The following is a 144179-nucleotide window of genomic DNA, read 5'->3' as shown; positions in this document are numbered from 1 at the left end:
TCTAGAAGAATTAAGAACTCCTCTTTCAACAAGGAAGCCACCTTGCTGGGAGCCCATATCTCTCTCAGAAACTCAAAAAGGCATTGGCTAGCATTACTAAAGGCAACTCACCTGGATGGGATGGTATTCCTCCTGGTATTCCTCCTATTTAAAATATTGAATCCTATTAGGTCCACTATTGCTCGAAATTATTAACACAGCCGTTCACAATGGTTCATTTGGGAGAGATGTGAATACAGCACTAATTTCGCTTTTATAGAAAAAGGGTGAGGATGACACCCAGTGTTCTCACTATTAAACTGTTTTCCAAAATGTTGTCATCCCGTCTCGAGACTTACACCAATTGGTCCATACAGACCAAAGCAGGTTTGTTAAAAAACATTTATCATCGGATAACCTCTGTCGACTATTACATATGCTTCAACAGAAACAACAGTTACTTGGGCTGTATTGTCTCTCGATGCAGAAAGACTAGAATGGTCATATGTCTGGTCTGTCTTGGAACATATAGGAATTGGCTCCAATTTCATTAATATGAATAAAATGCGAAATGCCAATCCCTCAGTCATAGTTTATAAGAGTTAATATCTGCTCTATTCAGAATTTTTTTAACCTTTTTATTTAACTAGGCAAGTCAGTCATTTAACTAGGCAAGTCCCCTCTCTCCACTGGGATTCTCTGCCTCTAACCCTATTACAGGGGCTGAGTCACTGGCTTACTGGTGCTCTTTCATGCCGTCCCTAGGAGGGGTGCGTCACTTGAGTGGGTTGAGTTACTGACGTGATCTTCCTGTCTGGGTTGGCACCCCCCCCTTGGTTTGTGCTGTGGTGGAGATCTTTGTGGGCTATACTCGGCCTTGTCTCAGGATTGTAAGTTGGTGGTTGAAGATATCCCTCTAATGGTGCGGGGGCTGTGCTTTGGCAAAGTGGGTGGGGTTATATCCTTCCTGTTTGGCCCTGTCCGGGGGTATCATCGGATGGGGCCACAGTGTCTCCTGACCCCTCCTGTCTCAGACTCCAGTATTTATGCTGCAGTAGTTTATGTGTCGGGGGGCTAGGGTCAGTTGGTTATATCTGGAGTACTTCTCCTGTCTTATCCAGTGTCCTGTGTGAATTTAAGTATGCTCTCTCTAATTCTCTCCTTCTCTCTTTCTTTCTCTCTCTCGGAGGACCTGAGCCCTAGGACCATACGTCAGGACTACCGGGCACGATGACTCCTTGCTGTCCCCAGTCCACCTGGCCTTGCTGTCCCCAGTCCACCTGGCCTTGCTGCTATTCCAGTTTCAACTGTTCTGCCTGCGGTTATGGAACCCCTACCTGTCCCAGACCTGCTGTTTTCAACTCTTAATGATCGGCTATGAAAGCCAACTGACATTTATTCCTGATTATTATTTGACCATACTTGTCATTTATGAACATTTTGAAAATCTTGGCTCTCTCTAATTCTCTCCTTCTCTCTTTCTTTCTCTCTCTCGGAGGACCTTAGCCCTAGGACCATACGTCAGGACTACCGGGCATGATGACTCCTTGCTGTCCCCAGTCCACCTGGCCTTGCTGCTATTCCAGTTTCAACTGTTCTGCCTGCGGTTATGGAACCCCTACCTGTCCCAGACCTGCTGTTTTCAACTCTTAATGATCGGCTATGAAAAGCCAACTGACATTTATTCCTGATTATTATTTGACCATGCTTGTCACTTATGAACATTTTGAACATCTTGGCCATGTTCTGTTATAATCTCCACCCGGCACAGCCAGAAGAGGACTGGCCACCCCTCATAGCCTGGTTCCTCTCTAGGTTTCTTCCTAGGTTTTGGCCTTTCTAGGGAGTTTTTCCTAGCCACCGTGCTTCTACACCTGCATTGCTTGCTGTTTGGGGTTTTAGGCTGGGTTTCTGTACAGCACTTCAAGATATTAGCTGATGTACGAAGGGCTATATAAAATACATTTGATTTGATTTGAGGAAAGAACAAATTCGTATTTACAATGGAACAGTGGGTTTAACTGCCTTGTTCAGGGGCAGAATGACAGATTTTTAACTTGCCAGCTCAGCTTCTAGAATCACTAGAAGAAGCAGACAAGGCGATCCAATTTTGACTTCGCTATTTTTATTGTCTATGGAACCCCTGGCCCAGGCAATTCATCAATAGAAGGAAATAACACAAATATCCGTCAAATCTACTGAGCATTTTACCTCATTATAAGTAGACAATATTTTACTATATCTAGACAATATAGCTCAATTGCCCCCAAATGTATTGAAGATCATAGATAAATTCAGCTTCATCTCAAGTTATAAAATGTATCTAACCAAATCAGCCCTACTGCCTCTCAAGACCCTGATAGAGGACTCCATCTCTACTCATGAAATGTGAAATATCAGAATAATAGTCGAAAGAATGATTTATTTCAGCTTTTATTTCTTTCATCACATTCCTTCTGGGTCAGAAGTTTACATTCACTCAGTTAGTATTTGGTTGCATTGCCTTTAAATTGTTTATCTTGGGTCAAACGTTTCGGGGAGCCTTCCACAAGCTTCCCACAATAATTTGGGGGAATTTTGGCCCATTCCTCCTGACAGAGCTGGTGTAACTGATTCAGGTTTGTAGGCCTCCTTGCTTGCACACGCTTTTTCAGTTCTGCCCATACATTTTCTATAGGATTGAGGTCAAGGCCATGTGATGGCCACTCCAATACCTTGACTTTGTTGTCCTTAAGCCATTTTGCCACAACTTTGGACGTATGCTTGGGGTCATTGTCCATTTGGAAGACCCATTTGCGATTAAGCTTTAACTTCCTGACTGATGTCTTCATTTTGTGAAGTGCACCAGTCTTTCCTGCAGCAAAGCAACATGATGCTGCCACCCCAGTGCTTCACGGTTGGGATGGTGTTCTTCGGCTTGCAAGCCTCCCCCTTTTCCCTTCAAACATAACGATGGTCATTATGGCCAAACAGTTCTATTTGTGTTTCATCAGACCAAAGGATATTTCTCCAAAAAGTACGATCTTTGTCCCCATGTGTATTTGCAAACCGTAGTCTGGATTTTTTTATGGCAGTTTTGGAGCAATGGCTTCTTCTTTACTGAGCAGCCTTTCAGGTTATGTCGATATAGGACTCGTTTTACTGTGAATATATATACTTTTGTACCTGTTTCCTCCAGCATCTTCACAAGGTCCTTTGCTGTTGTTCTGGGATTGATTTGCACTTTTCGCACCGAAGTACGTTCATCTCTAGGAGACAGAACGTGTATCCTTCCTGAGCGGTATGACGGCTGCGTGGTCCCATGGTGTTTATACTTGCATACTATTGTTTGTACAGATGAACGTGGTACCTTCAGGGGTTTGGAAATTGCTCCCAAGGATAAACCAGACTTGTGGAGGTCTACAATTTTTTTCTGAAGTCTTGTCTGTTTTCTTTTGATTTTCCCATGATGTCAAGCACTGAGGCACTGAGTTTGAAGGTAGGCCTTGAAATACAGACTGATGAGCAACCCCAGTTGAATGGAGACATGTTGACTGGCTGGGGTTGGGGGAATGGGTTTGGAGGTTGAGGGTGGAGGCCCACTTCTTTTTTGTTTTCTTTTCCTGTTTATACTGAATTTATTATTACTTAAACTCTGTATGTATTCCTTACAGTTTGAGTGGCACCCTACAGGTACATGTTATGTAAACTTATAATTTTAAATCGATATACCTGTAACCCCCCCCAACAAAAAATAACAAAACAATTTTTTTTAAAGAAAGCAGGTGATTATCCCACCTTGGAAAATAGACATATGCCATTATAAATTGTGATGACAACTCTGAGGAGCTACTCTGTCAACTGCAGCATGCAGCCACAGAGTTATGAGCTGTGTGTAGTGGCAATATGTTGTAATGTTGTAATGAGTGCACCAGTATGATACAAGTTCCTGTAACAAGCTAGTAAGTACATGGAATAATGCTCCACATTTTCTTGGAAAAACGTTTTAACAATGTGTTCTAACTTTTGTTATTTAACTAGGCAAGTCAATTAAGAACAAATCCTTATTTACAGTGACAGCCTACCCTGGACAAATTTTGGCGCTGCACTATGGGACTCCCAATCACAGTCAGATGTGCGTCAGCCTGGATTTGAACCAGGAGCTGTAGTGACATCTCTTGCACTGAGATGCAGTGCCTTAGACTGCTGCGCCACTCAGGAGCCCAAGTGTTATATACATGCATTCACTAACATGCTTGTTGCATGTTAATTATTTACGTTGTTCACTTATAGTTGCCCTGGTATCCTGTGTAATATATGCTGTGCTTCCCAGTGATCTGACATCAATGAAAAATGGCCGACATCTGAGTGCCAGCTTGAGGACGAGGGATCAGATGATACATAGCTTACACATTTGCAATATGAATGGTCCTGAATGTATTTCAGTCAACCATTCTAGACAGATTAACAAATATTGCATTCCAGTAAAAGTATGAAATTAAGAGATAATTATGCTGAGAGCGGATGATTGAGAGGCACGCCCGTAATGGATTTGATTAAAGTCGTCAGTAAAAACATGCTAATGGGGTTGTTGATTAGTTGGATCACTCTAACGATGCTGTGAACATTAATCTCCAGTATAAACAAAAGTGTTGATGCTGTATTCACAGTTTTTACACGTTTGTGTGTGCACGTGTCTGTGTGTGCACGTGTGTATTTGGCATGAACATGCCAGAATGTTAGAGCATGCATGTAAGATACTGTGCATCACTTACAAATTATTTTCATTTGCAATCATTTGACCATCATGATGAGGAACAAAACTTCATCCAAACATGCAAACTCGGCAAAACTGTATTTTCTAAAACTACAATATGCTTTAAAATTATGATGCCGGCAAAATTGTTAAGTAGCAACATTCCTGTCAAACTGTCAAACCACTTTCAAACCATTTCTCGAAACCAAAACTCGTAACCTAGGTTCTCTGATAATATGAGTGAGATGTTTCACATATGGGGTATTCGCTCCAGGCGGATCACTAACGAAGGACCAATCACACAACGTTTGTCGGAGACAGACAGGTAGAATGGCAAATGAGGTGAGCCCCTCCTTTTTTACAAGGTGTTACTCGCCCATCATCTGGTCATTCTCAAGCGTGCCTCTATTCCTTGCGCTCTTACGAGCAGGGAAATGTGGTGATACATCTCACTCATATTATCACAGAACCGGGGTTTATGAAAGTAAGTAACTTGTGCTTAGCTATGAGGCTTTTGTATTCGCTAGCTAGTGTTCACCCATAGGGCTTATACATTTACATTTAAGTCATTTAGCAGACGCTCTTATCCAGAGCAACTTACAGTAGAGTGCATACATTTTATAACATTTTTTTTACATACTGAGACAAGGATATCCCCTACCGGCCAAACCCTCCCTAACCCGGACGACGCTATGCCAATTGTGCGTCGCCCCACAGACCTCCCGGTTGCGGCCGGCTGCAACAGAGCCTGGGCGCGAACCCAGCCCAGCGCGAACCCAGAGACTCTGGTGGCGCAGCTAGCACTGCGATGCAGTGCCCTAGACCACTGCGCCACCCGGGAGGTATAGCTTTGCTAGTGTTCACCCAGAGGTTCACCCAAGGGCGCCTTGCAGCGTGAGCTAACCAAGTCTTGATAGTTAGCCGTAAACTAGCTAGTGTTCGCCTCATGGGCTAATAGCCTAGCTAGTAAGCACAAAGCTAGCCGGAGAAAGAGCGTGCTTTCTTGGTCTCTCAACTAACAAAATTGTTTCTTTCGACCGTCGAGCTGTGAAGCTAGGGCAGTCGGTCAGTCTAGTCAACACAACACAAGAGAACGTGTGCTGAACTAAATGAGAGAGGAGAGCTTGCAAATGTACCTTTCCAGGTAGAACATTTAGCTAGCCGAAGGGAACCGTGTGGGGGCAGGGTTCGACTTCTGGTTAGTATCTCCCACAACTGTGGAGCCGTAAGGCTATACCAGTCTGTCTAGTTAACACAAACGAGTGAACACAGGTTAAACTAAACAAGAAAAGCTAGGAATGTGGTTTGCTTGCTTTCCAGCGAGCTCGCCAAGTTAGCTTAAGCCTTGCAGCATGGGCTAACAATGTCTCGAAAGCTAGCCGTGTGAAGCTAGTTACCACAGGAGACTGAGCGGTAGAAAACAACTTCTACTCTAAGCAAAACCTTCCTTTTGGTCAGTACTCAACACTATTGTCAGGAGCAGAGAGGTCCTACGTTCGGCAGCTTCAGGAGCCGTAGTGATTCTTCCGCAAGGAAGAGAGGCGAGAATGACCAGAGGACGGGTGAGTTGCGCATTATGAAGAGGGAGGGGCTCACCTCATTAGCCACACGACCTGTCTGTCTCTGATAGACGTTGTGTGATTGGTTCTTTGTTAGTGATCCACCTGGAGCGAATCCCCCATACAGTATGTGATACATTGAAACTAGTATTTGAAAGAGATATTCAGTATATCCTTGAAGCCTGTGATTACACCTTTACCATACGCCGGCACAGCACCATAAACTATCTCAGCAGTCTCCCCCTCCTCAACCAACCACTAAACCACTGCATCTGTGCTGCTACAGGACCACAGAGACACCACCACCACACCACAGGATCCTATTTTGGGTTAATTGATTGTTTAGTTATATCAGCGCCTGGGGGAATCCTCTGAGCCCCTCATCACCTCCTCCCTTTCCTTCCTCCCCCTCTCCCTCCAACCTTCCTCCTCCCTACCCAATGCAACATGACTGGCTGGTGGCCCTCCCCCTTACGGTGCACACTCCCACCCACCCCAGAGCTGCTCCATTAGGCCTGAATTGTTGTTGTGACGTGTGGGGCCCAGGGGAGGTGTTACTGTCAGGCCTGATTTACTCCCAGCCATCTGACACGAGGTGGCTTCTCGCTGGGGGCGTGGAGGGAAGGAGAGAGAGGAGAAAGCTAGCAGCCAGGCCTCAAGCTGCTTATGGCAGGGATATTTTAATGCAACAGCCTGAATCAACAGTATAATGCAACAACCTATTATAGCAACAGAAAAAATACAAGAGCCTAAAGCAACAGTCCAATATAACAGTAGGCTAAAGTACAACAGCCTATAGCAAAAAAACAATTTAACAGCCAAGAAACAGCTGACATCAAAGTCAAACTGACATTTTTGCTACTGAATATCTTGTCCAAAAAAATTGGGGGTGAAATTAAGAATTACTATATAAGTGTGTGGATGTCAGTTGTATTTAATTTAGGTTTTTTACATTGTCAGTTTTTATTTATTTGTGCATATCTGCATTGTGGATTATATATATTTACTCTACTTTATTACGTTTATTTTTATAGGGACAGTGCACATTAATCAGCATTTCTGTTGCCGATTTTAGCCAGCCGACACAACAAATTTTCATCCGCGGTCCTTGGGCAGGTTATTAAAAACACTTAAAATGACATACAGACAGACAATAAGCACATAAAGAACAACACATGACAAGCAACACTAATCAATGCAGACAGACAGAGCAATAACACAAAAAGCAAGCAAACAAAATAGAAAATAACAAAATAGAAAAAAACTAAATGTCTGACAGGCAACATGGAAAACGGCTATACACAGCTAGAGAATGTGTTCACACACCTGATTGTTCTTATCTGTCGCATATCTGGTTGAGTAGCCTTCAATCACAGGCTCCTACTGCCAACAGCAATTTAGACCTCCTGGGAAGTGGTCTACAGGATCCAGCTATTGTCTGCTGAAGAATATGTGCCAGTCACCTGTCATGTCAAACATGGAACACAGACACATACACATCGAGGCCTTGAACCGTACAATTAATGATTATACCCTAATTACTTACAACGTACACCTGATATCATCACACATTCACTGTCCTCAAAAGATAACACACATTTGTCTAATTCCTTTCTTACCATTTCCTCCATCCACTTAAAACTACCCAGCTACATTCAAACCTCCACAACCACTTATACACTCAAAGCCACTGGGGAAACTCAAGTTAATCTGAAAGAGTGGAGGGGATAATCTCACTTGTTTACATTAAGAGTTCATCCTGAGGTCATCCTGATCGCACCTTTTTTCTCTCTCAGGGTTCCTCACACCTGTCGAGGGAGGGGAGGGAAGGGGCTGCGACATGTTAAACCAGGAAGCTGGTAGGATTTAGAGAGTCTGTTGTGGAGGCTTCAGACTTCCTGATGTGTTGTGTTCCTCTGTCTCATTGACAAATCCTCCTGGCTCAGCCCAAATGGAAACTGCCCAGTAAACTGACCATGGCAGGGATCGAGGGAGATTAGTGCTGCCTTTGACACTTCACTCTCACCCGCACTGACTTTGCAGGGCACCCTGGGATAGGGTTACGCACCTGTCGCCTTAGTTCAGCAATACTGACAGCCGCCACTCAGGTGGAAGGATTCGATTTTAAGTCGAAGTGTTATGTCCTTGTTCTGGCAACCTGAGAACAAGAGCCAGCAGTCCAACCCTAAAATGAAAAAGTTACGGACCTGTATCAAAAATCTAAAATACCTGTGTGAAAAAATTATATTATAAGGCCATTTTTATTTTGGAACTTGGTATGTGTCTGTCAAAACACGCACAATTCACACTCTGAGAAACTTTCTTCAGCCAGTGTTTCTAAAAGCATCAATCTTCCAACACCTGGATTTGTTTTTGTTGTTGGAGTAATTATAGTAAGTGCTTGGGTTAAATCTGACAATCCACAGTTATTCAAACACAGCGCCTATTGTTAATCAGTGGTCTTGGTATTCTACTCTCATATCAGGGTGAGGGTGGGGTGGATCCTCATGTTGCTTTGTTGCCATAGGTAGATACTTTTTGTAAGACTAGGGAGGTGTGTCTTTTAGACAAACCTCTGTTTTTGCAGAGTTTTTGGAGATGTTTTTTTTTAAATTTCACAAATATTTAGGATTTTTTAGGTTATAAAGCTATAGTTAACTAAAGTCCAGAGTTGTTCATAGTCAGGTCTCCTGGTTCTATAGAATCCAGATTTGTCCAATTATGCCTGTTCATTTGCATTGTCAGTACTGTAGTTCCTGTTGGAACTGCATATTGCTGGAAGATGGTGAAAGCATCCATCTATAAAGAATGTGCAGATTGATGGTCTTTGTCAGAGTGAGGATTGTTTAAATGTACCGTCTGTGATGCTATTCCCAGATGAAACTGCAATGCAAGTCTTTCTGTCACTGGTAGAAAAAATTGAAAGACATTGACGGTCACTTACACAGTCCGAGCACACACACACACACACACACACACATGCGCGCTCCAAGCACACACGCACGCACACACGCATGCACACACTACACACTGTTTAATCTATTTAATTGAACCTGACTTTGAATAAGTAAACAAATTAGGAAATTCACAAGAGGCATTCGATCCCTCATAAGCTAATGGATTGAAGATTTCTATCCCGTAGGGGCATTTGGGCAAACAAGGCACGGTTATCTCCAAATCGACATGTTGACTCTCAGTCTGCATCAAATTTCTGCACTAAAGAGCCGTTGAACTCTTGATACAGCTTTGGTAATTAGCCAGACGGCCAATCTGCAGATTCAACCATGTCTCTGGATTGCTCCGGTTTCCCTACGTTATCTGTATTCTGATGTAAGATCAATGTGATTAATACTTCAGGAAAATTAGGGATGATATCGAAGATTAGCCACCACCCCAATTACCCTAGCTTCTGTCAGTGTTTTGAGAAATTAAGATGTGTATGTACTGTATAGAAAAACTACTTTTTTTGTTATGTCTAACGTAGATAGTGTCACACCTTGATCTGTTTCACCTGTCTTGTGCTTGTCTCCACCCCCCACCAGGTGTCTCCCATTTGTCCCCATTATCTCCTGTGTATTTATACCTGTGTTTTCTGTTGTCTGTTGCCAGTTCATCGAATCCTACCAGCATGTTCCCGTGTTTCCTGTGCTCTAGTTTTAGTTTTTCCTAGTCTTCCCAGTTCTGAACTTTCTGCCTGTCCTGACCCTGATCCTGCCTGCCGTCCTGTACCTGCCTGACTCTGATTTGTATTACGGCTCTTTGCCTGCCTTGACTTACCTTTTGCCTGCCCCTTGTACTGTTGTAAACTCTGAGACTCGTACTATCTGCCTTCTGTGTCTGCATCTGGGTTTTAGCCTGAGCCTTGATAAATAGAAGAGAAGCCAAGACAAAAGTCCATAGTCAACATAATTAAGATCTGATACAAGAGTCAGTGGTCAGTTTGGATTTAGCTGACAAATTTATTAAAGACCTGTATCACTTAATCATCACCAGAGAGAATAAATAAGACATAAAACATCTTCCACATAAACAAACACGTACACCAGCCTGGGTTTCAGCATGCCCAGGTAATTCCAATAGAATGAAACAAACAAGATACATCTGAGAACACACAAATGCATAGAAGTAACTGGACCTCTAGTTATCGGTGGGAGGCGACATCTACAACTTGTCTAGATCCATAGCCGTCAATGTACAAAGTCCTAATATCTGTGGTATTCATGTTGTCGAAGGGGTTGTATAAAAATAAATTCTCCACAATGATAAACCATAATATACATAGACATTTGGCAACAACCAGACACATAAAAACTCTGACTTGTACCAAAATCTGCATCGGTACACTTTTTTTTTTTAAACAGAGAGAAGAATAAGGTGGAAAGCATTGGAGTCTATTAAAATCGAATAGGGCAAAAGTCTGAATTTGCTAAGTTGTCACAACGATATCACAGCTGGAAATTGTGTGTATCTGTGAGCTTCCTCTGGTGTAATATTGATGACACCATAGGGATCAAAAGCATGATGGTGGAAAGTCGCTGTACACATAGTTCAATGGTGGAGGGCTGTTTGATGAGTGCTGTGAAGACTTCAGGCTGAGAGATGGAGTATGTCTGTCTGACCGTTAAAAGTTCAGATTGTAGAAGTGAGGTGCTTTCCTTTCAGAACCTACTCTTGACGATATTTGAGCAACATATCAACACTTCGTCAGTAGCTAAATGATCATTCAGAACAGGCCAGTACTCCATTTTTCTCAGTCTTGTTATCTTTAAGGAATGGTGTGTGAGTTCCAAGTGCTACCATTCATATTTTCCTTTCAGTCCACTCAGATCAGGAGAAATGTAAAATATTAATTGACAGTTCATTGACAGAGAGAGAGTGATCCAAGGAGGGTGAAAGACAGCAACCATCTGACCCGATCTATCTGTTTCACAGGTCTTGCGTGACTGTCTCTTTCCAGTTTTTGACACCCGCAGGAGAAGACACAGAAAAAACACCTTTGAGTCCTTAGACCACGTTGACCAATCAACCCAGCTCATCAAAACTGTCCGTGGTCCACTTCATCCAACCAGGAAGCTGGACTCGCTGGGAAGTCTGGGTAGCCCCCACTGCTGCCAGTGGACAGATCCGAGCTGGGGCCGTTAGTGCCCCCCAACACTCCTCTCATGCCTGGGTTCAGCCCCGGGGCCCCGCCTTGGGTCATGATGGACAGGCCGGAGTCAGGGTAGACCAGGCTGGAGATGAGGGGCTGGTGCCTGGGCAGTGCCTGAAGCGAACCTGGGGACTGGGGTAGGCCGTATGGGCTGCTGGAGCGGATGTCATGGTACTGGTCCTGAGAGGGGACGACTCCATGCTCCAGGGGGAAGGGGCCGTGGCTGCCCCCCATGGCTGGAGATGACTCGCTCAGGCCGCTGTAGATGCCATTGGAGTGACTGAGCTCCGACATGGGTGGCTCGTCTGGAACAAAAGGGAGGACACTTGGTCAGGGTGTGGCATTATAGAAGCCTTATGGAATATAGTGCTGATATTATTAGTTTGATTCTGGTCATTCATATAAAATTAGATTTATAAGATTTTCCCTCATTGGAATTATTTGGGTTTCATTCACATTTGAGTGGGTATAAACCAAAATGTGTGGTTTACAAATGTGCTATGTCCATTTCCACTATGCACTTCAGGGGCTAATAAATCATATAAAAAGAGTTGGTATTATAATTGTGATAATAACTCATTTTTAACATAATTCCTCAAACAGGAACTTAAAGGCGCCCTCTGTATCCCATTCCCTTTAATTGTATTATTGTGAATACATCATCTCAGATGTCTGTCTGTTTGTTTTCCCATCATACCTGTAAAGGAGACCTCAGCGTCGCTGTCCATGCCCTCCTCCTGGATACTGTCCTTGTCTGATTTGGAACTACCGCGCGACCTCTTCATGTTGCGGAAGTACTGTCCCCACCTCTGTCTGCCTGCATCCTTCTTCAGCCTCTTCTCTTTTGCTCGCCTGTTCTGAAACCAGACCTGGAGGACAGAGGTGTTGTATGGTTAGGTACATGTGTTTTGTTCAATTTATTTTAGGTATACAATTGGGGAGTTGGGAATTTCCTGTTGAAGGCAGCTCCTCCAACAAATATCATATTTTTCTAAGTAGAAGCCTTTTCCTACAATAAAATCAAATCAAATCAAATGTATTTATATAGCCCTGCTTACATCAGCTGATATCTCAAAGTGCTGTACAGAAACCCAGCCTAAAACCCCAAACAGCAAGCAATGCAGGTGTAGAAGCACGGTGGAATTATGAGTAAAGTGAAACTGATTTCTTAAAATGAGAAGTCTATAATGTACTGTTACATTTGCAGAGGACACAAGTAGTCCGTTTTATAACATTATCAAATATTTTATCTTTTGAACTGAATGTTTCATTCATAGCCTATTGTAGGACATGCAAAATGGCATTCCTAACCACTCCAGACATCATTTTTCTCTATTCTTTCTTCAGTGCACCTGCTATGCTTTTAAGTGGTCAGGTACATTAAAATTAAAACAAAATAATTTTCAAGGACTGTCTGGGGACTGGGCCATGTCTTCTTTAACGCAAGTGGGAGATTGAAACAGTGGGACAGAACACTAATCTCGGGATCACCATGGCCTGTACAAGATTTATCACACGCTTAATTAACTCCATGACAGCTATAAGTTGTCCTTAACCCTGAGAGCAGACAAGTTACCATGCGTGTTACCCTCTCACTGGGATTTAATACCTGGAGTTGATGTTAATTATTTAAATCTCACGTTGTCCACGTTCTAAATTGTAGCTGTAAATTTGTGTGATAAAATTGGAAACATTTGTATTTTTATTTTTAAGAGACAGTTATGATTGACAAACCATTCAATGTAAGTACATATTTGTTTAAATCTACATCATGCAAAGCATAATTGAATTAAAACAGTTAAAAAATTTCTCCTTTCTACCCCATATTTAGGAAAGGTCTATATTCATTAATGATATGGAGCCAAAGTGAACCCTCTTCACCCCCATTTCCCCTTCAGTGAATAATGAAGCATAGTGGCTTCCTACCTACTTTAAGTGTCCTTGCAAATAAAACGATATATACAGAATGACTAATTGACCATAGTCATCCACAGTAGGGCTCTTTCACAGACAATATGCGAGGCTCTCAGCGTTGTTAACGAGCTCCCTCTTACCATTCTGACTTTCAAGTGTGTAGACTTTTTTTTTTACTCCATCTCACTGTAAATTCAAACCATCAAACCCCAACTCTTCTGTACCTGGGAAGCCATTTCAAGCACTATTTCAAAAGGAAAGCCATGCATGACCTTAGATAATAATACAATAAGGACGCTAATGAAATGGTCTATAATGGAGGGGAATGGATAGTTACCTGAACAACCCGCATATCTAGGCCAGTTTCTGACGATAGCTGTTCTCGTACGTGGCGGGCCGGTTTGGGAGAGTTGTTGTAAGCGTTTTTCAGGGTCTCGAGCTGTTTCGCGGTGATGGTCGTTCGTGGCCTTTTCGCTGTTGAGTCAGCTTCTAAAAATAAAATACAAGACACACAATGTAAGCCATAACGTAAACAAAAATGCACCCCAATACTTTATGCTAATAGGCCTAATATTCGATTCAAAGCTGTATCTAAATATTGATAGATATTCAGTTATAGATCCACCGAAAAGTGTAAGCCTGTTAAAAATAGCTTTTTGCGTGCCCAAAAAATGTATATATAAAGAAATATATATCTGGAAATATAATTTACAGTGCAATGCTTATTAAATAAATGATTGAATTATTTTAATTAGATTATTCAGCATCCTTTGCGAGTTAGAGGTTGTAATTAAACTATTAATGAGTCGGATTACTCGTACAGTTGATGATTTGTTATTATGTGCGTAATTGATCCCAAATATATGCTAACTCATAAGCAAATAAATAGTATACAGACAAAAAAAATGCGAGATCATCCTCCAATGCCCAAGTAATGGCGCCCTTTCATTAACAAAATAAACGTGTGTTTGTCTATGAAAACTCACGTTAACTCCATGTGTAAATCAGCAGTAGATACAGGCAGTAAATTCCGACAAACAGATGGGGCAGATAACACTTGAGTAATACATTAACTATTCACAAAGAAAATACCCAACGTGGATGTCTTTTTGTTTATACAGAGCTTCTGTGAGAGGTCAGTTGTAATTCATTTTTCATTCAATAAATATGCATTTACATAAAATAAGTGATTTTAATCCGAGGCTTTAGGGTAGCCTATGAGTTACTTTAACAAAACATGGTAACCAGCGCTTTTAACACCCTTGAAACAAAACTAATATGTTGTGCAGAGGCTGAATTTAATCTTCTTAGTCACTGTCGGTCTGCTAATAAAATAAAACAAAATGAACTACGTTTTCTCTCTTCAATGCAATTGGACAGGCTTTAGGCCTATCTATACATAGGCTATTGCTATCTATTGGGACGCGGGCTACGACGCAACTAGCGCAGATGGGTCAAGTGTTTATGGGTGACCTCATAGTCTTGGAGATCAAGTTCACAGCTCCAAACAATACATAACGTATTGGGTGATGCGGTGATTGATAACATATTATAGGCATACTCCCTTTTTAACGTTGTAGTTTAGCAGACAGAATGAAATGAAGATGTGGGCCTTGTAGGATTTCCACATTCTTGGATATCGCTAAAATATCAATGACTGTTGATGCATGCGTAATTAGGCGTTAGAATCTAGGAACTCTGATCTTGGGGACCCTAAATAGGTGTGATAAGGTATTTATTTCATTTTATTTAACCTTGATTTAACTAGGCAAGTCAGTTAAGAACAAATTAGTATTTACAATGACGGCCTACCCCGGCCAAACCTGGACGACGCTGGGCCAATTGTGCGCCACCCTATGGGACTCCCAATCACGGCCGGATGTGATACAGCCTGAATTCGAACCAGGCACTGTAGTGACGCCTCTTGCACTGAGATGCAGTGCCTTAGATCACTGCGCCATACAGCGATCTCTCACCTCGCTGTTTGGCGGTCTCGTAGTCAGCCTTGCACACGAGCCTGCTGTCCTCCATCAGGTAGTACTCGTCACCTGTCGCGAGCTGCCTCTTGCACACGATGCACGCGAAGCAGTGCAGGTGGTAAACGAAATCCTGTGCCCTTCTCACCACCTGCGTTGGAGGAATACCTTGCTGACACGCGGCGCATTTGGTCCCAAATCTCCTTTTTGGAAATAAGAAGGTTATCATCAATAAATTGACAAGAGTTTAATCACGTTCATAACCGGTGATTCTATAAAATAGTTTGGCTTGTTTTCAATTAACTATTAGGCTACCTACACACCAGCAATATTTTCAATAATTTGTCGTTCATGAAATAATATGTATTTCATGGGACGGCCTATTTCTAGCACTCACTTAAAAAAGTCTTCTTTGCAGTAAACGCTATCTCCTCGGCTGAAGCACTTGTCCGCTAGTTGGGATTGGCAGTCGCTGCATTTCAGGCACTTGCTGTGCCAATGGCGGTCCAGCACTTTGAGGATGAAGCGGTCCACGATGTGTTGATTACAGCCAGCGCACACAGGAATTTCTGTAGAAGACAGGATAACCATGAAGCCATCTTGAATTTAAACACTGCTTAAGAAATCATGTTGCACCGAGACAAATTATACTGTGATCAAATTGTTTTACGACACAAAATAGCAATTCATACAATTGTCAAATGTAGACATTTGTTATTGCATTTGATTTAGAATAGGCTTATTTGGGATAATATCTAAATAAGGACACTAATTCGATACAAATTATCTAAAAAAATTTGATAAATCATACTTCATATTCTGCATATTATAAATAGGTATATTATTTATACATGAATCATATATTTCTGCCATTTGTTTTTCAGTTGATACTACTAAAACCTCAGATATAGAAATTCGCATCGAAAGTAATGAGTAAATAGAAATGAATGGAAAACACCAAAAGCAGTCTATTTCAGGGCAAATATGAGACCATTTTGTCACTGAGCTAGTATCTAGAATATTGTATATTTTTATTTTCATCGATGTATATTGATTACCATGTAATTGAGAATTGCTATAATTCAATTAAAAAGTTGTAGGCCTAATAAACAAATCTGGTTGAATGAAAAGCATACTTGAAACCATCACCAAAAGGCAGATTTCAAAGAGTGCTTTTAAAGGAAAATTCAACACAAAAACGATATTTGGTATTTGTTTCATTAGTCCATTGTTGATATAGTCCCGAAATGTTTTGCTTGTCAGCAATCAAGTTGACTAGATATATAACTTTCAAAATACAGAACTACAGCCAGTATGATGCATTTTGCATGGGCTGTATTTCTGTATTTTGAAAGTTATATACCTTTAAAACTTGATTTCTGACAAGTAAAACATTTTGGGACTATCAACAATGAACAAATGAAACAAATAACAAAATATAGTTTTGTGTGGAGTTTTCCATTAAGTTTACTAAGGTGTTGTGGACTCTATCAATAAATGTAGGGACATAATTATTTCAATAGTCTCAGATGTAAATACACTGCTGCCTATATATTACAACCATTCATTCGTTTGTCAGCACCATCATCATCATCTTCATCATTGTCGTCGTCATCATCACCATCGTCATTTTTTTCACAACCCATAAATTCGAGTAAAGGCCTGTTTTTTTGTATGATTATCGAAACCTGGCAACATCCGTTAACATTTTCCAAGTGTGGGTGCCAGATGCAATACAAAAGAACAGCGAAAATCCAACTAATAGCATAAAATATTACAAAGACCACAGCCAACACATATTGACTGTTGACTGATTGAGTTATCATGCTGAAACCATGACGTTTGATCTGCGGAATGAATGAAGAAGACATAGGCCTATAAAAAAAACTTCTACTATCACTCCTCGAAAAAGCGCATTCCATGAATTAAAACACTTACTTTGCATGGTAACCAACTGATCCAAGTCCCCCAGACCATCTATAAACGACAGTGGATACCGAAAAACTCTCTCCTCTAAGCCTTTCCCTCTCTCACCGTGTCCCTTACTGATTCAACATACACAGTATGTATGTATCTCTTCTCTCGTTCCTGCAACCATGCATGGGCTATCCTATCCTCGTGTTTGAGGTTACCCACTGGGCACACACTGGTTGCATCAACGTGGTTTCCACCTTATTTCAATAAAATGTACGTTGCACTAAAGTGGAATAGACGTTGAATTTACGTCTGTGCCCAGTGGGTACAACAGGCGCATGGGTCCCTCTCTCTTTAAAACACTGGTCCATTGATTCCCATTTAATAATCACTAGTGATAATAAAAAGGGAAGAAAAAACAAGCCTTCTGTATCGACACAGCCAATCCCCATGTCCAAGCTCAGACGCCCAATCAACGCAGTTTGAGGTTTTACTTTACATCTGGTTTCCAAATCATGCAGAAGCGGGCCCGCTTCGCAGAGTGGGCAAGGAGGGTTTAATTCATGTAAACGAGACCACAGCAACATTTGATCGAAGGTTCGGACATTGAATATGTTGCCAATGTTCCTGCATTCAAATTTTCAAAACACCATCCAAGCCTTTCCCACCATAACGCATGAAATTACGCTGAAAGTGCACACTTGAGTGGATGAGGTGAAATGTGTTTCGATGTCATCAAATGTAGCTTCAGTCACATACCTAATTGCTACACGTTGTGTGTTAACATGAGTTTATTGACAATTTAGATATGCTGATGATACCGTGCACATTAGGCTACTAGAAATGGTTTCGGTGTTGGGATGATGAACCCGACCGTCCATATGGCCAAATTTGCATAATTATATTTTGACTAATTTACACATGACATTTGACAATATCCCTCTGATACCCAATCGTTCCGACGTACAGTTTACAGATAATAGTAAGCCAATGTCTTCATCAAGTTCAGGATTTGCTCTAATTCATATAATTAACTGAACATCAATAGACATAATGTGACAATTTGCAGGCCATTTAACTTTTACAAATAATCCACTCAAACATACCCGCATGGCCAACTTTTAAGCATGTCTTCATCAAGACAATACACGAAAACAAAATGGCCATCTTTCAGCAAACAAATAACTTTTCATTGCAACTTATTATCAAACTATCAACAAACACGTATCGAGTGAGATGCATCACTGGCAACTTAAATGAGGCTTGAAATATTAGCACTTTGATTTATTCAAGTCGAACCACGTTTCATTCGTCTATGGAATCGCATTCCTATTGTTAATTTGTGGGCAATTTATGAAAAATGTATGGAACATTGTTTTCTGGGACCAAGAGCAAGCAACGCACAACAGCGAGGGAGCCACGTCACCAACAGGTGCATCAAACTCATTATTAATTCAATAGGTTCTGTAAAACTAGAATACAACGGTCTAGTCTCACGCCACAATCCAGCGATTTGATCACCTTATAAAAATATTACCAGTATAGATATACGCCCATGAAAGCCAATTCAATCCCTAGAAATTGCAGTAATATTGATAGAAACCTCGTTAAAACAAATACGTTTGTCCCATTTAGGGCAGGTTGTTACATAGTTGTTACAACCCACACCACCCTAAATAAAGAATTCACACTTATCTTTCAACATTTAAGACAATAATGTCTACAATGTGTATTTCTAAACAGTTTACTAAAGCCTTAACCCTCATATGCAATGAATGGAAAAATTGCGACAAGATTAAAACTGCATAAAAGTGTAAAAAATTGCTTTGGAGCAAACAGATAAGACATATGTTATTTCGTAGATTCGCCGTCTTTAGCCTTAATCCTTCGCCATACAGATTTAGCCATAACCCATTGTAATACAGAGGACAGGAGCGACAAGTGGAAAAAACTGAAAAGGTTAGTGTCCACTGTTTCGGCTAACCTCTGACTAGTCTAAAACTGATAGTGTATGAGCGAGTTATGCATGCAAGATAAGCGTTCATTTGTAACATATCCATGTAGGAAATATAAGCATTTCATTTTATTATAAAAATGTTCAGAAATACAAAAGAGGAGACTATTCGAACAAAGTTAGATTGTGTTCTTCATACAGTATGAGATACACGAAGGTGTTGGAATGAAATAAAACAACATCCCTTATTCTGACAAGTATAAACAGCGACAACAAAGTACTGATTAAATATCTGACCATTGTAATGTGCGTAATCAATATCAAATTAGATTAAAACACAAATTGAATCATGCGTTGCCCTGTTGATACCTTTACGTAATTCCTCGCTCTGGGCCAGCAAGGCAAACAGCATCTCCGTGTTATTCGGTGCTCCATTTGGAGAGTTCTGTTCATTATGTCCATCCATTGCTCATGTTCTCCTCACACGATAACGAAAAACGACTGTATTGCTGTGTTCTAGCTGCGCACCTATCACTCACAACGCCATATTATGCAGTATATCAAGAGAAGAATACCACAATTCCACGCACGGTGTGACTGCATACGCTTGAGTTTGCTGTATCCCAGTGTGATGTGCACTGCGCAGGATTACGACGCGTGGTTACCCTAGCGACTGGCCTGTTAAAGCAGGGAGATAGATTATCATCAACGATCAGAAACTTGGAAACGGTGCGGGTACCAAGTGCTCTTCGGAGGGAGGAAAAATGGAATAAGATAACATTTGACTATGGTTTCGGCCATGTGTGTTTAGTTGATGCATGTGCTATGCTATTAAATGCCATTTTATTGCAAGAAGCTCCTATTTAACCTTTAGCTGGTTCATTTACACTAACATATTTTCAGGATCTTATGAAAATACATTTTCACAGCACGAAAAGTAGCCTAAGTGTTTTTAAATGGGACTTTGCACGCACGTTTCTCTAGAACAGTGTGTAGGCCTATTTCAAATCGAATCCCGGCCATAATATAGCCGAAGCTACACAAATAATCAAACGCAAACGAAAATGGAACCTGGCACATATTTTATTTTATTTTTTATTAATAAGTCCTGAAACGGTTGAGTTCGAAAATTCTTTAAGTTAAATAAGTAAAGGTTAAGTTAAATAAAGTGACATTCCAAATATTTGCCTGTAATGGACAGTTTATGTTATGGATACGCAACACAGGGCCTGCTATCGAAGATTCAAATAGGCCTGTACATCATTTTATATAGGTAGCTATTGTACAATTTATTTTGGCCTTGATTGTTGGATTTCTGTGGTTGATGTGCAGTTGACAAGGCAGAATGCAACTCTAATATTTGTAAAACATTCCACCATAACATAGGCCTAGGTACTTATTACAGTATAGTATAGTTTTAAATATGTTTAATTCGTTTTTTACCTTTTCTAAAATGCACAATAATAGAACGACGTGAGGTGACCCCTATTTACAAAAAAAAAAAAAAGATCGAATACTAGGAGGCATATGTCACAAGAACCATTAGCCTACATAGGAACATAATAGGATCCCATTTAATAATAAATAGCTTGATGAAATTAACACTTTTCGTTTGAAACATCTGGATGAGATGACAAATATTCCTTTACCAACGTTACTGTTATATTTGACAGGTATGATTTAATTACATGCACTATTTTATATTAGATATTTTGGATGTTTCACATATTATATCAACCATCGCACTCATGGTATCTTATTAACTCAAAAGCAAAAGCATCTCCTCAACTTGACGTTGTATTGGGGTCACGGTAGATAACACTACATTCGTAATAAAACCAAATCTACAATTTCCATCACGTAACGAGAACGTATAAACCTGGCGCGCGATTGACACACTCGTGCGCGCGCACACACACACAGCATATTGTAAAACTATGGCCAATGCTGACTTCACAAAGACAACTGTTTACTTAGGGGAGAGATTGGCCGTTCAATAACATGTTGATCGAGGCAACACCACGATGAATTTTATCGACACTGATCTCAGGCGCAAAAGGGCGCCTTGGGAAATCACGAGTAGTGCCATGGCTGCGTGGACCCCTGATGAATCTAAAATCAATGCCCCATTTGCCAGTATTTTCTGAGTATATGAAATACATTTTGGTGAAAGGTGTGGGATGCTTCAGTGCTCCCTCTTACATTTCAGCTATATTTTTATGTGCTATTGATCGCTCCCTTTTGAGGGGCGAGGAGACAGTAATGGGGTAAGATGAGAAATGCTCTATGATCAACAAAACAGAAAAGTGATCCGTGAGAAAGAGGCGGACATGGGCTAGTGGTTTAGTAAAGAGATCGTTATTGCTTTTATTTCTAAAACCATTGCTAATCTATTGGTTTTTGATTTGGCCATGGAATAGCCCACTTACAAGCCTTATTCATTTCCCCGATACGTAAGGCAACACAATATATCTTGTGGCATGGAAATACTTTATTAGATTCATAATTTACAAAAATGAAGTAAGACTACCATTGCTACAAAAATGCTGCAAATTTTCGAACAATAATTTGTGCCTGGGATGAGAAGGCTATATTAATAACACCTCACACAACGAGTAGCCTAAAGGCCTAGATGTAATGGAATAATTCACAAACCACATGCCTACTGGTCTACATGGTTTACAGTATGTTCAAATAAACAAAGTTATGCCAGGCCTTTTCAGACAGACATTTTCTGTTTGCAAACTTTTTACGCATAGGCCTATCATTTCAAGCGTTTTTGTGTGTAACGGACCTCAGGTGCCGCACCTGTCGAAGGGAACCTGACACTTGTTAAGCATTCTGCACAGGCTGTTGACTAGGGAGGGCGGGGGGCGGCCTGTGTGCAGCCGAGCTGTCGCCTTGTTGCGTACACAAGTGGTTGGTGCAGAAGCGCTCTGGTGGTCTCGTGACTCGCGTGACAGCCAAGAGAGATGGTGTGAAATAACAGCACACGCATAACATCTGTTCTTATGATTTCCAACAATGCAGCTCATTATGTATTCATAACGTCTCCCGCACGCAGGGAAACATAAATTAAAGCTTTAATGTCCCACCTCGAAACAGTATGAATACCCTGTTAAATTGTATTAAACTGAACACACATTTAGGTGTTATTCGCCCTATTCGCCAATTTAATGAAATACATTCCATTCGATGTGTAGCCTATCAATTTTTCTCTTTTCACAACTTCTCCCGTCTTGAAAGGGAAAGCACAGCTCACTGTAACTCTTCTTTCAGCATATAATGGTGATATGTCAAACTCTTATTTCAGAAGTTTAACTGATGATGATAGGGTGTGCTGTGAGATACAATGGGCTATTTCATGCATGTTTGGATCCTGTCGGTAAAACTTTGAGCTGCAGGCGGAGCCCCCGCTGTGCTGATTTGCTGTATAGCTAGATATTTCATAGCTAATTATGAGCCATTAACAGATTACATGGGACTAAACGGCGTCAAATAGACTCGATGGTAGGCTGGCTACATTTCCATATAAAGTTAATTTAAAATATCGATTAGAAGTGCAAATGACTCCAAACAAACAAGAACGCCGGCTTCTTACCTTGACCTGTACTGTATCGGGAGAAATTCACGGGATTTTGACAACTTGATCCAGGATGTTCAAGCAACATTCTGAGCAGTGATGCTTTCAGCTCAGATGAACATACAATCAATCGGAGGTTGAGATAGGCCTATACAGAGGAAAGGAAAGCAAGATGCGCGCCTGCTGAGCTTAGGCTAATGATAAGTGATTATTAGGAAAAAATTAAAACAAAAACGCATGATCCTATTTCTTTATCCTTTGAGAGTCACAAAAATAACGTGGTTGTAAGAGGCTAAAGTACGCCTGTCGACCTGGTCTCTCTGCGTCGGTCACCCTGCAAGGAAACTTTGAGAATGCAGCAACTTGCTGTTTGATTCCGTGTGTTGGTCGAGAGGAGATAGAGAGAGGGGGTGGGGATAATGCCTGACCATTACCAGCGTCAGCTGACCCCAGGATGGGACGTGTGTTCGTTTTTAACGTAACAAAAGTAACAGCTGGAGTCGAGATGCCGGGTGTGGCGCGTGGAGGACTATGCTCTGTCCACGGTGCTGAAAAGGGGAGTTTCTGTATGTGCGCGAGGCCGGAGGCGTGTGTTGCGTGTAACCCCCCCACCTCCACTCCACTGTCTTCAACCCTCCTCTCCTCCTCCCTTCCCTCCTTATCCATTTAGAGGTACACGTGTCCATCTTTCATCGTACACAATAGGGTAATGGGCGATTCGTCGGGACATTGTTGTCATGCGTTTTTATTCTCGTGCCCGTCTTTTGTTCGGCCAAGAATAGACCAACAAAGACAAGTGGATGGAGCGTCATTGTTTGTCCCCCACGATGAAAACGGGAGGGGACTGTGGAACTGTCTCCTTCAGTTTGTTTGTACGTTAGTCACACGCGATATCTCAGTCTCAGACAGCACTGTGCCAATTCTAACGGAACTTGGGTGAATGATACGTCTTGCCAAAGAGTTCCGGCATGTACAAAATGTAAGGCGGGAGCTATAGTAATTAACTGAAATGTGGTAAAGCGTCAGCATGCATCATTCGTGGGGGAGGACATGTTTACGGTTGGCTAGTTCCATTTTGCCGTTGTGTTTTTATTTAGACTGTTCATGCTATCTGTGGCGGGCTACCAGCATATATTCTCTTTATTATGCCCTGAAGAGGACGCCAATGGTAATCCAACACTAGTTAGCAAATTCTGACATTTCCATACAGATTTTTGACAAGGGCGTTTCGTTTGAATCTGATTGTAGTAGCGTACAGGCCTACATAACATTTTTTAGGAGTTCCACAGCATTTCTGAAGCATTGTTGAAAATTGTATTTTTATTCTAGCCTAATAGGATACTTCTTATTCAAGCCTAATAGAATAGCAATTCTAACTAATTTCAATAATGACAAAAGCTTTGTTTCATGGAAACTTTTTTACAATCACTAAAACTTGTGAGAATTTAATAAAATGTTTTACAAATGTGAATAATATGGAGATTCTTTGTCTTTCTTTCTTTCTTTCTTTCTTACTTTCTATCTCTAATTCCTCTCTCTTTCTAAAACTCGCTGCAATAGTTTAGTCTGACATAGTGGTGACGTTGTCCTACAGCTTTGATTTCAGCCGTGCAGCATGCTTACTCACCAGTGGGTCTAAGCCAATTACTTAATTACTTAATTCATTAGGCTATTCCTTACAGGGCAATTATAAACTCCAAAAACATCACATAATATCATAAGCCTCCCCATTCATCCAAGGTCATTATCGATCTATCATCTCATCTCTTCACCCATGAACCATCCACCCTCTAAGTCTGGCTGTAAATATAGCTTTTCTTACTGTATATACTTTTTCTATAGAATAAACGCGCTTGTTTTCATCGCTCCAGACGAGTTTTTGTGTTCCGCACTAATCCCCGGTCAACAAGTCAGTCTAATGTCTTCATGGAGATTAAGAAGAAACGGTAGTAAATCTGGAAGGAGCCATATACTGTAACTAGGATCCGAAAGCAATTTCTGCCTCAAAGGAGCTCATAGGAAAACAACATAACAACAGAGAAGAACCTTCATGCATTACTGTTTACATTCTCTTTTTCTCTGCCTGACTTTTAGATACCTGAATGTGTTTTTTGTTTTTATTCAATGATTTTTACAATAGGCCTGCTGTGGGGTCACACTTCAAGTTAGATTGAAGCACTAGTCACCTGTAGGATAAAATCATGCCTAATGCCTGACACTGCTCATCAGAGGGCCATATCCGGAACAAGGTCTCTGTCTGCAATTCCTCTCTGTTAGAAGAAAATAAGCAGAAATCAGGACTACTGTGTAGCCTGCTGAATTATGCAGCTGATGATGATTGTAACAATGTAATAACAAAAACATCTAAGATAGCAACAACAACAACAATAATAAGAAAAATAATGAAGGTTTTAGTTTTCATAATAATCCTGAAATGAAATGAGCTTTTTAATAGTGATGTTTTAATAGTCTTTGTGCAGTGAGTACAGTATAGCTATTATCTACTCTGTATCTCTGTAAGATTACATATACTGTAATGTTGGACCACTCTATACTTTTCTGTTGTAAAAGTAGAAAAACAGTGCCAGCGGCTTCCTTGGTCTTGGTCTTAGCCCCCACATAAGGCCCCAGACATGATTTCATTAAAGGGGCCACCTTAAAAGGATGATGCTCTTATTCCACCACTCTGTGCACTGGGGAGTATCATTACAGGAGATTGGTAAAGTGTTAATGCACCTGGGACCCACTTGAGAGAGCGCCCGCAATCAGGTTTTAATGGTCCTCCACCAAAGGCTCCAGCGTTTACACCCCTACATACGCCTGCCCTCAAAGTCTAGAGGTCTGGCCTGGCTGACTGTCGGGGGATACATGAGCGATATGGAGACATGACACATGCCCGTCTTCTGAAAGCATGAGAGTCTCTCAAAGACTCTCTCATCTTCCATCTCAGTGTTTGGTGTGTGATGTTTCCCAAACAGATCAGTCCTCTGTATCACCCTCAAGTATTGTTGAGCCAATTGGGTTTGGAGAGTTGGTTTTGGATGTACTTGGATTGAAGCAACCCCAAAAGCCAGAGTGTATTTGGATGAGTTTGTCTTATTATAAGAACACAGTGTCCCATTAAAACAACCCTCCTAGGGCCAATTGTAACATGTCGGGTTCCTATTGTATCAGCAATGTGAATGGATTGATATGTGGAGTTAAAACATATAATAATATGTCTTTTGGATCTGTAACTCTCTAGCAGAGGAACCCACTTGTCATGAGAAATGTCTCCCTTGAGGTACAGTATGTCTTACAAGTCTATCTCAGAATTTACATTAAGAATTGTACATGATGACATATGTTTTCATGGAAGCAAATTAATTCCAAAACAAATACAAATAAAACAATTATATAAATCAAGCATGTGCACCCCCCCCCCAAAAAAAAACCCCCGAAATTAAATACAGGTAGTACGTTTGGTTTATTCACATTTTGAATACCACTCTTCAAACTGCAGCATTGGGAAGGTTTATTTTACCTCTAGGCCTACGTCTGGCCTGTCAGGATGGAATACGATGTAAAAATATAACTGCTCAAGCATGGCGCACTCAACACAAATCAGTTTAACAATCTGTAACGATGACTTGCAAGTATTGAAAGGTAAATATGAAATATGATGATTTCTAATTTCTTCTCGCACTAATGTATGTGTGTTGCTAAATGTTGCTTGCATGATTAATTTGAGCGGGGAGAAAAGTTTTATACATTCCGTAAATCTTCCTTTCTCCCCCTGTCAATACCAAGCAGTGAACTTCTTTGCATATGCAACCGGCTTATTACGCCATGGTAATATTGATTGCGAAGCTATTCTGAATTTATGGCTCACTCAAACTTGATATATAAAGCAATACATAATAACAAAGTGTAAGTGGTGGGGAAAATGTCACATTCAGCCAACTGCACTTGGGAAGGCAACCGAATACTACACAAAAATTGAAACACAAATGCTTTGTTTGTAAATTATGTCTGAGTGTTGGAGTGTGTCCCTGGCTATCCGTAAATAAAAAATATTTGCTTAATATAAGGAATTTGAAACGATGTAAACTTGTACTTTTGATACTTAAGTATATTTAAAACCAAATACTTTTAGACTTTTACTCAAGTAGTATTTTACTGGGTGATTTTCACTTTTACTTGAGTCATTTTCTATTAAGGTATCTTTACTTTTACTCAAGTATAACAATTGGGTAGTATTTCCATCACTGCTCACCCCCGCCACATGACTCGGTGCGCCTATGCCACCCCTCTGACACCAGGTCTCGATTGTGTGCCTGTCATGATCAATCATGTCCTCCAATGGCTGGCCTTGTGCGGGAGGGAGGGCACCAATCACACGCCTCATTACCTTGGCTTGGTTACCCGGAACCCTAGTGGTCACTCTAATGGTCCCGAGACACTCAGCCTGTTCAGCCTGTTGCTGTCGGAGGCGTTTGGCCTTCACGGAGAGAGAATTTGTTTCATTAATTCATTGTTGATATAGACCCAAAACTTGATTGCTGACATGCAAAACATTTTGGGCCTATATCAACAATGGACCATTGAAATAAATACCAAAAGATAGCTTTTGGGTCGAGGTTTCCTTTAACATAAGACCACATTTCTGTTCTTGACTTTGCAATGATTACTATTACCACAAGAGCTCCTAAGGTCAAGTTTACAGAAGCAGCTCGAGAGAATAAATAAACTTGCTGGTATCAGCAGAAACAGCCCAAGTTTAGCTCTAAATAGGAGCAAAAACATTTTCAGATGCAGCAACTGTATTTTGCGGAGTCAGCTTAACTGGGCTATATTGGCAGCCGGGTCCACACACACGGTGCCACTAAATGCCTGAAGTCAGACTATTGAGGGGTAGAGTGAATCATCTGTGGAAAAGCTAGTCCATTTCACAGCTGCAACACTCTCTAGGGAAACACTGTAATGTATTGCCATGTAGCCTGCTTCCCCCATGGAAGAATATTGGCTTCTCTCCATGTTGCCAGGTTGGCACTTTTTAGCCAAGAAATTGTGTTTTGTAATGTCACAGTATCACTTACCTACGGAGGCAGAACTTCTGAAGAGAAATGTGCCCGTCAGGAAGTCACTTAAAACTCAGTAGAAATGTCAAGTCAGTGCAACTAAATTGGAAGGAAGGATGTTGTGCTTGTTTGGGTCAGTTTGTGTATGTGTAGGCCAGTGACTGTTTGAGTATGGAATATGGAAGAATTTTTGCCTTTGCATTTGCAAGCTTATGTGTTCTCTGCCCATGTGTGTGTCCATCCACACATATTTACAAGTGTGTCCTCTCAAGCATATTAGTGTGTTTGAATATGTGTGCACACACAGGGTTTGCATACATATAACTGCCGAGTTTGGGGGAGCTCACCCACAGTGGTGTAAAGTATTCAAGTAAAAATGCTTTAAAGTACCACTAAAGTAGTTTTTTGGGGTCTCTGCACTTTAATTTACTATTTATATTATATTTTTACTTTTATTTCACTACATTCCTTAAGAAAAGTATGTACTTCTTACTCCATACATTTTCCCGGACACCCAAAAGTACTCGTTACATTTTTTAATGCTTAGCATGACAGGAAAATGGTCCAATTCACGCACTAATCAAGAGAACATCCTTCGTAATCCCTACTGCCTCTGATCTGGCGGACTCACAGACTCACGAAACACAAATGCCTTTTTTGTAGTGTCCCTGGCTATCCGTAAATTAAAAATATTTGCTTAATATAAGGAATTTGAAACAATTTATACTTGTACTTTTGATACTTAAGTGTATTTTAGCGTTTACATTTTACTTTTGATACTTAAGTATATTTAAAATCAAATGCTTTTTGACTTTTACCCAAGTAGTATTTTACTGGGTGATTTTCCCTTTTACTTGAGTCATTTTCTATTAAGGTATCTTTACTTTTACTCAAGTATGACAATTGGGTAGTATTTCCACCACTGCTCACCCCCGCCACATGACTCGGTGCGCCTATGCCACCCCTCTGACACCAGGTCTCGATTGTGTGCCTGTCATGATCAATCATGTCCTCCAATGGCTGGCCTTGTGCAGGAGGGAGGGCACCAATCACACGCCTCATTACCCTGGCTTGGTTACCCGGAGCCCTAATGGTCACTCTAGTGGTCCCGGGACACTCAGCCTGTTCAGCATGTTGCTGTCTGAGGCGTTTGGCCTTCACGGAGAGAGAAAGGCTAGAAAGATGACTGGGGCTCATAGCCGTATGTTGTGCTTTGGTCACATAGACACTGCTGAAAGGAGGGAGGAGAAACAACACTTACATGAAATATATGATGGGCTCTAGTTATTTTTGCAGCATTGGAGGGAATATATCAAAGAGTTGTTGGGGTGACATGGGGAGGCTCACAAACAGCATTCAGACCTTGACTTGTCTGAAACAGCTGCTGTTGTTTGTTAAGAGAGGTGACATAGGGTAAGGGTGGGAAGTTTTTTTAAACTCAGGCTGGGAGGGGGTTAACTTAGGACAGAGGATCTTAGGCTTAAGCACACTACCTTCCTAAGTAGCTGGACTTGCTAAACCAGTGTACAACCAAAAACTATCACTGCTCAAATCTTAATGGTCTAGCAGTCAGTCAGTATGAGTAGCCAGATAATGATCATAACAGATTCTATCACCATCTACTGTAAGTTACCATAGTAGCATACATGCGCCAGAAACCCCTAGCTTTAACCAAAGCAAACATCTCTCATTGTTTTTAAATGCCTCCATCTGGCAGGTTTCACTGGCCGGCAACAGGCAAGGCTCCCCCAGCAGCTGGCGAAACTGCCCAACCGCTTTTCGGCTTGGCCTCAGTGTAACCGCCTTGCTCCCTCCGGTCAGCCCACACCGCTACACTAACTGCCCCGAGCCCAAGCACTTGGCCTGTCAGTCAGGGGGTCAGCCAGCCAGCCAGAGAAGGGGGAGGTAGAGGGGAGAGGGATTGGAGGGGATGGGTGACACCATTGAGCCCTTTGTTACTCATCCCTGGGCAGGGAGTGGGTGAGGGCAGAGTGGGGGAGTGAAGGGAATAACTCCCTGGTTAATATTTTGGGCTGAAGATAATTTTTTACAAAAATTTAATGACATGATATGATGAGCAGAGATAGTAAAGTATTTTCAATGTTGTTGAAGATATAGTTGGCATTGTAGAGATACAATAATATTGACGGTTCTATTGTAGCTAACTACAACTTTTAACTAATCTGACGATATACTGTGAATTCGGAAAGTATTCAGACCCCTTGACTTTTTCCACATTTTGTTACGTTACAGCCTTATTCTAAAATTAATTAAATAGTTTTTTCCACCTCATCAATCTACACACAATACCACTTAATGACAAAGCAAAAACTGTTTTTTAGAAATGTTTGCAAATGTATTAAAAATAAAAAACTTAAATATCACATTTACATATAAGTATTCAGAACCTTTACTCAGTACTTTGTTGAAGCACCTTGGGCAGCGATTACAGCCTCAAGTCTTCTTGGGTATGACGCTACAAGCTTGGCACACCTGTATTTGGGAAGTTTCTCCCATTCTTCTCTGCAGATCTTCTCAATCTCTGTCAGGTTGGATCGGGTGCGTCACTGTACAGCTATTTTCAGGTCTATCCAGACATGTTCGATCGGGTTCAAGTCTGGGCTCTGGCTGCACCACTCAAGGATATTCAGAGACTTGTCGCGAAGCCACTCCTGCATTGTCTTGGCTGTGTGCTTAGGGTCGTTGTCCTGTTGGAAGGTGAACCTTCGCCCCAGTCTGAGGTCCTGAGCACTCTGGAGCAGGTTTTCATCAAGAATCTCTCTGTACTTTGCTCTGTTCATCTTTCCCTCATTATTGACTAGTCTCCTAGTCCCTGCCACTGAAAAACATCACCACAGCATGATGCTGCCACCGTAAGGATGGTGCCAGGTTTCCTCCAGGCGTGACACTTGGCATTCAGGCCAAAGAGTTCAATCTTGGTTTAATCAGACCAGAGAATATTGTTTCTCATGGACTGAGAGTCCTTTAGTTGCTTTTTGGCAAACTCCAAGTGGGCTGTCATGTGCCTTTTACTGAGGAGTGGCTTCCGTCTGGCCACTCTACCATAAAGGCCTGATTGGTGGAGTGCTGCAGAGATGGTTGGCCTTCTGGAAGATTCTCCAATCTTCACAGAGGAACCCTGGAGCTCTGTCAGAGTGACCATTGGGTTCTTGGTCACCTTCCTGACCAAGGCCTTCTCCCCCGATTGCTCAGTTTTGCTGGGCGGCCAGCTCTAGGAAAAGTCTTGGTGGTTCCAAACTTCTTCCATTTAATAATGATGGAGGCCACTGTGTTCTTGGGGACCTTAAATGCTGCAGAAATGTTTTGGTGCCCTTCCCCATATCTGTGCCTCAACACAGATAGGAATTGTCCGTAGTACTCCTGTCTTGGAGTACTACGGACAATTCCTTTGACCTCATGGCTTGGTTTCTGCTCTGACATGCACTGTCAACAGTGGGACCTTATATAGACAGGTGTTGCCTTTTAAAATGGAATTTACCACAGGTGGACTCCAATCAACTTGTAGAAACATCTCAATGATGATCAATGGAACAGGATGTACCTGAGCTTAATTTCGAATCTCAAAGTAAAGGGTCTGAATACTTATGTAAACAAGGTATTTGAAGCGGTGCTCCTAGTGGCCGGACTATAATGCAGGCAATCTTAAATCCATTTGAACTCATTTCTACCAGCATGAGGAACCAGAGAAAATAAAACCCGAGACCACCTTTACTCCACACACAGAGGCGCATACAAAGCTCTCCAATTCTGACCATAATTATATCCTCCTTACTTCTGCTTACAAGGAAAAACTAAGGCAGGAAGTACCAGTGACTGTTTTGGTAGCACAGACTGGAATATGTTCCAGGATCCATCCAATGCCATACCACCTCAGTCACCGGCTTCATCAGTAAGTACATCGGCGACGTATTCCCCACAGTGACTGTGCATACATATCCAAACCAGAAGCCACGGATTACAGGCAACATCTGCACCGAGCTAAAGGCTAGAGCTGCCACTTTCAAAGAGTGGGACACTAATCCGGATGCATATAAGAAATCCCACTATGCCCTCAGACGAACCATCAAACTGGCAAAGCATCAATTCAGGACTAAGATTCAACCCGACTACACCGGCTCTGATGCTTGTCGGATGTGGCAGGACATGAAAACTATTACGGACTACAAAGGGAAACCCAGCCACGAGCTGCCCAGTGACGCGAGCCTAACAGACGAGCTAAATTCCTTTTATGTTCGCTTCGAGGCAAGCAACAGTGAAGCATGCATGAGAGCACCAGCTGTTCCGGACGACTGTATGATCATGCTCTCCGTAGCTGATATGACCAAGACCTTTAAACATGTCAACATTCACAAGGCTGCAGGGCCAGACAGATTATCAGGAAGTGTACTCAGAGCATGCGCGGACCAACTGGCAAGTTGGACCGAGTCTGTAATACCTACATGTTTCAAGCAGACCACCATAGTCCCTGTGCCCAAGAAAGCGAAGGTAGCCTGCCTAAATGACTACCGCCCCACAGCACTCACATCAGTAGCCATGAAGAGCTTTGAAAGGAAACCCTAGATCCACTCAATTCGCATACCACATAAACAGATCCACAGATGACGCAATCTCAATTGCACTCCACACTGCCCTTTCCCACCTGGACAAGAGGAACACCTATGTGAGAATGCTGTTCATTGACTACAGCTCAGCGTTCAACACCAGAGTGCTCGCGAAGCTCATCACTAAGCTTAGGACCCTGGGACTAAACACCTCCCTCTGCCACTGGATCCTCGACTTCCTGACAGGCCACTCCCAGGTGGTAAGGGTAGGTAACAACACATCTGCCATGCTGATCCTCAACACTGGGGCACCTCAGGGGTGCGCGCTTACTCCCATCCTGTACTCCCTGTCCACCCACGATTGCGTAAGGCACAACTCCAACACCATCATTTGGTTTGCTGACGACACAACAGTGGTAGGCCTGATCACCGAAAACGATGAGACAGCCTATAGGAGGAGGTCTGAGACCTGGCAGTGTGGTGCCAGGCCAACTACCTTTCCCTAAATGTGAGCAAGACAAAGGAGCTGATCGTGGACTACAGGGAAAGGAGGGCAGAACAGGCCCCCAATAACATCGACGGGGCTGTAGTGGAGCGGGTTTAGAGTTTCAAGTTCCTTGGTGTCCACATCACCAATGAACTATCATGGTTCAAACACACCAAGACAGTCATGAAGAGGGCACGACAACACCTTTTCCCTCTCAGGAGACTGAAAAGATTTGTCAAGAGTCCCCAGATCCTCAAAAAGTTCTACAGCTGCACCATCGAGAGCATCCTGACCGGTTGCATCACCACCTGGCATGGCAGCTGCTCGGCATCCGACCGTAAGGTGCAACAGAAGGTGGTGCGCATGGCCCAGTACATCACTGGGGCCAAGCTTCCTGCCATCCAGGACCTATGTACTAGGCGGTGTCATAGGAAGGCCCAAAAAATTGTCATGGACTCCAGTCACCCAAGTCATAGACTGTTCTCTCTGCTACCGCATGGCAAGCGGTACCAGAGTGTCAAGTCTTTGTCCAAAAGGCTCCTTAACAGGTACTACCCCCAAGCCATAAGACTGCTGAACAAATAATCAAATGGCTACCCTGACTATTTACATTGACACACACCCTTTGTTTTTATACTGCTGCCTAGAAGGCCAGCATCCCGGAATCGCATCTTCACTGTTGATGTTGAGACTGGAGTTTTGCAGGTACTATTTAATGAAGCTGCCAGTTGACGACTTGTGAGGCATCTCTTTCTCAAACTAGACACTCTAATGTACTTGTCCTCTTGCTCAGTTGTGCACCGGGGCCTCCCACTCCTCTTTCTCTTCTGGTTAGAGCCAGTTTGCGCTGTTCTGTGAAGGGAGTAGTACACCGCGTCGCACGAGATCTTCAGTTTCTTGGAAATTTCTCGCATAGAATAGCCTTCATTTCGCAGAACAAGAATAGACTGATGAGTTTCAGAAGAAAGTAATTTGTTTCTGGCCATTTTGAGCCTGTAATTGAACCCACAAATGCTGATGCTCCAGATACTCAACTAGTCTAAAGAAGGCCAGTTTTCTTACTTCTTTAATCAGTACAATCGTTTTCAGCTATGCTAACATAATTGCAAAAAGGTTTTCTAATGATCAATTAGCCTTTTAAAATGATAAACTTGGATTAGCGAACACAACGTGCCATTGGAACACAGGAGTGATGGTTGCTGATAATGGGCCTCTCTACGCCTATGGTGTTCCATTAAAAATCTGCCGTTTCCAGCTACAATAGTCATTTACAACATTAACAATGTCTACACTGTATTTCTGATCAATTTGATGTTATTTCAATGGACAAAAAATGAGCTTTTCTTTTAAAATCAAGGACACTTCTATGTGACCCCAAACTTTTGAACGGTAGTGTATATGTGTATATACGGTATATATATGTATATATATATATAACATCCTCTCTTTATGAGTCCGTCATGGCCTCTTCTACAGTTGTGTCTTATCAATGACCTCCACAAGTGTTTAACTCAATAGCAGTTTCTCAGTGCCTGTGTGAGAGAGTGTGCTCAGCTCGGTCTAAAGAGGCTGCCACCTCTACCCGACATCAACCTCAAATGAATATTGAGATGCTAATGACGTACAACAGCGGACAAAGGCCCATCGCTACAGGGGACGAAGGCCCAATGCTACCACTGGACACCAATACAATGGTCCTTAACTCAGGCCCTGACACCTTTACAACCCAACATGTGTCACTTGTTTCAGGCTGAGACAATGAAGGGACCAACAACGGTTCATCCTTTGCAGAATCTTGCGTGCTAACTTTTCCTTTTTGTCTCATTTATGTCGGCTCTCCATGGCTGGACGAGACTAATTTAACCTTCTGTGGACTCTTGGGTTTTGTTGTGTTTTGCGTGGCTTTGTCTCGTGTGGAGTATCTGTCTCTTTAGTGCAACGACAACCTACCCCAGGGCAGACATAATGCTGTGAGGTCAGGGTTCAAAACTCTTAGGCAGAGTTAAGGCTCTTCGCAGCTTTGGATTGGGGATGCTGACCGGTTGAGGATATGTCTGTCTGGTTTGTAGGTGGTTGTTGTGGGGTCTTCTGAGGGGCAACTAGGGACACAGGCAGGCAGACGTACAGATGGACGGATGGACAGACAGCTAGACAGATGGACAAACAGACTGACAGATAGAAATAGGGCTTGTTTAGCTTTAAGTCAATACAATGCGTTTAGATCAATTCATAATGGACATGGATCAGATTGTGAAAAATATGGCCCATTACCCCCATATTTCCGTGGCAAACTTAAATAGACCCATGAATTGCTAACCTTCATCCTAACCTGGGCAAAGATATTTGCAGATCAGGGTAGCCAATAATCTTTGGCCAATTATATTCCACTTTGTCCTACAAGAGCTCTGAGATTCTTTCTGTCATGAAAAGCACTATAGAAGTTGAATAAATTATTATTATTGATATTATATTACTCATGTATTAGTCAATGATGACAGACTAAAATAATAAGAAAGGCCAATAGGAGACAGGGATGTTGGTCCTTGCTACCAAAAATAATTCAGAACACCTCAACCTCAACCATTGTACACAAAACAACAAAAACAACCCTTTATCATTCCATATAACAAGAGTTGATAATACAGTGCATTCAGCAAGTATTCAGACCCCTTCCCTTTTTCCACATTTTGTTACGTTACAGCCTTATTCTTAATGTGTTAAATGTTTTTTCTCTCATCAGTCTACACACAATACCCCATAATGACAAAGCGGAAATAGTTTTTGAGATATTTTAGCAAATTTATAAAAAAACAAAAACAGGAATACCTTATTTACATAAGTATTCAGGCCCTTTGCTATGAGACTCGAAATTGAGCTCGGGTGCATCCTGTTTCCATTGATCATCCTTGAGATGTCTCTACAACTTGGAGTCCGCCTGTGGTAAATTAAATTGATTGGACATGATTTGGAACGGCACACACCTGGGACTGGGAGACTAGTCAGGATTGAGGAAAAGATAAACGGAGCAAAGTACAAATAGATCCTTGATGAAAATCTGCTCCAGAGTGCTCAGGACCTCACATTTAGGACAACAACACTGGGAGCATACAGCCAAGACAACGCAGGAGTGGCTTTGGGACATGTCTCTGAATGTCCTTGAGTGGCTCAGACAGAGCCCGGACTTGAACCCGATCAAACATCTCTGTAGAGACCTGAAAATAGCTGTGCAGCGACGCTCCCCATCTAACCTAACAGAGCTTGAGAGGATCTGCAGCGAAGACTGGGAGAATCTCCCTAAATACAGGTGTGCCAAGCTTGTAGAGTCATACCCAAGAAGACTTGAGGCTGTAATCGCTGCCCAAGGTGCTTCAACAAAGTATTGAGTAAAGGGTCTGAATACTTAAGTAAATATCAGATTTCATATATTTTTTTAAATACATGTGCAATAATTTCTAAAAACCTGTTTTTGCTTTGTCATTATGGGGTATTGTGTGTAGATTGATGAGGAGGAAAATATCAATTGAATCAGCTTTAGAATAAGGCTGTAATGTAACAAAATGTGGAAAAAATAAAGGACTCTGAATACACAATTTAACAGACACTTTTATCCAAAGCAACTTATAGTAATACGTGTGTATATACATTTAACGTACGGTTGGTCCCCAGGAATCAAACCCACAACCCTGGCGCTGCAAGTGCCATGTTCTACCAACTGAGCTACAGAGGAACACATTTGTCCTTGGCATTCTCGACCTAACCTGTTCTATGTTCCATTCTGAACATTCTGGTACCCTACATGTTCTAGGTTCCTATCTGGCCATTCTGGAATGGTACCTGTTCTAGGTTCCTATCTGGAAACACTGGAATTATACATGTTCTAGGTTCTGTACTGAACATTCTCAAACCGTACCGCTTCTAGGTTCCTATACCTGGACATTCTGGAATTATACCCGTTCTAGGTTCCTAACTGGACATTCCGGAACCAACCCTCTTCTAGGTTCTGTATTGAACATTTTGTTACTTGAACAATGTGTGTTCAAGATTTAACTTTTGTATAAACAACTATTGATCAAAGTCATCATTTGTCTTTTACAGGTGTTTATCACCCACCCATAACTCCTAAACAAACACCTGGATAACATAGAGTTATAATGACTTTCCATTGTAATTGAGGAGAGACAGGAGAGGAGAGACACTCAAGGAGAGACACTCAAGGTTGTGAATCTGCTCAGGGACACTTCAGCAGCTCATATGTGCCACTGGTGGCTCTTAATTGGATTCTAATTGAAATCTCTATCCTGCCCCTCCCCCCCCCAGACTCCACACTCCCTCGCTCCCTTCTGCTCGCCCAAAGATGAGATGAGGGCGATGAGTTATAGCTCTCTGTCTACAGAATTACAGGGCTCCCATCCCCAAACACAAAGCCGCTCCATGTCCTCACACCACTAGCTTTGCTCGTTTTCACATTTCTCTCTCGCTCTCCTTCTGTTCTCTCTCTCTTTATCCCTCCTTACTATTTTTAGAACCACTCTTTCTCTTTCTCATTATTATTATTTTTTTTTTCTGTATTTTTCCCAATCTGCTTGACTTGTCACTTTTGTATTGTCCTCTTCACCTTCTTTTTTCCTTGTCACTTCCTCTCTCTTTCCATCTCTTCATCTCTCACCCTCTCACTCTGACCATCAGCAGCGACATCGCCGAGGGGACACTCCTCTCCCCTTATGATGGATGTAATCATTCCGCTCCAAAATGAATGTATTTATTATTAGTAATTTATTTGCTGATTAATCATACTCGGTGTCAGAGCATGCTGGAAAAACGGCCTGCCGCAAGGATCAGAGGGGTCAGGTATTTAAAAGCTCGAATTTATCATGGTGTCACTATTAGATGTCATTATTGCTGAGCTGGTCTTGATTCAGTAAATTACAAACCGATTTATCGGAACACTGCAAATCACACACATCAGACCCTGGGCTTAAAAAGCAAGTTGCTTGTCTTAGTGTGGTTGACATATATATTTGTTCCTCTTTCCTTGAACCTCCTCTAAATGGTTTCTTGTTGTTAATTGGGCTATGTTTATCCATCTTACCTGCCATGACAGGCTAACCCAAACAGGGGGGAGGTTAAGGTTGTGGAGGGAGGAGAGCGGGAAGGGGGCAGTTCTGGTAGTCTGGGGCATGCAAGCGTGTGTGTGTTTGACTATGGGGGAGGCATGTTGTTTTTTCTTTCTTTTTCCGACGGCAGGGATTTAAAAATCACGGATAAGAGACACCCGACGAACAACACACAACAGTAATCCCATAGTCTTAGACTCGTGACCCACTTTCTTGGAGGAGCGGGACGGAGCAGGCCCTTACCCAGCCCAGCCCAGGAGCCTCCAGAAGGCAGGGTGGAGGGGTTGGAGTAGTGGAGGGACCCCCAGACAAAGGGATGAACAGACTCCTGGTCCTTGGGGGCCTATTGCGGCCACAGCCCTGTCCCAGTTCTTTTCCTAATCTCAAAGTTTGACATACGTACTATATGCTAGTTTTATGATAATTTTCAACATCCATCCATAAATGGACTTTCAGGAAGTTGTCCATCCCTACAGGGACTTTTGTCAAGGTGCTTCACCACTAGTTAGCACTTACATAGCTTTTGTCAGCTCTTACCCATCAATGAAACTGATATTTGCAGGTGCTTCAGAATTTATGATGCATAATGGACAAAGTATAGTGTTTTATCATTCGTAAAGCAGACTGACATGGCTAGCTAGTCAAGATCAACCCTTAGAGGCTTGTGGCATCTGGTTTTACCATCACCATCTTATCAGACAGCTCAAGATGCACCTTTGGATGCCCCTTTAGCAGGTAGCACTGTACCTCCTGCTGCGACCCTTGAAAAAGAAGGTACATTTGAAGTTTCACATGTGAAAATCATGTTGTCACATGTGAAATGGCTGTTTTCACATTTTGAGCTTAAATATTTGAACATGTTTTCCATTTAGAATTCACATGTTAACCACCCTTTCACATGACTAGAATAACATGTTCACCTCACATGTGAATTACAGTTTCACATGTGAAATTTGCGGTTTCACATGACAAAAAATGTCACGGGAAAATCGAATATACAGTTTCACATGTGGAACTTCACGTGTCTGACTCAAACAAATTTAAAAAGTCACATTCGATTTCTTCGTACATGTCTTTTTCACGTGATTTCTTCGCACATTTGTATTCACACGTGTCCGAAAACCACGTTTTTTTCTCACTTTTTGCTTGTGATTTATTTCACTGGATTTTTGTTTGTTTGGAGAATACCATATAGGAGAAACTCCCAGATCATGGGGAAAAGAAAATGGTGGCCAAATGGAAATCCAAGCCTTTTCCTAATTAAATCAGTGAATTAATCACAGATCATCCACTCATACAAGACTAAAGAAAATAACAGCTTTTCCTTTATTTCATTTGACCTTTTGTTAACATAATGATTTAAGACATGACGCGTGCCTGATGTAAAATGGGTCAACAAAGCAGAGTCGAAGCATTAGATAATGTTACTCGCTATATCTTGTTTTTTTTGTTTTCCTTTTTCCCACTCCCCTGTCCTTTTCTTTCAGAAACCATCTCCCCACGTGCAACACAACCCACACCGGTCTTATGTCTCTCTTTATCTTAATCCCTGGCAGACTTTAAGTGTTTGGCATCGGGGCAAAATCCCAAACTGGAGAGGAGCGCGTTTGGACTTAATCCCCTTACCCCTAGACTTGAGCTGCCCTCAATTCACCTCTCCTAAAGTAGGCCAAGAACCAGGATCCTCCACAGGGGAGGCAAGCAGCTTCACCACCACCAAGTTCTTAGGCTCAGCGTCAACATGATGCCAGCACGGACTCACGCATTCACACTCACATACAAGCAGCTGAAACACACACACACAATCACACACCCCTTTGTGGACCCTCTGCCCACCAGGGCTTGGCAGGCCTAGGCCCACATGGCTGGCTGCATGTCACTGGGCTGACTGACTGGCCCAGTAGGAGGCAAAGCTCTGCTCTGGCGCAATTTCCAGGCTCAAGGCCTGCTCCCCCAGATTAGACAGGGCACTTTCTTTGAGTGCAGCGGTGCCTTAACAGAGGGATAAGACCCAGGGAGGTGGTGGCGAAGGAGTGAGAGGGAGTTAAGAATCTTAAGAATCAATCAATAATATTAGATTTAGGACCATTTGTTCATACTTGTATTTGGCACTTTCATTTGTGCTGATATTGTGAGATAAGAATCTTTCATTTTCAATTGTGTGTCAATTATGTGCAGCACCCATTCCCTACTGGCTTTAATGAGAATGATTGTAAAAAGAGTATCCAAGAACCCATACTAGTACGAGCTTAATTTTACAGCACAAACCAGTGCAAACAGTGCAACCTCATGAATAAATTCATTGATTATTTATTGTCATGAGGTGCCAACTTCACAGAGCTGTGAGCGGGGTACTATGGGCTTGTCACCAGGGAAACCAGTGTTTGTGATTGGCTGCCTTGACGACAGGTAACTAAAACCACGACAGGTCTGTGACAGTGTTCCCTCAGCATCTGGTCAATGGTCAGGTGTCCCCTCTAAAAGGTAATGTAATACAAACTCTGGGGTTGCATGATGCACTCAGGACACACACACACACACACACACACACACACACACACACACACACACACACACACACACACACACACACACACACACACACACACACACACACACACACACACACACACACACACACACACACACACACACACACACACACACACACACACACACACACTACCATATGCACACAAACACACACACTTCCTGATATATCCTCAATCAATTGGCAGCATGACAATTAAGGACAATGTGCACACACATGATCATTATGCTTTCTCAGCTATAAATAGTCTCACGATAATGACATCAAAACTAGAAAGACATCACTGCTACACAAATATCTATGAAAATATCAATAAACTCTTGAGTGAATTATCTAGAGTCTGTAATCTACCTGTAATCCTTAAAAAACATATTTCTGTGTAATTAAATTCAAGCATCCAATGACTTTGGTTGTAACGATCAGTATTTGGGCGGCAGGTAGCCTAGTGGTTGAGAGAGTTGGGCCAGTAACAGAACGGCACTAGTTCGAATCCCCAAGCCAACTAAGTGAAAAAGCTGTCAATTTGCCCTTGAGCAAGGTACTTAACCCTACTTGCTCCTTCCTGTAAATCACTCTGGATAAGAGTTTCTGCTTAATGACTAAAATGTATTTGTGGGGCTCTGTGGCAGAAAAGGATGACTGAACAATACTGCCACACACTGGCAGCCAGGCCAAACTACATTAATGTTCTGAAAACATGATGGAATACATACCACAAAAATGGATCCCATTATATGTGCATTTGGAAAGTATTCAGACCCCTTTGTCCACATTTTGTTACGTTACATCCTTATTCTAAAATTGATTATTTATTTTTCTCATCAATCTACACACAATACCCCATAATGGCAAAGTGAAAACAGGTTTTTAGAAATCTTTCCAAATGTAAAAATATAAACAGAATGACCTTATTTACATAACTATTCAGACCCTTTGCTATGAGACTCGAAATTGAGCTCAGGTGCATCCTGTTTCCATTGATCGTCCTTGAGATGCAGCATCCCACTGCAGGCTTGCTTCTGAAGCTAAGCAGGCTTGGTCCCTAGATGGGTAGACCAGATGCTGCTGGAAGTGGTGTTGGAGGGCCAGTAGGAGGCACCCTTTCCTCTGGTCTAATAAAATATATATCCCAATGCCCCAGGGCAGTAATTGGGGACATTTTGCTGTGTAGGGTGCTGTCTTTTGGATGGGACGTTAAACGGGTGTCCTGACTCTCTGTGGTCACTAAAGATCACATGGCACTCATTGTAAGAGTAGGGGTGTTCAACCAGGACACTGGGGTTAATTCCCAATTTGGCCTTCATACCATCATGGCAACCTAATCATTCCCAGCTTACAATTTGCTCATTCATCCCACCTCCTCTCCCCTGTAAATATTTCCCAGGTCATTGCTGAAAAGAAGAATGTGTTCTCAGTCAACTTACCTGGTAAAATAAGGGTTACATTAAATAAAAAATAAAAATGTTTCTACAACTTGTTTGGGGTCCACCTGTGGTGAATTCAATTGATTGGACATGATTTGGAAAAGCACACACCTGTCTTTTCAAGGTCCCCCAGTTGACCAAGCCATGAGGTCGAAGGAATTGTCCGTAGAGCTCAGAGACAGGATTGTGTTGAGGAACAGATCTGGGGAAGGGTACCAAAAAATGTCTGCAGCATTGAAGGTCTCCAAGAACTGAAGATGGAGTGGCCTCCATTTGATTTAAATGGAAAAAGTTTGGAACAACCAAGTCTCTTCCTAGAGCTGTCTGCCCGACCAAACTGAGCAATCAGGGGAGAAGGATCTTGGTCAGAGAGGTGACCAAGAACCCGATGGTTACTCTGACAGAGCTCCTCTGTGGAGATGACCATCTCTGCAGCACTCCACCAATCAGGCCTTTATGGTAGAATGGACAGACGGAAGCCATTCCTCAGTAAAAGGCACATGACAGCCCGCTTGGAGTTTGCCAAAGGGCACCTAAAGGACTCTTAGACCATGAGAAACAAGATTCTCTGGTCTGATTAAACCAATATTGAACTCTTTGGCTAGAATGCCAAACGCCACATCTGGAGGAACCTTGCACCATCATATGGTGAAGCATGGTGGTGGCAGCATTATGCTGTGGTGATGTTTTTCAGCGGCAGGGACTGGGAGACTAGCCAGGATTGAGGGAAAGATGAACGGAGCAAAGTGCAGAGAGATCATTGATGAAAACCTGCTCCAGAGTGCTCAGGACCTTAGATTGGGGCGAAGGGTCACCTTCCAATAGGAGAACAACCCTAAGCATACAGCCAAGACAACGCAGGAGTGGGAGAAGTCACTGAATGTCCTTGAGTGGCTTGACCAAAGCCCAGACTTGAACCTGATCGAACATCTCTGGAGAGACCTGAAAATAATTTTGCAGCGATACTCCCGATCCAACCTGACAGAGCTTGAGAGGATCTGCAGAAAAGAATGGGAGAAACTCCACAAATACAGGTGTGCTAAGCTTGTAGCGTCATTCCCAAGTAGACTTGTGGCTGTATTCGATGCCAAGGTGCTTCAACAAAGTACTGAGTAAAGGGTCTGAATACTTATGTAAATGTGATATCAGTTTTTCATTTAATTTTTTTAAAATTGGCATTAATTTTTTGGCAATCAATTTTAGAATAAGGCTGTAACGTAACAAAATGTGGAAAACGTCGAAGGGTCTGTGTAACGGTAGTCCTCCTCCTCTTCAACCGAAGAGGAGGAGTAGTGATTGAACCAAGGCGCAGCGGGTTGTGAATACATAATTTATTTAAAGAAAAGACAAAAACACGAACTTCACTATAAACTAACAAAACAACAAACGGAGAAGACAGACCTGGACGACGAACTTACATTAAACACGAAGAACGCACGAACAGGGAAAAATAGACTACACAAAAAGAACGATGTACAAACAAACCGAACAGTCCCGTATGGTGAGACAAACACTGACACAGGAGACAACCACCCACAACGAACACTGTGAAACAACCTACCTAAATATGACTCTCAATTAGAGGAACGCCAAACACCTGCCTCTAATTGAGAGCCATACCAGGCAACCCTTAAACCAACATAGAAACAGACAACATAGAATGCCCACCCAAACTCACGTCCTGACCAACTAACACATACAACAAACTAATAGAAATAGGTCAGGAACGTGACATACACCCCCCCCCCCCCCACCCCTAAGGTGCGAACTCCGGGCGCACCTGCACAAAGTATAGGGGAGGGTCTGGGTGGGCATCTGACCACGGTGGTGGCTCAGGCTCTGGGCGAGTTCCCCACCCCACCATAGTCAATCCCAGCTTACGTCTTCCCCTTAGAATGACCACCCTCCTATTACACCTACTTAATTTACATGGTACCATCAAGATAAGGGGCAGCACCAGGATAAGGTAGCGCAGGACAGAGAGATAGCTCAAGACAGAGAGGTAGGTCAAGATAGAGAGGTAGCTCAGGATAGAGGGGCAACTCCGGACAGAGAGACAGCTCTGGACTGAGGGGCAGTTCAGGATTAATGGCCGCTCTGGGCTGAGAAGCAGCTCATGGCTGGCTGACGGCTCTGGACGCTCATGGCTGGCTGACGGCTCTGGACGCTCATGGCTGGCTGACGGCTCTGGACGCTCATGGCTGGCTGACGGCTCTGGACGCTCATGGCTGGCTGACGGCTCTGGACGCTCATGGCTTGCTGGCGGCTCTGGACGCTCATGGCTCGCTGGCGGCTCTGGCAGATCCTGTCTGGTTGGCGGCTCTGGCAGATCCTGTCTGGTTGGCGGTTCTGGCAGATCCTGTCTGGTTGGCGGCTCTGGCAGATCCTGACTGACGATTGGCTCTAGCGGCTCCTGACTGACTAACGGCTCTGACGGCTCGGGACAGACGGGCGGCTCTAATGGCTCGGGACAGACGGATGGCTCAGACGGCGCTGGGGAGACGGATGGGTCAGACGGCGCTGGGGAGACGGATGGCTCAGACGGCGCTGGGGAGACGGATGGCTCAGACGGCGCTGAGGAGACGGATGGCTCAGATGGCGCTGAGGAGACGGATGGCTCAGACGGCGCTGAGGAGACGGATGGCTCAGATGGCGCTGAGGAGGCGGATGGCTCAGATGGCGCTGCGGAGACGGATGGCTCAGACTGATCCTGTCTAGCGGAAGGCTTTGGCTGCTCCTGTCTGGTGGAAGGCTCTAGCGGCTCCTGTCTGACGGAAGGCTCTAGCGGCTCCAGTCTGGCGGAAGGCTCTGTAGGCTCATGGCAGACGGGCGGCTTTGCAGGCTCATGGCAGACGGGCGGCTTTGAAGGCTCAATACAGACGAGCAGTTCATGCGGCGCTTGGCAGACGGACAGTTCAGGCGCCGTTGGGCAGACGGCAGACTCTGGCCGGCTGAGACGCACTGCAGGCCTGGTGCGTGGTGCCGGAACTGGAGGCACCGGACTGGAGACACGCACTTCAAGCCTAGTGCGGGGAGCAGGGACAGGGAACACTGGACTCTCAAAGCGTACTATTTGTCTGGTGCGTGGTACCGGCACTGGTGGCACCGGGCTGAGTGCACGCACATCAGGATGAGTACGGGGAGAAGGAACAGTGTGTACAGGGCTCTGGAGACGCACAGGTAGCTCAGTGCGTGGTGCCGGAACTGGAGGCACTGGGCTGGAGACACGCACCATAGAGAGAGTGCGTGGAGGAGGAACAGGGCTCTGGAAACGCACTGGAAGCCTGGTGCGTGGTGTAGGCACTGGTGGTACTGGGCTGGGGCGGGGAGGTAGTGCCGGAAATACCGGACCGTGCAAGCGTACTGGCTCCCTTGAACACCGAGCCTGCCCAACCTTACCTGGCTGAATGCTCCCTGTCGCCCGACCAGTGCTGGGAGGTGGAATAACCCGCACCGGGCTATGTAGGCGAACCGGGGACACCATGCGTAAGGCTGGTGCCATGTAAGCCGGCCCAAGGAGACGCACTGGTGGCCAGATATGTAGAGCCGGCTTCATGGCACTTGGCTCAATCTAGCCCTACCAGTGCGGGGAGGTGGAATAACCCGCACTGGGCTATGCACACTTACAGGAGACACCGTGCGCTCTGCTGCGTAACACGGTGTCTGCCCGTACTCCCGCTCTCCACGGTTAGCCTGGTAAGTGGGCGCAGGTCTCCTACCTGCCCTTGGCCCACTACCTCTTAGCCCCCCCCCAAGAAATTTTTGGGTAGTACTCACGGGCTTTTCGGGCTTCCGTGCTAGACGCGTCCCCTCATAACGCCGGTTCCCTTCTCCGGTTGCCTCTGCTCTCCTCAGTGCCTCCAGCTGTTCCCATGGGAGGCGATCCCTTCCAGCCAGGATCTCCTCCCATGTGTAGCAACCTTTACCGTCCAAAACATCCTCCCATGTCCATTCCTCCTTCTTGCGCTGTCCCTTCCTCCCTTTACACCGCTGCTTGGTTCTGGTTATTTGGTGGGTGGTTCTGTAACGGTAGTCCTCCTCCTCTTCAACCGAAGAGGAGGAGTAGTGATTGAACCAAGGCGCAGCGGGTTGTGAATACATAATTTATTTAAAGAAAAGACAAAAACACGAACTTCACTATAAACTAACAAAACAACAAACGGAGAAGACAGACCTGGACGACGAACTTACATTAAACACGAAGAACGCACCAACAGGCGCACCAACAGGGAAAAATAGACTACACAAAAAGAACGATGTACAAACAAACCGAACAGTCCCGTATGGTGCGACAAACACTGACACAGGAGACAACCACCCACAACGAACACTGTGAAACAACCTACCTAAATATGACTCTCAATTAGAGGAACGCCAAACACCTGCCTCTAATTGAGAGCCATACCAGGCAACCCTTAAACCAACATAGAAACAGACAACATAGAATGCCCACCCAAACTCACGTCCTGACCAACTAACACATACAACAAACTAACAGAAATAGGTCAGGAACGTGACAGTCTGATTACTTTCCGAATGCACTGTACTGTAGATGAGGACTGGAAGAATATGAATGGGGTCAAAGAATAGTAGAAATACATTCTCAACACAAGAACTTTAACTGTTGTGCCTTAATACCCCAAATAGCAGCCATTTTAATTGCAACATTCTAACAGTCTAATAAATACATTTCATATATGTTACCAAAAAGATAATTATTTGGTTGTGTTTATCAAGGTCTTTGGTAACATTAGAAAAAAAATATATATCAAAGATTACAATGGAATTTTCATTTGTTTATGTTATAGCAGGCTGTCTAAACACCTTCTTTACCTGTTCTGAGGATACCACAGTGCCACCGACGCGACCCGCTCCCAAGGACTGTGGGCTCTCGTTCTCCGTGGCCGACGTTAATAAGACATTTAAGTGTGTTAACCCTTGCAAGGCTGCCAGCCCAGACTGCATCCCTAGCCGCGTCCTCAGAGCATGCGGAGACCAGCTCGCTGGAGTGTTTACGGACATTTTCAATCTCTCCTTATCCCATTCTTCTGTTCCCTACATGCTTCAAGATGTTCACCATTGTTCCTTTACCCAAGAAAGCAAAGGTAACTGAACTAAATGACTATCGCCCGGTAGCACTCACTTCTGTCATCATGAAGTGCTTTGAGAGGCTAGTTAAGGATCATATCACCTCCACCTTACCTGACACCCTAGACCACATATGTCAGAGTCAAGGCCCGCGGGCCACATCCGGCCCGCGAGAAGGTTTTTTACGGCCCCTGGGATGATCTTGATTTATTATTAGAACCGGCCCGCAGACCGCAGCAAGCCGGCAGCCCGCAGATCTTTTACACGCACCAATACTACATTTCCCACAATGCAACGGTGACGCACCGAGCAGTAGGCTGCTTCATTTCAATATTTATTGGCACAGCAGTCGTCAGCATCACAGTAAAATTAACTTTCAGATACCCATCAAAAATGGCAAAACGGAAGGATATGGACATGGAACAAAGGCTACAAAAGGCAGAGGAATTAAAACGAGGCCTCAAATCTCGACAGGCTCTGTTCAAAAAAGCCAAATCACAAGGCCAGGCTGCTGTCAAGGCCAGTTTTATTTTGGCAGAAGAGATCGCTAAATCAGCCCGGCCATTTACGGAGGGGGATTTCATCAAAAACTGCATGATTAAAGTTTGTGACGAAGTTTGCCCAGAAAAAAGGCAACTCTTTTTAAATGTGAGTCTGAGCAGAAACACCATTGCCGAGAGAGTAGACCAGTTGTCCATCAATCTAAAAGAGCAGCTTGTGAAAAAGGGAAAAGATTTCATTGCATATTCCTTGGCTGTGGATGAGAGCACCGACATTTCTGACATTGCCCAGTTGTCAATTTTCATCCGCGGAGTGGACTCCAGCCTAAGCGTGACAGAGGAGTTTTTGGCTTTACGTCCTATGCATGGCACAACTACGGGGCATGATTTGTATGAAGAGGTGTCAAGATGTGTAAATGAGATGGAGCTGCCTTGGGAAAAACTCGTGGGTTTGACAACCGACGGAGCACCTGCGATGTGTGGACACAGGAGCGGACTGGTGGCGAAGATACGGGAAAAGATGCAAGAGGAAAACGCGACAGGTGAGCTGACAGCTTATCATTGTATCATACACCAGGAAGCGTTGTGCGGTAAAGCCTTGAAAATGGAGCATGTAATGAGCATCATCACGCGCACAGTTAACTTTATCAGAGCCAAAGGTTTGAATCACCGCCAGTTCAAGGCATTTCTGACGGAGTTAGAAACGGAGCATGGTGATTTGCCTTATCACACAGAGGTGCGATGGCTAAGCCAGGGAAAGGTGCTTCAAAGATGTTTCGAGCTTCGTGAGGAGATTTGTCTGTTCTTGGACAGCAAAGGGAAAGACACAACACAACTCCGAGACGAAATGTTTCTGTGTGAAATGGCTTTTCTGTGTGACATTACGAGTCATCTGAATGCAATGAACTTGCAGCTGCAGGGTCGGGATCATGTCATCTCTGATATGTACAGTACAGTGAAGGCATTTAAAACCAAACTGACTCTGTGGGAGACGCAGATGCGGAAAGAAAATTTGAGCCACTTTCCCAGCTGCCAGACCATGAAAGAGAAGCTCTCTACCAGTGCGTAAAATAGGTATGCTTGCCGCTGACTTTCGACGCCGATTTGCTGACTTTGAAGCACAAAAAAGCAGGTTGGAACTGCTCGGTAACCCATTTGCTGTTGACGTGGAAAGCTCACCACCAAACCTCCAAATGGAGTTGATTGACCTCCAATGCAATGATGCACTGAGGGCAAAATATGCGGCAGTGGGTGCTGCGGAGTTCGCCCGTTTCCTCCCCGACACAATGCCCCAGCTGCGCATCCAGGCTGCTCAAACGTTGTCTATGTTTGGCAGCACATACCTGTGTGAACAACTGTTTTCTTTGATGAACCTGAACAAAACATCACACAGAAGTCGACTTACTGCTGAACACCTCCACTCAATTCTGAGGATTTCCTCAGCTCAGAGCCTTACCCCGAACATTGATGAACTTGTGGAAAAGATGGGACACCACCAAGTATCACCCTCAACCTCAAGCAAGTGAACATTACTGTGCAATCACATATTTAGAGTTTTTACTCAGTTCAAGTTTAAAAGTTAAAGTTTAATATTTGTTTTCACTGCATGTTACTTCTCCTTAAACAAAGTGTTGTTTTTGATTAATAGATTTTTGCACTTTATTTTATTGTATTTCAATCCAATTATATTTTAAAAATATTTCAGTTGAGTGGATGATAGAAAATTGCTATTATTGTTTTTTTCTTTGAAGTAAATTTAGCCCACTTTTGCTAAAATAGAAAATATAGGCTACTGATGGTGCCTTGAATACCGGTTTCTTTCATTTAATGTTCATGTTATGGGGATTTTTATATAAAGGAAATTTGTCTTTTGTGTCTGTTGAAAATTAAAGATTACTGACAGAGCCATAAGAAAATATTGCTTTATTTATCTGATCATATTGGAATATATTTGTTAGGTTTTCAGTAGGTTCAATTAGGTTCACTAGACTATATGCGTCATTTAAAATTTTTTCAATGAACATTCGAACAGTCCGGCCCTCGGCTTGTAGCAAAATTTTTTATTTGGCCCTCCGTCCATTTGACTTTGACACCCCTGCCCTAGACCTACTTCAATTTGCATACCGCCCCAATAGATCTACAGACGATGCAATTGCCATCGCATTGCACACTGCCCTATCCCATCTGGACAAGAGGAATACCTATGTAAGAATGCTGTTCATTGACTACAGCTCAGCCTTCAACACCATAGTACCCTCCAAACTCATAATTAAACTTGGGGCCCTGGGTCTGAACCCCGCCCTGTGCAACTGGGTCCTGGACTTCCTGACGGGACACCCCCAGGTGGTGATGGTAGGAAACAACACATCAACTACGCTGATCATCAACACTGGGGCCCCACAAGGGTGCGTGTTCAGCCCCCTCCTGTACTCCCTGTTCACCCATTACTGCGTGGCCACGCAAGTCTCCAACTCGATCAAGTTTGCAGATGACACAACAGTGGGCCTGAATACCAACAATGACGAGACAGCCTACAAGGAGGAGATGATGGCCCTGGTGGAGTGGTGCCAGGAAAATAACCTCTTCCTCAACGTCAGCGAAACAAAGCATGGACTTCAGGAGACAGCAGAGGGAGCACTCCCCTATCCAAATCGATGGGACAGCAGTGGAGAAGGTGGAAAGTTTAGTTCCTCTGCGTACACATCACTGATAATCTGAAATGGTCCACCCACACAGACAGTGTGGTGAAGAAGGCGCAACAGTGGCTCTACAACCTCAGGAGGCTGAAGAAATTTGTCTTGGCCCTTCAGACCCTCGCAAACTTTTACAGATGCACAATTGAAAGCATTCTATCGGTCTGTATTCTACTGTATTTTAGTCAATGCCACTCCGACATTGCTCATCCTAATATTTATATGTTTCTTAATTCCATTATTTTACTTTTAGATTTGTGTGTATTGTTGTGAATTGTTAAATACTACTGCACTGATGGAGCTAGGAACACACAGCATTTCATCACACCCGCAATAACATCTGCTAAATATGTGTATGTGACCAATATATATATGTTTATTAAATTGATCGAACCCGGATCTGTAGTGACGCCTCTAGCACTGATCAGTGCCTTAGACCGTCTCGCCACTCGTGAGGCCCGATCAAATCAAATTTGATTCGATTTTTGATGAGACAGGGAACAGAGATTATTCTTGGATGTTGTTTTTGTTATTAGCAAAGGTAAGTGCTTTGGAAACCTCGGAATCTGCTCGTTCTGATACTATATAGAAATCAAAACGTCTTACCTGCATGTGACTCTGTAGGAGGATTTGAATAAAAAAATACTTTTTGGCACTCCCCAAAAAATCTTGTCCTTGTAAAACAGCTTATAACACTCATTCTGTTCTTGATATAGAAATTATAACAACATACATGTGTTAAATATACTTATTTAGGTAAATTCAAGGATGGAGGGCGACATTACTTAACAAATGGCAGAGATATTTACATTTGAAATGAATATGCTGTTTAAATGACTGCCGCGGTGCCATAATCACATGATTTTGATGATTGATTTCAAAACATAAAGTCTGTGGTCAATCAGGTAGCAATAATGAACTCATTGAAAATGATGGACTTTGATACTCAGTTAATGCTATCGCCTATAATAAATTTACATCCCATAATTAGTATTTACCTGTGGATACAAGTCATTGTGTGTTTCTTACAGTGTACAGTTATTTGATAGAGCTAAACACATTCTACACACAGATACAAAAAAATATATGCATGTTTTTCAAATTTATTCTCTCAAAACATGACATTTGTCCAAATACGAACTTAAAAATCAGCTTTCAGTACACTTTTTTTTCTGAGAACATCAATTAAATTAATTTGAAATTGCCCGTCACTGAGACAAAGGGATAATGCTCTTAAGACTGCACTTCTTCAGATACAGAAATCCTACATATACACCATTACACGCCATTTGCAAGAAAAAAACAACAAGACAAAAGCAAAAGCCCCAAAAAAAGAAACAATGAACTAAAAACAATATGGATTTGAGGGGAATTATACTAAGAGAACATCAAGCCCAGCTATTTGAAATTCATCCCACTATGTTTGAGCTCCTATGCTGTACATGCCCTCCCTGTCCCGTACACGAGAGGGCCGGCAGGCCATGTCTTCAAATCCAAATGCTAAGCTGCCAGCGCTCTGACCAGCTTACCGAAGTGGGCGAAAAAGGCATTATGGGAAAGCTGAAGCAAACACAAGTCAAAGGCAAAATGGCCATTAGAGTAAGGAGATTGGCCCGGGCTGGGGCATTGTCTTGGGGATTACGTTGCAGAGCGGGAGTTTTAAGAGGTTTTACAGGAGGGCTCTGGTTGGATCCCTGAGATACATTGGAGAGCAATGACAACAATGCTGTGGATTTAAAGGGCTCATCCTACTCTCTCTCTTTCTTTTCCCCTCCCTCTTCCCCTTCCTATTCCTCTTTTCCCAGCCTTGCTCCCAGAGCCAGGCTTTGGGAAGATTTGCTCATACTTTTTCATTATGCAAATTGGTTTCCCTGTCATGGCACTGTTTAGGTTCGCCAAAGAGATCGCTTTCCCGTTAGGGCGATGCAGCACGGAATACGTAGCCAGATACTAAGCTGGTGCATTACACCCGCTCACCCACTGCCCTGCTTTCAGCTCCTATCCCTGAACTGAGCTGATGCAGAGGCCCAGTAGTAAGCAGTCCATCTGGGCTGATTATGGCAGGAACCTGTCAATTATGTGAAGGTGATTGTCCATGTAATTGTACAATAATAATGACCACCAGGTATTGCAGGGGTTGTGTCTTTGTTAAACTTTGTAGAAACTAGGCATCATTGGGCAGATATAATGAACATATAGGGTATCATTCATTCTAATGATCCCAGATTATTAAAAAGAGATTCTGTGGTACTTTTGGATACTTTTTAGCCAGTATTTCTGAAAGTAGAGATCATGAGCCTAAAGTGGTCCCCCAAAAATTGCGCACTACGTCACATATGTGCAGATATGTGCACCACGTCATTGCTCTCTCTCTCGCTCTGCTGTGTGTACATCTTGCTAAATGTCACTCTAATGGCGAGGGGCTGAATCTCATTGGCTGGAACTTGAATTGCTGGGGGGCTGGCCCACGTGGGGGAAAATGTAAGGAAAATGGCACAGCACAGCTTCCAAAAGAACAGTCGGTTCAAGCTAGGGATTTCATGGCTAATTCTGCTCATAGATTATTAATGTATGAACTAAACATTGACACATCCAGCCCAAAGCGGGAGGATGAAAAAAGACTTATTAGTTACCAAAGATCCAGAGCATGTCTTTAATCCTGCACCTCACACCATCTATGTGAGTTTTTTTAGGTGATAATGTACTTGAAAAAAGTCATAGTACCTGCTAATGTACTCAGTAAAGATCATAATACAATTCAAGAAAATCATACTTCAATTTAAGAATAGCCTACTGATAACTATTTGTGACCCTTAGAGGATGCACATGTCAAGGCTAAGGAGAAGACCCAGATGCAGACAGTTTCGAAGTAACAACATTTTATTACAAAAACAGGGGGGGCAGGCAAATGACAGGTCACAGGCAGGCAGAGGTCGGTAATCCAGAGCAGAGTCCGTAAGGTACAGAACGGCAGGCAGGCTCAGGTAATCCAGAGCAGAGTCCGTAAGGTACAGAATGACAGGCAGGCTCAGGGTCAGGGAAGGCAGAGGTCAGTAATCCAGGGTGGTATGGCAAGGTACAGAATGACAGGAAGGCTCAGGGTCAGGGAAGGCAGAGGTCAGTAATCCAGGGTGGTATGGCAAGGTACAGAATGACAGGCAGGCTCAGGGTCAGGGAAGGCAGAGGTCAGTAATCCAGGGTGGTATGGCAAGGTACAGAATGACAGGCAGGCTCAGGGTCAGGGAAAGCAGAGGTCAGTAATCCAGGGTGGTATGGCAAGGTACAGAATGACAGGCAGGCTCAGGGCAGGCAGAGGTCAGTAATCCAGGGTGATATGGCAAGGTACAGAATGACAGGCAGGCTCAGGGTCAGGGAAAGCAGAGGTCAGTAATCCAGGGTGGTATGGCAAGGTACAGAATGACAGGCAGGCTCAGGGCAGGCAGAGGTCAGTAATCCAAGGTGGTATGGCAAGGTACAGAATGACAGGCAGGCTCAGGGTCAGGGCAGGCAGAGGTCAGTAATCCAGGGTGGTATGGCAAGGTACAGAATGACAGGCAGGCTCAGGGTCAGGGCAGGCAGAGGTCAGTAATCCAGGGTGGTATGGCAAGGTACAGAATGACAGGCAGGCTCAGGGCAGGCAGATGTCAGTAATCCAGGGTGGTATGGCAAGGTACAGAATGACAGGCAGGCTCAGGGTCAGGGAAGGCAGAGGTCAGTAATCCAGGGTGGTATGGCAAGGTACAGAACGGCAGGCAGGCTCAGGGCAGGCAGAATGATCGAAAGCTAGGAACTAAAGACAGGAACAGGAACTAAAGACAGAGGAGCACGGGAAAAACCGCTGATAGCCTTGACAAAACAAACTGGCAACAGACAAACAGAGAACACAGGTACACTGGGGATAATGGGGAAGATGGGTGACACCTGGAGGAGGGTGGAGACAAGCACAAAGACAGGTGAAACAGATCAGGGTGTGACAGCACACTAACCTATTCTCTGCTGTTATAGTCAAGTGGGGTGAATTAATGTCTGCATGCAGTAGGAGCAGATGTAAAGAATTACACAAAATACTTGACATTTCCCTCATTATGAAGATGCCAAAAACACAATAGTTTTACAAGATACATGCTCCACTTAGAGGCAAGTCAATCAAACATGCTAGGCAGAATGGAACATCAAGTGACAACAACAATAACAAGGTAATGGAGACAGATGGTTTTGTTTTTGTCAAATGGACAGTTACCAAAATAAAATAGAAATACATTTGAGTTGCCAATTTTAAACCTAAAATCAGCTTATTCCCAATCTCATTTTGTCTTGTTTTTTTCTTGCAGCCCTGTTCCCTTTAGGAGTGATGGAAGAAAAGCCTCTGGCGTACAGCTAAGGGATTAAAGTAGAAAACCAAAACGTCCAAGGGCCCTCCTGGGGAAAAACAGCTTGTTTTTGGTGCATCTGAGAACACATTTTAGGACTAATTGTAACGGCGATCCTCCTCCTCTCCATCTTCGGAAAAGGAGGAGTATTGAGGGAACCAAGGCGCAGCGAAGTTTGAATACATATTTATTTAAACAAGACGAAAAACGAACACGAACTACACTTGAAATGATACAAAATAACAAACGACGTAGACTGACCTAAACATGAGAACTTACATAGACACGAAGAACGCACGAAATGGAAACAGACTACATAAACCGAAACAGTCCCGTGTGGTACGAAATAACAATACAGACACGGAAGACAATCACCCACAAACAAACAGTGAGAAAGCCCTAACTAAATATGACTCTTAATTAGAGGAAAACGCAAACCACCTGCCTCTAATCAAGAGCCATACCAGGCAACCCAAAACCAACATAGAAACAGATAACATAGACTGCCCACCCAAAACACATGCCCTGACCATAAACACATAAAAAACAACATAAAACAGGTCAGGACCGTTACACTAATGAAATAGGTGTCTTGAGGAGCTTACTGTTCCCCTTTGTTTCACACAATGATAAATGTGCAAAATCAGAGGCTGCTATTCTGTCAAAATACTGCAAAAAGAAAAATATGTTTCTTGACAGACACGTAACACGATCCAAAACAAATATGGTTACTGACAAATTATACAATATCTAGACTGCAATATAGTCCGGCACGAAGGACCACATAAGAAAAATGCTATAGAATTTTAAAGGACTGTTGGCTAATTGGGTATGCCTAGTTCTGATTTGAATAAATGTAATAATAATTCTCTAGCTTGCAAAATGTGGAAGCCAACATTCCATATTGGAAATATTGAGGGAACAGTACAGTATATCAAAATATAGATAACTATTTGAATAGCAACATTTGCAATCTTGTATAAAATATAGGCCTATCATGGCAATCAAATTATTCCTTACACGATGACAAGGATGACCTCTATGATAGTTCTGACTAGAGCATGGGTCTTGTAACACCAGGATAGTGGGTTCGATTCCTGGGATCACCCATTTGTAAAAAAAAGAATGTATTCACGCATGACTGTAAGTCACTTTGGATTAAAAACATCTGCTAAATGGCAAATGTTATTATTTAACTCAAATGCTTATAGGGAAATCCTAGAGCGATAACAATAACAGTATGCTTAGTCTCATACGACCATATCGGATTCATTTTTCATACAGTATAGTATCTTAAATCAAAGAGAGGTCATAGGACTACTTAATCCACCCCAAAACATACTGTTCCTCTTCTACATGCTCTTTATGAAATGACAGAATTGAAGGAAGACCTGCATTTGACAGGCTCAATAAGGGATGATCCGTAAGCCTATGCTCCAGACATATATTGTATATTTGACCTGTTTATTTGGGGGGAGGGGTAATTTTATTTAAATGGGGGGCATTATCAGAACAGGCCCCATTACTTTATTACATTGATGGTATTCCTGAAGATTTGTGCCTCATTAAATAGAGTTGCTGAAGCCTACATCCTCATTGCCCACTTTGACAGATGGGGATGGGGACTGCTGGGAAGGGGGGGATTATGATATATAACTCACTGTAATTATTTCCTTATATGATAAGAGCATGGGGGTGATAAAGAGGGAGGGAGGGGGAGGTTGGGGAGGACATGCAAGGCGGGGTCTTACAGTGTCGAGACCTGCCGCTGCAACCAGAACAATAGGCAGCACGCACACAACAGTTTGAAGCCCAATTGTGGTGCATGTTGATTTCTCAAAGTGACATCAAATCCCTCTATAAAAAGCCCTGACGTATAAGAATGCATTAATGAAAACATCATCACTTCAACCAGTATGTGTATTACAGTAAATATGTGATATGCGAACTGGGATCATCAAGTTAAGATCATCTTCACATGCATCACAATATTTGTGATTATAGAGAGATTCATTATTTCTGTGTCGTGTCGTGTGTTGTTGTGGTAGGTAGGATTGGGTGGGAGACACGCGCCACACAACGCCTAACTCCTTACGGCCCTGTCTCACTTGGACCAGTAATGCAACAGCAAATTGGAATAGGGTGTGGGCATGCATGCATGCGTGTGTGTGTGTGTGTGTGTGTGTGTGTGTGTGTGTGTGTGTGTGTGTGTGTGTGTGTGTGTGTGTTGGCGGGGGGGCACAATGGAGAGTTAGTAGAAGAATAGATGCGTTGTCTTGGAAGTGAACCTACTCTATGCAGCAAATGCATAATTGCATGAGATTTATAATTATTCTACCCATGCAATCTACTGCTTTGTAGGGTGGGCTGTGTGAGGGTTCTTATAACAATTTGTAAGTGTTAAGTTGTGTTCCTGGAAAGTGGTAAGACAAAGTGAAGCTTATCGTGGCAGTAGAAGTAGATTAGGCAGAGAAGAACATATGACAGAGCTCTATTGATTCTAATTCTGTTTCTTTAATAATCAGAAACATGTAGGAGCTAGTCAGGAATAACTCAACAACATCATACGAATGCACAGATTAAGTCACACTGAGCTCCATAGCGTTTGTGAGGATTTGACTCAGTTTTAAAGTTACGGCCTTGAACTGTGGAATGTGAGAACAGCGAAAAACATTTCTAAACTTTTATCCTCATTCTACGATTGGTATAACACTGCTCTCCAATGGCAAGTCAGAGTACTGCAGGAGCCATGGATCTTGAAGCGGTAAACAAGAATCAAGTGCATCCAACTACCTGCGTTCAAGTATGAGGACGTTTTTTACATTAACTTAGAGAACATTCTGACTATACACACTACTGTAAATATCATTGTTGAATAGATGTGAATGAGTAGTGAAAACTTAATCATAGACTTCAAAATGGCACTTGATTCTCCTCTTTGTTCCTGACGACCTGGTTCTACTAGTGCTGCTCTGCTATCAGGATATAGATCTTGGGCACCTCCCTGTGGTATTACATAGTAACACAAGTTTTATAAATCCAGAAAAGGAGTTGGAATAACATTTCTGCCTGTTCTGTTTGTGGGCAAGATTCTCAAGTATTTGTTCAAATTAGATTGTTTCAGCTCACCAAAATTACCAATGGCCATACTAACTAAAGAAACATGTATAATGTATTACACCCTTTATTGCTTGATTGTTACACTGAATTATTCCATGTGTACATATTGTAGTGTAAAGTCTGTTTTACAGTGGTGGACAAAGTACCCAATTGTCATACTTGAGTAAAGGTAAAGACACCTTAATAGAAAATGACTGAAGTAAAAGTGAAAGTCACCCAGTAAAATCCTTCTTGAGTAAAAGTCTAAAAGTATTTTGTTTAAAATATACTTCAGCATCAAAAGTAAAAGTACATTTATAAATAATTTCAAATTTATTGTATTAAGCAAACCAGACAGCATGATTTTCTTGTTTTCAACATTTTCTTGTTACAAATAGCCAGGGGCACACTCCAACACTCAGACATAATTTACAAACAAAGCATTTGTGTTTATTGAGTCCACCACATCAGATGCAGTAGATATGACCAGAGATTTTCTCTTTCAGTGTGTGAATTAGACAATTTTCCTGTCTTGCTAAGCATTCAAAATGTAATGAGTACTTTTGGGTGTCAGGAAAAATGTATGGAGTAGAAAGTACATTATTTTCTTTAGGAATGTGGTGGAGTAAAAGTAAAAGTTGTCAAAAAATATAAATAGTAAAGTAAAGTACAGATACCCCCAAAAATCACTTAAGTAGTACTTTAAAGTATTTTTACTTTACACCACTGCTGTTAGTACAACTGACTTTAGGCTTGTTTGAACACTGTATGCTGCTATCCCATGAACTGATCAGGACTCATGATGCCATGTCTTTGTAACTCCCTCATTGTAAACAGAGATCGATGGAAGTAACTGAATGAAAAGTAGGAGGCGGAGAAGAGAAGGGGGGAAGGAATGGGGAGAGATGAAAACAGGGAGGATGTATCGGCAATGAGATGGAACTCCTGGTTGAATGTTATGCAAGTCACTTCAATTCCTCTGCCCAACAACAGCTCAGACTGTAAGCATGAGTCACACTGTATATGCCACACAACATCTCGTCAAGAAAACCAAAGTCTCTTGACCTCTAATCCATCCTCTGTAACAGTGATCTATTGACACCTGAGCCCTGACCCATGACCATGCATGGTGGCAGTGAGTGATGATGCAAGCATCCACCTGAAGAGGTCAACATCACATGGTTCAATGGGAGGCAATGGGATCAGGGATATATCACACAGGTTGATATTACCCGCCCCGTAATGCTTACCCTTAACAACCATTCTGACACAAGGAAGAAGGGGTTATCTACCAATAAGATGCTCCCATGTCCCCACCACCATTAAGACACACAGCCCACCCCCCAAACCAGCAAGTGAGTGATGAGCGAAATGAGAGGAAAAGTGGCATTGATGCTTTAGAAACCGTTCGCTCCGTGGTGGTATCATTTGATTAAATGAATTTGATTCAGCATTTGTTATATAATTTCCTAAAAGGAGGGCACCAGCTTTTCCTACCACACAGGCCTAAGTCAGCAAACCATAATGAATGTTATTATGCATACATACACACAATTTCAGCCCACTAAGTCTCAAGGACTTATTGTGTGCCACAGCAGCATTTCAGACAATGGCCTCTATATCCTTCCCCCATCATTTCAAAGCACTGTCACTAAGTAACACTCATAAGAGCACTCGGATAAACACAAGGAAGTAACAGCTAAATAACTGGAATGGGGCCTGTCACCAAATGTATGTAACTGGTTTACTATGGACCGAATACCTGTTTCTCTGGGGAAGAAAAAATGAAGAGCACATACTACAGATATCCCAGATCTGTCAACAAGACAAGCGCGAGTATGAAAGAGCTAACCACAGACATTCACAGAGGATCCAATATCAGATGCTTTGTGCAGTGTAGCTGTTAGCTAGCCCATGAGTCCTCTAAAATACAACCCTCCTGAAGCCTCCTGCTCGAGCGTTTACATCCGTCATTCAGAATGGAAATGAGGCAGACAAGGCTCTAGGTTGAATGAACCAGAGGATTTTAATGCTCACCTCAACCATGTTACTTTTGCCTAGCAGGCCTGGAATGAGTTTTAGATTACTTAAATCTTGAAAAACAACAATTTGGACAGTTTAGGAGGTAGCGGAAATGTGGTCATAATTCATGCTCAATGGGAAATCCTTCAGATTCCCATCTTTCAATGAGAAACTAGCTAAATTTAATTACATCAGATAATTGTGTTGTAACTGTTGCCAAATAATGACATGTATTGCTAAGATTCTGAGGGTCTGGTGACTCCCCTAGTGGGTCTCAAACCCAGGCCACCAACACCAATAACAAATGCCCTAACCACTGTCCCAATAAGGGATATCCCTGAAGGCATTTGCTTATTAGGTAGTTAGTCCCTGTCCAGAAGCAAACCCTAACCCCTTCTCCCTAGGCACTTGTGTAGATCTCAAACAACTGTATATGTATAAGCATAGGGTGAATGCACTTTGAAGTAAATCTCTGCTCTGTTAAAAAGTACACTCAAGAAAAACTATTTCAGTGTTGATTTGAAGTCTTTTGGACATCAGAACAATCTTGAGGCAATCCTATTTAAGTCAGAAAAGGAGATTCATACGACAGGTAAGAGATAATGAAAACCTTGCAGAGAGCCTGTCCAACTGACAATCTGTTAGAAAAAAATAGAAACTATTTGAACCAAGACTTAAAAATAACTGATTTCGGCACAAGACGGAGGGAATGTTGGATCATAAGTAACTAACAAAATGTCAGTTAACGAAAATGTAGGCTTAATCAATGGAGAGAAACAAAATGGTGGAGTTTGAGGCCATGTGGCGGAGGGTGATGCTGGCGCTGGAAATGGGGGTGTGAGCAGGTGGGTCTGGGTAGGTGTGATGTCGTTGATGTTTGTGTGCATTTGTATGCTGCCGTATGTGTGTGTATGTTTTGTATTGTTAGATACATTCAAAAAAATAAATAAACGTGTCTAGAACATTCATATCTTATACTCTGAGAATATGGCAACCATGTTCTGTGTATGTTTGTTGTGGCGTAGATGGAATATTCTACTAACCCACAGAAATGGACACAGTAATGTTCTTGCAACATCTCATGAAACTTGTCTAGAACATTAATATCTTATATTCTGAGAACATGGCAAACCATGTTCTGTGTATGTTTGGTATGATATTGATTGAAATTCTCATGAAGAAAAACACATACACAAATTTAAGTCTGTTCTCAAACACATGCAAACATGCACATGCTCCTTAGTTAATCTGTTTTCAGTTTATTCAGTTTTCCATATGCAAAGTTCTGACAGGTTTGATAGTGTTTACTCACAGAGACCAGGTAGCAGTACAGTGTGGCAAGAGACAAGGCTGGGCAGGGGTTCTGTAGAGCAGTGGTTCCCAAACTTTTTATAGTCCCGTACCCCTTCAAACATTCAACTTCCCGCTGCGTACCCCCTCTAGCACCAGAGTCAGCGCACTCTCAAATGTTGTTTTTTGCCATAATTGTAAGCCTGCCACACACACACTATACGATACATTTATTAAACATAAGAATGAGTGTGAGTTTGTCACAACCCGGCTTGTGGGAAGTGACAGAGTTTTAAATCATTTTCCACACACAGTCTGTGCCTGTATTTAGTTTTCATGCTAGTGAGGGCCGAGAATCCACTCTCACATAGGTACGTGGTTGCAAAGGGCATCAGCGTCTTAACAGCACGATTTGTCAAGGCAAGAATACTGTGAGCACAGCCCAATACAGAAATCTGGCGGTGGCTTCTGATTAAATTCAGTTTTCACAGAACTGCTTGTTGCAATTTCGATGAGGCTCTCTTGCTCAGATATTGGTGAGTTGACTGGAGGCAAGGCATGAAAGGGATAACGAATCCAGTTGTTGGTGTCGTCCGTTTCGGGAAAGTACCAATTTCAAGTAATTGCGCACCCAGCTCACTCAGGTTCTTTGCTTTATCACATTTGACATTGTTCTGTAAGCTGGAGATCTTTTGGGGCGGCAGGTAACCTAGTGGTTAGAGCGTTCTGCCGACAGGTTGCTGGATCGAATCCACGACCTGACAAGGTAAATATCTGTTGTTCTGCCCCTGAACAACCCACTGTTCCCTGGTAGGCTGTCATTGTAAATAAGAATTTGTTCTAAACTGACTTGCCTAATGAAATAAAAAATTGCCCACAAAAAAATCATACAATGATGGAAAAAAGACCTGTGTGTTGTCCTTGTTAATGCAGACAGAGAAGAGCTCCAACTTCTTAATCATACACTCAATTATGTCCCGCTCATTGAATACGTTTGCGGAGAGTCCCTGTAATCGTAGATTCAAGCTTGGGAGAAACTCGTCATCATGCAAGCGGTCAGATAAGTGAACATTTTGGTCAGTAAGGAAAACTAAGCTCATCTTTCAATTAATAAAAACATGTCAATACTTTGCCCCTTGATAACCAGTACACTTCTGTATGTTGTAAAAGCGTTACATGGTCGCTGCCCATATCATTGCACAATGCAGAAAATAAATGACGGTTCAGGGGCCTTGCTTTAACAAAGTTAACCATTTTCACTGTAGTGTCCAAAACGTATTTCAAGCTGTCAGGCATTCCCTTGGCAGCAAGAGCCTCTCTGTGGATGCTGCAGTATACCCAAGTGGCGTCGGGAGCAACTGCTTGCACGCGCGTTACCGCTCCACTATATCTCGCTGTCATGGCTTTTGCGCCATCAGAACAAATACCAACACATCTTGACCACCAAAGTCCATTTGATGTCACAAAGCTGTCCAGTACTTTAAAAATATCCTCTCCTGTTGTCCTGGTTTCCAGTGGTTTGCAGAAAAGGATGAATAAACAAAACGGACATATACCAGGAGCTGTGCCAGGCCCGTCACGTCTGTTGACTCATCCAGCTGTAACGCATAGAATTCACTGGCTTGTACGCGAAGCAGTAATTGTTTCAAAACATCTCCTGCCATGTCACTGAAGTGTCGTGAAACAGTGCAGGTGTAGTACTGCTGGTAAACGCAGTACTAGAGCTGGTATGTCTCTTTTAACCATTTATCAATTTTAAAGCAAACGGAATGAGCAGCAGCTACGTTTGGCTACATACGGACCGTTAGTGGCATTCCTGTGAGAGAGTAATGGTTCATGTGATTGGATGTTAATTATTTGACTAGGCTACCTGTATTTGACATTGTGTTGTTATTTTCGCTGAACACTAGATGGTTTAATTTCATTTTTGGCAGTGAAACGAGGCTACTCAGGAGAGAAAAAAACATCACCCAAATGTATAGCCTAGTTGGAAAATATAATTGGACTGTTTGAAAATGCGAATCACATTTTTATTTGGCGTACCCCTGACGACATTGCGCGTACCTCAGTTTGGGAATAGCAGCTGTAGAGGATTGTCTCCTCAGGGAAGTAGCGGAGGTGTCACACATTGGAACTTAGACCTATAGCTTCTTATACTAACTGTACAGCTGTTATGTTTGTAATTAGCATTCCAATATCCAATATCGTAATCACTGCTTAAATTGCTAAAGATCTTATTTATTCAATCTCTAAAATGATACATGCAATTAGGGGGCTGCCATAAAGCATACTTGTTATCACCCTGCCATAAAGCATACTTGTTATCACCCTGCCATAAAGACAGACCGAGCCTAGCTTATCTATTGATACCATCACTGCCATGTTTCTCAAGAGTTAAACAGAAATGAACCTGGAATTATTTTATATGATGTGGGGAAACGGTTAAATGTAACACGTGAAAGATGGTGAGAAATGGAAGTTGGAGGAGCTTAGAGGGAAGTCAGTTGGGGAAAGGGACCCTGTGGGGAAAAAACAGGTCTAGCTATTTGCTTTGAAAAGAGACCAGAAAAATGTCAGAGCTCAGCATACAGTAAGACAGAAGAAAAGAACAAAGAGAAGTGTGAGAAAAAGAGCCTGTCTGTGTGTGTGACCTATGTCAAATCAAATTGTATTGGTCACATACAGTACACGTGTTTAGCAGATGTTATTGCGAGTGTAACGAAATTCTTATGCTTCTAGATCCGACAGTGCATCAATATCTAACACGTAATATCTAACAATTCCACAACAAAACCTTATACACACAATCTAGTAAAGGAATAAGAATATTTAAGTATAAAATATATGGATGAGCAGTGACAGATCGGCTAAGATGCAATAGATAGTGAATGATACAGTATACATTATATACTGTACATATGAGATGAGTAATGTGAGATATGTAAACATTCTTAAAGTGGCATTATTAAAGTGACTAGTGTTCCATTTATTAAAGTGGCCAGATATCAAGTCTGTAGGTAGGTAGCCGCCTCTCTGTGCTAGTGGTGGCTATATAACATTACATTTTACATTACATTTTAGACATTTAGCAGACGCTCTTATCCAGAGCGACTTACAGTAGAGTGCATACATTTTATTACATTTTTTTTTTTTTTACATACTGAGACAAGGATATCCCTACCGGCCAATCGCTCCCTAACCCCTAACCCGGACGACGCTATGCCAATTGTGCGTCGCCCCACGGACCTCCCGGTTGCGGCCGGCTGCGACAGAGCCTGGGCGTGAACCCAGAGACTCTGGTGGCGCAGCTAGCACTGCGATGCAGTGCCCTAGACCACTCCGCCACCCGGGAGGCTGGGTGGCGCTATGACAATCTGATGGCCTTGAGATAGCTGTTTTTCAGTCTCTCTGTCCCAACTTTGATGCACCTGTACTGACCTCGCCTTCTGGATGGTAGCGGGGTGAACAGGCAGTGGCTTGGGTGGTTGTTGTCCTTGATGATCTTTTTTGCCTTCCTGTGACATAGGGTGTTGTAGGTGTCCTGGAGGGCAGGTAGTTTGCCACTGGTGATGCGTTGTGCAGACCGCACCACCCTCTGGAGAGCCTTGCGGTTGTGTGCGGTGCAGTTGCCGTAACAGGCGGTGATACAGCCCGGCAGGATGTTTTGTTTTGAATACGGCAAGACACAGTTGTAATTTACCCTTTAGTCAGCAGCCCTGTTGGTTCACACACACACACACACACACACACACACACACACACACACACACACACACACACACACACACACACACACACACACACACACACACACACACACACACACACACACACACACACACACACACACACACACACACACACACACACACACAACTCTGTGATGTCAGCAGCGGGGGAGGGGCTTACCTTATATGGCTTTATTTGCACAATACCTAACTTCCTCAGCATCTGCCATTGCTGTGCTGAGAGCGAGTGAGGGAGGGAGAGAGGCAAGGAGAGGCAGAGAGAGCTGCTAGGAAAGCGGTAGTAGCAGCACAGTGAAAGAGGTCTTGAGCAGCTTGAATAAATATTTGTGAAGGGCTAGCTATATTTGTGAAGGGCTAGGAGGACACTGCCCATGGCTCAGTCTGCTAACGGTGTGGACCAGGATCTGGCCAGCAAGAGGCTCCACACGAGGTAGGATCCGAGCTGGAGGTGGGGGTTAGTGTGGTGTGGGACGCCTGGATGGTTGACAGACCCTGTTCTTAGTGGGGGGAGGAGAGTGGAAAGTGGCGGAGAGATGAGGGAGCGACAGGGCTGAGAGACACAAGGGCTGCCGGCTCTCTGCCTGGCTGCCTGAGGAGGGCAAGACAGGGGAGCTAGCATAGCCACAGCTCCTTGGAAGTAGGCTCCAGCCAAAGCCTCATTCCTGGCCTTGGTCCTGGATAGCTTAGCCATTCCTCTCCCAGACATTTGATCTTGATGCTGCTCTGTGGGATCTTAAGTGAATGAGCAGACTGGAAGGGGCCATGAAGAACGTGGGATTCTGAGTGGAGCGTCTCAGCTGAGATTAGGCTCTATATTTCACACACACACACACACACACACACACACACACACACACACACACACACACACACACACACACACACACACACACACACACACACACACACACACACACACACACACACACACACACACACACACACACACACACACACACACACACACACACACACACACACACACACACAAGCAGAGCACACACAAGCAGAGCACACAGCTGCTCAGTTAAGTCTGTATCTGTGGTAGGTGGATTTGTATATGCAACAGTCTGTCTAGGGGTGTATGAATCTTCCCGTGTCTTTGCACAGCCATGCCTTTCTCTGTCTCCTCTGTCTGTTCCCTTCCTGTGCTCTACTACTGACTGCACTATATCAATTGGTTTCACACTGCTTTAAGGTTAAACATTATGGACAGGTTAATTATAGACTGTATAGAAAGTATGACAGTGAAAATAATGGTGTGTCAGTTTTATTCTAGATTTGAATGTCCTAAACTATTAAGGGATACACAAAGTGTGTGTGGATTGTCTGAATCAGCAGTAAGACCATGTTGGATTCATTAGCTTTAAAAAAAAAAAAAAAATGTCTGCTGGAAATGTTAATGCCTGTTGTGAATGAACATTCACAGGGCCTGCGAGGTCATCACGCTACCCTCTCTCTCAGACACACATACAGAGGTTAACCCTGTGTTTTTCGGTCACTTTATTTGGAAAGTCTGGATTTTCCATCTTCAGATGCTCTACAGATGGTCATGCAGTGCTATCTGTTGATAAGCAACTGCTTACTAAGATTAGGTTTAGAATACGGGTTAGGGTTTAGATGAGGGTTAGGGCTAGTAGATAGTTTGTAGAGCGTCTATAGATGGACTATCCAAATATGTTACACACACCACAACAGAAAAATGGGCATGTAAATATGCACTGCACAACGTGTGTTTATGTATATAGGTTCGTTCCATTTGAATTCAATCAGTTTTTAACAGCAACTCTTTTTGATTTGAACCAAACTTTCTATACATATTTGGCCAACTGTCACGTTCCTGACCTATTTCTGTTAGTTTGTTGTATGTGTTAGTTGGTCAGGACGTGAGTTTGGGTGGGCATTCTATGTTTTCTGTTTCTATGTTGGTTTATGGGTTGCCTGGTATGGCTCTTAATTAGAGGCAGGTGTTTGGCGTTCCTCTAATTAAGAGTCATATTTAGGTAGGTTGTCTCACAGTGTTCGTTGTGGGTGGTTGTCTCCTGTGTCTGTGTTTGTCGCACCATACGGGACTGTTCGGTTTGTTTTGTTCATCGTCATTTTTATGTGTAGGTTTTTTTTCCTGTTCGTGCGTTCTCGTGTGTTATGTGAGTTCGTCGTCTAGGTCTGTCTACACCGTTTTTTTTTTTTTGTTAGTTTAGTCAAGTTCGTGTTTTCTTTAATAAATTATGTGTTCAAACTCCGCTGCGCCTTGGTTCCCTCAATACTCCTCCTTTTCGGTTGAAGAGGAGGAGGACCACCGTTACACCAACCATCCTGGAGACAGAGGTGCTCAAAGTTCACCCATTTGGAATTCACCACCCTACCATGAGACATCTTTCTTCATCACTGGAAAAAATAAACCATTGTTTGATATCATTTAAAAGCCATTGTATAATTTCTTTAAAAAAAAAGTTTTATAAAAAGTGTTACCTTTGCCGTAAATGATCTAAAAACATGTAAACTCATTTTTTCCCCATTTTTGCATATGTTGTGGTTTAGACCCTATTTTACATAATCTGAGCTGTTTGTGTTGTGCCCATCTTTGGTTGAGACACAACGTGCTCTTGAATACAGGGTGGGTGTCATGTTTTAGCTGATAAATATACAAAAATGGGAATACAATAGACATTTCAACTTAAATGGTAGCACAAAGATGGTTGGAGGTCCACACATCAGCTAATATTGACTTGAAATAGAATATCAGTTGTTTTAAATTATACTGTCAATCTTCCATATGACTCCTATTGAAATATAGATAAATGGGAACTTATATTCTAAGTTGACATTTGATGGTGGGTGGACCGGCGGCCATCGTTGTGGGAATAATTGGAAGTTAAAATGTAAATATGTACCAGCTAAATTGCAGTGGTCTGAAGGGATATGTTAATTCTATGAATTCTATTTCTATGATTGAAATGACACCCACCCTGCATTCAAGAGTCTGCTGTGTCTAAACCGATGGCAGACACAACACAAAAACCTCAGATGTGTAACGGCTTTCGTCGGTGGAAGGAGAGGACCAAAGCGCAGCGTGGTTAGTGTTCATCTTGATTTAATAATAATCAAAAACCAGAACACTTCAAATACAAAACAACAAAAGTGAAAACCGAAGCAGTTCTATCTGGTGCAGACAAACAAAGACTGAAGACAACCACCCACAAAACACAATAGAACACAGGCTACCTAAATATGGTTCCCAATCAGAGACAATGACTAACACCTGCCTCTGATTGAGAACCATATCAGGCCAAACGAGAAACCCCACATAGAAACAGAAAACATAGATTTTACCCACCCAACTCTAAACCACACTAAAACAGAGATAATACAAAATAACTATGGTCAGAACGTGACAAGATGATGCAAAATAGGGTCTAAGCTTCAATGTAAGCCAAAATGAAATAAATCAGAGTTAGGTGATGGATGTTAAAAGGTAAAAAAAGGACATTGTTATTTAACTTATTTTTCAAGAAATTATTAAATAATTTGACTATCCTGTTTATAAACGTTCAAATAATAAACTCAACTGTTTATCTTTTCCAGTGATGAAGACATGGATGTCTCATGTTAGGGTGTGCGAAATAAGCTTTGAGCACACCTACTGTATTTCCTAAACATTTTGGCATTCAGGTTCATAAAGTAACTTGCTGACCACTTCTTCAATGGGCTGATACAGTAAGTTTGGAAAGTTTGGTTCAAATCAAAAGGGTTGTGGTCAAAAAATTATTGAAACCAAATGGATCAACCCTATATGGTACTCTGTGTGTGTACGTGTGTGCGTCTGTGCATCCGTGTGTGTGTTTGTGTCGTGAGTAAAGGGAAAAAACACAGATTAGTCTACAGCAGGGCATTGTCTGGGGCAATCTTTTCATCACAAGCTAAATAAAGTCTCTCTTTCATCTGTCTGTGTTTGATACACAACGATCCATTCATGGCTTTGTGGGCAGTGCAGACACAACAATGCTGGAGTATGGAGAGGTTCAGCTCTGAAGAGGTGCTTCAGACCCTCTGTTTCCTAACACAGTAGATGACTATCCATTAGTCCCAGAGCTAATGTCGGTGTTCCTGTACAGAGCTGGAACAGTGTCTGGCACTCCATCTGTCCGTGACCAAGAGGTTTTCCTATGTCAAAATATTCAATGACATGTTCTTCCATTATCTAAAAGGATTCAGGAAACCTCTATATGGCAGTGTAACATGAAGATCTCATCATGACCTGAAGTTGCGTTTGTTGTTGTTGTGTGTCCATGCTTCTTGGAGAGATAAACACAGCTACCATCAACATTCAGGAATAACCTGCTCACATGCATACTGAGATCTTTTGAGGCCCTTAAAATGGCATACACCAAACCTTTCTCCTCAAAGCAAAGTGTGCCATCGCTGTTAAATCAATCTATTTTAAGAGGCATTGAATGTTATATTAATATATTTTTTTGCGGGTTACATTCCTTCAGACTTTCTCCCAATTCCACAGACAGTCAAATCTGTTGACACCATCTATTATAGAGTGAGAGTCTAGGAGAAGGAGAAATAATAGAGAAGGAAAAACAGAGAGGAAAGAAGGAGGGGAAGACAGGGATCAGCCAAAACTGAAAGGGACACTTACTGAGGAGAAAAAACATTCCTGGAGAGTTTCTCTTTGGTTTCCCCTGACAACCAGCCTTGCCTCGCTGTAATTATGGTCGGATTAGTACTCTGAGCACAGCGCTCCTGAGCCAAACAAGGACGCAGCCAAGAGAACAGTATCATAGCACCCAGAATCATAGTACCCAGAATGATATACACATTCAGCCAAGCATCACATGACACATACTCTGGCCTTGCCAAATGTAACAGGACAGATCTGAACTGTGTCACCTTGACACTCATGCCCACACTCAAATATATTTGATTACCGTGGGTGGTTATAGAGCTATTTCAACTGAAACTGAAGGCAAAGAACTGTCTTCAGGTCTCAGAGCCCCGATCAATATAGTAGTAACCTTTATCAGAACCAGAGGAAACTCACCATAGTCCAATATTTGCTGGGCTTGTCGTTATGGTGGATGGGAGAAACTGGAGAATTGGAAAGCTTGGTCAGAAAGCCACAGGTCTGTGGTACAGATCTGTATGTTTATTGAATAAAACGAGTGCATTACTATTACATTGACATTGATATCAGTTTGTGCCAAATATCAAGGCAGAGAATGTTATAGTCTGATTTTATTAGTGCTGTATTTCCTGGTATAAATTACATATTAGCTTTGAAATCAGAGATCTTGGTGGATGGGTTTTCCACCACAAGTCATCAAATGTTTTACCATTTGGGACTGATCTCTCACTTTTTCACCCTAAACTGAGTACAGACTAATTTGCAGGGTTAGGGAGTAACTGATTACATAGTATATTGTAATCGGATTACAGATACTTTTGAAAAACTAGATGATTATTTCTTGGATTACTTTTAAATTCAGAAAGGATGTTTCAACAAAATACATTTACAAATTGTGTTGTTTACTCAATAACATTCAATTCAGCATTGAAGTTAATTTTGTTCCACCTGAGTGAGTCTGACCACAAGTCAGAGACCACTGATGACACACCAAATGCATTTGATGGATCGCTTGTCTTCTAATGCCTCTAAGGGGAAAGTAATCAAAAAGTAACTGAAAGTAATCAGATTACTATAATGAATTTGTGTAATACAAAAGTTGTGTTACTGATTCAGGGCCGGCGTTATGAGCGGGCTTTAGGGGGCCTGGTCCACCCTACCATACCTCCTTGCCTGTCCAAATAAAATATTTCAATATTGATAATTTGACTGAGATGCTCTCCCTGACAAAGACGCATCAATCTCAGGTAAGCTTCCGAGCGAGCAAACCAGCGCCCCTATGTATCAGTATGTGTAGCCCATGTACAGTATCTGATACTGTCTGGACAAAAAGATTAAGGCATGTCATACTCTTTTTGGCCAGACGGCATCACATATATGGGCTATATATAGTAAGACAGAGGGGCGCTGTTTTGTTGAGTATAATTTAAATTGTTGAGACAAAAAGAAGTGGAGGAGTGTGTTGTGAAGAAGTAGGCCATCGCTCACCAGAATGCATGCGCTCAGCTCTCCTGTCTCTTGCCAGTTCTTGCACATTCATCGTGGGAATTGTTTGCCCTTTAATTTTTGGTTTTATTTATAAATTCCCCATTGCATATGCAGACACGGCGCCAGGATTTTTTCTCTCCCGGGGCCAAGGGGGGGGCTTGACCAATACGTGGGGGTGCTAAGAAAATAGTCGATTTTCATGACTTCAGAGTTATAAGGAAGTTCTCATTTTTCAATAAAAGCAGATATGGCGCACAGCACATTCAATATAAATGTAGTTTAATTGAATTTGGCCAAAGAATATTCAACAAAATAGCTATAAGCCTAACACAAGTGACCACAAGGCAATGACAAAAACGTCTTTCACGTGCAAAGGTCTTTCAGCAATAACTTTTCTTTAAATGTTTTTATTTATTTCACCTTTATTTAACCAGGTAGGCTAGTTGAGAACAACTTCTCATTTACAACTGCGACCTGACCAAGATAAAGCAAAGCAGTGCAACACAAACAACAACACAGAGTTACACATGGAATAAACAAACAGTCAATAACACAATAGAAAAAGTCTTATATACAGTGCGTGTAAATGAGGTAAGATAAGGGAGGTAAGGCAATATATAGGCCATAGTGGCAAAATAATTACAAGATGAATGAAGATGAATGTACAAGTAGAGATACTGGGGTGCAAAGAAGCAAAACAATTTAAAATTAAAATAACAGTATGGGGATGAGGTAGTTGGATGGGCTATTTACAGCTGAGCTATGTACAGGTGCAGTGATCTGTGAGCTGCTCTGACAGCTGATGCTTAAAGTTACTGAGGGAGATATGAGTCTCCAGCTTCAGTGATTTTTGCAATTTGTTCCAGTCATTGGCAGCAGAGAACTGGAAGGAAAGGCGGCCAAAGGAGCAATTGGCTTTGGGGGTGACCAGTGAAATATACCTGCTGGAGCGCGTGCTACGGGTGGGTGCTGCTATAGTGACCAGTGAGCTGAGATAAGGTGGGGCTTTACCTAGCAAAGACTTATAGAGGACCTGGAGCCAGTGGGTTTGAGACCACAATACATCCAAAATGCAGCAAGTGCATTTATACCATATGCATAATCAGACAACTGTGCATTGGTAATAATGTTTCGGATGAAATGGCTACCACAACGCCAGAAATTAAATTAATAATATCCAAAGTGCAGCCACAACGAGAAGTGAAATGCATTTAGCCTATGCCTGTTAACTGTGCACACCCACACACTTGTAAAACAAACTGCTATCATCATAATCTTAGTGATTACATTTCTGTTGCAAACAAAAATTACTTGTAGGCCGATGATATACATGCGTCCTGCTGTGCATTGGTTATAATGTTACGAATTAAATGTCTATCACAACATCAGAAATACAGGAATAATATCCACAGTGCAGCCACAACGAGAAGTGCATTTACCCTATGCTTGTCAACTGTGCACACATGGTGTAAAATGAGCTGGCTATCACAATCTTAGCGATTATATTTCTATTGCAAAAATACTTGTAGGCCGACAATAAGCATGCGTCTTCTTGTTCCATCCAGATCAGCGGATTGAATCATGTTCCCACCACCGGACAGGCACGCTCTGTCAATAAATAAAGGCCTATCAGATACTCAACAAGCGTTGTTTTATAGAAGGACGATGCGTCTGTTGCGGTTCAGTGCAAATTAGTATATAATCTTATGGACCTCCAGGGCCTTGGTTCTTTCTGCGTGTATGGACAGGCAGACAAGGTTGTTGAGTTGAGGGTTTGCCCAGTGTTTCGGTCTGTATATCATGATACGAATACTTAGCATTTCTAGTTTTATCTCAGAATTTCTGTGCAACTGTTTTGTCGAATTTGTCTATGACCTGTAAAAGTTCAAGGACGTTTCCCTGGTTGACAGCCATGTCGTTTTCTATGTCTCCTCTGTGAAAGTCCCTCGTATGCAGTGTAACACAATGACTCCACAACTGCTCTCATATACTCTGTTTTCTCTGACTATTTTCAAATGTCCATCACTTAGAGCACTGCATATTGTTGAGCCAGACTCTTTCTGAACAGTACACTCATTCCACGCTGTCATTGTATATTTATGCTCCACACTAGCATTGTGTGTCTTGAACGAACTTGTCACATTCTTCCAGTTCTGGTAGCCATCGTGGGTAAATGCTGCCTTCTCTCTACCATGGTTTCCTGGACGTTGAAAGTAGTGGCATGCAAAGCAGAAAGCACGGTCCTTTGAAATAAAATAATACAGCCATTTGTAATCCTCTTACCATCTACGATTGAAGTAGCGATCCTGCTGTCCAACTTTTGTGGCTGGATAATGCCGAAGAAGAGGTTCTTTAACAGGTGACTGGCTTAAATCAGAGGGAGCGGTGGCTGTGCTAACAGTGCAGCTAACGGTGGCTGTGGAGCAGCTAGCAGCGACAAACTGCGCTGTTGCTCACGAGTTTCTCGCTCCGACTCGTCTTTCTTTGCTCCCTCTTCTTCGGCCCCCTCGGAGACAGGGTCTGGGTCTGAATTTTCAATTTCTACCCGCACTCTTCTCTTGATCAGAAAACGGTCCATTGCAACGGGGTGAGATGGGCGACTAGCTAGCTAGAAGTTAGCTCACATAACGTAGCCTAACATGCGCGAGCACATGCACACTTGTGACGGGGCTATAGCCCCCTCTAGCCCCGGTGTAGCGCTGTGCATGTGCATATGTCACCAGTAGTAAATGTATCGTTAACCCTGTCACTTGGTTCTATTCATTCATGTTAATGCATGTCTTAAATCAGTCATTTACCATTCTCATTGTCTGAGTGGAAACGTTGTTTGCAGAGTTGGCAACCTATTACACTTTTTTACTTCATAACCATAATTTAAGACCTGGAGGGCTCCATGTGAGCAATAAGCATGTGTCTGGTTTCTCTGTCCTGTTAAATGTTGAGGGAGCTCGCATGTATAGTAGCTTACCTGGCCTGCTGGGTGCAAATGTAGCAAAGTGCCCATTTGGGGATGTCTGATTGTCTTAACTCACTACATCCAACAATGAGCTGAGCTTCTCAGACATGTTTTCTTCATCTCACACAGTAAGTCAACGAAGTCTGTTTTTTAAACATCCATTACAAATGATAATAGTTCCTCACTGTATTTGAAAAATATTTCCTCGGTGTGAAACAAAATATCATGATCTGATGATCCCATATACTGTATCCAGTGGAAATGTCATAAAATCAGAGAGGTGCAGGGGGCCTTGCTCAGGGGTAGAATGACAGATTTTTACCTTGTCGGCTCGGGGATTTAATCCAGCAACCTTTCGGTTACTGGCCCAATACTCCTACCCGCCAGGCTACCTGCTGCCCCTTTTATTTGTTGGCTTTATGAATTTTAGTTAGTTGACAATGGAAGTTGTATGCCTACTGCTGCATTAGCCTATCTCTGAGTTCCCCACGCTCATTTCTTTAGCAGCCAATGGATCAAGGTGTATCAATGTGTCCATATAGAAAAGACTGGGGCTCTCGCATTAGTTGAATTCTAACTTTTAGATTTTTATCATTTTAATTCAGATTTTATGATTAACCAAGTGACAATGATTTTGATTAACAAATACGTTATTATTGAAATGAAACTGTCCAAACGCACATATGAAAATCATAAATGGCACGCAGACTGGTAGAAAGGGTAGGATAAATTGTAAGCTTCCCCAAACTCGAAACTCACGCACTGCCCATATTTTGTGATTTGTTTGAAAATCAGATAAAAACATCATGACTGGTTGTGTTCATGCATGTCTTCAATATAAAACCATTTTAAAAATGTGTGCAGGCACACATGGAAAATAAACGTTTCACACATGGAAAATAAACCTTTTCTAAATCAAATGCACTTCAATCTGATCTGTTCTGGTGCCGGCCCTGTATTGATTACAATTTGACAGGTAGCTAGTAACTGTAATGGATTACATTTAGAAAGTAACCTACCCAACCATGTTAATGTCTCCACTCAGACGGTCAAAGTTCAACCAAAACCTTTTCTTCTCTCAACAGACAGACACATTTAAGTTCACCCATTCTTCTGATAAGTTTGGCCGACCAATGACACAGCTACCTCTGATGAACTCACCAAACTCACTTCCTGTAAAACTGACCAACGAGGACGTGTAACCCGGGGGCTGCCATGATGAGTGTTGAGCTAGCATGCCGTCTCCCTCAGACCACAGGCGGGTTATTATGGAATGCTTGTCTCCAAACAGACCAAGTTGAGCAGTAATCAGAGGAGAGCATGGCTGACTTTACCACACAGACACATTCTTAGAACAGCCACAGGGAAAATATAGTATGGGAGCCGGGTCTAAAACCCCTCCAATGCATGCCAATAATGTAAGATTTATGTCAGTGCATTTCTCTTGTTGTTTTTTTACTACCTTCGTCTGTCTGCCGGGTCAATGTTACTCACACACATCTTCAGTTAGGACTTTGTCTGTCACTTGTTCAACTCAACTGTCCCCGATGACCCTCTTGCCCCCTTTCCAAAGGAAAGGTCATGTAAAAATAACTCTGATTACGCAATCAGAACAAATACATCTTCCATTTTTATTGGCACTGTCATGCTTGACTACTGCTGGGGTCTTGAGTTCAGGCCACACAGATGAAGCTTGTGCCTGTTTTTAATTGGAAATATATACTTTCCCAATATAACTTCCCTTCAGAGAAGAGAAAGTGCACTCTACATATGTCTTTAAAAATTCACAGCCAACATCTGGGAGCTTTATGCAAGGCAAGAAACATGATCCAAGTATTCATATCGTTTCTGGGAAAGAGGAAATCGTTTGACCTCATTTGAATTTATAACTGTACTTTTAAGACTAAAAGTAGTCTCTGTGGTCACACACACCACATTGCTATGCGACTACTTTGTGGCTCAGCGGCATGAGGGTTTTTTATGACTTGCTGTGTAATTATTGTTTGTCTAGAAGGATTCCACATTCAGTGGTGTAAGCTTATTAAAGATCTCTCTCGCCCTCTCGCTCGTTGTAATTTCCTCATTGTCCTCAACTGTAAAGTAATTAATGAAAACATCCAAGGTAAAAAGAAAACATCAAGAAGCATGCTACAAAAACAAATCTCCTCCCTTTTCCAGACTAAACCACAATTCCACTCCACATTTTTGCACACCGATTCCCAATATCTTCAATAAAATCACATGACAGCCTTTTCTACTGGGATATTATGGCGACTTAGTGTTACTATGCAAAGACCAACTGTCACGGAGGGAAAATGTATTATTCCTTTTAGAGTACTATCTATCTTTGGCCCAGAGTAACCATGGCTCCCTTTTCGATTCCACTCTTTGGAGGTTTATCCTGGCTTCAAATCGGGCCGCGTCCAGTAGCCAAACGTTGCAGATAGAAATGCATGAATAGAGCTGACGTGATTCCTTATTCTACATGTCAGAGAGGCATATTTGTTATACATAGCATATTTCTATCTGAATTTAACAAAACGTTACATCCTGCTGAATGTGAACCTGGCTCCTTCAGTAACCTCAGTGTGAATGAGAATTCAGATATCATATGCTTGGGTAAATATTCAACTAAACATTGCCTGTGTTAAATTAGCATATTTGTATTAGCTCCCACTGAACACCTAACTCACTGATGATTTGTTTCCCCCCCTCAATGAATAAGTTCAGGTCACACAGCAATGCGCAAACAACGATATAGCTACCGATTTAGGGTTTTAAACCCCCTAAGGTCGATGTCCGCGCCCCTGTGGAAATGTTATTAGCATAATAAAAAAAAATCCCTATAAAAATCTGTCAGTTTAAGCTACAGGTATGTTTGTTTGTGCATTGGTTGAGTCTCAATCCACCACATCCGCCTATGTCGCACTTCCACATCTGCGGTGAAAGGTGACAGAGCTAGAACAGTGTTCGTCTGACAATGAGACGTCCTGAAAAAAAATTGCTCCTCACAAAATCTTCTGTAGCGTCCGGAGGGTTTGGCCTACAAACTATTATGACCTCTCTTCTCCCAGTCATGGTTAGGGTTGGAACTGCCTCTCTGGGTGTTCTGATGCTTCTAGCTTGGAGTTGTATGCTCATGATAACATAGCTACAGTATTTCACCTTTTCATGTGTATATTATTGCTCACTAGGTGTGTCCAATTTGGTAACCACTCCCTCTTCTAATTAGGGTTAATTGGAAAAGCCTTTCAAAAGAGGACATTGTATTCTCCTTTTTCTGTACTCCCTGACGAAGGCCTTGCAGCCGAACAACTTTGTTTCTATTGAACATGCCATACTAATAAAGGCATTTTAATTAATTATATGAAGAGTGCCTTGGTCCTCCTTTCTTTTTGATGACCAATTTTAACCTTTACCAAAGAGCACCTTCTATCTACCAAAATATACTATAGTGTACCTTAGTAGTGCTTCCCTTCCTCCTCTTTCTATTATGACCTCTCTATTGAAAGATGAGACCAGTGGTGGAAAAGGTACAGAATTGTCATACTTGAGTAAAAGTAAAGATACGTTAATAGAAAATTACTCAAGTAAAATGAGTCAACCAGTAAAATACTACTTGAGTAAAAGACCAAAGGTATTTGGTTTTAAATATACTTATGTATCAAAAGTAAAAATTGTCACGTCTGCTCCCGCTCTTCCCTCCCCCCTGGCGCTTGAGGGCGCCAGAATGCCTTGCATCACTCACTCCTGCCATCCGTCACGTACACCTGCCTTTCCTCGTCACGCGCATCAGCATTATTGGACTCACCTGGACTCTCTTATCACCTGTTCATTTTCTCCCCTATATGTGTCAGTTCCCCAGCTCTGTTCCCCGCTTCTGCATTGATTGTTTTCTGTTTGCTAACGCTGTTTATGTCTCGTTCCATGTCCGTTATTTATTAAATGTTACTCCCCGTACCTGCTTCGTCTCTCCAGCGTCATCATTGTGACAGAATGCAGAAGCCATCACACGAAGCATCGGGGAGTACTGGCGTTCTGGTTGGTTTAGTGGCATCGGCTCTGGGTCACCACCGATGGAACCGGGGGTGCCTAGCCTGCTCGTCGGGCTTCCACGCCCTAGCAGGCTCGAGAGGTTTGCTTGCCCCGGTTGGCTCGGATGGCGCCCATCCCACGTCGGGCCTCAGCTGGATCGTCAGTTCTTGTCTGCCCAGCCGGTCCAGGAGTTTTTTGTTTGTTTGTTTTTTGTTTTGTCGGTGACGTCGGGGGTGGATTCTGCCGCCGATGGAACCGGGGGTGCCTAAGCCAGCCCGTCGAGCTTTCATGCCCTGGCTGGCTCGAGAGGTTTCATTGCCTCGGTTGGCTCGGTGGCTTCCCATCCCACGTCACACTTCACCGGATCATCGGGTTTCCTCAGCGGGATCGACAGGCGTCTTGACTCAGCCGGATCGTCAGGCTCCCATGCCTCAGCCGGCTCGCCAGGCTCTCACGCTCCTGCCGGTTCGTCGGGCTTCCATGCCTCAACCGGCTTGCCCAGCGCCCATGTCTCGGCCGGTTCGCCCAGGTGGGACGCCGGGTGGCGCCCCTAGAGGGGGGGTACTGACACGTCTGCTCCCGCTCTTCCCTCCCCCCTGGCGCTTGAGGGCGCCAGAATGCCTTGCATCACTCACTCCTGCCATCCGTCACGTACACCTGCCTTTCCTCGTCACGCGCATCAGCGTTATTGGACTCCCTGGACTCTCTTATCACCTGTTCATTTCCTCCCCTATATGTGTCAGTTCCCCAGCTCTGTTCCCCGCTTCTGCATTGATTGTTTTCTGTTTGCTAACGCTGTTTATGTCTCGTTCCATGTCCGTTATTTATTAAATGTTACTCCCCGTACCTGCTTCGTCTCTCCAGCGTCATCATTGTGACAAAAATATTATATTCCTTATATTAATTTTAGATTCATAATATTAAGGAAACTAGACAGCACCATTTTCTTTTTTTCTTTTATTTACGGATAGCCAGGGGCACACTCCAACACTCAGACATAATTTACAAACAAGGCATGTGTGTAGTGAGTCCGCCAGATCAGAGTCAGTAGGGATGACCATGGATGTTCTCTTGACAAGTGTGTGAATTGGATCGTTTTCCTGTTCTGCTCAGCATTCGAAATGTAACGAATACTTTTGGGTGTCAGGGGAAATATATGGAGTAAAAAGTACAGTAATGTAGTGGAGTAAAAGTAAAAGTTCTCAAATATAAATAGTAGAGCACAGATACCTCAACAAACTACTTAAGTAGTACTATAAAGTATTTTTACTTAAGTACTTTACGCCACTGGATGGGACTCTCACGATGGTGTTCTCCGTTTTGCTCTATAACCCACACAAGCATCTTGGGACTCGTCTGAAGTCGGTACAGCCGATCTGCCAACTTCTGTCTGTTGCATCCGAACAGTTTGGGATACACAATAATATGGGCTACACACCCCTCTGTGCAAAGGCGAGACTCACGAGCACGTACATGTTGATTGTTTTGCTCTAGGATGCCCACAGGCCTCACACGACTCATCTGAAGGTCGCCTGGTACCAGTTAAAAAAATGAACGGAAGTAATACAGTGCATGGGGAAAGTATTCAGACGCCTTGACCTTTTCCACATTTTGTTGTGTTACAGCCTTATTCTAAAATGTATTAAATCGTTTATATCCCCCTCTTCAATTTACACACAATACCCGATAATGACAAAGCAAAAACAGTTTTTTAGACATGTTTGCACTCTAACGGAGCTCTAGAGTTCCTCTGTGGAGATGGGAGAACCTTCCATAAGGACAACCATCTCTGCAGCACTCCACCAATCAGGCCTTTATGGTAGAGTGACAATGCAGGAGTGGCTTTGGGACAAGTCTCTGAATGTCCTTGAGTGGCCCAGCCAGAGCCCGGAATTGAACCCGATAGAACATCTCTGGACCGACCTGAAAATAGCTGTGAAGCAACGCTCCCCATCCAACCGGACAGAACATGAGATCATCTGCAGAGAAGAATGCGACTAACTCCCCAATACAGGTGTGCCAAGCTTGTAGCGTCATATCAAAGACTCAAGGCTGTAATCACTGCCAAAAGGTGCTACAACAAAGTACTGAGTAAAGGGTCTGAATACTTATGTAAATGTGATTTCAATTAAGAAATTAGCTAAAATATTTTTTTAAAGTTGGTTTATTGTGTGTTTAGACTGATTAGGGGGGGAAACAGTTTAATAAATGTTATAATAAGGCTGTAACGTAAAAAACAGTGGAAAAAGTCGAGGGGTCTGAATACTTTCCGAAGGCACTGCACATACAGTTTAAGTCAGAAGTTTACATACACTTAGATTGGAGTCATTAAAAAACTCATTTTCAACCACTCCACAAATTTCTTGTTAACAAACTATAGTTTTGGCAATTCAGTTAGGACATGATGTCATGATGTCAAGCTTTAGAAGCTTCTGATAGGCTAATTGACATAATTTGAGTCAATTGGAGGTGTACCTGTGGATGTATTTCAAGGCCTACCTTCAAACTCAGTGCCTCTTTGCTTGACATCATGGGAAAATCAAAAGAAATCAGCCAAATTATAGACCTCCATAAGTCTGGTTCATCCTTGGGAGCCAAACACCTGAAGGTACCACGTTCATCTGTACAAACAATAATATGCAAGTATAAACACCATGGGATCACGCAGCCGTCATACCGCTCAGGAAGGAGACACGTTCTGTCTCCTAGAGATGAATGTACTTTGATGCAAAAAGTGCAAATCAATCCCAGAACAACTGCAAAGGACCTTGTGAAAATACTGGAGGAAACAGGTACAAAAGTATCTATATCCACAGTAAAACGAGTCCTATATCGATTTAACCTGAAAGGCCACTCAGCAAGAAAGAAGCCACTGCTCCAAAACCGCCATAAAAAAGCCAGACTACGGTTTGCACCTGCACATGGGGACAAAGATTGTACTTTTTGGAGAAATGTTCTTTGGTCTGATGAAACACATATAAAACGGTTTGGCGATAATGACCATCGTTATGTTTGGAGGAAAAAGGGGAACGCTTGCAAGTCGAAGAACACCATCCCAACCGTGAAGCACGGGGGTGGCAGCATCATGTTGTGGGGGTGCTTTGCTGCAGGAGGGACTGGTGCACTTCACAAGATAGATGGCATCATGAGGGAGGAAAATTATGTGGATATATTGAAGCAACATCTCAAGACATCAGTCAGGAAGTTAAAGCTTGGTCACAAATGGGTCATCCAAATGGACAATGACCCCAAGCATACTTCCAAAGTTGTGGCAAAATGACTTAAGAAAAACAAAGTCAAGGTATTGGAGTGGCCATTACAAAGCCTTGACCTCAATCCTATAGAAAGTTTGTGGGCAGAACTGAAAAAGCATGTGCGAGCAAGGAGACTTGACTCAGTTACATCACCTCGGTCAGGAGGAATGGGCCAAAATTCACCCGACTTATTGTGGGAAGCTTGTGGAAGGCTACCCAAAACGTTTGACCCAAGTTAAACAATTTAAAGGCAATTCTACCAAATACTAATTGAATGTATGCATGTAAACTTCTGACCCACTGGGAATAAATCATTCTCTACTATTATTCTGACATTTCACATTTCTAAAATAAAGTGGTGACCTAAGACAGGGAATTTTTACTAGGATTAAATGTCAGGAATTGTGAAAAACTGAGTTAAAATGTATTTGGCTAAGGTGTATGTAAAATTCTGACTTCAACTGTACATACGAAATATCACATACACATATACATGTACATGAACACCTCCCCTGTAAATATTCCTGTATTTTCTATAGATGTTATATCCGTGTATTCCTACTGCTGTATCATCAAATGTATTGTATAAGTGAGTATCAGAAATGGCTAATATATTCATTTGATCTAAGATTAGAAAATTACTAATCTCATCAATTTTGTTTGAGGCTACATATCATTTATATGAGCTAACTTTAACTCTTTCCTGGGTAGCTTATTGAAAACTTGCCTCGTAATGTTAATAGTTTGTTTTTCTACAGTAATATTTCTATTTATGATAATAACAATGAAGGAATTAATGGATTTTTGAGCAGATTATGTTCAGCAGATGCCTTATCTGGTTTGGTCCGGCTGCAGCAGGCACTGCAGATATCAATCTAATGCAAAGGTTTAGTAAATCTGTCCCTCCGGGGGCTAAAGGATCCATCTAATCCAAAAACCTCTTAGCCTTCTTACCCTACACTAGTCCAACCCAGTAACCATGGGAAACTGTCTCAAAGACCAACAGCCAATGTGTCCTATTTTCCCTTCCTGAGGCCTGTGCTTCTCTCTGCTGCTCAAATGAGAACTGATGATATAAAACTCAGGCTCTTTACTCTATACATCAAAAGCACCCTGATTCAAGAAATAGACCAGCCAAAGATAGAATGCCAAATATTCCATATTTAATGGAATCAAAATCAATTGTGTACTCACTGCAATTTGTCTCCGATTTGTAAACCTGCATATTTGTATCGCTCACTCGCTTTATTTCTCCCTCTCTTCCTTGCTATCTTTCTCTCTCGCTCTCTCTCACACCGGGGCACCGGTCCTGCTGAGAGACGCTCGTGTCACACTGTCGTCACCAGCAGTCACCCAGGATCCTCGCCCCAAGATACTTCCCCTTCTCTCAGCGTGGCTCAGCGGGATTGACTACAGTACTCAGTGCTGGTTGAGAGAAGGACCACGCAATACTACTTAGGGAGGACAACACTATACAGTCATTTACTGACTCACCTGTTAACCTGCCTCATATAGTGCTTCTGTGGAATTGGGGAGTTTTACATTTGTGGATATCCATAGAAGACATCTGCAGTGTTGGAAGGACTAACTTTGTTGATTTGTTAGAAGTTTGTGTTCTAATCTGAAGGAGTTTTGGGGATTCTTATCATTGTCCCGAATAGCTTCAGACATTCATCGTTGGTACTTTGGGCAGCATTTGGGGACACGTGAGGAACAGGGCTTTAAAGCGTGCATAGTATCTCCAATGGGATTCTGTCCAAATGGTCTGGATGCACTGTTGCTAACGTTGGCGTATTCGACTATGGAGTAATTAATCAAATCTGACATCTGCTTTCATATAGACTTATCAGGGTCATACAAAGCCCTACATCTCAAACCCGGCTGTGTGTATGTGTATCCTGGTGGCAGCATAGTATTGCTATGTTTTTCTCCTGGATTCTCTAGCAGAACACTTGAGTGTATTACATTAGCATACGTGAGATTTTGCATTCAAGTTCACCTCCACCCTAAAGTTCCACCTCATGCCTCACATCCCTACAGCTAAGGAGTGCCTTTAGTTGACCTGGTAGTCCATGTCGTCTAACTCTTGCCATCTCACTGGGGCCCAGAGTGCGGTGTGCAGGCTGGTCCACCGGGGCTTCAGACCCCGGGCCCTGCTGAGGCCCATAAGGCTGGAGCTGGGGGTGTACGTCGAGAAGACCCGCACCAAACAGAAACACAGGTACTGGTTGAAGTTCTGCCAACAGCAGGCTCAGATGTAGCACTTTACTTTACTATTAAGGTATTTGCTCAACATATAGCCTAGATTCTGACTGCAAGGGTATTGGTTGGCTGCATATTTCAAGTAATTGTTGTCATTGAACCCCTTGGAAATTGGGATAAAGGAGTAATTGTTGTGTAATATTAAGTAATTTCTAAGTAAATACCAGGGAAGTAGTGTACCGTAAAATAATGTGCTACTAATCATATAAACACATATGGATTACACTGTGGGGCTAATCTACACTGAACTCTACCCTGAGCTTGCTGAAGAACAAGTGGCATTATCTTTTGCCTTTCAAATGATAACATAAACAAATCCACATTGGCTGGTTGCTTTCATCGTATCAATGGTTCTCAGATGACTGTGGGGAAGGTCTTAGAATGGTCTCAAGAATGAGGCTAGCTGATATTACAAATATTTTGGACCGTTTTGAGTGACAGAAACTGTTATGTGAAGTCCAGAAAGAGGTTAGGCATGCATGGTATTATGTAACCATGGTAACTAAGGCATTCTGGAGAGCGAGAGGGACCTGGCTCTACAGCAGTTATTTCTGGCATATGAGCCCTCTATTCTCTTCAGAATTATAATGAACAGTTACTATATTGACTAAACCCAGACACTTGATAATTGTACTCTTGGACTATAAGTTGGAGGCCCTACTGTATACTGAAAAATATTTTGCTTGGACAACATTGACAAAAATACAGTGCTTGAGGGGGCAAGGAAATGCTCCAAAGAGCATGTTCATTGGGCTTGAGGCTTTGTGTGTAGTGATATGAATTCTGTCTCCTTCCTTATTGTCAGTGTGGAGATGAGGTGTTTTCCCATTTCTATTCACTGTCTCCCAATGCAGCATTTAAGACCTGCAGCGCATCAACACTAGCCTGGTTAAACCAGACTGAACTAGAGTGTGTGGGCTGGACAGCTCTGGGAGGATGAGACACTGATTCTCAATGCAGGGAAGAAAAGACGTGTCAGTTATCTTCACTATATAAACTGGACTTTTAAACAGTAGTGTTATGGAGAGATAGAGATGAGATCAAGGAGCTGAAAAGACTACATCTACAAGGTGCTCATGTCAAGGCAAGTGTTTCTTCTGACACTGTTGCTGTTGTAACCGCACAGTGATATTGATTCAGACACTGTTGCCATGGAGACATTTAGGAGTAAACTTTTCATTATTGGTGACAGTTTTCGGACACCATTGCCATGGTACCTTCATAGGCACACTGTTTCGCACTCTGACGCTGTAATACTGACATTCTCTTTTTCTCTGTCCCTGTGTGTGTGTGTGTCTGTGTGTGTGTGTCCCTGTGTGTGTGTGTGTGTGTGTGTGTGTGTGTTCAGGATGGAGGCCTCATGTCTGGAGTTGGCCCTGGAGGGAGAGAGGCTGTGTAAGGCGGGGGATTTTAAAGGGGGGACAGCATTTTTCGAGGCGGCTGTGCAGGTGGGAACAGAAGACCTGAAGACCCTCAGTGCCATCTACAGCCAACTGGGCAATGCCTACTTTTACCTGAAGGAATACGGCAAGGCCCTGGAGTACCACAGACACGACCTCACTCTGGCCAGGTGAGGCCACGGAATACCAGACCACATCATGTCTGATTATGGATTCAATTGTAGTTAAAGTACTTCAACCTATGGTATGAATATGTTTAAAAGAGTCATTTTATAGAGTGCAATGGATGTATATGTCATTTAGACTAAAGTCATTCATAAAGCATAAGAGAGTATGTAAACAGTTATCCATACTGTAGCTATGGGTTGCATACTATACAGAGTAGGGCTGGGAATTTCCAGGAACCTCACGACATATTATTACGATACTATATGCATTGTGATTCGATAATTAGATTTTATTGCAATTCAACGTTTCAAACATATTGCTTACCATATGTCTGCTGCAGAGGGACAAGAGAAAGCCACGAGAAAACAAGTTTTGATCAGTCATGGAAATAAAAAAGTGCTGAAAACAAATTGGCTCCCTATTTAAAAAGAGAACAAGCTATGAAAAATGATGGAGTTTTGGTGCAGGTACAGCTAGCGCAACAATAATATTGCGATTGTGTCGTTTTGACAATACGTCAAAAAATAATATCCCGATAATGAACTGTATCGATCCCCCCCATTATTAATATGACTTGTATGCCTGTTGCCCTCCTAGAAGAAGGAGGCAGGTTTTGATAGTGTTCATTTTGATGAGAACCCCTTGGTATTTAGCTCAGATGACTAAGCCTGTCTCCTGTGGAGAGGTGTGCAGTTGGTAGCCTGGCGATTACAAACCCAGAGGGCTGGTGCTTAGTTACAGTACATTACAATAACAGCAGGACAACTGGAACCCTGTCCTAAGAAGGTAGGGACCACTTAAACAGTTGGATTTGATGACCTAAGCGCTAAGTCTAAGCAGTAGCATGTGTGTTATTGTGTTGACAATGAGCAATGGATTTGGCAAGACGTCACAAACAGATCTGGGACTCAGGCTATGTACGCATTGATTATGACTTCAAAACCATGACTGATAATGAGATACGGTCTCTATTTACAGGACAATAGGGGACAGGATAGGGGAGGGGAAAGCCAGCGGTAACCTTGGAAACACACTGAAGGTTTTGGGGCGTTTCGACGAGGCAACGGTGTGCTGTCAGAGACACCTGGACATCTCTCAAGAGCAGGGGGACAAGGTAGCACACACACACACCACCACATTGGATTGGAGGATTGCAACTGTTAAGTACCATTTATCAGATTTAGAAGAACGGCATATTGTATTGAAAATACATTTCAGTGTGGTCCATGCTATTTCAGTTGAAAAATACCCTAATGTCTTTGAATGTCTCTATTTGCCTTCTTTTTCCCTTTGCGTCTGATCAGGTGGGAGAGGCCAGGGCTCTGTATAATATAGGGAATGTGTTCCATGCCAAAGGAAAGCAGCAGCTATGGGGCTGTACCCAGGACCCTGGGGACCTCTCACCAGTCGTCAGAGATACACTGCAAAGGGCTACTAGCTTCTATGAGTGAGTGTTAAGCTGTATACACATGCTTGTACATGTGCACATGAACACCTACGTACTCTACGTGCAAGAACACAAGCAGGCACGCACCCGTGCATGCACACAGCACAGACACCATACATATGATTGATATATCCCACTGGGCTATTAGCTCCCTCAAAATATCTGCAGGCAATGAACACTACCTGAATCAGTCTGTGGAGGAGTGGGATAAAAGTGAATTGCCTTTACAGTTAAGTCAAAACTGTAGTACACAATCCCCTGTGGACACACAGAGTGTCACGAACGTCATCAGGGAAATGACCGGACCAAGGTGCAGCGTGGTGAGCGTACATTTTTCTTTATAAAAAATGTCGCCAACAAAACAAGAAACACCAAAAACAAATGTGAAGCTTACTAGGGCTATACAGGCCACTAACAAAGACAACTACCCACAAAATACAAAAGGGAAAAAGGCTGCCTAAGTATGATTCCCAATCAGAGACACCGATAGAACCATACCTGGCCAAAACATAGAAACACAGAACATAGAGTTTCCCACCCGAGTCACACCCTGACCAACCAAACATAGAGAATAAAAGATCTCTACGGTCAGGGCGTGACACAGAGGCTCGCTCAGGCCTTCGGTCTTGTATGAAAACACACTGACAGGCCAGTTTCCTACGTCAAAGCTTTCATAACTACTGAAGTACTGTACTGTTTATTTTGTGCAACCACAGCATAAAAAATATAATTTTTAGTTCAAGACAACAAAAATTAGACTTTGGATTAATTTGTGTAAAACACAATTGGTACACAATACTTTAACTCAAGTCCTCCTCTCTCCTACAGGATGAATCTATGTCTGGTCAAAGAGCTGGGCGACCGAGCTGCTCAGGGCAGGGCCTTCGGTAACCTAGGCAACACCCACTACTTGCTGGGAAATTTTGTGGAGGCCATCAAATTCCACAGACAGGTGATATACATATCCCTGGGACAGTAGTCAACACCATCATGTGTACTAGTAAAGAGATAGAGTATGTAACACACACAATAGTGTAAGATAATTAATGGTAAGAAAAGGTTCTCACATTCAACCATTTCACCCCTTGGATGAAAACACACAATCAACTTGCCTGTTTGAATGAGCTTAATGTAAAGTGTATGATGTACTTACAAGACGTAAAAGTATCAGTTTTGCAATGCTATTGTTCCATCAAAAGGGTAAAGACTGGTCAAGGTGAGCAATATACACATACATTCAAGAAAATATATAAACTTTCTTTTTTTCAGAGACTGTCCATCGCCAAGGAGTTTGGTGACAAAGCAGCTGAACGTAGAGCCTATAGTAACCTAGGCAACGCTCTGATTTTCCTGGGACAGTTTAACACTGCCACGGAGTACTACAGGTAAACAAAGACTACACGCTGACACCTAGTGGACTTGATGTGTATCAACCAATGGAGCTCAGAGCGCTACGCCATGTTCTGTACTTGATTACCTGCATGTATTCAAATCTATTAATGTTTTAAGATCAATATAATGTATGAGATTCATTTCTAATAAGAAAGTTTCATTTAAAATAAATACTTTGAATTTTGTGTGGAACAAACAAATGTTTTACTTTAAATACCTCTTTCTCCATTCACCACCCTCTTACTTCACCTATGTATAAATCTCATTCCTTCCTCCTCTCTCCCTCTCAATCGCCCTGTCTTCCTTTTCCATCTAGGAAAACTCTGCAGCTGTCTCGTCAGTTGAAGGACCAGGTGATGGAGGCGCAGGCGTGTTACAGCCTGGGGAACACCTACACTTTGATGCAGCAGTACGAGAGAGCCATAGACTACCACCTCAAACACCTCCTCATAGCCCATGAGCTCACCGACAGGTATGCACACTCGCATGCAGGCACACACACTCACTTAATAGTCAGACACACCGAGAAATCTGACTGCCGATAGGTAGTTAGCACAGTAGGAGGGCGTTCCTTCTCTTGCTAAAACAAAGACAAACCACTGTGTATCGACCCGGTACCAACAAACTACTAGTAGAATCGCACTTCGTCAATGGACAACATCTTGACTTTGATCCAATCAGAGTGCACAAACCTCCACATGGGGGAGCTGACAGGAATGGTAAGGTCATTTAAAAAAAATAGGGCAATTTCACGGTGTAATTGAAATTGTGACCAAAAATAAAAGTTGCATAATACATTTTTTTTCTAGAGCAACTCCTTACATCTTTAAAACTTCTTCAGGATTGGTGGGTCCCTTGAGGGACGGTTGAGCTAACGTAGGCTAATGTGATTAGCATGAGGTTGTAAGTAACAAGAAGATTTCCCAGGACATTGTAACGGCTGTCCTCCTCCTCTGACGAGGAGTAAGAAATGTCGGACCAATGCGCAGCGTGGTATGTGTCCATAATATATTTTAATGAAACAAACGAACACAGAAACAAAACAATAAACGCCACGTGAAATACAAACCGAAACAGTTCCGTGTGGAACACACAGACACGGAAGACAACCACCCACAAAACACAATAGAAAACAGGCTACCTAAATATGGTTCCCAATCAGAGACAATGACTAACACCTGCCTCTGATTGAGAACCATATCAGGCGAAACGAAAAACCCAACCTAGAAAAACAAACATAGATAACCCACCCAACTCACGCCCTGACCAAAAAACAAAGAAATAACAAAAGAACTAAGGTCAGAACGTGACAGACAGACATATCTGATATTGGCAGAAAGCTTAAATTATTGTTAATCTAACTGCACTGTCCAATTTACCGTAGCTATTACAGTGAAATAATACCATGCTATTGTTTGAGGAGAGTGCACAGTTTTGAACATGAAATGTTTTTAATTAACAAATTAGGCACATTTGAGAAGTCTTGAAGCAACATTTTGAACAGAAATACAATGGTTCATTGGATCAGGCTAAAACTTTGCACATACACTGCTTTCATCTAGTGGCCAAAATCTAAATTGCACCTGGTCTGGAATAATACATTATGGCCTTTCTCTTGCATTTCAAAGATGGTACAAAAGAAATCCAAAAATACAGTTGTTTTTTTCTTTGTATTATCTTTTACCAGATCTAATGTGTTATATTCTCCTACATTCCTTTCACATTTCCACAAATGTCAAAGTGTTTCCTTTCAAATGGTACCAAGAATATGCATATCCTTGCTTCAGAGCCTGAGCTATAGGGAGTTAAATTTGGCTATGTCATTTTAGTCAAAAATTGGAAAAAAAGGGTCCGTCCCTTAAGAGTTTCTAGCTAAGGAGTTTTGTGCTTGGGGATTTTTGTCAGGTTTGTTAATGTGCACTTTCTCTTGCTCGTTAGTTAGCTATATAGCTAACGTTAGCTTGCTAACTAACTTAGCCAGACAGTTACACACACATGAAATTAATGGGGTGGTGAGTCAAATCACATTTTATTTGTCACATGCTTCGTAGACAACAGATTTATAATAGCAGTGAAATTATTACTTACTGGTATTTTTCCAACAATGCAGAGTTAAAGATAAGATAAAAAATATATAAATAGTGACACAAGCAACAAATACAGTGAATAACGAGTAAAAATAACATGGCTATATATATATATATATATATAGCCATGTTATTTTTACTTTATATATATATGGAGTAGAAAAGAGGTACGAGGTAATTGAGGTAGCTATGTACTGTACTTATATAGTGCCTTCAGAAAGTATTCATACCCCTTGACATATTCTACATTGTTTTATTACAGCCTGTATTCAAAATAGATTAAATAGACTTGCCTCACCCATCTACAAAAAAGACCAATGACCCATTTTTTGCAAATTTGTTAGAAATGAAATACAGAAAACTCAAATTTACATAAGTATTCACACCCCTGAGTGAATACTTTGTAGAGTAGTACCTTTGGTGGTGATAACAGCTTTGAGTCATCTTGGGTATCTCTGCATTTGTTTTGCACATCTGGATTTTTGCCACATTTTTTGGGGGGCAATCTTCCAGTCTTTCCACAGATTTTCAATGCGATTCAAGTCCGGGCAATGGATGGGCAACTCAAGAGGCTCTAATTTTGGCTGGCATTAAGGCCACCCTAGTTTCAAAATGCAATTTAGTTTTATTTGATTAAAAACAAGCATAGCCTCCCCTCTAAATGAAGCCTTTTTTTGTCTGCCCAATGCAATCACAAAGTAGTCAAGAAGACTGTCGATAAAGGGTTTGTTTCCTGAGACCGCTTGGAAATAAATCTTAAATCACCAAAGCTTTACTAAAATATCAAGTTTGAGAGGAGTAAAACAGTGAGCTGACACTCACCTTTATCAATGCATTGTAGGCAGGCCCACATTATTTTAGCCTGGCATGTTCCGTTTTAGGATTTGCGTAAAACCCTCCCTAGTCTGCGTTGTTTTATATGCCCACTGGGAGAAATGATGGTGCCTGTAATTGTGACAGACTATTTAAAACAGGTTGTTGCTTAGTTTTGTTTAGAATTATTCATTATCTTTTTAAGCCTTATCAATAATGAATTGAATCTTCCTTATTGCTTGGCATGTCCATGATCAGTCATAATGCAATTTACAGTAGGCCTAGCCTCCAGATCAGTGTGAACGCTATTGAAGTCATTCAATTACTTAGAATAATGTGGACTGCAAATAGGTTCAAGTTAACCTATTTAACCTTTAGCAAAGATGAGATAGGTCTACAATTTGTTATTTCGTTTCTGTAAGCTATTTAACTATAAAAACGGACTAACATTGGAATTGGAGTTGATTCCAAGGCAATACATAAGACCGTAAATACACAACCTGAAGCAACCACATATTTCTCAATGGAGCAGGTTCTGATTGGCCAGTAAGGGGCCAAGCCTTGACACACCCACAACTTGTTTATTCATCACAACCCAGCACTATCGCACCAACACCAGCAAGTGCGCCGATAATTGTGATAGTGAAAATAGCAAAAATATTTGCCACACCCCTGAACCTATAGTGTTACCGCCTGCGCTTAGATTTACCAATGCGGTAGGTTTGTTAAAATAGAGCCCAAGGACTTTCACATTTTTGTACTGAAGCCATTCCAGTGTTGCTTTGGCTGTATGCTTGAGGTCATTGTCCTGTTGGAATGTAAATCTTCACCCCACAGTCTAAGACTGTTTGCACTCTGAAGCAAGTTCAAAGATTTTCCTGTATTTGGCTCCATTCATGTTCCCTCTATCCTTACCAGTGTCCTAGGCCCTGCCGCGGAAAAGCACCTCTATAGCATGATGCTGCCACCACCAAGCTTCACGGTAGGGATGGCGTTAGACAGGTGATGAGCTGGGCCTGGTTTTCTCCAGACATAGCGCTTCGCATTCAGGCCAAACAGTAAAATGTTTGTCTAATCAGACCACAGAATATTTTGCCTTATGCTCCAAGTCTTTCACATACCTTTCACATAAGTCCAGGCATGCGGTCACGTGCGTTTTTTTCTTCGGAGGGGCTTCCGTATGGCCACTCTCCCATAAATCCCAGATTGTTGAAGTGATGTAGAGATTGTTGTCCTTCTGGCAGGTTCTCCCATCTCAGCCAAGGATAGCTGTAGTTCTGTCAGAGTGGTCATTGGGTTCTTGGTCACCTCCCTGACCAAGGTCGTTCTTGCCTGGTTGCTCAGTTTGGCCGGATGACCAACTCTAGGCAGAGTTTGGGTAGTTCCATATTTTTTCAGATTCCCAATGATGGTAACCATTGTGCTCTTGTAAATGTTCAACACTCTAGAAATCATTTTATACCTTTCCCCAGATATATGCCTCGTCACAGTTATATCTCGGCAATCTAAGGACAGTTCCTTGGACTTTGTGGTATAGTTTCTGCTCCTACATGCACTGTTAACTGTGGGATCTTATATAGATAGGTGTGTTTCTTTCTAAATCATGTCTGAATTGGCCACAGGTGGACTCCAATCAAGTTGTAGTGACATCGCAACAATGATCAAAGGACATTTTATGCACATGAGTTCAATTTGGAGTGTCATAGCAAAGGAGTGTGAATTACATGTAAATTAGATATTTCTGTATTTCACTTTCAAGACATTTGCAAAAATGTATACAAATATGTTTTTCACTTTGTCATTATGGGGCGTTGTGTGTAGTTGGATGAGAATAAAAATATACTGAATAAATATTGAATTTAAGCTGTGACACACCAAAATATGGGATGAGTCAAGTGGTATGAATACTTTCTGAAGGCACTGTAGGTAGGGGTAAAGTGACTAGGCAACAGGATAGATAATAGACAGTACCAGCAGCATATGTGGTGAGTGTGAAAGTGTGTGTATGTGTGCGTCTGTTGGGAAGTCAGTGTAAGTATGTGAGTGTGTGGGTAGAGTCCAGTGTGTGTGCAAGAGAGTTAGTGCAGCACAATGCACACAACACTAAATGCTTTATCAAGCTAGCTATCTAGCAAGATGATGAAGAAAAAAAATTCATTCTCCATTACCCCATACTGCCAGTAACAGCTCGCTTGCTAGCTAACGTTAGCTAAACAGTTAGGACAACATAGCTAGCTAGCTACTCTACTGACTCTCGGCAGTTAATAAGCAGCTGCTTCATTTAAAACCATGTCCTTTGTAGCTCAGTTGGTATAGTGTGGCACTTGTAATGCCAGGGTAGTGGGTTTGATTCCTGGGACTACCCATATGTAAAATATATGAATGAATGTAAGTCACTTTAGAAAAAATTATCTGCTAAATGGCATATTATATTAAATGCATTGTGATGTAATTATAATGTTGGTAGGTACGCTAGTTTTCTAGTTGTAGCCGTCTGGCTAGTATTGACAAGGGCTTACTACAAACTCTAGCTAGCTGGCTACAACATTAGCGCAGCTTGCTAGTTCTGATCTACAGCAGGCACAAGCCAAACATAACTGTAGCTTAAGTAAGCTATTGCCACTCTGTGGTCTGGAGTATTTTAACTAGGCTGAGCGGTTGGGAATCTGTGCTATGTGAACATCAAAAAGTTGACAGCCGGACAGATGTGTACCTCTCAGCAGTCTGCATCCTTGAAGTGTCCGAACCCTTACACGCACACACACTTTAAAACCTTTACTTAAAATGCTTATCATTATGGTGTTTGATTTGTTCCTTCTCTAACTGTATGTGTTGATAGGGTTGGTGAGGGCCGTGCCTGCTGGAGTCTGGGAAATGCCTATGTGTCTTTACGGAACCATCGGCAGGCCCTGCACTACGCCCGCAAATACCTCGACATTTCCAGAGAGGTAACTAGTGACCACTGCAGCTACACAACAAAGGAGGTATATTACTGTGAAGACAGTTTATTTTCAACACTAATATATTTGCAGTCGCTTTTTTTAACTAAAAACATCTAACTGTGAAATCCCATACACCTGTAGTCAATACGGTGTCTCTCTCTCTTTCTCGCTCTCTCTGTGTCTCTCTCAATTCAATTGACTTTATTGACATGGCAAGTTCATTATTACTTACATTGTCAAAGTATACATATCGAAAAATACAAATCAAATATATATGTATATATATACAAAATATATATATATTTATATATCTCTCTCTCTCTCTGTGTCTCTCACTCTCTGTGTCTCTCTTTCACGCTCTCTCTCTGTCTCTCTCTCGCTTAACCTACTCTCAGATTGGGGACAGGAATGGCGAGTTGACTGCCAGGATGAACGTGGAGCAGATGATGGAGGCTCTGGGGGTCAACGAGAGTGACCTTTCATCATGTGGGTCAGAGTTGGATGTGCAAGGTAACAGGGAGATTTCTTTCTATGGTTCTTCCTTGAACTTGTATTTTCAGTGTGAGAGGAAATTATGACCATGTGCCAGAGTCTGGTGTAACAGTCAAAGCACCCAACTCCGGACCACACAAGGCCCCTCGCGACCATGCTGTCTGTGCCCCTCTCTACCACAGGATTCTGCTTAAATACATAAATTATGACCACTGGAGTTGTTTTTAGAAAAGGATGAAGTTTCCCATGTAGACACTGGTTTGAGTCTAGATGTGTTTGTCCTCTTGGTGGTTCAGTGTGGGATTTGAGGAGGGTAAGATGATTCTAGAATTCTAGATACTTCTACCTGGAGCGCCAAAATCATAACATGCTGAACTAACAGTCCAAATTATTTAATCTACTTTTGTTGTTTATAGAGAGTAGATTTTCAATTTGACCCAGGTCTGCACTTTTTTTTCTTGGTAATGACAGTAATAATACATATGGAAAGTCCTGTACAGTAAGTTTTGTCTCTGACCAGCCTTAGTCCACATGCACTGCCCATCTCTCTCTCTCTCTCTCTCTCTCTCTCTCTCTCTCTCTCTCTCTCTCTCTCTCTCTCTCTCTCTCCCTCTCTCTCTCTCTCGCTCTCTCTCTCTCTCTCCTCTCTCTCTCTCCTCTCTCTCTCTCTCTCTCTCTCTCTCCTCTCTCTCTCTCTCTCTCTCTCTCTCTCTCTCTCTCTCCTCTCTCTCCTCTCTCTCTCCTCTCTCTCTCTCTCTCTCTCTCTCTCTCTCTCTCCTCTCTCTCTCTCTCTCTCTCTCTCTCTCTCTCTCCTCTCTTCTCTCTCTCTCTCTCTCTCTCTCTCTCTCTCTCTCTCTCTCTCTCTCTCTCTCTCTCTCCTTACCACACCCCACGCACAACCCTGAGCACAGACTCACTCTCACACTCGGTCAGAAGGAGAGCATATCACTTCTCCATCCAAACTTTGAGTTGAGAGAGGCAGGACCTGTGATTAGTTCCTCCAGGATACTTACTGGACACCGCAAATGGAATACAACTATAGACTAATAACAATTATAGCAACATTTGATTTAAATTTCATGGGATTGACAACAATAACTGTACCATAGCTCTCTGAGTCCGGAGTATGAGGTAAGCAAGGTCGAGGCTTAATTATAGCCTTTTAATTCTTTCAAAATAATGTACATGGTATTGGAAGCTTTCCTTTCTAGTTGCCATGAATCTGTAAAGAACACTTGAGGGGTTTGAATGCACACTTTAAAAGGCTTTTGTAAAATGCTATAGCCCATTTTCCATTCAATCGGTTGAGGGAGATGTATGTACAGTATATGTCAGAGGTGGAGTGATGTTAGCAAAGCTCAGAATAAGCTCTAGAGAATGCATACATTTGTCCTTGTGCAAATATCTCCAAGCTCCGGGCTTAGATAGATGATGTGTCGCTGTGCTTCTGTCAACAGAATCTTCCTCTGCTGATCATTCATCTCTAGGGCCATAGTCTTAGTGAATACATTATGTATGACCCTCTAAAAGGATTTCTGTACAAGTCTAAAGTCTTCTATAGAGTCATCATTTCAGCTCTATCGTTCTGAGGTTGGATTCAATCAACCACGGATCAGACGATGGAGATGTGTGCTTTGTAAAGGAAAATGTATTCTTAATGTGTCTGCCAGACAGACATGCACTTCATCTGTCAATGTGTGTTAATTATTCATGTACAGTTGTACAAATTACATACTCTACAATTCTCCATGCACAGTGCTAAGAGTTAAGAGGAACTCCATGTATTGTCCTTATCTTAATAACCCGTCAAGTCATTGTGACAGCTTGTAAACCAATATCCAGGCAATATACTCTGTCTTCCTACAACAATGTTCTAAGGCTATGACAGGAGAAAGATAAAGGGGCCATGTGAGATATTGTCTGATGAAGATAGACTGATCAACAGGTCAATGTTTGACAGGTCAATGTTTGAGGTCACTTGAGGTCATTCTGGGCCATTGCATCTTCCATTGCGTCCGGGTCTAGGAGGAAAGGGTGAGTCAGGTGGACACAGCCCTTTTCTGTGTATGGAGAGGACGTGTTGGATGTTTATTTAAAACAGGGAGCGTCTGTTTAGAGCAGCAGGCCCACACTGTATAGACTGTGGTTAGGTGGGACCTGAGGTCAGGCAGCCCTGGCACTGCCACCTCACATAATAGAAATAAAACAAGTAGAACAGACAAATCCAGCGTGAAACCAACATACCTTTGTAGATACCTAAATCATTTTCCCCCCTCTAAATAAATAGACAGATGGGTTCTCCGACTCGCATAACATAGACACACTGTAAATAAAGAGGCATTTGCGTCCCATTTTGAATAACTAGGCCCCAGATACATGGTTCAAATCCATTGGTCAAATAATGATATGAACATAACTTTCTAACTTTAGTTCCAATAATGCTAGAGCTAATGATACAACCAAATACATACATAGTGTTTTCGTTTTCTACTTTTCAAGTGTCATATGACTGACAGATGCATATGTAGGATCTTAATTTGACCAGTATTGTAGTAGCAAAATAATCCTGCAGCAACAGGAATTGAACGTTTAGTCCATATCGTTGCTTGATCGGTGGTTATGCTATTAGCTGAAACAAAAGTAGGCTCCATGAAAAGTCCAATACTGTTAATATAACCGTGTTTTACTGCAGGTTATCAGTGAATTTATGTAAATTATTAAGCATATCTGTGTAACAGTATAACTTTAAACCGTCCCCTCGCCCCGACACGGGCGCGAACCAGGGACCCTCTGCACACATCAACAACAGTCACCCACGAAGCGTCGTTACCCATCGCTCCACAGAAGCCGCGGCCCTTGCAGAGCAAGGTGCAACACTACTTCTAGGTTTCAGAGCAAGTGACGTAACTGATTGAAACGCTACTAGCGCGTACCCGCTAACTAGCTTGCCATTTCACATCCGTTACACTCACCCCCCTTTCAACCTCCTTTTCCGCAGCAACCAGTGATCCGGGTCAACAGCATCAATGTAACTGTATAACTTTCAACCGTCCCCTCGCCCCGACCCAGGCGCGAACCAGGGACCCTCTGCACACATCAACAACTGACACCCACGAAGCGTCGTTACCCATCGCTCCACAAAAGCCGCGGCCCTTGCAGAGCAAGGTGCAACACTACTTCTAGGTTTCAGAGCAAGTGACGTAACTGATTGAAACGCTACTAGCGCGTACCCGCTAACTAGCTAGCCATTTCACATCCGTTACATCTGCATTTCCTGCAGCGTAGGAAAATTCTCTGCAACAAGAGTGATCACATTAAGATCCTACATCTGTAGATCTACACAGATAGTATAAGTGTGAGAAGTGGACTGCAGAAATGGACATGCAGTCCCATCCCTCACAGAGCTGTTCTGGGTCTCTGTGAAGGTCCTCCAGGTCACACACTGGCCCAACATTTGCTATGGGCGCATGGCTCATAAAGGGCCCCTTATTCATAGTTTATTTGCCTGGCTGTCTGACTGAACCTCGTCCTCACTGCACATCATAAGACCACAGCACACACATGGGAAACCATGCATGCTGCGTTGAGCTCCCATAGACTTCATGGGAATCAACTGTTTGCGCTGTATGTGTGAACAACTGTAGATTTTCTGTTTACGAGATTTATCTCACAGTTGAGAAATGTAGTTTTGAATGGTCAACGTACAGAACTTTCTGTAATACATCAATGTTAGAGTCATTAGTAAAACAGAAGGTTACTCAACCCTCTATAAGGGGTTTGTAAACTGTTGATACACTGAACAAAAATATGAACATGCAACAATTTCAACAATTTGACTGAGTTACAGTTCATATAAGGAAGTAAGTTAATGTAAATAAATCCATTAGGCCCTAATCTATGGATTCTACATGACTGGGCTTGGGCACAGCCATGGATGGGCCTGGGAGGGCATAGGCCCACCCACTGAGGAGCCAGGGCCCAGCCAATCAGAATTAGTTTAGTCCTCAGCAGCCCCCCTGGGAGGTCCCTGTCTAGCGTGGTTACACGTGGTCTGCTTTGTGAGGCCGGTTGGATGTACTGCCAAATTCAAAACGACGTTGGAGGCGACTTGTGGTAGAGGAATGAACATTAAATTATCTGGCAACAGCTCTGATGGACATTCTGCAGTCAGCATGCCAATTGCACACTCCATCAAAACTTCTGGAGCATTGTGTTGTGTGACAAAACTGCACATTTTAGAATGGCCTTTTATTGTCCACAGGACTAGGTGTACCTGTGTAATGATCATGCTGTTTAATCAGCTTTTTGATATGCCACACCTGCCAGGTGGATGGATTATCATGGCAAAGGAGAAATACTCACTAACAGGGATGTCAACAAATTTGTGCACACAATTTGAGAGAAATAAACTTTTGGTGTGTATGGAACATTTCTGGGATCTTGTATTTCAGCTTTTTTAAAGTTTATGATGATCGTACAGATTCAATCATGAACTGATAATTATTGATCAAATATTTGTATTCACTGTAACAATCCTAGCCTTGATGAGTTACTGTGTCTCTGACGTGGGATTGTGGATAGGATGTTTGTCTTTAAAGCCCCACTCAGGACAATAATGGCCCTCCATTCATTACATTACTAAAGGGCACACTTAATCTTCCATTGACAACTTTACAAAGGGTATCTACTTTAACGTCCTCTTTTGCGCTCTTCTCTGTTCTAGGAGCCAGACCAAAATTTACCAAGAGAAACAGCATGGACAGTGTCGAACTGTGGAAGTACTCGACAGATAAGGTAAAACAAAGTCATATTGTTGATTTCATTTTCGTTTTCTCACATCATGTCTCTGACAGTTTTCTGTAACACAACTTACATGGTACATTTCAAGTTTATATAAAATTACTGCATACAAATATAAAATAAATGAAAATTCATTGGTATACATTACTTTCCCTGCAGATTGGAGACAGCCAGGACGTGGACAGTATATCCCGGAGAACCAAGAGTCAGCAGTCTCAGCCAGGCAGAGGGAAGGGCTACCCCGATAGCCAGTCCTCAGATGACAGGCGATGGTTGGAATCCCCTGTGGACACCGATGACATAACTGTCCAAGTCCCGCCTCCAGTGAGTCTTAATTTTCAATTTCAACCGAGCTCTAAAAAACTCAGTTAACCATGAAAGATGATTTTCCATCCACTCAACTGATTTTAATCTGAGTAGATTTATTTTTTGAACTTTCTTTTTAAATTGCCTACCAGCCCTCTCGATAACTTCACTTTCTCAATATATCTCTGCTTAACAATAACATGCACCTGGTGTTTACTAGTGAAGTTAATTTTAGATCAGTAATCCCTGTCTCATCAGCTCCACTAAAAGGCATCAATTACAAAGACTATTGTTTTCAATAGTCTCTATAATGGACTCAGACACAATGACTTTGAACTGTGTTAGCTTTAGCCAACAGTAGCGATTGCTCCTCTGAGTAGCTTGCTTCTCCTTAAAGCCCTAATTAAATCTCACACTTTCCACCTAGTATGAAAGTGTTCTACTGAAAGGCATTATCTACTGACTCCAGCTTCAGTTTCCCTCTGCATTTAAGGATCGGCAGCCTTTTAAACAATCAATGAAAGCTAACCTGACAGCTAAAACGACATAAATGTGGTTAGCGAGCCAATGCTGGTGGTCAGGAAGAGGCTTCTGAAGTCTGTAGGGTTCTTGCATCCAGATTTACGTTATATGATGATAGTGGCAAGGGAAAGTGCTGTAGGTGAAACATGATGTGATGTAATGAGGGTTAATGGCCAGACTAGGTCTCCAGGTTACTTCCTGGTAGAGAGGAGTACTATGTCTGATGGCGCTTCCAGGAATAACACAAAGTAAACTTGCTGGCCTTTCTAACTGCTTTAGATTGTTCATAACAATACACCTTTGTGCTGTCCTTATCCTTAGAACATCATCGGCCAGCTTCAGCCAATGGGGTTGTGTAATTCAGCGCCTGACTCGACCAACCATGCATCTCGGTTCTGTGATGCTGTTAATTGTTGTAATCAGTGGACTGCCGTTGAAAAGAGTGAGGAAGCCATTGTGTGAAGGCTGCCTGTTATTTATTGGCTGACTAAAATAGCTGTTGTACCATTGTGGGATGGTATGGAGACAAGGTGCACTTCCTCTGTTGCTTATCTCTCTCTGGATTCCAGAACTAGACTCAATAATATATTGAACTGACAATAAAAAGGGTACTTGGTCAATTTTTTTCACACCAGGTCACAAGTCACTCTGATCACAAAATGCGAGGGGAAGGGGTCGGCCATTGGGAACTGGTGAAATGTCAATGGGTACCATTGTGTGCTTCTGTGTGTGTCTGTTAAGGATAGCGGTGCAACTTTGAGTTCTGGTTTCCTTAGCAACACTGATTTAATTTAGGGAGAGCCCTTTCCCCTCTCACTTCCACCTCTCTCTCTCCCAACTCACACACTCTCTCCTTCCACCGCACTCTCTCGCTCTCCTTCACCATAATTGAGTAATTGAACAATACATGGGCAGAGGGAAGATTCAGACAGAGAGGCAAGGAGAGAACAGACAGAATCCAGGAAGTCACAGCTCATTATGCTTGGAGGGGGAGAAAATTGCAATCACATGGAGCTCAGCTGAGGCACAGGAAGACGCACAGAATGTTTCTTCTTTTGCTGGTCAATTTGGGAATTGATCACAGAATAGCATTTTAATGAACTTATAGTATTCATGAGAGATCCATATTAATTTATTGCTGCTATAGATACAATTATTAAATAGATGGCTTGATTGAACCCAATGAGATGTTCCATTGTGCTTGCCGGAACTGTCTCTTGGCAGTGCTCAGAGTTTGTTGTTCCCGTGATTTGTTAGTGGGCACTCTCTGCCATCCCCCTGCCTCGGCTGACAATGTGACCTTCATCAGAAGACCCCCCTCTCCTCATAATGAGTTATTTTCCCACAGTGGGAGAGAGAGCTGCAGCTGGGACAAAGATGTCCTGCAGAAGGGAGAGAGGGAGGGGAAGATGGATATATAATTATATATATATATGAAGGAATGAAGGAATGAATGAGTGGGAGAGAGAGAAAGAGAGAGGGGGAGATGGGAGAGAGGGGGGAAGATGAGAGAGGGAGATATAGGAGAGAGGGGGAGCGATGAGAGGGGAGAGATGGGGGAGCGATGAGAGAGGGGGATATAGGAGAGAGGGAGCGATGAGAGAGGGAGGAGCGATGAGAGAAGGGGGAGCGATGAGAGATGGGGGATATAGAGGAAAGGGGGAGCAATGAGAGAGGGGGATATAGGAGAGAGAGGGATATAGAAGAAAGGGGGAGCAATGAGAGAGGGGGATATAGAAGAGAGGGGGATATAGGAAAGAGGGGGAGCGATGAGAGAGGGGGATATAGGAAAGAGGGGGGAGCAATGAGAGAGGGGGAGAGATGAGAGAGGGGGATATAGGAGAGAGGGGGATATAGGAAAGAGAGGGGGAGCGATGAGAGAGGGGGATATAGGAAAGAGGGGGGAGCGATGAGAGAGGGGGGAGCGATGAGAAAGTCGGATATAGGAGAGAGGGGGATATAGGAAAGAGGGGGAGCGATGAGAGAGGGGGAGCAATGAGAGAGGATGAGAGAGGGGTAGCAATGAGAGTGGGGGATATAGGAAAGGGGGGAGGGGGGAGAGGAGAGAGGGGGAGCGATGAGAGGGGAGAGATATGAGAGAGGGGGATATAGGAGTGAGGGGGAGCAATGAGAGGTGGATATAGGAGAGAGGGAGAGATGGGGGTTGATGAGAGAGGGGAGCGATGAGAGAGGGGGGAGCAATGAGAGAGGGGGTAGCGATGAGAGATGGGAGAAGGGGAAGAGGTGGGGGCATAATGAGGAGGATAGTCGTCAGTGGGGAGGGATGGGGGAAAAAGAGCACCGAGAGGGAAGGGTGGAAAGGAGGATAGTGGTGAGGGAAGGGGGGAAGACAGGGGAGTGTGAGTCAGGCGTGTGGAGAGTGAGGGAAAGAGGAGAGCGCTCGGAGAGAGAGAAAGAGTGAAGAAAGGCAAAGAGAGGTGCTTGTGTGGTAAGACACTTCACTGTACTCTTTATCTGTATGATACTTTGATGGATGATGGTGTTACTTGAACTAGTCTCTCTCATTTTTGACTTTGTTAGCCTAAATGTCTGTTTCTTACTCTGCCCGAGGCAGACACATTTTGTGACAATTAATTATTTTACGATGCCCAGTAAAGCAAACGTTTGAAGTGTAGCCTAATTTTGGTACAAAGTTTTCACAAGAAAAGTCTCTGCTGAAAATGTGACCGCCTACAGCAACAGCACTGTTGTATCGTACTATTGATCACTGTAGCCTCTGACCAGATTCTGGTGAGCGTATTCAGTGATAGTTGCCTTTGTACAAATCACACTGTACCGAGTTGAGACTTAAAGGTTCTTAATTATCAACGTAAATTAAAAAATATATAGAATTTGCTACCAGATAAAATTGCCTTGTACAGTACGTGTATCCAGTCCTATTTTTGTGGCGATAATGTTGGTGTTGATTGGGACATTATGGTGTGTGTGCCTGCGAGGTGTGGTGGGGAAAGCGTGGGGAGGATAAGGACACCATTAGCCATTATTGATCCATGATGTGTCCTGTGGCTCCCTGCCTTTGATGTCTGCCATTAACCTGCCCAGGGTTTTATCATCAACATGGAGGCAGGATCACACACTGACCAATACAGAGAATCATGTTGATATTGGAGATGGCCACAGTACTAGATGTTGATACTCAGAGGAGTCTGTGGAGGTTTTATACGTGTACTATATATACATATATTTTTTTTTTTACCTTTGTTTACCTAGGCAAGTCAGTTAAGAACAAATTCTTATTTTTACCTTGTCAGCTCGGAAATTTGAAGTCCAACGCTCTAACTACTAGGCTACCTGCTGCCCCAAACTCAGGTTGTGCTATGTTTGATGACCTAACAGCAATTTTGTATGAAAACTAAATGTAGTGAAAATTCATACATATTCATGTTTCCATTGGAATTAGGTCATTATAAGAGTACACATTATTTGTAACATACTTTATACACCAACATTTTAACACTTCAAAAGTCTATTTTTATGAATATATTAATGGAGAATGATTTATCTTTTACATGATGTCACGGGACGGATTGCGCAAACTTGAAGCATCCTAGTTGGTCAGATAGTGAGAACACTGGTATGTGCTATTCCAGGTAGTATCGAAGCCATTTTTTGTCCAATGTGCTATGAAAAGGTTGAGAACGACTCAAACAACAGCAACTCACTATATAATGGTACAGGTCACCATAATGGTAGAGAGCCAATAATTGTACTGCCACTGATTGCATTGGGCAATTACTGGAGAATCTAATAGGCAATCAATGGAGACAAACAGACAGACTGTATCTATTTGGCCATGTGACTCATTAGACACTCTAACACCAGGACAAACTGCATGGTCATTTCACAACAGTTCAATAGTACTTGATATGCTAAGCAAATGTTCTCCTCTATCTGGAACACCAACCGCCCCAAACCAGGCATCCTGTTAAACAAGTCAAACAGAAACCACATAAACAGGATACAAGTGACAAGTGGGTCAGTGTATGTGGAAATACATTGCATTCAGAAAGTATTCAGACCCCTTCCCATTTTCCACATTTTGTTACGTTACAGCCTAATTCTAAAATGGATTACATTTATTTTTGTCCTTATCAATCTGCACACAATACCCCATAATGACAAAGCGAAAAACAGGTTTTCAGAAATTTTTACAAATGTATATACAGTACCAGTCAAAAGTTTGGACACACCTACTCATTCAAGGGTTTTTATTTATTTGTACTATTTTCTACATTGTAGAATAATAGTGAAGACATCAAAACTATGAAATAACACATATGGTATCATGTAGAACCAAAAAAGTGTTAAACAAATCTAGATATATTTTATATTTGAGATTCTTCAAAGTAGACACCCTTGGCCTTGATGACAGCTTGCACACTCTTGGCATCCATCTGATGTAATAAAATGTGGAAAACACCAAGGGGTCTGAATACTTTCCGAATGCACTGTATGCGCCTGTTACATCACTTAGCAACAATGTCCCTCTGTTTCAGAAGCTAGGTCGTGACCCCTCCGATGAGGACTGCTTCTTTGACCTTCTCAGCAAGTTCCAGAGCAGCCGCATGGACGACCAGCGCTGCCACCTAGACGACCCGAACGAAGAGAATGGAGAAAATGGCGAGAACGGAGGGGCCGTCTCTCTCAATGAAATGCTAGGTAGGTTAATGACTGTGACGGCGGTCTAAAGCTAGAGCATCACTAATACTACTTGGGACCGTCATTACTTCCAGCGACTTGATTTGACGTCAATGCATGATTCACTCAAAGCAATGGTCTCTAGTCAGGAATGTGTGGCTTGGAATATCTTCTGTCAATGACAGTAAAATATAGTTTTACTCCTCTTGTGCTTCTCAGACCCTACACTCATCACCTCACCCCAGACAGAGGAGCTATTTGACCTGATCGTCAGTTCCCAGAGCCGTCGCCTGGACGACCAGCGGGTCAGCGTCAGCAACTTACCCGGCCTCAGGATCACCCATAACAACCTGGGCCACCTGTGTGTCGATGCAGACCCCCAGGAGCCCAGCGATGACTTCTTCAACATGCTCATGAAGTGCCAGGTAGGGCCATGTCTCACTGCCTCAGCATCTCTATGGGTTGAATCTTAACCTAAGATCTCCTCAAATAACTCACATTTTTGTGTTGTCAGTCTCTGGTACAATCAATCAATGCATGATTTAGGTAAAATACTCAAATGTTAATGCATATCTCAGGCTATGCAGGATTCATAAACTGCAGGACTTGCTATTTTAGATGTCTGTCTCTCCCTCTCTCTCACTCGGTGTCTGCTTCCAGTCCTCCAGGATCGATGACCAACGGTGTTCCCCACCAGAAGGGGGGCCCCGGGCCCCCACGGTGCCTGACGAGGACTTCTTTAGTCTGATCCAGAGGGTACAGGCCAAGCGCATGGACGAGCAGCGGGTCCACCTCCCATCAGATGAACAGGACGGGCCCGACTCCGACCCAGAACCACCCTCTGGAGACTCCAGCTAGGGACCCAAGCACACATCCCTCGGGGAGTCTGCCTCATAGAAGGTGGAGAGAAAGAGGAGAAATGGGCCACCACTTGAGGAGATCTGTGAAGGGGTGAAAGTAAATTAGGTTGATGTGTGATGCAAGATCCAAACCCTATGTGGAATATGTGGCCCCCTTTCAGCTGTTGTGAATCTGTTTAGGTTTGAAATGTGTGTAAATCCGATAATGATTAAATGGAATGTATATGATACATTTATGTGAATTAAGGTTTGGGGTGTTTCGCTAGGGTTTGAGACACCAACAAGAAATAACAGATATTCATATTTACCCCATTTACTGCCTTAATCAGTTTTTCTCTGACTCAGATTGTATTCCCAAGTGTCAGGGGTCTGTGGGTTCAAATTGCATGATAGAATAGTATTCGCTTTGAAGGATGACGATGAATGCTGCTGGTATTATTGGTGTAGCAAACAGTATTGGCTACAGTTTTCGGTGGCAACAACATGGTTAGTTAAGGTCTCTTCATTATTGAGTTAATGTCCTTTGGAGCACAACCAAACAGGTTTTCAAACAATATATCAATTTATCAAAATAGTAAAAGATACAGTGAAAATACATTTGATGGATAATAGTATACAAAATCAAGAAAAGCACATTTTAGGGAGAAATTCAAGGGAGAAATTGAGTAGATGGATCAGTGGACTTTTTAGGACAGCAAGGGGGTAGATGCACAGCATATGCACACAGAATCCTGTTTTGCAGGGAACTCCTGTTACAATGCCACAGCTGTTAGTCTTCAATTGCCAATCATCTACAACGGATGTCTCATATTCTTCTGGTATACTGCCCCATTGTGGTGAAACTTGTATACTACAACTGTTCTGTGTACCCCATTGGAAATTATTTGTAATTCCTGTGGAAGGTTGAGGATGTAATCTTCTGCGCAAGTATATTGATTTTAAGCACTTTTTATTATTTTACTGACAAGCTATACTTAAACTGTACAGTATATACATTGCATATTTTTTGCTGATAATTTTTTAAAGGTTAGTGTATTTGCAACAAAAATGTAGTGCCTTGTGTGTATTTTATTCAGTTGTGGATATCAGAGTTATTCTGTTACAGACCCAGCAGACCAAAGACGGGTGCAAACTGAGGAAACTAAACAAAAACGTCTTATAGTAAGATCTAACGTACTGTATGTTGCCTAACTGATGTTCCACAATGGACATTTTAGTTGCTCTTCTTCTTTGGGACTCCATTTGTAAACGTATTAGCGTGTAGCTCTTCTTTGTACCTCAAGGGTCGGGAACCTAACCCAGGATGGGTCGTGGTCCATATGATTAATCTCTATCTCTGTAGTAAGAGTGTAACAAGGTCCCCACTGTTCTCCAAAAAAAGTTGATTTCCTCTATTTTCTCATACCTTATGAGGATAAACTTGGTCCAGACCTATCCGCTACGCTTCTATTTGTCACTGCCATATGCACATATTTTTTGTATTTATGTTCCATTTGAGGACATGAAGATGTCCCCTCTGCTTTTAATGAAATGTTGATTCAAATGTTTCATGTGCCTCTGTAGTCATCAACAGTGTTGTTCTAAAGATTACCATAAGAACGTCTGCTTTCAAATTCGGGGCTATGCTTAAACTTAAACACATTGTACGTAGGTGGTGTTGAGACTGCCTTTTTTTATTACACCCCATTCTACAGTATTTTGCAAAACTATTCTTATGGCCCGACCCTCATTACGTGCAGTGCATGATTAATTTCCCCGCCAGTCCAAAGACATGGACATTCTTTAGATATCAGATATGGAACATTTTACAATATATTTACAGTCTCCTCGCCCTGATAAGAATGACTCCTTATAACAACAACTGAAAACACGGCCATAAAAAAGGATGGGGAGTGTCATTGACTTGCCCTTGGTTGGGCAAGGCACAGTGGGCTGACCAAACATGTTGGTTTGCTTTTCTCTGTTTTCTAGAGGAGATTATCCCAGAAACCCTAGACCTACTCCAATTTGCATACCGCCCCAACAGATCCATAGACGACGCAATCTCAACTGCACTCCACACTGCCCTGACCCACCTAGATAAGAGGAATACTTCCGGCGCTGACAGAGATGGCCGCCTCGCTTCGCGTTCCTAGGAAACCATGCAGTATTTTGTTTTTTTATGTGTTATTTCTTTGTTACCCCAGGAAATCTTAGGTTTTATTACATACAGTCGGGAGGAACTATTGGATATAAGAGCAACATCAACTCACCAACATTACGACCAGGAATACGACTTTTCCGAAGCGGATCCTCTGTTTGGCCCACCACCCAGGACAATGGATTAGATCCCAGCCGGCGACCCAAAACAACGGCGCCGCAGAAGGGGCAGACGGAGCGGTCTTCTGGTCAGGCTCCGTAGAAGGGCACATTGCTCCCGAGCATACTACTCGCCAATGTCCAGTCTCTTGACAACAAGGTTGACGAAATCCGAGCAAGGGTTGCCTTCCAGAGAGACATCAGAGACTGTAACGTTCTTTGTTTCACGGAAACATGGCTCACTCAAGAGACGATAACGGAGTCGGTACAGCCACCGGGTTTCTTCACGCATCGCGTCGACAGAAACAAGCATCTCTCTGGTAAGAAGAAGGGCGGGGGTGTATGCCTTATGATTAACGAGACGTGATGTTCACCTGACTTAGAATTCCTCACGCCCTGAAAGAACTTCATTCGACTCTATGTAAAGTGGAAACCACATATCCTGAGGCTGCATTTATTGTAGCTGGGGATTTTAACAAGGCTAATCTGAAAACAAGGCTTCCTAAATTCTATCAGCATATCGATTGCGCGACCCGGGCTGGCAAAACCCTGGATCATTGTTATTCTAACTTCCGCGACACATACAGTATAAGGCTGTAATGGCAGCCTTCCTCCTCTTCGTCTGAAGAGGAGGTGTAGCAGGGATCGGACCAAGACGCCGCGTAGCTCCTGTTCAACATGTTTTTAATAAACAAGACGAAACTGTGAACACTTACAAATAACAAAATAACAAACGTGTGGCAAACCGATACAGTCCTCGCTGGTGCAGAGAAAACACAGAGACAGGAAACAACCACCCACAATCCCAACACAAAACAAGCCACCTATGTATGATTCCCAATCAGAGACAACACAAACATCTGCCTCTGATTGAGAACCATTTAAGGCCAAACATAGAAACAGACAAACTAGACACACAACATAGAATGCCCACCCAGCTCACGTCCTGACCAACACTAAAACAAGCACAACACACAAGAACTATGGTCAGAACGTGACAAAGGCCCTCCCCCGCCCTCCTTTCGGAAAAGCTAACCACGAATCCATTTTGTTGCTCCCAGCCTATAGACAGAAACTTAAACAGGAAGCACCCGTGCTCAGGTCTGTTCAACGCTGGTCCGACCAATCGGATTCCACGCTTAAAGATTGCTTCGATCATGTGAACTGGGATATGTTCCGCATTGCGTCGAACAACAACATTGATGAATACGCTGATTCGGTGAGAGAGTTTATTAGCAAGTGCATCGGTGATGTTGTACCCACAGTGTCTATTAAAACATTCCCCAACCAGAAACCGTGGATTGATGGCAGCATTCACGCAAAACTGAAAGCACGAACCACTTCTTTTAATCAGAGCAAGGTGACCGGAAACATGACCGAATACAAACAGTGTAGCTATTCCCTACGCAAAGCAATCAAACAAGCTAAGCGTCAGTAGAGAGACAAAGTAGATTCGCAATTTAACGGCTCAGACACGAGAGGTATGTGGCAGGGTCTACAGTCAATCACGGACTACAAAAGGAAAACCAGCCCCGTTGCGGACCACGATGTCTTGCTCCCAGACAGACTAAACAACTTCTTTGCTCGCTTTGAGAACAATACAGTGCCAATGACACTGCCCGCTACCAAAACCTGCGGGCTCTCCTTCACTACAGCCAACGTGAGTAAAACATTTAAATGTGTTAACCCTCGCAAGGCTGCAGGCCCAGACGGCATCCCCAGCCGCGTCCTCAGAGCATGCGCAGACCAGCTGGCTGGTGTGTTTACGGACATATTCAATCCATCCTTATCCCAGTCTGCTGTTCCCACATGCTTCAAGAGGGCCACCATTGTTCCTGTTCCCAGGAAAGCTAAGGTAACTGAGCTAAATGACTACCGCCCCGTAGCACTCACTTCCGTCATCATGAAGTGCTTTGAGAGACTAGTCAAGGACCATATCACTTCCACCCTACCTGACACCCTAGACCCACTCCAATTCGCTTACCGCCCCAATAGGTCCGCAGACGACGCAATCGCAATCACAATGCACACTGCCCTAACCCATCTGGACAAGAGGAATAGTTATGTAAGAATTCTGTTCATCGACTACAGCTCAGCATTTAACACCATAGTACCCTCCAAACTCGTCATTAAGCCTGGGTCTCGAACCCACCCTGTGCAACTGGGTCCTGGACTTCCTGACGGGCCGCCCCAGGTGGTGAGAGTAGGTAACAACATCCCCACACCGCTGATCCTCAACACTGGGGCCCCACAAGGGTGCGTTCTCAGCCCTCTCCTGTATTCCCTGTTCACCCACGACTGCGTGACCATGCACGACTCAAACTCAATCATCAAGTTTGCAGACGAGAAATTTGGCTTGTCACCAAAAACACTCAGAAACTTTTACAGATGCACAATCGAGAGCATCCTGTCGGGCTGTATCACCGCCTGGTACGGCAACTGCTCCACCCATAACCGTAAGGCTCTCCAGAGGGTAGTGAGGTCTGCACAACCCATCACCGGGGGAAAACTACCTGCCCTCCAGGACACCTACACCACCCGATGTTACAGGAAGACCAAAAAGATCATCAAGGACAACAACCACCCGAGCCACTGCCTGTTCACCCCGCTATCATCCAGAAGGCGAGGTCAGTACAAGTGCATCAAAGCGGGGACCGAGAGACTGAAAAACAGCTTCTATCTCAAGACCATCAGACTGTTAAACAGCCATCACTAACATTGAGTGGCTGCTGCTAGCATACTGACTCAACTCTAGCCACTTTAATAATGGAAAAATGTATGTAATAAATGTATCACTAGCCACTTTAAACAAAGCCACTTTATATAATGTTTACATACCCTACATTTCTCATCTCATATGTATATACTGTACTCTATACCATCTACTGCATCTTGCCTATGCCATTCGGCCATCACTCATTCATATATTTTTATGTACATATTCTTATTTATTCCTTTACACTTGTGTGTATAAGGTAGTTGTTGTGAAATTGTTCGGTTAGATTACTTGTTAGATATTACTGCATGGTCGGAACTAGAAGCACAAGCATTTCGCTACACTCGCATTAACATCTGCTAACCATGTGCATGTGACAAATAAAATTTGATTTGATTTGATTTGAATACCTATGTGAGAATGCTGTTCATTGACTGCAGCTCAGTGTTCAAAACCATTGTCCCTTCCAAGCTCGTAACAAAGCTTAGGGCTCTGCAACTGGATCCTGGACTTCCTGACGGGCTGAACCCAGGTGGTGAGGGTAGAAAACATCACCTCCGTCATGCTGACCCTCAACACAGGGGCTCCACAAGGGTGTGTGCTTTGTCTCCTCCTGTACTCCCTGTTCACGCATGACTTCAACACCATCATCAAGTTTGCTGACGAAACAACGGTGGTAGGCCAGATCACCGGCGACGATGAGACAGCCGACAGGGAGGACACAGTGACCTGACAGTGTGGCGCCGGAACAACAACCTCTCCCTCAACGTCAGTAAGACCAAGGAGCTGATCGTGGACTACAGAAAACAGGGGGTAAGCATGCCCCCATCCACATCAATGGGCTGTAATGGAGCAGGTCGAGATCTTCAAGTTCCTCGGTATCCACATCTCTAAGAACTAAAAATGGTCCACACACGTTCTCACAGTTGTGAATAAGGTGGAAAAGGTTTGGCATAGGCCCTCAAATCCTCAAAACGTTCTACAGCTGTACCAGTGAGAGCATCTTGACTGGCAGCATCACTGCTTGGTATGGAAATAGCACCGCCCTCGATTGCATGGCACTACAGAGGGTGGTAATGACAGCCCAGTACATCACTGGGGCTGAGCTCCCTGACATCCAGAACCTCGGAGTGAAAGGAAGGCCCGGAAAATCGTGAAAGACTCCAACCACCCAAGCTATTGTTGTTAGGCAGGGCGGAGCAGGTGAACCCAGGTGCAGACTCAGACAAGGAGACAGGGATAAGGTAACTAAGGTGTTTATTGAAAAGCAGGGGGGAGCTGGGCTGCCAGGGGAAGTAGGCCAGGGGAAGAGTATTTGTAGAGCTCTTGATAATGGATCTGCTTCGCCTCCAGCACACCTGTCTCTACTCACACAACCACATACACCCACACAGGGAGAGAGGGAGAGAGCACTGGGGGAGTTGCGGCAGGTTAGGGAGACACAGGATGAGATGTAGAGGGCGTGGCAGGAGCATATGTAACAATTGTTCTCTCTGCTTATGCATAGCAAGCGGTACTGATGCAAGTCTGACACCAACAGGCTCCTGAACAGCTTCTATCCCATGCCATAAGACTGCTAACTACTGTACACCGAGCAAAAAAATGAATGTAACATGTTGGTCCCATGTTTCATGAGCTGAAATTAAAGATCCCAGAAACTGTCCATACGCACAAAAAGATGCAATCAAATGTTTTGGACAAATTTGTTTACATCCCTGTTTACATCCACCTGACAGGTGTGGCATATCAAGAAGCTGATTAAACTGCATGATCATTACACAGGTGCGCCTGGTGCTGAGGACAATAAAAGTTTTCACACAATACAATGCGACAAATGTCTCAAGTTTTGAGGGAGTGTGCAATTGGCATGCTGACTGCAGGAATGTCCACCAGAGCTGTTCCCAGAGGATTGAATTTTAATTTCTCTACCATAAACCACCTCCAACGTTGTTTTAGAGAATTTGGCAGTACGTCCAACCGCCCTTACAACTGCAGACCACGTGTATGGCGTCGTGTGGTCTAAGTAGCTTGTTGATGTCAATGTTGTGAACAGAGTGCCCCATGGTGGCAGTGGGGTTATGGTATGGGCAGGCATAAGCCACAGATAACAAACCCAATTGCATTTTATCGATGACAATTTGAATGCACAGAGATTCCGTAACGAGATCATGAGGCCTATTGTCGTGCCATTCATCCACTGCCATCAACTCATTTTTCAGCATGAAATAGCATGGCGACATGTCGCTTGTACACAATTCCTGGAAGCTGAAAATGTCCCAGTTCTTTCATGGCCTGCATACTCACAGGCCAAGTCACCCATTGAGCATGTTTGGAATGCTCTTGATTGTGTATAATATCATGTATAAAAATGTGTATAATAGAGCGTTACAGTTATTGGCAACATTCAGCAACTTCGCACAGCAATTGCAAGAGGAGTGAGACAACATTCCACAGGCCACAATCAACAGCCTGATCAACTCTATGAGATGGAGATGTGTTGCGCTGCATGAGGCAAATGGTGGTCACACCAGATACTGACTGGTTTTCTGATCCACGTGCCTACCTTTTAAAAAAAGGTATCTGTGACCAACAGATTGATATCAATATTCCCAGTCATGTGAAATCCATAGTTTGGGGCCTAATATATTTATTTCAACTGACTGATTTCCTTAAATTTACTGCAACACAGTAAAATCTTTGAAATTGTTGCATGTTGCGTTTATATAACATTTCAGGGAAGACCCAGATGCAGACAGTGTTTAAGTAACAAAAGTGTATTACTAGAACAGGGGCAGGCAAAATCACAGGTCAAGGGCAGGCAGAGGTCAGTAATCCAGATCAGAGTCCAAAAGGTACAGAACTGCAGGCAGTCTCGGGGTCAGGGCAGGCAGAGGTCAATAAACCAGGGTGGTGTGACAAGATACAGAAACGTCAGACAGGCTCAGGGTGAGGGCAGAATGGTCAAAACCGGGAAAACAGGAACTAGAAACACACAGGAGCAAGGAGAAAAACGCTGGTAGGCTTGACAAACAAAATGAACTGGCAACAGACAAACAGAGAACACAGGTAAACTCAGCAAAACAAGAAACGTCCCTTTTTCAGGACCCTATCCTGCAAAGATAATTCGTAAAAATCCAAATAACTTCACAGATCTTCATTGTAAAGTGTTTAAACACTGTTTGCCATGCTTACCATGCTACCATGCGAACCATAAACAATTAATGAACATGCACCTGTGGAACGGTCGTTAAGACACTAACAGCTTACAGACGGTAGGCAATTAAGGTCACAGTTATGAAAACTTAGAACACTAAAGAGGCCTTTCTGCTGACTCTGAAAAGCACCAAAAGAAAGATTCCCAGGATCCCTCCTCATCTGCGTGAATGTGTCTTAGGCATACTGCAAGTAGTCATGAGGACTGCAGATGTGGCCAGGGCAATAAATTGCAATTTCCGTACTGTGAGACAGCGCTAATGGGAGACAGGACGGACAGCTGATCGTCCTCGCAGTGGCAGACCACGTGTAACAACACCTGCACAGGATCGGTACATCCGAACATACACCTGTGAGACAGGTACAGGATGGCAACAACTGCCCGAGTTACACCAGGAACGCACAATGAGTGCTCAGACTGTCCACATTAGACTGAGAGAGGCTGGACTGAGGGCTTGTAGGCCTGTTGTAAGGCAGGTCCTCACCAGACATCACCGGCAACAACGTTGCCTATGGGCACAAACCCACCGCTGCTGGGCCAGACAGGACTGGCAAAAAGTGCTCTTCACTGATGAGTCGCGTTTTTTTCTCACCTGTGATGATGGTCGGTTTCGGGTTTATCGTCGAAGGAATGAGCGTTACACCGAGGCCTGTACTCTGGAGCGAGATCGATTTAGAGGTGGAGGGTCCGTCATGGTCTGGGACGGTGTGTCACGGCATCATCGGACTGAGCTTGTTGTCATTGCAGGCAATTTCAACGCTGTGCGTTGCAGGGAAGACATTTTCCTCCCTCATGTGGTACCCTTCCTGCAGGCTCATCCCGACATGACCCTCCAGCATGACAATGCGACCAGCCATACTGCTCGTTCTGTGCGTGATTTCCTGCAAGCCAGGAATGTCAGTGTTCTGCCATGGCCAGCTAAGAGCCCGGATCTCAATCCTATTGAGTACGTCTGAGACCTGTTAGATCGAAGGGTGAGGGCTAGAGCCATTCCCCCCAGAAATTTCCGGGGACTTGCCCTTTTTTCCCACTATCCACAGTGTATTTATAAACTCAGCAAAAAAAGAAATGTCCTCTCACTGTCTACGGCGTTTATTTTCAACACATTTAACATGTGAAAATATTTGCATGAACATAACAAGATTCAACAACTGAGACATAAACTGAACAAGTTCCACCTTGGTGGAAGAGTGTGGTAACATCTCACAGCAAGAACGGGCAAATCTGGTGCAGTCCATGAGGAGGAGATGCACTGCAGTAGTTAATGTAGCTGGTGGCCACACCAGATACTGACTGTTACTTTGATTTTGACCCCCCCTTTGTTCAGGGACACATTATTCAATTTCTGTTAGTCACATGTCTGTGGAACTTGTTCAGTTTATGTCTCAGTTGTTGAATCTTGTTATGTTCATGCAAATATTTTCACATGTTAAATGTGTTGAAAATAAACGCAGTAGACAGTGAGAGGACATTTCTTTTTTTGCTGAGTTTATAAATACACTGTGGATAGTGGGAAAAAAGGGCGACACCTGGAGGGGGGTGGAGACAAGCACCAAGAGAGGCGAAACAGATCAGGGTGTGACAGTTATATTTTTGTTCAGTATAGTATGCTTACTTACTTTATTGTGTACTTCTTATTTTTATATCTTGTGTGTTTTTGTTCTACCTTATTATTTTTTCTATTAGATTGTTATTGATTGCTGCATTGTTGGGGTTAGAGCTGGCAACGAAGGCATTTCACTGTACAGTTGCATGTGCAATTAAAACTTGAAACTATGTAACAGTGAGCAGACTGCAAAGCTCTTTATTCAGCTTGAGTTGTGGTTCACCTTTGCACATTGGCTCTTTTCCTGTTTGTTGCAAAAACACAGATGCACCATTTCTCTTTTAGGATCAGCCTTCCTTTGATAACTACTGTACATAAACAGCCTCTGCTCTATGATGTCATAGGGAAGCTTGCTATGGGAAAAGAAGTGAGCAAAGGCCAAGCAATTCCCATGCAACTCCAATCTTCTGCTGGAACAGACCACAAACCTTTCATTGGGCACGCCACGTCATTTAAACGTGGAAATCTGGGTAACATTTGGTTGAGACATTGGTCAATGAGATTTCAAAAAGACAGCCAGGAGTTTCCTGAATTCCCAATGTGTTATCACTATGCCTTCAGCCATTTAAAGGTACAACAAATTGCAAATGGTTATACAATGACAGATATTTTGTATTTATACAACAACTTAATGTGTTATCACTGTACTTCATTTAATGTGTTATCACTGTACTTCATGTGTTTGCACAACCAAATGACCTGGATTGCAGTTTACATAGTGTAAGTAATCAATGATTTTCAAGATTCTGCACAGATTATTACAGCAATTGTGAAGCTCTCCACAGACTTGCAACCTTTGCATGCTGTCATCTTGAACATGTACACTTTCTATGATTACATAAGAAGACATTTAAAGTTAGAGTAGGCTAACCTCAAAATGTGGCCATGGATGTGTTACTGATTTTAAGGTTGAATAAATACTCTTACATTCGATTCTAAGATAGCCTCAGGTTCAGGCTATTTACTATACTACAAAAGTATTATTGAATTGTGTTTGGTTGACAGCGGAATCAAATATCGACATTTAAAGGGTATCTAATGCTTGGATAGTTTCATCTGAGCCACTGGCTTAATCCTATTCTTGAATTTATTTTTGGTTTAGTTGGAGACGTGAATCCAACATTTAATATGTTAACTTGTTGATAGGCTATTTACTGTATTGCAAAAGTGATATTGAAATGTGTTTGGTTGTCAACAAATTCCAGTTTGTCTACAAATTAAGAATTTATATGCTGGATTCACGTCTACATTTCAACCAAGAATCAAGTTAAAGAATAAGACTAAATGAAATTAAACTTTATTTAAAGTTCATTTAAAGTTTGATTGCATTTAGTCCTATTCTTTAACTTAGATGTTTGTTTGTAGACAAACTGGAATTAAAACCAGACTAAATCAGTGGCACAGATAGAACTATTTAAGCAGAAGATATTGTAAATCTCCTTCAAATGTTGATATTTGGTTGCATTAACAATCAAACACAAATTCAATATCCAGTTTGTCTTCAAATTAGTAATTGGATTCACGTCTCCATCTCAACCTAAAGTCAAAGTAAAAAAATAGGACAACATTTAATCTAATCTAACTTTGAATGCACTTTAGATAAAGTTGGATTTAACTTCGATTTTTGAAATGGCGACATTAATCAAACATAGAGTATTAATGATTAACTTGAAGATTACTTTTGAAATCAACCAAAGCTTGAAACCATAGGCCTATATGTATGTGTATTTTTCAGTTGAACCCTGGGTTGAATTGAAACAATCGCTGTTGATGACTTTGCAAATGCTTATATAGGCCTAAATAGCATCATTCATGATATATGACGTATAAAGTATGGTTACATTTAATTTGTTCTGTTAAACTTGGCCTTTGGAACGACTTAGATAGCAACAGCTAATATATTTAGTTATTAAGTGGTCTCTCAATAATCATTCTCATGATAGCACATTGGTAGTAGTCAGTGTTCTGTTCAATGTTCTCTACCTATAAATGACTCTAAATACCCCAGTTCATGTTGTTAATTTCAAAAGATTACAAGATAAAAAATTGCTTACACCATTCAAACCAACGAAGGGCAGTTCTGAACAATTTAAACTGGATTTGAAAGAGATGATTGATTCTCTGCTTAAATGCGGAAGACACATTTCAGTTGAATGCATTCAGTTCAACTGACTAGGTATCCCCCAATCATATCTGGCCCTGTGCTCTCTCTGACTCATGGCATTGAACGCTTTAGCAGGATTCTTTCTCTTCACAACATGATTATCGCATCTCAAAGAGTGTAACTTTTTTTGACAATTTTGATACCTTTTGGAAACAAAACACGTTTTATTAAGGAGGATGGGATTCAGCACGCTTATAGGGAAGGACATTCAACAAGCACAGCACTTAAACAAATGACTGATGATTGGCTGAGAGAAATTGATGATAAAAAGTTAGTGCGGCTTTTGACATTATCAATCATAGTCTGCTGCTGGAAAACCACAAGTGTTATGGCTTTACACCCCCTGCTATATTGTGGATAAAGAGTTACCTGTCTAACAGAACACAAAGGGTGTTCTTTAATGGAAGCCTCTCCAACATAATCCAGGTCAAATCAGGAATTCCCCAGGGCAGTTGTCAAGGCCCTTTACTTTTTTTCAATCTCTACTAACGACATGCCACCGGCTTTGAGTAAAGCCTATTTGTTTATGTATGTGGATGACTCAACACTATACACGTCAGCTACTACAGTGATTAAAATGACTGGAACACTTAACAAAGAGCTGCAGTTAGTTTCAGAATGGGTGGCAAGGAATAAGTTAGTCCTAAATATTTAAAAAACTAAAAGCATTGTATTTGGGACAAATCATTCACTAAACCCTAAACCTCAACTAAATCTTGTAATGAATAATGTGGAAATTGAGCAAGTTGAGGTGACCAAACTGCTTGGAGGAACCCTGGATTGTAAACTGTCATGGTCAAAACTGTTGATACAATAGTAGCTAAGATGGGGCAAAGTCTGTCCATAATAAAGCGCTTAACGCGCCCTAGTTTTGTCGCATCTGGACAACTGTCACAAAGAGGGAATTGGGAAAACTACAATTTGCTCAGAACAGGGCAGCACGGCTGGCCCTTAAATGTACATGGAAAGCTAACATTAATGATAGGGTCGGCAGGTAGCCTAGTGGTTAGAGCATTGGACTTGTAACTGAAAGGTTGCAAGATTGAATCCCCGAGCTGATAAGGTAAAAATCTGTCGTTCTGCCTCTGAACAAGGCAGTTAACCCACTGTTCCTAGGCCATCATTGAAAACAAGAATTTGTTCTTAACTGACTTGCCAAGTAAAATAAATAAATATGCATGTCAATCTCTCATGACTCAAAGTGGAGGAGAGATTGATGTCATCACTACTTGTTTTTGTAAGAAGTGTTGACAAGCTGAATGCACCGAGCTGTCTGTTCAAACTACTAGCCCACATCTCGGACACCCATGCATACCCCACATGACATGCCACCAAAGGTCTCTTCACAATCCCCAAGTCCAGAACAGACTATGGGTGTCACGCCCTGACTGTAGATTGCTTTGTATGTTTCTATTTTTAGTTTGGTCAGGGTGTGATGTGGGTGGGTATTCTATGTTGTAGGTCTAGGTTTTCTGTTTCTATGTGTTTGGCCTGGTATGGTTCTCAATCAGAGGCAGCTCTCTGATTGAGAGCCATACTTAGGTAGCCTGTTTTCCCACTTGTGTTTGTGGGTGGTTATTTTCTGTTTAGTGTTTTTCGTCATCTTACAGGACTGTTCGTTTGTTGTTTTTGTTGTTTTGTTCAGTGTTCAGTTGTTTTATTAATATAATTAACACTTAGCACGCTGCACCTTGGTCCTCCTCTCCTTCTCCCAACGACATGCGTTACAATGGGAGGTGTACAGTATTACATAGAGCCATGAGTACATGGAACTCTATTCCACATCACGTAACTGATGCAAACAGTAGAATCAGATTTCAAAAACTGATAAAAAATACACCTTATGGAACAGCGGGGACTGTGAAGAAACACACACACAAGTACAGACACATGCATACACACATGTACATTGTTGTATTCTTGTATGGTGGTATCATGTATTTTATGTTGTGGATATGTAGTGGTGTAGCGATGTTGTATGATGTACTATTTTATCTTTTTTGTGTAATGTAAGTGTCTTGATGTGTTTGGACCCAAGGAAGAGAAGCTGTTGCTTTGGCACCAGTTAATGGGGATCACAAATAAAATACCAAAAAATACAAATGAGGGTTTGGAACTTTAAAGACAATTTTATCCAAATAATATTTTGCGGATAGAATATTATAGACCCAAGCTCGCGAAATATAAAAGCTGAGCTGTGCTGGGCTTGGTTAAAACCCTGAATGGGAGACTAAATGATCAGCTGTAGATCATCTCTCCAGTAGGAGATGCTGCCCAGTCTATTGTTAAAAACAAATATATATATATATATATAAATATATTTATATATATATAAATATAAATATATAGTGTATATAATGTTGAATTAGTGATGTTGTTTCAAAGGTACAAATTCAACACATTTTATTCAAGGTTTGTCTATGCTGAAAATTGGTTACAACGATGACATAATCCTGAGGTTGAAATTTTACCCTCAAAACAACAATTGATTACTTTTTTAAAATCCAATGTATTTTCCATGTAGATTCCACGTCAGAATACATTGACAAATTACATTGAAACAACTTTGATTCAACCAGTTTGTGCTCAGTGGGCTCCTTTGTACAATACTTGTGTGTTTCCCTACTGACCTCCCCAGCAGTTGGTTCAGTCCATATTAAAGGAACTACATCTCAATCTGCAGTTAGTTGATAATCCCCCCCCCCTTAACTGACTTCCTCATTAGCTTGGTGTCTCCCTAGCTCTCTCTCTCTTCCCCTCGATTACACAACCTCTCCTTAATGAAGCAGGGTGTAAAATTTAAATGCAAAGGGAGCAGCCGCGGAACGAACACACAACAATAATTAATCTTTAGAGCAGCACACTGCCTGCAAACCCTCCCCCTCCCTCTCCTCCTGTCTCTCGCCCTCCCTCACTCTCCTTCTTTTCCCAGAATGCACTGGTGTCTGAGCAGGCTGAGCTGCGCTATAAAAAGGAGGAGGAAGGAGAGGGAGGGCCACCGTGCATCAGGGACACTGCTCAGACAGACACAGGATACAGGGACAGTCACACTGGTGGACAGATCTGCACCGTTACAGAGAGGTCAGTAGAGTACAGACACACAATGGCAGGAACGCAGAAGAAGAGAGAGTGCAGGAAGTATGGCTTGGGGGCTTGTTGCGCTGCAGGAACACAGAGAGAGGCTTGTGAGGGAATAGTGAGCAGAGAGCTTGACTGGCTGGAGAGAGAGAGAGAGATAGAGAGAGAGAGAGAGAGAGAGAGAGAGAGAGAGAGAGAGAGAGAGAGATAGAGAGAGATAGAGAGAGAGAGAGAGAGAGAGAGAGAGAGAGAGAGAGAGAGAGAGAGAGAGAGAGAGAGAGAGAGAGAGAGAGAGAGAGAGAGAGAGAGGCACTGTGCAGTGGCGCCTGAGCTTAGCTGTAACTTCTTCTCTGATGCAATTCATTTAGAGGCTATGGAAGGCTGACAGCCAAAGGAAGCGTGTGTCATTCTATGTGTCATCCACCATGGCTGTGAATGGACTAGACCATCGCACAGTATTTATAAATCTCAGTGACTGACAAGAGCATGCCTAGGCTGCATGCACAGAAGGAGATAAAAAGAACAGGCTTGGCTGGATTTTGACTCGCTCATCTTTTATTGAGCTGTCATGAAGTTCAACTGGAATTGCCTACATGTTCCTGTGCCTGTCCTGTTGCTTCTCCCCTCATGCTATTTTTGCATTCAGACATAAGCCTACCTTATTTGCAATATGGCTCTATTTACAGCATGTTGCATTGATACGAGCTGCTGCATGCCTTCTCATGCTATTGATTCTTCTCAGTTAATGGTGCAGCTCCAAAACAGCGAAGCCCTACAGCCTGGAACTCACACGCGCACGTGCACGCAACAAAGCTACAGTAGACCTCTCTCTCGCTTTCTCAGACTACAGAATATCATAACTCAGACTGGGCTGATGATGTCAAAGAGTTTCACTGCTTTCCCTTAAAGGCATATCACCACTATTAAAGTAGCAGTACCACATTAGGACCACATACAATACAGTACATCGCCTGCTTTGCACAACAGCGAGCAGGGAACACTGCAGTTGTTATGACGGATTATGTGCTTATTGCTAAATACTCTATGCTACACTTTCATTGGCTTTCCCAGCTGCAAGAGCAATACAGCATTCCATGTGCTTTCTGGGAATAGTTGACATGGTATCTGGGAACAACTGCACGGGGGACTGACCGGGTATTTTTAAAGCTGGGGAAAGAGAGTTGCAAAAGAAATTAACAGTCAACGTAAAGGTCAATGTATGTGGTCAACATTGTGCAGCGTAACACAATATAAAACACATGTTACGCCTCGTGTCAAATCAATCATACTTCATAACGGTAACCCCAGCTGCCTGGGACATGTCAGGTCCTCCCCTGACTGGAGGCTGTGAGTGTTTGGCATTCCAAGTACGCTGGAGACCCTGATGAGGGCACCATAATAGGCCAGGATGGGAGTCTCAAAAGGGCACAGCACAGACTCAGATGCCAGGGTGACATTTACAAAGACCACAGGGTCAACAGCCCCTACATAAAACCTGCCACCCTGGACCTGGACTAGTGAGCCTTCAGAAAAAGGAAGATAAAGTAGGGTAGATCCTCTCAGCTCTGTCAGGTTGGATGGGTGTTGCTGCACAGTTATTTTCAGGTCTCTCCAGAGATGTTAGATCGGGTTCAAGTCCAGGTTCTGGCTGGGCCACTCAAGGACATTCAGAAACCTGTCCCGAAGCCACTCATGCTTTGTCTTGGCTGTATGCTTAAGGTCATTGTCCTGTGGGAAGGTGAATCTTCGCCTCAGTCTGAGGTCCTGAGCGCTCTGGAGCAGGTTTTCATCAATGATTTCTGTACTCTGCTCCGTTCATCTTTCCCTTGATCCTGACTAGTCTCCCAGTCCCTGCTGCTGAAAAACGCCCCCACAGTATGATGCTGCCACCACCATGCTTCACCGTAGGGATTCTGCCAGGTTTCCTCCAGCTGTGACACTTGGCATTCAGGCCAAAGAGTTCAATCTTGGTTTCATCAGACCAGAGAATCTTATTTCTAATGGTCTGAGAGTCTTTTAGGTGCCTTTTGGCAAACTTCAAGTGGGCTGTCATGTGCCTTTTACTGAGGAGTAGCTTCCGTCTGTCCACTCTACCATAAAGGCCTGATTGGTGGAGTGCTGCAGAGATGGTTGTTCTTCTGGAAGGTTCTCCCTTCTCCACAGAGGAACTCTGGAGCTCTGTCATAGTGACCATCGGGTTCTTGGTCACCTCCCTGACCAAGGTCCTTCTCTCGCGATTGCTCAGTTTGGCCGGGTGGCAAGCTCTAGGAAAGTCTTGGTGGTTCCAATCTTCTTCCATTTAAGAATGATGGAGGCCACTGTGTTCTTGGGAACCTTCAATGCTGCAGACATTTTTTGGTACCCTTCCCCAGATCTGTGCCTCAACACAATCCTGTCTCGGAACTCTACAGACAATTCCTTCGACCTCATGGCTTGATTTTTGCTCTGACATGCAGGAAGATGAAGACAATCAGTGAAACTAAACGCCTTCTTACTTTTCTCCTGTGTGAATGGGGTGGAATAATCTTATCAAGCACTGTCTGGCACAGCTAGACATATGTAGACACATACACCAGACAGTGTGCAAACAATATGGCCGCTCTATTGAAACACTTTTCCAATGGTGAAATTTATACTCAAGCCTGTCTGTCGAACACGGCTGAGCTGTGACTTTTTTCTGGTGCATTATAAAAAAATGACAAAGCAAATGAAAGGACATCTATGCTTAGTGCTACTAGTCACCTGCCTACCCATTTCTTTGTCAGTGTCACTGCACAATTAATCATAGGATATTTTAAACCAGAAACACCTTCTAGTGTGTGTGGTTGGTAACCTGTAAGTTTATGCAATGAAAACTATTGCCATGACACAGGAAAACATGCAAACATTTTTCTATTCAGTCTCTAATGAACCTGAATATCCAGTTTTCTCTCTGGAGTTCAAGTCAGGATACTCAAACCCACAAAAGGTCACTAAGTAACCAAATAAACCCTTGATTATGTTCCACTGTACTTAGGTTCAGGCTAAAATAAGGGCTAGTCTGTGTTAGTGTTTCTGATGCTGCATTCCCATGATTCCCTTATGTGGACTGACTGGGTAAAGTTACATTCAAGTTACATAATATACAAATGGTAGTGTGTTTCATCTGCAAAAGACTTGGTCAATAAGAGATATATGGAGAGTCTGAGGAAACGTTATTCTCACATACATTCTCACAGTGCATTCGGGAAGTATTCATACCCCTTGACTTTTTCCACATTTTGTTATGTTAAAGCCTTATTCTAAAATTGATTAAATAGTTTCCCCCCCTCATCAATCTACACACAATACCCCATAATGACAATACAAAAACATATTTTTATTTGATTTTTTATAAAAAAATGAAATATCACATTTACATACGTTTTCAGACCCTTTATTCAGTACTTTGTTGAAGCACCTTTGACAGTGATTACAGCCTCGAGTCTTCGTGGGTTTGACGGTACAAGCTTGGCACACCTGTATTTGGGGAGTTTCTCCCAAATTTCTCTGCAGATCCTTTCAAGCTCTGTCAGGTTGGATGGGGAGTGTTGCTGCACTGTTATTTTCAGTTCTCTCCAGAGATGTTCGATCTGGTTCAAGTTCAGGCTCTGGCTGGGCCACTCAAGGACATTCATAAACTTGTCCCGAAGGCACTCTTGCCTTGTCTTGGCTGTGTGCTTAAGGTCGTTGTACTGTTGGAAGGTGAATCTTCGCCCCCAGTCTGAGGTCCTGAGCGCTCTGGAGCAGGTTTTTATCAATGATTTCTGTACTTTTCTCCGATCATCTTTCCCTTGATCCTGGCTAGTCTCCCAGTCCCTGCTGCTAAAAAACATGGACGGGTGGCAAGCTCTAGGAAAAGTCTTGGTGGTTCCAAACTTCTTCCATTTAAGAATGATGGAGGCCACTGTGTTCTTGGGGACCTTCAATGCTGCAGACATTTTTTGGTACCCTTCCCCAGATCTGTGCCTCGACACAATCCTGTCTCGGAACTCTACGGACAATTCCTTCGACCTCATGGCTTGGGTTTTGCTCTGACATGTACTGTCAACTGTGTGACCTTATATAGACAGGTGTGTGCCATTCCAAATCTTGTCCAGTTGATTGAATTTACCACAGGTGGAATCCAATCGAGTTGTAGAAATATCTCAAGGATGATCAATGTAAACAGGATAAACCTGAGCTTAATTTCGAGTTTCATAGAAAAGGGTCTGAATACTTATGTAAATAAGGTATTTCTGTTTTAAATTTGTAATACATTTGCAAACATTTCCAAAAACCTGTTTTTGCTTTGTCATTATGGGGTGTTTTGTGTAGATTGATGAGGAAAAGCATTTATTTAATACATTTTAGAATAAGGCTGTAACGTAACAAAATGTGGAAAAAGTCAAGGGGTACGAATACTTTCCGAATGGACTGTACATTATAAGAAAATAGCAAGTTCAGGTGTAAGTGGTTATTCTCACTTACACATTTTCTCTTTTGCTTGGACATCAACTGTCTTAATGTCAAAACTGTGAAAGAGTATAGGCTTTACTACAATATAATGAATATGAATGCTTTCAGATTAGATTATGTAATTTGCAGTAATTCACTTTTGACAGAGAGTTGTAAGTATACTAAGATAAACTACTGACCAATATTACCATCTTTAGTTCTCTTTGAAATGATATGGGTGACTATTTTAAATAAGAAAATTTGATTGTTTAACCAAAATATTTGCATGGAATCAAATGCAGTCGAAATGTGATACTAGCTCTGAATGTACAAGCTAACATCTGTATTCTCTGTCTTCTATTTCAGTTAAAAGGAACAACCCTTACATAACAGGATGGCAGGTAATTATGAGAAATTATATTATGTTGGTCAGCCTTTTCCATAAGACTGTTTTCATGGTGGAAGTGCATGCATAGGCTATGGTGACCTCTGCTGGTTATTTGTTATATTGCAACAGCTGAACGGAACATACTGTACATTCACAGTTAACACAACTCACATGGGAAAATAGTTTATATGAGTTTGTAGCTATACATTCTATTGTTGTTGATTAATCGATGAGGCCACATGGATTTCTTAGCAACTTCTTATAGCTACTACTTATCAATGACTGATACGTTTTTTCCATTGAGAGATATACTGTATTTGCACTGCTTGTGCAAATCCAATCCAGATGTAAAAAACTCAAAGACTTTACTAGAAAGTACTTTTGGATTCCCTAGTGACTTGAACACTGCATTTCCTCATGTGGAATCATGTTAAATGATATTATGCATAAACATCCCAAATTGCTACCAAATGTGTGTGACTACAGTGAATTTGGATAAACTTACCCCATAATTCTAGTTAGGGGCCATCTTCTATGTGGTCACAAAGCATTGTGGTTGGTTGTAGTTGCCAAGGTAACTCCATTTTAGTCTAATTAGAGTAGAGCATGGCACGGTAGCTCCAGTGCAGTGCAGTGAGGTTCCGTGTCAAGATGGGTTGCTCAGCCAGCTGCCCTGGACGAATTGTCCCTTCTGATGATGGTTTGTTACACTGTCACATTTAAAACATTTATTTACTTGGTTTACTCTTAGCAAGCTGCAGGGTTAATGAGTAACCTAAACGTCTAAAGTTGTTTCTAGAACTACCAAGACTCACATGTTGCTCTGTTGTCTCTGTTCCTTCTAGACAAAATCAAGGACGCCAAGATCATCTTTGTTGTGGGTGAGTGAAATACATTTTTCCTCTAATTTTGTGAAACCCCACACAAAATCAGAATCGACACCATCATTCAACACAATACAAAATGTGTACATGTTCTAAACACCTGATATTCGTAGGCCATCACTGTAAATAAGAATTTGTTCTTAACTGACTTGCCTAGTTAAATAAATGTAAAATAAAATAAATAAAGCATTAGATGTGTAGACAACACTTCTCTTGAAGGAATGCACTGAAGTATACAGTAAATACATAGAACAGCCCTGTGTCATACACTTCCAACCATCACTAAGGTTATGGCTTGATGGAATTCACCAACCACCAGTAAGGTTATGGCTCGATGGAATTCACCAACCACCAGTAAGGTTATGGCTAGATGGGATTCCCCAACCACCAGTAAGGTTATGGCTAGATGGGATTCCCCAACCACCAGTAAGGTTATGGCTAGATGGGATTCACCAACCACTACTAAGGTTATGGCTAGATGGGATTCACTAACCGACCAAACACCACTAACCCCTGGCCTGTCCTTTATGTATGTGTCCCCAAGGCGGGCCTGGCTCTGGCAAGGGCACCCAGTGTGAGAAGGTGGTGGCCAAGTATGGCTACACCCACCTGTCCTCCGGGGACCTGCTGCGTGCTGAGGTGGCCTCCGGCTCTGAGAGGGGCAAGACCCTCCAGGCCATCATGCAGAAGGGAGAGCTCGTACCCCTGGTGAGTGGCTGCTTTGGACAGCTTTTCTAATCATATCCACAAAGCACTTACTGCGTAACAGCACGTCAATTAAATGTTGTTATTACAGCAATTATAGTCCAACTTCATACATTTATGGTATAAGGTATAACCATTTGTGCTGAACTCCTTGAAATAAGTACCAATAAATCAGGTAAATACCAATTGTAATAGGGGTGTTATTGTGTTCATAGTTATTTTTCAGCACAGAAGTAAAACTGTTCAAACATCTTTCTATGAGGGTGAGTGTGTTTCATGTTAATTAATAGTACATGTGCTTCCCTCCTATAGGACACAGTCTTGGACATGATCAAGGATGCCATGATCGCTAAGGTTGACGTGTCCAAGGGCTTCCTTATTGATGGCTACCCCCGTGAGGTCAAACAGGGCGAGGAGTTCGAGAAGAAGGTAAGAGGAGACAGGAACATGGATTCACATTTAGAAAATCCTTACTGTTCCCATGGGCGGACTTTGTGATTTGGAGGTCTCAGGCAGAGGCCAGTCTGAGGCCACCCCCCCTCCCCGTCCCTTCTCAAAAAGGTGTTATGGGATTTATTTTTTATTTATTTTATTTATTTCACCTTTATTTAACCAGGTAGGCAAATTGAGAACACGTTCTCATTTACAATTGCGACCTGGCCAAGATAAAGCAAAGCAGTTCGACACATACAACAACACATAGTTACACATGGAGTAAAACAAACATACAGTCAATAATACAGTGAAAAATAAGTCTATATACAATATGAGCAAGTGAGGTGAGATAAGGGAGGTGAAGGCAAACAAAATATATATATAAATAAATAAAAATATAAAAAGGCCATGGTGGCGAAGTAAATACAATATAGCAAGTAAAAAATAACACTGGAATGGTTGGTTTGCAGTGGAAGAAGGTGCAAAGTAGAGATAGAAATAATGGGGTGCAAAGGAGCAAAATAAATAAATACAGTAGGTAAAGAGGTAGTTGTTTGGGCTAAATTATAGATGGGCTATGTACAGGTGCAGTAATCTATGAGCTGCTCTGACAGCTGGTGCTTAAAGCTAGTGAGGGAGATAAGTGTTTCCAGTTTCAGAGATTTTTGTAGTTCGTTCCAGTCATTGGCAGCAGAGAACTGGAAGGAGAGGCGGCCAAAGGAAGAATTGGTTTTGGGGGTGACCAGAGAGATATACCTGCTGGAGCGCGTGCTACGGGTGGGCGTTGCTAAGGTGACCAGCGAGCTGAGATAAGGGGGGACTTTACCTAGCAGGGTCTTGTAGATGACCTGGAGCCAGTGGGTTTGGCGACGAGTGTGAAGCGAGGGCCAGCCAACGAGAGCGTACAGGTCGCAGTGGTGGGTAGTATATGGGGCTTTGGTGACAAAACGGATGGCACTGTGATAGACTGCATCCAATTTATTGAGTAGGGTTTTGGAGGCTATTTTGTAAATGACATCACCGAAGTCGAGGATTGGTAGGATGGTCAGTTTTACAAGGGTATGTTTGGCAGCATGAGTGAAGGATGCTTTGTTGCGGAATAGGAAGCCGATTCTAGATTTAACTTTGGATTGGAGATGCTTGATGTGAGTCTGGAAGGAGAGTTTACAGTCTAACCAGACACCTAGGTATTTGTAGTTGTCCACATATTCTAAGTCAGAGCCGTCCAGAGTAGTGATGCTGGACAGGCGGGCAGGTGCAGGCAGCGATCGGTTGAAGTAAAGACATGTATCGGTTATAGATCGGTTATAGTAAAGACATGTAATTTATCTGTAAAAATGTATTACTTTTTAATGTGCCATGAACACAACCAGTCATGATGTTTTCATCTGATTGTCAAAAAAATCACTTTAAAAAAAATGGTTACCTTAGTATGTTCATCCAAAATAATTCCAGCATGCGAACAGTGGTGCACCCGCCAACTTTCCTTCAATTCACAAGTAGCTCACCAGAGAAAGCATTCGATCGAGCGAAACAGCGCCCCTCTGTCTTACGATATGTAGCCCATGTATCTGATGTTGTCTGGCCAGAAAGAGTATGATATGCCTTAATCTTTTTGTCCAGACACCATCCGATACATGAGCTACTGTAACGGTCCTGACCTGTTTTATGTTGTTTTGGTATGTGTTTATGGTCAGGGCGTGTGTTTTGGGTGGGCAGTCTATGTTTTGTATTTCTAGGTTGGGTTTTGTGTTCGGCCTGGTATGATTCTCAATTAGAGACAGGTGTGTATCGTTTGTCTCTAATTGAGAGTCATACTAAGGCAGCCAGGGTTTCACTGGGGTTTTGTGGGTGTTTGTTCCTGTGTCCACACATGGACGGTTGAAGGTTAGTCACGTTTGTTGTTTTGTAGTTTTGTAGTGTCTTGTTTGCTGTTTTCATTAAAAGATGGCTTATTTCCCTCAATCCGCATCTTGGTCCTATCCATGCTCCTCCTCGTTTGAGGAGGAGAACAACATTGACTGCCTTTACAGCTACACATACACATACATGTCCTCTGCATCGACGACGATGGCAGTATTATCAGCAGCACCTGTTTTTTTTACCAAAGAAATGCGTATTGTATCACCCTAACAAGCTAAGACAGAAATGTTTTAAGATGGTCATACCAAGGATAATTTAGCTATTTGATTTTGAATTTTAAGACCCCTCTAGGTATCAAAAAAAAATATTACAAAATTATTTGATGAAACATTGAATTTGGCTTAACTGCTATTAGCCCACAAAAAAAGTGTTCAATAACAGCTTAATACGTGGAAAAAACTAAAATGACAAAAATCTATCAAAAGGAAGTATGTTTTGAAGTGCCTGTCCTACATCTTAGAGAAATAAGCTACAAACATAATAAGAATTTATCATGGAATTACCTGTATACCTTTAATGTGGAAATGCTGTATAAAATTCACTCAAATAATATGTTCAGCCCTGTACCAGGTTACCTTCAGATGAGTCTTGTAGAACTTCAGAAAGCAAAACAGAGAACAGAGGTTAGAGATACTTCCATGAGAAGATCGATTTTCGGGATGTCTCCTGGTCTGACAAACAACTCTGTAGCTAGGGCCACCTTCCACCGCTGATGTTGAAGGCAAACATTGGCGGATGTGGTGGATGAGACGTAGCCCATGCAAAACAGATATCTCTATCTTAAACAGACGGATTTAGATTTTTTCAATTATTTATTTATTATGCCTCAAGCACAATAAATGATGTGAACCATGCCTCGAACAAAAGAGATCTCAGAAGATCTAAGATTAAGAATTGTTGACTTGCATAAAGCTGGAAAGTGTTACAAAAGTAACAGACCTGCTGTTTTCAACTCTTAATGATCGGCTATGAAAAGCCAACTGACATTTATTCCTGATTACTATTTGACCATGCTTGTCACTTATGAACATTTTGAACATCTTGGCCATGTTCTGTTATAATCTCCATCTGGCACAGCCAGAAGAGGACTGGCCACCCCTCATAGCCTGGTTCCTCTCTAGGTTTCTTCCTAGGTTTTGGCCTTTCTAGGGAGTTTTTCCTAGCCATCGTGCTTCTACACCTGCATTGCTTGCTGTTTGGGGTTTTAGGCTGGGTTTCTCTACAGCACTTAGAGATATTAGCTGATGTACGAAGGGCTATATAAAATAAACTTGATTTGAAGTATCTCAAAAAGCCTTGATTGTCACGCCCTGACCTTAGAGAGCCTTTTTATGTCTCTATTTGGTTTGGTCAGGGTGTGATTTGGGGTGGGCATTCTATGTTTTTGATTTCTATGATTTTGTATTTCTATGTTTTGGCCGGGTATGGTTCTCAATCAGAGACAGCTGTCTATCGTTGTCTCTGATTGGGAACCATACTTAGGTAGCCCTTTTCCCTCCTTTCTTTGTGGGAAGTTGACTTTGTTAGTGGCACTTATGCCCTGTAAGCTTCACGGTCGTTTTTGTTATTTATTGTTTTGTTAGCGACATTTTAACAAATAAAAGGAAAATGTACGCTCACCACGCTGCACCTTGGTCTACTTCATTCGATGGCCGTGACATTGATGTTCATCAGTCCACTGTACGACAAATTGTCTATAAATGGAGAAAGTTCAGCACTGTTGCTACTCTCCCTAGGAGTGGCTCAATGAGGTTAAGAAGAATAGAGTGTCAGAGTGTAGAGAGTGTCAGCTAAAGACTTCCAGAAATCTCTGGAACATGCTAACATCTCTGTTGAAGAGTCTATGATACGTAAAACATTAAACAATAATTGTGTTCATGGGAGGACACCACGGAAGAAGCCACTGCTGTCCAAAAAAAACATTGCTGCACCTGGATGTTCCACAGAGCTACTGGAAAAATATTCTGTGAACAGATTAAACTACAGTTGAGTTGTCTATAAGGAACCCACAACACTATGTGTGGAGAAAAAAAGGCACAGCACACCAATATCAAAACCTCATTCCAACTGTAAAGTATGGTGGAGGGAGCATCATGGTTTGGGGCTGCTTGCTGCCTCAGGGCCTGGACAGCTTTCTGTCATCGACGGAAAAATGAATTCCCAAGTTCATCAAGACATTTTGCAGGAGAATGTTAGGCTATCTGTCCTCCAATTGAAGCTCAACAGAAATTGGGAGATGCAACAGGGCAACGACCCAAAACACAGAAGTAAATCAACAACAGAATGGCTTCAACAGGAGAAAATACACCTTCTGGAGTGGCCCAGTCAGAGTCCTAACCTCAACCTGATTTGAGATGCTGTGGCATGACCTCAAGAGGGCAGTTCACACCAGACATCCCAAGAATATTGCTGAACTGAAACAGTTTTGTAAAGAGGAATGGTCCGAAATTCCTCCTGACCGCAGGTCTGATCCGCAAATACAGAAAACGTTTGGTTGAGGTTATTGCTGCCAAAGGAGGGTCAACCAGTTATTAAATCCAAGGGTTGACATACTTTTTCCACCCTGCACTGTGAATGTTTACACGGTATGTTCAATAAAGACATGAAAATGTATAATTGTTTGTGTTTTTAGTTTAAGCAGACTGTGTTTGTCTATTGTTGTGACCTAGATGAAGATCAGGTCAAATTTTATGACCAATTTATGCAGAAATCCAGGTATTTCCAAAGGGTTCACATACTTTTCTTTGCCACTGGATTTTTAAATTAATATATACAAAGTCATTGTTTAAACACCTATTTCTATTTGGAGGTGGCTGTCCCAAACCCTGATTCCTAAACTTCATGTTTGAAAATAAAGCAATTCATGATTTGTGTATTTTTTTTACACTTATTTAAATAGAACATATTGAGTTGTTCTATTATTACATTCAAAGATACTCATCTAATTATTAGTTGTGTTTATTTTTTAAATATCTTTCTCTGAAAAATGCTGTCCCCACTTTTGACCTTAACTGGAGTTGTGTATAAAGGGTGTGACCATTGAGAGAGTTGAAAAAGTTAAACTGCTAGGTATAACATTGGATGGTCAGTTATCATGGTCAAGTCATATTGACAAAGTTGTTGTGAAGATGTAGAGAGGTATGTCTGTTATGAAAAGATGCTCTGCGTTTTTGACACAAACATCAACTGTACTAGTTGTTCAGGCTCTGGTCTTGTCCCATCTTAATTACTGTCCGATAATACGGTCAAGTGCAGCAAAGAAAGACCTAGCAAAGCTGCAGCTGGCTCAAAACAGAGCAACACGCCTTGACCTTAACTGCACATACAGAACTAACATCAACAACATGCATGCCAGTATTTCCTAGTTGAGGATTGACGAAATATGAACTGCTTCTCTTCTAGTTTTTATGAGAAGTATTACTGTGATGAAAAATCTAGATTGTCTGCAGAATCAAATAACTTTCAGCTCAGACACCCATACATACCCCCCAAGACATCTCAACGGGGGTCTCTTCACAGTCCCCAAGTCCAAAACGAATTCACACCAACGCACAGTTTTATATAGAGCCTTGATCTCATGGAACTCCCTTCCAGCTCCAATCACTCAGGCAAACAGCAAAATGACCTTTAAAAAACGGATTAAAAGACAACTCATGGAATGGTGGGGACTGTAAGGGGGGACACACAAACACACCCACACACTAACACACACATTATTTTTTAGTTGTAATGTTTGTATAATTTTTGTTGTTGTATTTTAAATGTGTGTTTTGTTATTTGTCATGTTTTGTGTTTTTTTGTGGATCCCAGAAAGAGTAGCTGCTGCTTCTGCAAAAGTTAATGGGGATCCAAATAAACAAACTACTAAACCACACACTTTAAAAGACTGTAGAATGAATGTGCCTTAAGCCCCATCCCTACAAATATCACTAGGTGATGGGATTGCACCCCTCTCCACTATGGCCACATTTTGAGTAGTCTGTCTGCAAATCTTAATATATTTTGGAGAAGTGTCACTACCGAACATCCGAATACATCAAGAAATATGTAAACTTATGGTTTTGGGACTAAAATATATGTTTGCTGGGATGCCCACATGAAAGACAGCCCGCCATATGTAAGCAATGGTGATTTTTTAAAGAACAAATTTGTCAAAATTGTCTGAACAGAAATGGTCACAACCGAAACAATTGACACAATAGAGATATATAGAGGTCTCATCTTTGTATCTGTGCCAGCATGGAGTCTGTGACAGCACCAGCAGCACCATTAAGGCTATCTCCAATCTAAAGTTCCATGCACCATACTCTACCAACTGAGCTACAGAGGACCGCCATGTGGGTAGTGGACAAGTGCAAACTTCAGGAAAAAGTGTAGAGTATTGAAATGCATAGCCAGCAGGGGGGGCTCCAATCCTCCAAGATCCCAAACATTGACATCTATTTGGCCAAAACATAGACGTCTGTAATGTGCTTTACTTTACTGTAGTAAACTGTACTCTGTGCTCTATTATACTGTGCTGTACTGTAACCTACTCTACTGTACTGTGCTCTGCTATACTGTAATGTACACTGCTGTACTGTACCCTACTTAAGTTTACTTTACTTGAGTTTCTAACAATTGAAGAAAGGGCCCTTGGACTCTTGATCTAGTGGTCTTGGTCTTGAGACCACTCAAGACCACATACAGACCTACCTCTATGACTAACACTTGACAGTAAAAGTAAAAACAATAAAGTCAAAATAAAACATAACAAAAAGTACGTTTGAATGACACTGAGGGGCAGTGTTGTTACAGTTAATGCCGGTTTGCCTGAGGCTGATGAGGTGCAGGTGTTTGTACACATGCAATATACACACACTCTCATTCAAATGAACACATGTGCACATACATGGACACACACATGTAAATAGTGCCAAACATTTTTGATTGGCCTTGCTGTTATGGTCTTTTGTTTTTTGCGTTGTTTTCTGTTTTCCTTTGTCTTTTTTTTCTTTTGTTCATTTTGTTATTTGTTGGTGCATTATGAGGGGGGGGTCTTGGGGGTGGGGAATGGATGGTTGAGGGTCCGCTCTTGGAGGGCTGGTGGGAGATCTGTTGACGTGCCCTTGAGCAGGGCGTTGACCCGGGTTGCTTCTGTGTGTCACACTGGATGGGAGGCTGTTAGATGACTAATGTGATGTAGTTGTTGAGTGGCTTCATTGCAAGTATATCGTATGTTTTAAATGTTCAATATTCAACATTCAATAAAGTAATAATAAACAATTGACACTGAAATGCCTGGTATTTGACCAAAATAAAGATAAAGTGATCATTTAAAGATCTAACAACATAAAAATGTTTTATGCATAAGTAATTCAATCAACATTCAACATTTTATAGAAAACAATAGAGATGATATTTCTCTAAATAAAATGTAAAGGTTTTGAAAATCAGGCTAAAAATCATGTTTTTACTATTTTGTTAATTTAGTATGCGAATTGAAAACGAATCTGTAATAGAAGGTTAATCAAAACGATCACTAGTGTGCATGGTTCTCCCTTTATAGCAACTTTTGCCACTATGTTTCAGCAGTGACACATTTAGTGGGGTGGTAAGGAATTCAGGTAAATATTTCAGATATGCAATACAAACAAAGTGTGTGAGTATGTCTACCTGACATGTGTGCTAAAAGTTTGGAGAAATAGGATTTAAATTGACATTTTTACACCACTTCTGTAGAACGATCCATACATGAACTTATGAGGTGTCTTGTCCATTCAAAAATCACCAATATCTCAATATTCCTATATTTTCCATAGACCTTCTCTCAATAAATATTTAGATTTTCCCCATCACCTCCCACTTAAGAGGAATTTATAATTTCAAAAACCTTTGTGTCCACCATTATGTTCATCTTCTCACAGATCGGAGCCCCCTGCCTGCTGCTGTACATTGACGCCAAGGGTGAGACCATGGTCAAGAGGTTGATGAAGCGCGGTGAGACCAGCGGCCGAGCTGACGACAATGAAGAGACCATTAAGAAGCGCCTGGACCTGTACTACAAAGCCACCGAGCCAGTCATCGCCTTCTACTCCAGCCGCGGCATCGTCAGGAAGGTGAGACTGGAACTAATAGCTATAGGCTACTGTCATGAGATAAAAGATAGAGGAAGTTTGTTATGTATGACAGTATGTCATAGCACAGTGGAATAAAAACATTTCCATTTTATTATACAATGTGACAATACACCCAAGTGTCTCATCTCACATCTCTCTGAAAACTCTAACACTCTCTCGCTCAGAAAATACTCTTCACTTTACAATGATGATGCCATCCCCTTTGTAATCTAATTTCATGCCTTTCTTTCTCTCGTTCTCCTCAGATCGACTCCGAACTGCCTGTGGATGAAGTCTTCGGACACGTTGCCAAAGCTATCGATGGCCTGAAGTAAAAAGCAAACATGACTGGATCTAAATACATTTTTTGTTATTTTTTTCTAAATGTTCATCTTATGCCGAAAAAAAGCAACAATCTGCTGAGCCACCTTGGTTATAATGAAAGGCCATTAAAGAACAGCTATGCCTTAATTCAACACTGTACTTCTCCTCCAGCAATAATCTCTTGTTACAGTTCACCAAACACAACCGACACCCATATACGGTCATATTTACAAGAATGTCATAACTTCCTAAGAGTCTACTGTTCACTTCCTGTTTGCCTGCCATGTCTTGTCCACACTTACAGTACAGTAAGTCTATGTGTGTGTGTTTGTGTGTAGGTATGTATGTGTGTGTCTGTGTGTGTGTGTGTGTGTGTGTGTGTGTGTGTGTGTGTGTGTGTGGTTTTCTAAAAACCATACCTGTTCCTCTGTCTCATTAAAACATAACCTTCAAACCCTAACCAAACAACTGCATATGTATTTAATATCTGACAGAAGAGACCTTCTCAATTGGATAAATAATAGGTTGATACAATCTCACAGAATAGCACACACACACACACACACACACACACACACACACACACACACATACACACACACACACACACACACCATTTGTGCTGATCTCAGCTCTATGTAATTAAAAGAGGGGGCTGTCAACACTTTGCCTGACCTTACATGTACAATGCCTTCCTGGGTTGGGCTCGGCTGCACCTTCTATGCTCATGTGTCGCCATATGGGCACTGGAGTATATTGGAAAGCATGGAGATTAGACTCCTTTATGCTTGGTGCTAAATGCCATGCATTGACAGACATGGCAGCAGCAGCAGGCCATATCCATCATTCAGACATTCAGGATATAGTATAGTTCTCCCACAGCAGCAATAAAGTACAATAGTAACCAAGATTTGTAAAAGAAAATAGAGTAAGTTCATATTTTATTCCACTCTCTAACACCTCATGATATGTCTCATTACATCACATAACAGATCTACTGTATTTTGAGGGAATCCTATTTGAGTCCGAAAAGGATATTCATATAATAGGTAAGATATACAAAACCTTGCAAAGAGCCTATCCAACAGACAATCTTTTAGAAAAAAATATAAACTATTGGAATCAAGACTTAAAAAGAACTGATATCAGCACAAGATGGAGGAATGTTGGAACATAACACATTTACAGTTAACAACATTGTACATTTAATCCAGTATAAACAAATGTACAGAATATATTATACAACACAAAATTCACAAATTCTACAGCACAACGGCAGAGGCATGTCTTAAGTGTAAAACGAACAATGACTCAATAATCCATGCCTTCTGGGAATGCTATAAAGTCCAGAAGCTATGGGCGGAGTTATAAAGTTGGCTGTCAGAAGTATTACACTCTAAAAACAAAAGGTTCCTGGAAGATCTTTTAGAGGTTCTTCAAATTGAAACTGGGGGGGGAACCTCTATAAATTCTTTAAAAAAAAAAACTTTAATGGTTCCTTGAATAACCTTTTGGGGTTTCCCCCCATTATTTGTATTATTAATCAGCATAACAATAGCAACACAATAGTTTAGGAGTCAATGTTTATTATGATTTTAGTGGCAAAGCAGAATTCAAAAATCTAAATATTAGGTATACTCCCAGCAGAGCTCCAAGTTCAGTCAATATATCCTCTGGCGTGTTAATATGTTGTGATTGAGTCCGATAAGGTTTTAGAGAAACCATTAATACAAATTAGATGATAGCCTATATGTGATCTGTATAACATTATATGACAAACCAATACCAATTGCATACAATGGTGGAGAAAGTATCCAACTGTCATACTTGAGTAAAAGTTTAGATACAGTACCTTATGTCACGTTGGTAACAATGATTCGGGAGACAGGCGCAGGAATGCGTAATATTTTTTTTTGTTACACCCCAAATTACGGCGTGCCGTAAAAAGGGCACGGGGACGAAGACCAAACAAACACGTACACAACACACAGGATTGAAACCCCAAAAAGGAGCGAGGAGTACCTTGAATAAATACACACGCGCACAATGATTAACACACGGGACGGAACCTGTAATCTGATCAATCCACAAGGGCACGAAAGCCCAAAACACACAGCACAGGTACTCACACGCACCAACGGACATTGTAACACTAATCAACCCCCCCCCCCCAATGGAAACCAAAGGGCACATACGGTGGGGAGAACAAGTATTTGATACACTGCCGATTTTGCAGGTTTTCCTACTTACAAAGCCTGTAGAGGTCTGTAATTTTTTTATCATAGGTACACTTCAACTGTGAGAAACGGAATCTAAAACAAAAATTCAGAAAATCACATTGTATGATTTTTAAGTAATTAATTTGCATTTTATTGCATGACATAAGTATTTGATCACCTACCAACCAGTAAGAATTCTGGCTCTCACAGACCTGTTAGTTTTTCTTTAAGAAGTCCTCCTGTTCTCCACTGATTACCTGTATTAACTGCACCTGTTTGAACTCGTTACCTGTATAAAAGACACCTGTCCACACACTCAATCAAACAGACTCCAACCTCTCCACAATGGCCAAGACCAGTGTAAGGACATCAGGGATAAAATTGTAGACCTGCACAAGGCAGTGATGGGCTACAGGACAATAGGCAAGCAGCTTGGTGAGAAGGCAACAACTGTTGGCGCAATTATTAGAAAATGGAAGAAGTTGAAGATTACGGTCAATCACCCTCGGTTTGGGGCTCCATGCAAGAGCTCACCTCGTGGGGCATCAATGATTACATTTACATTTACATTTAAGTCATTTAGCAGACGCTCTTATCCAGAGCGACTTACAAATTGGTGCATTCACCTTATGATATCCAGTGGAACAACCACTTTACAATAGTGCATCTAACTCTTTTAAGGGGGGGGGGGGGGGGGGGGGGGTTAGAAGGATTACTTTATCCTATCCTAGGTATTCCTTAAAGAGGTGGGGTTTCAGGTGTCTCCGGAAGGTGGTGATTGACTCCGCTGACCTGGCGTCGTGAGGGAGTTTGTTCCACCATTGGGGTGCCAGAGCAGCGAACAGTTTTGACTGGGCTGAGCGGGAACTGTACTTCCTCAGAGGTAGGGAGGCGAGCAGGCCAGAGGTGGATGAACGCAGTGCCCTTGTTTGGGTGTAGGGCCTGATCAGAGCCTGAAGGTACGGAGGTGCCGTTCCCCTCACAGCTCCGTAGGCAAGCACCATGGTCTTGTAGCGGATGCGAGCTTCAACTGGAAGCCAGTGGAGAGAGCGGAGGAGCGGGGTGACGTGAGAGAACTTGGGAAAGTTGAACACCAGACGGGCTGCGGCGTTCTGGATGAGTTGTAGGGGTTTAATGGCACAGGCAGGGAGCCCAGCCAACAGCGAGTTGCAGTAATCCAGACGGGAGATGACAAGTGCCTGGATTAGGACCTGCGCCGCTTCCTGCGTGAGGCAGGGTCGTACTCTGCGAATGTTGTAGAGCATGAACCTACAGGAACGGGTCACCGCCTTGATGTTAGTTGAGAACGACAGGGTGTTGTCCAGGATCACGCCAAGGTTCTTAGCACTCTGGGAGGAGGACACAATGGAGTTGTCAACCGTGATGGCGAGATCATGGAACGGGCAGTCCGTCCCCGGGAGGAAGAGCAGCTCCGTCTTGCCGAGGTTCAGCTTGAGGTGGTGATCCGTCATCCACACTGATATGTCTGCCAGACATGCAGAGATGCGATTCACCACCTGGTTATCAGAGGGGGGAAAGGAGAAGATTAATTGTGTGTCGTCTGCATAGCAATGATAGGAGAGACCATGTGAGGATATGACAGAGCCAAGTGACTTGGTGTATAGCGAGAATAGGAGAGGGCCTAGAACAGAGCCCTGGGGAACACCAGTGGTGAGAGCACGTGGTGCGGAGACAGATTCTCGCCACGCCACCTGGTAGGAGCGACCTGTCAGGTAGGACGCAATCCAAGCGTGGGCCGCGCCGGAGATGCCCAGCTCGGAGAGGGTGGAGAGGAGGATCTGATGGTTCACAGTATCAAAGGCAGCCGATAGGTCTAGAAGGATGAGAGCAGAGGAGAGAGAGTTAGCTTTAGCAGTGCGGAGCGCCTCCGTGACACAGAGAAGAGCAGTCTCAGTTGAATGACTAGTCTTGAAACCTGACTGATTTGGATCAAGAAGGTCATTCTGAGAGAGATAGCAGGAGAGCTGGCCAAGGACGGCACGTTCAAGAGTTTTGGAGAGAAAAGAAAGAAGGGATACTGGTCTGTAGTTGTTGACATCGGAGGGATCGAGTGTAGGTTTTTTCAGAAGGGGTGCAACTCTCGCTCTCTTGAAGACAGAAGGGACGTAGCCAGCGGTCAAGGATGAGTTGATGAGCGAGATGAGGTAAGGGAGAAGGTCTCCGGAAATGGTCTGGAGAAGAGAGGAGGGGATAGGGTCAAGCGGGCAGGTTGTTGGGCGGCCGGCCGTCACAAGACGCGAGATTTCATCTGGAGAGAGAGGGGAGAAAGAGGTCAAAGCACAGGGTAGGGCAGTGTGAGCAGAACCAGCGGTGTCGTTTGACTTAGCAAACGAGGATCGGATGTCGTCGACCTTCTTTTCAAAATGGTTGACGAAGTCATCAGCAGAGAGGGAGGAGGGGGGAGGAGGGGGAGGAGGATTCAGGAGGGAGGAGAAGGTGGCAAAGAGCTTCCTAGGGTTAGAGGCAGATGCTTGGAATTTAGAGTGGTAGAAATTGGCTTTAGCAGCAGAGACAGAAGAGGAGAATGTAGAGAGGAGGGAGTGAAAGGATGCCAGGTCCGCAGGGAGGCGAGTTTTCCTCCATTTCCGCTCGGCTGCCCGGAGCCCTGTTCTGTGAGCTCGCAATGACTCATCGAGCCACGGAGCAGGAGGGGAGGACCGAGCCGGCCTGGAGGATAGGGGACATAGAGAGTCAAAGGATGCAGAAAGGGAGGAGAGGAGGGTTGAGGAGGCAGAATCAGGAGATAGGTTGGAGAAGGTTTGAGCAGAGGGAAGAGATGATAGGATGGAAGAGGAGAGAGTAGCGGGGGAGAGAGAGCGAAGGTTGGGACGGCGCGATACCATCCGAGTAGGGGCAGTGTGGGAAGTGTTGGATGAGAGCGAGAGGAAAAAGGATACAAGGTAGTGGTCGGAGACTTGGAGGGGAGTTGCAATGAGATTAGTGGAAGAACAGCATCTAGTAAAGATGAGGTCAAGCGTATTGCCTGCCTTGTGAGTAGGGGTGGAAGGTGAGAGGGTGAGGTCAAAAGAGGAGAGGAGTGGAAAGAAGGAGGCAGAGAGGAATGAGTCAAAGGTAGACATGGGGAGGTTAAAGTCACCCAGAACTGTGAGAGGTGAGCCATCCTCAGGAAAGGAACTTATCAGGGCGTCAAGCTCATTGATGAACTCTCCAAGGGAACCTGGAGGGCGATAAATGATAAGGATGTTAAGCTTGAAAGGGCTGGTAACTGTGACAGCATGGAATTCAAAGGAGGCGATAGACAGATGGGTCAGGGGAGAAAGAGAGAATGTCCACTTGGGAGAGATGAGGATCCCAGTGCCACCACCCCGCTGACCAGAAGCTCTCGGGGTGTGCGAGAACACGTGGGCAGACGAGGAGAGAGCAGTAGGAGTAGCAGTGTTATCAGTGGTAATCCATGTTTCCGTCAGTGCCAAGAAGTCGAGGGACTGGAGGGAAGCATAGGCTGAGATGAACTCTGCCTTGTTGGCCGCAGATCGGCAGTTCCAGAGGCTGCCTGAGACCTGGAACTCCACGTGGGTTGTGCGCGCTGGGACCACCAGGTTAGAGTAGCAGCGGCCACGCGGTGTGAAGCGTTTGTATGGTCTGTGCAGAGAGGAGAGAACAGGGATAGACAGACACATAGTGGACAGGCTACAGAAGAGGCTACGCTAATGCAGAGGAGATTGGAATGACAAGTGGACTACACGTCTCGAATGTTCAGAAAGTTAAGCTTACGTTGCAAAAAATCTTATTGACTAAAATGATATAGTACTGCTGGCTGGTGAAATAGGCTAGCTAGCAGTGGCTGCGTTGTTGACTTTGTTTGAAAGTGTAGCTGGCTAGGTAACCTCTAACTGGCTAGGTAACCTCGACAATTACTCTAGACTACACAATTATCTTGGATACAAAGACGGCTATGTAGCCAGCTAAGATCAAACAAATCAAACTGTTGTACTGTAATGAAATGAAATGTTATACTACCTGTGGAGCAAAGCGGAATGCAACTACTCGCTCCAACCCGGAAGTGCGTATCGTAGAGGGAGAGGCAATAGAAGTGTTGTTTCTTGTATTATTGTCTTTTGTGTCTTTAGAGGACTGCTTCACCTTAATGTCCCTTTTCCCCCCTTTCCCTTTTCTTCTGTCCTTATTTTGTCCCACTTTGTCCCTTCTTTGTCCCTTCTCTTCTGCCAACTAGACACTCCTTGTTAGCTAGCTAGCTTCTTCCAGGAATGTCCCTAGCAACTGCCTAGCAACAGGTAAACAACTTAGCTAGCTAAGAAAACGATATAATTTTATGAAAAAATTGTTACTTTTTCAAAAGCCTTTCTTCTTTGTTTGCTGCTTGTTTGGTCTCCTATTCAGTTTGCAGTTTTCTTTTGATTTTTTTCGATGTACTTTACTCTAAAAAAACGTTTAAATTTCAATATTTGTAGGAGCTCATCTTTTCAGCTGCTGCTGCTTAATTTGGAACTCCGGAACATGATGATGATGATGAATGATCATGAGGAAGGTGAGGGATCAGCCCAGAACTACACGGCAGGACCAGGTCAATGACCTGAAGAGAGCTGGGACCACAGTCTCAAAGAAAACCATTAGTAACACACTACGCCGTCATGGATTAAAATCCTGCAGCGCACGCAAGGTCCCCCTGCTCAAGCCAGCGCATGTCCAGGCCCATCTGAAGTTTGGCAATGACCATCTGGATGATCCAGAGGAGGAATGGGAGAAGGTCATGTGGTCTGATGAGACAAAAATAGATATTTTTGGTCTAAACTCCACTCACTGTGTTTGGAGGAAGAAGAAGGATGAGTACAATCCCAAGAACACCATCCCAACCGTGAAGCATGGAGGTGGAAACATCATTCTTTGGGGATGCTTTTCTGCAAAGGGGACAGGACGACTGCACCGTATTGAGGGGAGGATGGATGGGGCCATGTATCGCGAGATCTTGGCCAACAACCTCCTTCCCTTAGTAAGAGCATTGAAGATGGGTCATGGCTGGGTCTTCCAGCATGACAACAACCCGAAACACACAGCCAGGGCAACTAAGGAGTGGCTCCGTAAGAAGCATCTCAAGGTCCTGGAGTGGCCTAGCCAGTCTCCAGACCTGAACCCAATAGAAAATCTTTGGAGGGAGCTGAAAGTCCGTATTGCCCAGCGACAGCCCCGAAACCTGAAGGATCTGGAGAAGGTCTGTATGGAGGAGTGGGCCAAAATCCCTGCTGCAGAGTGTGCAAATCTGGTCAAGAACTACAGGAAACATATGATCTCTGTAGTTGCAAACAAAGCCAAATATTAAGTTCTGCTTTTCTGATGTATCAAATAATTATGTCATGCAATAAAATGCAAATTAATTACTTAAAAATCATACAATGTGATTTTCTGGATTTTTGTTTTAGATTCTGTCTCTCACAGTTGAAGTGTACCTATGGTAAAAATTACAGACCTCTACATGCTTTGTAAGTAGTAAAACCTGCAAAATCGGCAGTGTATCAAATACTTGTTCTCCCCACTGTATATACAAATACTAATCAGTGGGAATTGGGGACAGGTGCGCGTGATGAAAGTTCCGGAGGGATCCGTGACACCTTAATATAAATTTACTCAAGTGAAAGTGAAAGTCAGACAGTAAAATACTACTTGAGTAAAAGTCTAAAAGTATTTGGTTTTATATATACTTAAGTATCAAACGTAAATGTAATTGCTAAAATATACTTAAGTATCAAAAGTAAACATATAAATAATTTAGAATTCCTTATATTAAGCAAAGCAGGTGGCACCATTTTCCTGTTTTTACATTTTTCGGATAGCCAGTGTCACACTCAGACATTATTTACAAAAGATGAATTTGTGTTTAGTGAGTCTGCCAGAACAGAGGCAGTAGGGATGATGACGTGTTCTCTTGATAAGTGGTGAATTTGGCTATTTTCCTGTCCTGCTATGCATTCAAAATGTAACGAGTACTTTTGGTTGTTAGGGAAAATGTATGGAGTAAGAAATACAATATTTTCTTTTGGAATATAAGTAACAGTTGTCAAAAATATAAATATTCAAGTAAAGTACAGATACCCCCCAAAGCTACTGTAGTAGTTTAAAGTACTTTTACTTAAGTACTTTACACCACTGATTGTACATACCTTGTTTGCCTCCCTGTCAGTATACCTGCAGACACAGAGACACACAAGTAAGTGGGCAGTTCAGTCATCTGTGCCAAATGCAGCTAACGCCTTCATATTATTTGTATATCTTTGTTGATTGACATCCACTGAATTGTGTACATTTTCTCTTTTAGAAAGAATTGTAAAAGGGAGAAAATTCGAAACTACACAGCCATTTGCACAAATATGAAAAAATACATGGTAT

At 42.6% G+C, this 144179-nt stretch overlaps 3 protein-coding genes across 8 annotated transcripts; 2 read left to right on the top strand and 1 right to left on the bottom strand.

Annotated features, from left to right (window-relative positions):
• Nucleotides 1–10200: 10200 nt before the first annotated feature.
• On the bottom strand, nucleotides 10201–23150 carry lhx3 (LIM homeobox 3). Of its 2 annotated transcripts, none has more exons than XM_055874396.1 (6): nucleotides 22782–23150; nucleotides 15710–15881; nucleotides 15313–15515; nucleotides 13674–13825; nucleotides 12120–12291; nucleotides 10201–11727 (listed from the first exon to the last, which is right to left on the bottom strand). In XM_055874396.1, exons 1-6 carry the CDS (start codon nucleotides 22849–22851, stop codon nucleotides 11309–11311), a joined length of 1188 nt encoding a protein of 395 aa, XP_055730371.1. In that variant the 5' UTR covers nucleotides 22852–23150; the 3' UTR covers nucleotides 10201–11308. The 2 variants fall into 2 exon arrangements, with proteins under 2 accessions (XP_055730371.1, XP_055730372.1); XM_055874397.1 differs by lacking the exon at nucleotides 22782–23150 and adding an exon at nucleotides 19550–19889.
• A 41839-nt stretch (nucleotides 23151–64989) lies between these two features.
• LOC129818471 (G-protein-signaling modulator 1-like) lies at nucleotides 64990–106336 on the top strand. Of its 5 annotated transcripts, none has more exons than XM_055874392.1 (15): nucleotides 64990–65202; nucleotides 83179–83359; nucleotides 84749–84970; nucleotides 85947–86082; nucleotides 86273–86415; nucleotides 87244–87367; nucleotides 87685–87800; nucleotides 88124–88279; nucleotides 93547–93655; nucleotides 94045–94159; nucleotides 98865–98935; nucleotides 99101–99265; nucleotides 104287–104449; nucleotides 104648–104853; nucleotides 105089–106336. In XM_055874392.1, the coding sequence occupies exons 2-15, from the start codon at nucleotides 83211–83213 to the stop codon at nucleotides 105284–105286; spliced, it is 2073 nt and encodes a 690-aa protein (XP_055730367.1). In that variant the 5' UTR covers nucleotides 64990–65202; nucleotides 83179–83210; the 3' UTR covers nucleotides 105287–106336. The 5 variants fall into 5 exon arrangements, with proteins under 5 accessions (XP_055730367.1, XP_055730366.1, XP_055730365.1 ...); XM_055874391.1 differs by having other exon boundaries at nucleotides 93547–93691; nucleotides 104290–104449; XM_055874390.1 differs by having other exon boundaries at nucleotides 93547–93691.
• A 13916-nt stretch (nucleotides 106337–120252) lies between these two features.
• On the top strand, nucleotides 120253–135735 carry LOC129818470 (adenylate kinase isoenzyme 1-like). Its single transcript, XM_055874389.1, has 7 exons — nucleotides 120253–120367; nucleotides 125186–125220; nucleotides 126053–126088; nucleotides 126636–126799; nucleotides 127109–127225; nucleotides 135061–135252; nucleotides 135519–135735. Exons 2-7 carry the CDS (start codon nucleotides 125214–125216, stop codon nucleotides 135585–135587), a joined length of 585 nt encoding a protein of 194 aa, XP_055730364.1. The 5' UTR covers nucleotides 120253–120367; nucleotides 125186–125213; the 3' UTR covers nucleotides 135588–135735.
• Nucleotides 135736–144179: the final 8444 nt, after the last annotated feature.

Source organism: Salvelinus fontinalis, chromosome 21 (assembly GCF_029448725.1).
Source record: "Salvelinus fontinalis isolate EN_2023a chromosome 21, ASM2944872v1, whole genome shotgun sequence".
Classification (NCBI taxonomy): Eukaryota; Metazoa; Chordata; class Actinopteri; order Salmoniformes; family Salmonidae; genus Salvelinus; species Salvelinus fontinalis.
The sequence above is the reverse complement of the archived record's forward strand: the minus strand, read 5'-3'. Positions and strand labels throughout refer to the sequence as shown.

Bases quoted from the DNA above. Each gene is read 5' to 3' on its own strand.
- LOC129818471 (XM_055874390.1), top strand. From the start codon at position 83,211: ATGTCGTCTAACTCTTGCCATCTCACTGGGGCCCAGAGTGCGGTGTGC. The intron at 87,801-88,123 runs GTAAACAAAGAC...TTTTCCATCTAG, and splicing joins ACTGCCACGGAGTACTACAG to GAAAACTCTGCAGCTGTCTC. The intron at 104,854-105,088 runs GTAGGGCCATGT...GTCTGCTTCCAG, and splicing joins ACATGCTCATGAAGTGCCAG to TCCTCCAGGATCGATGACCA.
- lhx3 (XM_055874397.1), bottom strand. From the start codon at position 19,646: ATGGATGGACATAATGAACAGAACTCTCCAAATGGAGCACCGAATAAC. The intron at 15,516-15,709 runs GTGAGTGCTAGA...ATTTCCAAAAAG, and splicing joins TGCAAAGAAGACTTTTTTAA to GAGATTTGGGACCAAATGCG. The intron at 13,826-15,312 runs GTGAGAGATCGC...TTTTATTTTTAG, and splicing joins CGAGACCGCCAAACAGCGAG to AAGCTGACTCAACAGCGAAA.
- LOC129818470 (XM_055874389.1), top strand. The intron at 126,800-127,108 runs GTGAGTGGCTGC...TCCCTCCTATAG, and splicing joins AGGGAGAGCTCGTACCCCTG to GACACAGTCTTGGACATGAT. The intron at 127,226-135,060 runs GTAAGAGGAGAC...ATCTTCTCACAG, and splicing joins GCGAGGAGTTCGAGAAGAAG to ATCGGAGCCCCCTGCCTGCT.